Below are 135,123 nucleotides of genomic sequence, written 5' to 3' on the forward strand. Positions count from 1 at the left end.
CTGCTGTGCCCTCTGCGGCTGGACGGGGTCGCAGCCTGGCAGGTCCCTCAGGGGCTGCTCCCGGAGCAGAAGGCTCTCTGCCCTTGCTCTCGGCGGCTGCCGAGGATAGGAGCAGCCGAGAAGCATCTCTGCTCCCGTGCGGAGCCAGCTCCCGAGCGCAGGTTCCAGGCGCTTTGGGCTCCTCTTGTTTGCCACCAGCGTCCTGAGCTGGGAGCTGAGAGGGCCTCCGGTGCGCTCTTGCCTGGAGCAAAGAGGAAAGCTCCTTGCTGGATGTCAGCAATGCTTTGGGGCTGGGAAGAGGCAGGAAGGGTTGGGAAGCCTCAGCAGAAGGAGAGGCAGAGCCTCCCCGCTCTAGTGAGGCAGCCAGGGCTCTGCGAGGGCTCCATGGCCTGGCAGAGGTGGGAGTGCAGGGAACTCAGCCTGGCAGCAGCTTGCCCCTGGCTGCCAAGCACTGCTCTGTGTGCTCTTCCCTCAGAGCTGTGCAGCTTGTGGAGGATGAGGAGCAGGAGGTGCCTCGCAAGAAGCAGAAGTCAGGTACTGGCCATGGCAGGAGAGGTCAAGCTGCCAGATGTTCCTTGGCTTGCCTGGAGCTGGGAAAGCTCTGGCTCTTGTCCTTCAGCACTGCCTGCCACTGAGCCCGTGGCCTTTGCAGCCCTTCTGTGCCCCTGGCCATGGCTGTAGCCAGTGCCTGAGGATGTCTCCTGGGGCACGGCCCCGCGCACGGCGCTCTCAGGAGCTCCCCCAGGCCCCTCTCTGTGCTGGGGAGCCCAGAGCCCTCAGCAGGAGGAGGAGCTGAAGTCCCAGCTGGGAGCTCCCTGCTCCCTGTCCTTGCCCTGTGGCTCTGCCAGCTCCAAGCGCCTGCTTGCCTGAGGAGAAATGCCTTGCAGCTGGGCTGTGAAGGAAGGTGCCTGCCCGGTGCTGGCAGGCAGAGGGCAATGGCATTGCTGTGAGCTGCAGCAGCAGGGAATGTGCCCCCCAGCAGGCTGGGCTGGCCCCTCTGGCTGGCAGACTCGGGGCTCGGGCCCTGAGCTCCAGCTCTGCAGCACTGCTCAGGAGCCAACCCCTGCGAAGCCAGCAGCAGCTGCTCGGGGCAAAGGGCTCTGTGCCTTGGAGCCAGTGCCACTGCTCCAGGGGGGGCTGAGGAGAGGCCTTTAGGCCAAAGAGAGCTCCTGGTGCCCTTTCCAACCCTGGTCTCCTGTGGGCTCTCTGTTCCCCAGCTGAGGTCACCTCTGACGACGCCGGGGAGGTTTCGGTGGCGAGGAAGAGGCCGCTGAAGGCCAAGGAGAAGCCCCAGGGCTCTGCAGCCAGGGGGCCTGCAGCAGAGGTCAGCAAGGCTTTGGCAGCTGCCAGAGGCTGTGCAAGGTGGCAGAGGAAGCTGCTCCCCCTCGGGCACCTCGATTGCCAGCCCTTGTTGGAGCGGGGAGCTGCCCAGGGGCCCATGTGCTGGGGTCTGTGCCTCACAAGTGCTTCTCCCTGTGCATTGCAGGCCCTGGAGGCAGCAGCCAGAGCTGCCCTGGGCCCAGGTGACCCTCGGGAGGTGCTGAGCAGTGCCTTCAAGCTCCGTGTCACCCGGGAGGCCATGGGCACGCTCAGGGAGGGCCAGTGGCTGAACGATGAGGTACAGCAGCTGCAGCCCAGGGGCATGGAGCTCAGCAGGGCTTTGCCACTGCCGCTGCCCTGCCTGCCCTGCTCTGCTTTGGGGCAGCTGGGTCCCCTTTTACATCCCCAGCTGCTTCTTCCTGGCACAGGTCATCAATTTCTACCTGCAGCTGGTGGCAGAGAGGAGCAGGAAGGCTGGATACCCTTCTGTCCATGCCTTTAGCACCTTCTTCTACCCCAGGCTGGTGTCTGGTGGCTATGAGGGGGTGAGAAGGTGGACCAGGGGCCTGGACATCTTCCAGAAGGACATCATCCTGGTTCCCATCCACCTGGGGATACACTGGGCACTGGTGGTGAGTCCAAGTGGCTTCTTGGTAGAGCTGGGTGGGGGTGAAATCCTCACCAGGGAAGTCAGGAGGCTCTGGCTGTGTGTGCAGCAGAAGGCTGTGCTTTGTCCAGCAGTCCCCTTCCAACCACAGGTCATTGATGTCAGGAGGAAGACCATCAGCTACTATGACTCGCTGGGGCAGAGGGGCATGAAGCTCTGCCAGGCTCTGCTGTAAGTAGCTGCTCAGCCAATGCTTTTGTGCTGTGCATTCGGAGGGCTTCAGAGGCTGTCTCTGCCTCCTGGCTGCAAGGTTTCCTACTTCTTGGAGGCAGAAAGCAGCAGCCTTTGATGTGCCTGCTGCCAGCTGCATGCCCTTGGCTACCTGCCTGCTCTCCCCTGAGGCCCTGCACTCAGGGTTTTGGGGGCCTGCAGTCTGCCACCCACGCCCCAGAGGTCCCCGTGGAAGGGCACTGGGGCAGCTGCTCCTCCGTAGATGTCTCTGGCAGTGCTGCACAAGCAGGGAGGAGCCTTCCTCCAGCAGCTCTGCAGAGCCAGGGCAGGAGAGTGGCCCCCCAGAGCCAAGTCAAGTGTCCCTGGAGCCCTGTGCTCTCCTGAGCAGGTCACAGCAGCTGCCTGGGGAAGGGTGGAGCAGCTCTGCATCCAACCATTGCTGCCTGGAGAGCTGGTGGCCAGGGCCCCTCTGCAGCCAGCAGCCTTAGCCCCAGAGCTTTGGCACTGGTTGTGCCAGAGGTGAGGCCAGGGTGTGAGGGCTGGGTTTGCTTTGCACAGCCAATACCTGCAAGAGGAAAGCCGCAGCAGGAGAGGCCTGGAGCTGGCTTCTGCCGAGTGGGCTCTGCACAGCATGGGGGCCCAGGTACGTGAGCACTGCTGGGCTGCCAGCTGGGAGCCTGAGCTGCCAGGCGGCTTCTCTTGCCCAGGGAGTGAACTTCTCCCTCTGCTTTGCCTTCCCCAGGAGATCCCTCAGCAGAGGAACCAGAGTGACTGCGGGGTCTTCCTCTGTAAATATGCTGAGTCCATCTGCAGGGACAGAGCCATCACCTTCAGCCAGGTGAGTGAGGGCTGTGGGCAGCTCCAGAGCTCTGGGCACGAGAGCCAGGGAGGTTGCTCAGCAGCTCTTCCTTGTGCCTGGGGCAGGGGCTGAGTTTTTGTGCCTCCCTCTCTCTGGCTTTGGGGCATGGCTGCTTGGCTTGGAAGTTCCAAGGGGGCTCAGCAGGGCAGAGCTCTCTTCTCCATCCTTGTGTCCTGTGCCTGCTTCCTAGCGGAACCTGTGAGGTTCCTCTTGGGCAAGAGGCAGCAGCCAGGGGGTCGTGGCCATTGTCTGCCTCTGCCTGCTGTGGCTTCCCATGTCATGGCTCTTTGCTTTCCTTCCAGAGACACATGCCCAGCTTCAGGAAGAAGATGGTCTGGGAGATCCTTCACCAGCAGCTCCTCTGACTTTGGCCTCCTTTGCCTCCTTGTTGCTTTCTCCTTGTTGCCTGTTGGTTGGCTTCTCAGTTAGTTAGTTAGTTAACTTACTTATTTCCTTACTTAGTTACTTGCTTAGTTAGTTAGGATAGGATAGGATAGGATAGGATAGGATAGGATAGGATAGGATAGGATAGGATAGAATAGAATAGAATAGAACAGAATAGACCAGGTTGGAAAAGACCTTCGATATCATCGAGCCCAACCTCTCACCCAACACCATCTGATCAACTCAACCATGGCACCAAGGGCCTCATCCAGGCTCTTCCTAAACACCTCCAGTGATGGTGACTCCACCACCTCCCTGGGCAGCACATTCCAATGGGCAATCACTCCCTCTGGGAAGAACTTCTTCCTAACCTCCAGCCTAAACCTGCCCTGGCACAGCTTCAGACTGTGTCCTCTTGTTCTGGTGCTGGGTGCCTGGGAGAAGAGACCAACCCCCCCCTGGCTACAACCTCCCTTCAGGGAGTTGGAGAGAGCAATGAGGTCTCCCCTGAGCCTCCTCTTCTGCAGGCTAAGCAACCCCAGCTCCCTCAGCCTCTCCTCCCAGGGCTGTGCTCCAGACCCCTCCCCAGCTTTGTTGCCCTTCTCTGGACACCTTCCAGCAGCTCAACCTCTTTCTTGAGCTGAGGGCTCCAGAACTGGACACAGGACTCAGGGTTGGTTAGTTAGTTAGTTAGTTAGTTAGTTAGTTAGTTAGTTAGTTAGTTGGTTCCTCTCTTTTGTAGCATCACAGAATAGTTGGGGCTGGAAGGGGTCTCCAAAGCTCATCCAGTCCAACTCCCCCTGCACTCAGCAGGGGCATCCCCAACTCGCTCAGGCTGCCCAGAGCCCTGTGCAGCCTCCCCTTGAATACCTCCAGTGATGGGGCCCCAACCACCTCCCTGGGCAACCTGTTCCAGGCTTCCACCACCCTCACAGTGAAGAACTCGTTCCTCACCTCCAGTCTAAAGCTGCTCTGCTCTACTTTGAAGCCATTGCTCTTGCAATAAGAGCACTTGCTCTTGTTGAACCTCAGGAGGTTCCCCTGGGCACCACCTCTCCAGCTTGGCCAGGTCCCTCTGGATGCCATCCTGTCCCTCTGGCCTATCAACAGCACCACTCAGCTTGGTGCCATCTGCACACTGCTGGTGGGGCCCTCGACCCCCTCTCTATAGCAGGGATAAAGATACTAAAGAGTACAGGTGCCAGTACAGACCCCTGAAGGACAGCACTGTCACTGCTCTGCAGCTGGACTGCCAGGCACTGAGCAGCACCCTCTGGATGGGACCTGTCTGTCTGTGTCTGTCTGTGAGCTCTGTCCTGTTGTCTGATTTGTAGCTTTGGATGCAATAAAGATGGTATTTCTCTAAGGAGGCTCTCTGCAGTGAAACTCTCCCTGGGAGTGGCCCAGAGGGGTTGGTATTTGATCCGCTGGGAAAGGCTGGGCAGCCCCTGGGGCTTTTAGCTGCACTCCAATGCAGGAGGCAGAAGGCCCTGGCCGGGATGGGAGTCAGAGCACAAAGGCCTGAAGCCATTGTCACCAAATGCTCCAGGGGCAATCAGGAGGTGGCTCCCAGCAGGGTGAGCAGTCCCACCGTGGGCAGGGCTCCTGCCGGGCTCAGGGGTGCTGCTGCAAGGGGTCAGTGCCTCACTGCCCTCTGCTGCAGCTGCTGCTCCACACCTCTGCCACATGAAGAGCTGGTGCCAGTTCTGCCTCTGCTTTGGGCAGGCCCAGCAGGATCAGTTTAATCTTGGTGCCAGGGGTGAGCCCTGGGCTGGCCCCCAGGTGAGTGACAGCTGCTCCCCATGAAGCCCTCTGCTTACCAAAGGGGAGGAGAAAGAAATGAAGGAGGGAGACCGAGGCAGAGGGAAAGAAGGCTGAAAGCAGCTGTAAGGACACAAAGAGCAATCCAACGGAGAGGGCACAGGGCTGCCCAGAGCCCATAGGGGAGCTGCCTGTGGCCCCTCTGCTGCAGCTCACCCAGAGCAGCCCTAGGAAGCCTCCCAGAAGCCAGGGCTGCCAAGCTGCTCCCGCAGGGAGCCCACACACAGCTCCTGCTGCCCCAGGAGACACAAACCAGCTGCGTGCCCCTGGCTGGCTGGGACAAGGCCCTGGGGATGCCTGCAGAGCATCTCCCAGCAGCAACAGCAGCTCAGGGAGAGCAGACATTGACCACAGCCAGAGGCAATGGAACTGCCCCAACACAGCTGCAGCACGGCCACGGCCCTGGGGCCTTCTGCTGAGGCACAGCAGAACTCCAGGGCAGGATCCCGAGTGCCTAAGGGCAGCTGGCATGCAGGACAGAGTGTCACAGCACCTGGCAACACCCAGGACACCAAGACAGCCCCAGCAGCCTGGGCAGCAGAGGCAGGGAGGAGAGGCTGCCCCTCTGCCTCTGCCTCTGCTCTGCTGAGGCCCCCCTGCAGGGCCAGCTCTGGAGTCCTCAGCACAGCAGAGCCATGGAGCCATGGAGTGGGGGAGAGGAGGCCACAGAAACGATCCAGTGACCTGCTGGGAGACCAGGCAGAGGCAGCTGGCCTTGATCAGCCTGGAGAAGGCTGCACAGAGACCTTCTGGGGGACTTCGGGTACCTCAGGAGGCAGAGCAGAAAGCTGGGGACAGACTTTTGAGCAGGGCCTCTTGTGACAGGACAAGGGAGGATGGTTTGACACGGAGAGAGATTCAGACTCTTCTTCACAGCCCCTCCCCAGCCTTCTTCTAGGTGCCCTCCAGACAGGGAAAAGCAGCTCTAAGGTCTCCCTGGAGCCTTCTCTTCCCCAGGCTGGACAACCCCAGCTGTCCCAGCCTGTCCTCACAGCAGAGGTTCTCCAGCCCCCTGATCATTTCTTGTGGCCTTCTCTGGATCCTCTCCATCAGGTCCTTGTCCTCCTCGTGCTGGGGGCTCCAGAGCTGGACCTGGTCCTGCAGACGAGGTCACCCCAGAGCAGAGGGACAGAATCCCCTCTCTCCATCTCTGGCCACACTCCCTTGATGCAGCCCCGGGACATTCCCAAGCAAACCCAGCACAGGTAACCCAGACTCAGAGCACCATGAACGCAGGGAAGGAAGAGGGACACCAAGATAGCAGAGGGCTGGGGCACCTCTGCTCTGCAGGCAGGCTGGGAGAGTTGGGGCTGCTCAGCCTGGAGAAGGCTCCAGGGGGTCCTTGGAGCAGCCTTCCAAGTACCTGCAGAGGGCTCCAGGAGAGCTGGGAAGGGACTTCTGACAAGGGCTGGGAGTGGCAGGCCAAGAGGGCCAGGCTTCAAAGCAGAGCAGGGCAGACTTAGCTGGGACACGAGGAAGGAATTCTTTATTGTGAGGGTGGTAGAACACTGCAGGAGGCTGCCTGAGGAGGTGGTGGGGAAGCAGGGAAACATCTCTCTGGCCAAGACCTCCTTGGGCCAGGGCTGTGCCAGCTGGGCACCATGCTGAGCACAGGTCAAGCCCAGAGGCGGCAATGGCAGCTTCAGAGGGTCGCTGGTGCTTGAGCTCACAGCAAAGAGCTGTGCCCCTTCAATCACAGCCATGCCTCCAGCCCCACATCAGCTCTGCAGGGCAAGGACTTTGCTCCCCCACTGCTCTGGCACTCTGGCACTGCTTCAGCCCCCCGGCAGGGGCACAGCAGGGCAGCCCCTGAGGCAAAGCCTTGGGGGAGGCACAGCTCAGGAGCCAGAGGCCGAACTCAACAGCAGGCAGGATCCGTGGCAGCCGGGAGCGGCTGGGCAGAGCAGAGGCTGCAGCGGGGCCCCCGGGTGCTGCGGCATCGGCAGGGTGGCAGGGCCAGGTCACAGAGGTGGCACGTCAGAGCCGGCAGCGTCCCTAGCAGCCGCCCTGGCAACGTCCCCTCCAGTGGCGCTGCAGCCATGGCCCCGCCGGACGCTGCGCCGGCAGCGGGACGGAGGAGGTGCGAGAAGCGTCGCTCGCCCAGGCAGGACGAGGCTCGGGAAGGCAGCGGCGCTGCAGAGCTCTGCGCAGGCCCCGCAGCCAGCCGCGGGCGGGACGGGGCGGGCACGGCTGGGGCGGAGCGGGGCTGCTGCCGCGGGCAGCGCTGGCTGGGGAAGGGCACCCGGGGCTGCTGTGCCCTGCGGGGTTGCTGTGCCCTCTGCGGCTGGACGGGGTCGCAGCCTGGCAGGTCCCTCAGGGGCTGCTCCCGGAGCAGAAGGCTCTCTGCCCTTGCTCTCGGCGGCTGCCGAGGATAGGAGCAGCCGAGAAGCATCTCTGCTCCCGTGCGGAGCCAGCTCCCGAGCGCAGGTTCCAGGCGCTTTGGGCTCCTCTTGTTTGCCACCAGCGTCCTGAGCTGGGAGCTGAGAGGGCCTCCGGTGCGCTCTTGCCTGGAGCAAAGAGGAAAGCTCCTTGCTGGATGTCAGCAATGCTTTGGGGCTGGGAAGAGGCAGGAAGGGTTGGGAAGCCTCAGCAGAAGGAGAGGCAGAGCCTCCCCGCTCTAGTGAGGCAGCCAGGGCTCTGCGAGGGCTCCATGGCCTGGCAGAGGTGGGAGTGCAGGGAACTCAGCCTGGCAGCAGCTTGCCCCTGGCTGCCAAGCACTGCTCTGTGTGCTCTTCCCTCAGAGCTGTGCAGCTTGTGGAGGATGAGGAGCAGGAGGTGCCTCGCAAGAAGCAGAAGTCAGGTACTGGCCATGGCAGGAGAGGTCAAGCTGCCAGCTGTTCCTTGGCTTGCCTGGAGCTGGGAAAGCTCTGGCTCTTGTCCTTCAGCACTGCCACTGAGCCCGTGGCCTTTGCAGCCCTTCTGTGCCCCTGGCCATGGCTGTAGCCAGTGCCTGAGGATGTCTCCTGGGGCACGGCCCCGCGCACGGCGCTCTCAGGAGCTCCCCCAGGCCCCTCTCTGTGCTGGGGAGCCCAGAGCCCTCAGCAGGAGGAGGAGCTGAAGTCCCAGCTGGGAGCTCCCTGCTCCCTGTCCTTGCCCTGTGGCTCTGCCAGCTCCAAGCGCCTGCTTGCCTGAGGAGAAATGCCTTGCAGCTGGGCTGTGAAGGAAGGTGCCTGCCCGGTGCTGGCAGGCAGAGGGAAATGGCATTGCTGTGAGCTGCAGCAGCAGGGAATGTGCCCCCCAGCAGGCTGGGCTGGCCCCTCTGGCTGGCAGACTCGGGGCTCGGGCCCTGAGCTCCAGCTCTGCAGCACTGCTCAGGAGCCAACCCCTGCGAAGCCAGCAGCAGCTGCTCGGGGCAAAGGGCTCTGTGCCTTGGAGCCAGTGCCACTGCTCCAGGGGGGGCTGAGGAGAGGCCTTTAGGCCAAAGAGAGCTCCTGGTGCCCTTTCCAACCCTGGTCTCCTGTGGGCTCTCTGTTCCCCAGCTGAGGTCACCTCTGACGACGCCGGGGAGGTTTCGGTGGCGAGGAAGAGGCCGCTGAAGGCCAAGGAGAAGCCCCAGGGCTCTGCAGCCAGGGGGCCTGCAGCAGAGGTCAGCAAGGCTTTGGCAGCTGCCAGAGGCTGTGCAAGGTGGCAGAGGAAGCTGCTCCCCCTCGGGCACCTCGATTGCCAGCCCTTGTTGGAGCGGGGAGCTGCCCAGGGGCCCATGTGCTGGGGTCTGTGCCTCACAAGTGCTTCTCCCTGTGCATTGCAGGCCCTGGAGGCAGCAGCCAGAGCTGCCCTGGGCCCAGGTGACCCTCGGGAGGTGCTGAGCAGTGCCTTCAAGCTCCGTGTCACCCGGGAGGCCATGGGCACGCTCAGGGAGGGCCAGTGGCTGAACGATGAGGTACAGCAGCTGCAGCCCAGGGGCATGGAGCTCAGCAGGGCTTTGCCACTGCCGCTGCCCTGCCTGCCCTGCTCTGCTTTGGGGCAGCTGGGTCCCCTTTTACATCCCCAGCTGCTTCTTCCTGGCACAGGTCATCAATTTCTACCTGCAGCTGGTGGCAGAGAGGAGCAGGAAGGCTGGATACCCTTCTGTCCATGCCTTTAGCACCTTCTTCTACCCCAGGCTGGTGTCTGGTGGCTATGAGGGGGTGAGAAGGTGGACCAGGGGCCTGGACATCTTCCAGAAGGACATCATCCTGGTTCCCATCCACCTGGGGATACACTGGGCACTGGTGGTGAGTCCAAGTGGCTTCTTGGTAGAGCTGGGTGGGGGTGAAATCCTCACCAGGGAAGTCAGGAGGCTCTGGCTGTGTGTGCAGCAGAAGGCTGTGCTTTGTCCAGCAGTCCCCTTCCAACCACAGGTCATTGATGTCAGGAGGAAGACCATCAGCTACTATGACTCGCTGGGGCAGAGGGGCATGAAGCTCTGCCAGGCTCTGCTGTAAGTAGCTGCTCAGCCAATGCTTTTGTGCTGTGCATTCGGAGGGCTTCAGAGGCTGTCTCTGCCTCCTGGCTGCAAGGTTTCCTACTTCTTGGAGGCAGAAAGCAGCAGCCTTTGATGTGCCTGCTGCCAGCTGCATGCCCTTGGCTACCTGCCTGCTCTCCCCTGAGGCCCTGCACTCAGGGTTTTGGGGGCCTGCAGTCTGCCACCCACGCCCCAGAGGTCCCCGTGGAAGGGCACTGGGGCAGCTGCTCCTCCGTAGATGTCTCTGGCAGTGCTGCACAAGCAGGGAGGAGCCTTCCTCCAGCAGCTCTGCAGAGCCAGGGCAGGAGAGTGGCCCCCCAGAGCCAAGTCAAGTGTCCCTGGAGCCCTGTGCTCTCCTGAGCAGGTCACAGCAGCTGCCTGGGGAAGGGTGGAGCAGCTCTGCATCCAACCATTGCTGCCTGGAGAGCTGGTGGCCAGGGCCCCTCTGCAGCCAGCAGCCTTAGCCCCAGAGCTTTGGCACTGGTTGTGCCAGAGGTGAGGCCAGGGTGTGAGGGCTGGGTTTGCTTTGCACAGCCAATACCTGCAAGAGGAAAGCCGCAGCAGGAGAGGCCTGGAGCTGGCTTCTGCCGAGTGGGCTCTGCACAGCATGGGGGCCCAGGTACGTGAGCACTGCTGGGCTGCCAGCTGGGAGCCTGAGCTGCCAGGCGGCTTCTCTTGCCCAGGGAGTGAACTTCTCCCTCTGCTTTGGCTTCCCCAGGAGATCCCTCAGCAGAGGAACCAGAGTGACTGCGGGGTCTTCCTCTGTAAATATGCTGAGTCCATCTGCAGGGACAGAGCCATCACCTTCAGCCAGGTGAGTGAGGGCTGTGGGCAGCTCCAGAGCTCTGGGCACGAGAGCCAGGGAGGTTGCTCAGCAGCTCTGCCTTGTGCCTGGGGCAGGGGCTGAGTTTCTCTGTGTGCCTCCCTCTCTCTGGCTTTGGGGCAGGGCTGCTTGGCTTGGAAGTTCCAAGGGGGCTCAGCAGGGCAGAGCTCTCTTCTCCATCCTTGTGTCCTGTGCCTGCTTCCTAGCGGAACCTGTGAGGTTCCTCTTGGGCAAGAGGCAGCAGCCAGGGGGTCGTGGCCATTGTCTGCCTCTGCCTGCTGTGGCTTCCCATGTCATGGCTCTTGGCTTTCCTTCCAGAGACACATACCCAGCTTCAGGAAGAAGATGGTCTGGGAGATCCTTCACCAGCAGCTCCTCTGACTTTGGCCTCCTTTGCCTCCTTGTTGCTTTCTCCTTGTTGCCTGTTGGTTGGCTTCTCAGTTAGTTAGTTAGTTAACTTACTTATTTCCTTACTTAGTTACTTGCTTAGTTAGGATAGGATAGGATAGGATAGGATAGAATAGAATAGAATAGAATAGAATAGAATAGAATAGAATAGAATAGAATAGAATAGAATAGAATAGAATAGAATAGACCAGGTTGGAAAAGACCTTCGATATCATCGAGCCCAACCTCTCACCCAACACCATCTGAGCAACTAAACCATGGCACCAAGGGCCTCATCCAGGCTCTTCCTAAACACCTCCAGTGATGGTGACTCCACCACCTCCCTGGGCAGCACATTCCAATGGGCAATCACTCCCTCTGGGAAGAACTTCTTCCTAACCTCCAGCCTAAACCTCCCCTGGCACAGCTTCAGACTGTGTCCTCTTGTTCTGGTGCTGGCTGCCTGGGAGAAGAGACCAACCCCCCCCTGGCTACACCTCCCTTCAGGGAGTTGGAGAGAGCAATGAGGTCTCCCCTGAGCCTCCTCTTCTCCAGGCTAAGCAACCCCAGCTCCCTCAGCCTCTCCTCACAGGGCTGTGCTCCAGACCCCTCCCCAGCTTTGTTGCCCTTCTCTGGACACCTTCCAGCAGCTCAACCTCTTTCTTGAGCTGAGGGGTCCAGAACTGGACACAGGACTCAGGGTTAGTTAGTTAGTTAGTTAGTTAGTTAGTTAGTTAGTTAGTTAGTTGGTTCCTCTCTTTTGTAGCATCACAGAATAGTTGGGGCTGGAAGGGGTCTCCAAAGCTCATCCAGTCCAACTCCCCCTGCACTCAGCAGGGGCATCCCCAACTCGCTCAGGCTGCCCAGAGCCCTGTGCAGCCTCCCCTTGAATACCTCCAGTGATGGGGCCCCAACCACCTCCCTGGGCAACCTGTTCCAGGCTTCCACCACCCCCACAGTGAAGAACTCGTTCCTCACATCCAGTCTAAAGCTGCTCTGCTCTACTTTGAAGCCATTGCTCTTGCAATAAGAGCACTTGCTCTTGTTGAACCTCAGGAGGTTCCCCTGGGCACCACCTCTCCAGCTTGGCCAGGTCCCTCTGGATGCCATCCTGTCCCTCTGGCCTATCAACAGCACCACTCAGCTTGGTGCCATCTGCACACTGCTGGTGGGGCCCTCGACCCCCTCTCTATAGCAGGGATAAAGATACTAATGAGTACAGGTGCCAGTACAGACCCCTGAAGGACAGCACTGTCACTGCTCTGCAGCTGGACTGCCAGGCACTGAGCACCAGCCTCTGGATGGGACCTGTCTGTCTGTGTCTGTCTGTGAGCTCTGTCCTGTTGTCTGATTTGTAGCTTTGGATGCAATAAAGATGGTATTTCTCTAAGGAGGCTCTCTGCAGTGAAACTCTCCCTGGGAGTGGCCCAGAGGGGTTGGTATTTGATCCGCTGGGAAAGGCTGGGCAGCCCCTGGGGCTTTTAGCTGCACTCCAATGCAGGAGGCAGAAGGCCCTGGCCGGGATGGGAGTCAGAGCACAAAAGCCTGAAGCCATTGTCACCAAATGCTCCAGGGGCAATCAGGAGGTGGCTCCCAGCAGGGTGAGCAGTCCCACCGTGGGCAGGGCTCCTGCCAGGCTCAGGGGTGCTGCTGCAAGGGGTCAGTGCCTCACTGCCCTCTGCTGCAGCTGCTGCTCCACACCTCTGCCACATGAAGAGCTGGTGCCAGTTCTGCCTCTGCTTTGGGCAGGCCCAGCAGGATCAGTTTAATCTTGGTGCCAGGGGTGAGCCCTGGGCTGGCCCCCAGGTGAGTGACAGCTGCTCCCCATGAAGCCCTCTGCTTCCCAAAGGGGAAGAGAAAGAAATGAAGGAGGGAGACCGAGGCAGAGGGAAAGAAGGCTGAAAGCAGCTGTAAGGACACACAGAGCAATCCAACGGAGAGGGCACAGGGCTGCCCAGAGCCCATAGGGGAGCTGCCTGTGGCCCCTCTGCTGCAGCTCACCCAGAGCAGCCCTAGGAAGCCTCCCAGAAGCCAGGGCTGCCAAGCTGCTCCCGCAGGGAGCCCACACACAGCTCCTGCTGCCCCAGGAGACACAAACCAGCTGCGTGCCCCTGGCTGGCTGGGACAAGGCCCTGGGGATGCCTGCAGAGCATCTCCCAGCAGCAACAGCAGCTTAGGGAGAGCAGACATTGACCACAGCCAGAGGCAATGGAACTGCCCCAACACAGCTGCAGCACGGCCACGGCCCTGGGGCCTTCTGCTGAGGCACAGCAGAACTCCAGGGCAGGATCCCGAGTGCCTAAGGGCAGCTGGCATGCAGGACAGAGTGTCACAGCACCTGGCAACACCCAGGACACCAAGACAGCCCCAGCAGCCTGGGCAGCAGAGGCAGGGAGGAGAGGCTGCCCCTCTGCCTCTGCTCTGCTGAGGCCCCCCTGCAGGGCCAGCTCTGCAGTCCTCAGCACAGCAGAGCCATGGAGCCATGGAGTGGGGGAGAGGAGGCCACAGAAACGATCCAGTGACCTGCTGGGAGACCAGGCAGAGGCAGCTGGCCTTGATCAGCCTGGAGAAGGCTGCACAGAGACCTTCTGGGGGCCTTTGGGTACCTCAGGAGGCAGAGCAGAAAGCTGGGGACAGACTTTTGAGCAGGGCCTCTTGTGCCAGGACAAGGGAGGATGGTTTGACACGGAGAGAGATTCAGACTCTTCTTCACAGCCCCTCCCCAGCCTTCTTCTAGGTGCCCTCCAGACAGGGAAAAGCAGCTCTAAGGTCTCCCTGGAGCCTTCTCTTCCCCAGGCTGGACAACCCCAACTGTCCCAGCCTGTCCTCACAGCAGAGGTTCTCCAGCCCCCTGATCATTCCTTGTGGCCTTCTCTGGATCCTCTCCATCAGGTCCTTGTCCTCCTCGTGCTGGGGGCCCTCCCGAGCTGGACCTGGTCCTGCAGACGAGGTCACCCCAGAGCAGAGGGACAGAATCCCCTCTCTCCATCTCTGGCCACACTCCCTTGATGCAGCCCAGGGACATTCCCAAGCAAACCCAGCACAGGTAACCCAGACTCAGAGCACCATGAACGCAGGGAAGGAAGAGGGACACCAAGGTAGCAGAGGGCTGGGGCACCTCTGCTCTGCAGGCAGGCTGGGAGAGTTGGGGCTGCTCAGCCTGGAGAAGGCTCCAGGGAGTCCTTGGAGCAGCCTTCCAAGTACCTGCAGAGGGCTCCAGGAGAGCTGGGAAGGGACTTCTGACAAGGGCTGGGAGTGGCAGGCCAAGAGGGCCAGGCTTCAAAGCAGAGCAGGGCAGACTTAGCTGGGACACGAGGAAGGAATTCTTTATTGTGAGGGTGGTAGAACACTGCAGGAGGCTGCCTGAGGAGGTGGTGGGGAAGCAGGGAAACATCTCTCTGGCCAAGACCTCCTTGGGCCAGGGCCGTGCCAGCTGGGCACCATGCTGAGCACAGGTCAAGCCCAGAGGCGGCAATGGCAGCTTCAGAGGGTCGCTGGTGCTTGAGCTCACAGCAAAGAGCTGTGCCCCTTCAATCACAGCCATGCCTCCAGCCCCACATCAGCTCTGCAGGGCAAGGACTTTGCTCCCCCACTGCTCTGGCACTCTGGCACTGCTTCAGCCCCCCGGCAGGGGCACAGCAGGGCAGCCCCTGAGGCAAAGCCTTGGGGGAGGCACAGCTCAGGAGCCAGAGGCCGAACTCAACAGCAGGCAGGATCCGTGGCAGCCGGGAGCGGCTGGGCAGAGCAGAGGCTGCAGCGGGGCCCCCGGGTGCTGCGGCATCGGCAGGGTGGCAGGGCCAGGTCACAGAGGTGGCACGTCAGAGCCGGCAGCGTCCCTAGCAGCCGCCCTGGCAACGTCCCCTCCAGTGGCGCTGCAGCCATGGCCCCGCCGGACGCTGCGCCGGCAGCGGGACGGAGGAGGTGCGAGAAGCGTCGCTCGCCCAGGCAGGACGAGGCTCGGGAAGGCAGCGGCGCTGCAGAGCTCTGCGCAGGCCCCGCAGCCAGCCGCGGGCGGGACGGGGCGGGCACGGCTGGGGCGGAGCGGGGCTGCTGCCGCGGGCAGCGCTGGCTGGGGAAGGGCACCCGGGGCTGCTGTGCCCTGCGGGGCTGCTGTGCCCTCTGCGGCTGGACGGGGTCGCAGCCTGGCAGGTCCCTCAGGGGCTGCTCCCGGAGCAGAAGGCTCTCTGCCCTTGCTCTCGGCGGCTGCCGAGGATAGGAGCAGCCGAGAAGCATCTCTGCTCCCGTGCGGAGCCAGCTCCCGAGCGCAGGTTCCAGGCGCTTTGGGCTCCTCTTGTTTGCCACCAGCGTCCTGAGCTGGGAGCTGAGAGGGCCTCCGGTGCGCTCTTGCCTGGAGCAAAGAGGAAAGCTCCTTGCTGGGTGTCAGCAATGCTTTGGGGCTGGGAAGAGGCAGGAAGGGTTGGGAAGCCTCAGCAGAAGGAGAGGCAGAGCCTCCCCGCTCTAGTGAGGCAGCCAGGGCTCTGCGAGGGCTCCATGGCCTGGCAGAGGTGGGAGTGCAGGGAACTCAGCCTGGCAGCAGCTTGCCCCTGGCTGCCAAGCACTGCTCTGTGTGCTCTTCCCTCAGAGCTGTGCAGCTTGTGGAGGATGAGGAGCAGGAGGTGCCTCGCAAGAAGCAGAAGTCAGGTACTGGCCATGGCAGGAGAGGTCAAGCTGCCAGCTGTTCCTTGGCTTGCCTGGAGCTGGGAAAGCTCTGGCTCTTGTCCTTCAGCACTGCCACTGAGCCCGTGGCCTTTGCAGCCCTTCTGTGCCCCTGGCCATGGCTGTAGCCAGTGCCTGAGGATGTCTCCTGGGGCACGGCCCCGCGCACGGCGCTCTCAGGAGCTCCCCCAGGCCCCTCTCTGTGCTGGGGAGCCCAGAGCCCTCAGCAGGAGGAGGAGCTGAAGTCCCAGCTGGGAGCTCCCTGCTCCCTGTCCTTGCCCTGTGGCTCTGCCAGCTCCAAGCGCCTGCTTGCCTGAGGAGAAATGCCTTGCAGCTGGGCTGTGAAGGAAGGTGCCTGCCCGGTGCTGGCAGGCAGAGGGAAATGGCATTGCTGTGAGCTGCAGCAGCAGGGAATGTGCCCCCCAGCAGGCTGGGCTGGCCCCTCTGGCTGGCAGACTCGGGGCTCGGGCCCTGAGCTCCAGCTCTGCAGCACTGCTCAGGAGCCAACCCCTGCGAAGCCAGCAGCAGCTGCTCGGGGCAAAGGGCTCTGTGCCTTGGAGCCAGTGCCACTGCTCCAGGGGGGGCTGAGGAGAGGCCTTTAGGCCAAAGAGAGCTCCTGGTGCCCTTTCCAACCCTGGTCTCCTGTGGGCTCTCTGTTCCCCAGCTGAGGTCACCTCTGACGACGCCGGGGAGGTTTCGGTGGCGAGGAAGAGGCCGCTGAAGGCCAAGGAGAAGCCCCAGGGCTCTGCAGCCAGGGGGCCTGCAGCAGAGGTCAGCAAGGCTTTGGCAGCTGCCAGAGGCTGTGCAAGGTGGCAGAGGAAGCTGCTCCCCCTCGGGCACCTCGATTGCCAGCCCTTGTTGGAGCGGGGAGCTGCCCAGGGGCCCATGTGCTGGGGTCTGTGCCTCACAAGTGCTTCTCCCTGTGCATTGCAGGCCCTGGAGGCAGCAGCCAGAGCTGCCCTGGGCCCAGGTGACCCTCGGGAGGTGCTGAGCAGTGCCTTCAAGCTCCGTGTCACCCGGGAGGCCATGGGCACGCTCAGGGAGGGCCAGTGGCTGAACGATGAGGTACAGCAGCTGCAGCCCAGGGGCATGGAGCTCAGCAGGGCTTTGCCACTGCTGCTGCCCTGCCTGCCCTGCTCTGCTTTGGGGCAGCTGGGTCCCCTTTTACATCCCCAGCTGCTTCTTCCTGGCACAGGTCATCAATTTCTACCTGCAGCTGGTGGCAGAGAGGAGCAGGAAGGCTGGATACCCTTCTGTCCATGCCTTTAGCACCTTCTTCTACCCCAGGCTGGTGTCTGGTGGCTATGAGGGGGTGAGAAGGTGGACCAGGGGCCTGGACATCTTCCAGAAGGACATCATCCTGGTTCCCATCCACCTGGGGGTACACTGGGCACTGGTGGTGAGTCCAAGTGGCTTCTTGGTAGAGCTGGGTGGGGGTGAAATCCTCACCAGGGAAGTCAGGAGGCTCTGGCTGTGTGTGCAGCCAAAGGCTGTGCTTTGTCCAGCAGTCCCCTTCCAACCACAGGTCATTGATGTCAGGAGGAAGACCATCAGCTACTATGACTCGCTGGGGCAGAGGGGCATGAAGATCTGCCAGGCTCTGCTGTAAGTAGCTGCTCAGCCAATGCTTTTGTGCTGTGCATTCGGAGGGGTTCAGAGGCTGTCTCTGCCTCCTGGCTGCAAGGTTTCCTACTTCTTGGAGGCAGAAAGCAGCAGCCTTTGATGTGCCTGCTGCCAGCTGCATGCCCTTGGCTACCTGCCTGCTCTCCCCTGAGGCCCTGCACTCAGGGTTTTGGGGGCCTGCAGTCTGCCACCCACGCCCCAGAGGTCCCCATGGAAGGGCACTGGGGCAGCTGCTCCTCCGTAGATGTCTCTGCCAGTGCTGCACAAGCAGGGAGGAGCCTTCCTCCAGCAGCTCTGCAGAGCCAGGGCAGGAGAGTGGCCCCCCAGAGCCAAGTCCAGTGTCCCTGGAGCCCTGTGCTCTCCTGAGCAGGTCACAGCAGCTGCCTGGGGAAGGGTGGAGCAGCTCTGCATCCAACCAGTGCTGCCTGGAGAGCTGGTGGCCAGGGCCCCTCTGCAGCCAGCAGCCTTAGCCCCAGAGCTTTGGCACTGGTTGTGCCAGAGGTGAGGCCAGGGTGTGAGGGCTGGGTTTGCTTTGCACAGCCAATACCTGCAAGAGGAAAGCCGCAGCAGGAGAGGCCTGGAGCTGGCTTCTGCCGAGTGGGCTCTGCACAGCATGGGGGCCCAGGTACGTGAGCACTGCTGGGCTGCCAGCTGGGAGCCTGAGCTGCCAGGCGGCTTCTCTTGCCCAGGGAGTGAACTTCTCCCTCTGCTTTGCCTTCCCCAGGAGATCCCTCAGCAGAGGAACCAGAGTGACTGCGGGGTCTTCCTCTGTAAATATGCTGAGTCCATCTGCAGGGACAGAGCCATCACCTTCAGCCAGGTGAGTGAGGGCTGTGGGCAGCTCCAGAGCTCTGGGCACGAGAGCCAGGGAGGTTGCTCAGCAGCTCTGCCTTGTGCCTGGGTCAGGGGCTGAGTTTTTGTGCCTCCCTCTCTCTGGCTTTGGGGCAGGGCTGCTTGGCTTGGAAGTTCCAAGGGGGCTCAGCAGGGCAGAGCTCTCTTCTCCATCCTTGTGTCCTGTGCCTGCTTCCTAGCGGAACCTGTGAGGTTCCTCTTGGGCAAGAGGCAGCAGCCAGGGGGTCGTGGCCATTGCCTGCCTCTGCCTGCTGTGGCTTCCCATGTCATGGCTCTTGGCTTTCCTTCCAGAGACACATGCCCAGCTTCAGGAAGAAGATGGTCTGGGAGATCCTTCACCAGCAGCTCCTCTGACTTTGGCCTCCTTTGCCTCCTTGTTGCTTTCTCCTTGTTGCCTGTTGGTTGGCTTCTCAGTTAGTTAGTTAGTTAACTTACTTATTTCCTTACTTAGTTACTTGCTTAGTTAGTTAGGATAGGATAGGATAGGATAGGATAGGATAGGATAGGATAGGATAGGATAGGATAGGATAGGATAGAATAGAATAGAATAGACCAGGTTGGAAAAGACCTTCGATATCATCGAGCCCAACCTCTCACCCAACACCATCTGATCAACTAAACCATGGCACCAAGGGCCTCATCCAGGCTCTTCCTAAACACCTCCAGTGATGGTGACTCCACCACCTCCCTGGGCAGCACATTCCAATGGGCAATCACTCCCTCTGGGAAGAACTTCTTCCTAACCTCCAGCCTAAACCTGCCCTGGCACAGCTTCAGACTGTGTCCTCTTGTTCTGGTGCTGGGTGCCTGGGAGAAGAGACCAACCCCCCCCTGGCTACAACCTCCCTTCAGGGAGTTGGAGAGAGCAATGAGGTCTCCCCTGAGCCTCCTCTTCTCCAGGCTAAGCAACCCCAGCTCCCTCAGCCTCTCCTCCCAGGGCTGTGCTCCAGACCCCTCCCCAGCTTTGTTGCCCTTCTCTGGACACCTTCCAGCACCTCAACCTCTTTCTTGAGCTGAGGGGTCCAGAACTGGACACAGGACTCAGGGTTAGTTAGTTAGTTAGTTAGTTAGTTAGTTAGTTAGTTAGTTAGTTGGTTCCTCTCTTTTGTAGCATCACAGAATAGTTGGGGCTGGAAGGGGTCTCCAAAGCTCATCCAGTCCAACTCCCCCTGCACTCAGCAGGGGCATCCCCAACTCGCTCAGGCTGCCCAGAGCCCTGTGCAGCCTCCCCTTGAATACCTCCAGTGATGGGGCCCCAACCACCTCCCTGGGCAACCTGTTCCAGGCTTCCACCACCCTCACAGTGAAGAACTCGTTCCTCACATCCAGTCTAAAGCTGCTCTGCTCTACTTTGAAGCCATTGCTCTTGCAATAAGAGCACTTGCTCTTGTTGAACCTCAGGAGGTTCCCCTGGGCACCACCTCTCCAGCTTGGCCAGGTCCCTCTGGATGCCATCCTGTCCCTCTGGCCTATCAACAGCACCACTCAGCTTGGTGCCATCTGCACACTGCTGGTGGGGCCCTCGACCCCCTCTCTATAGCAGGGATAAAGATACTAAAGAGTACAGGTGCCAGTACAGACCCCTGAAGGACAGCACTGTCACTGCTCTGCAGCTGGACTGCCAGGCACTGAGCAGCACCCTCTGGATGGGACCTGTCTGTCTGTGTCTGTCTGTGAGCTCTGTCCTGTTGTCTGATTTGTAGCTTTGGATGCAATAAAGATGGTATTTCTCTAAGGAGGCTCTCTGCAGTGAAACTCTCCCTGGGAGTGGCCCAGAGGGGTTGATATTTGATCCGCTGGGAAAGGCTGGGCAGCCCCTGGGGCTTTTAGCTGCACTCTAATGCAGGAGGCAGAAGGCCCTGGCCGGGATGGGAGTCAGAGCACAAAGGCCTGAAGCCATTGTCACCAAATGCTCCAGGGGCAATCAGGAGGTGGCTCCCAGCAGGGTGAGCAGTCCCACCGTGGGCAGGGCTCCTGCCGGGCTCAGGGGTGCTGCTGCAAGGGGTCAGTGCCTCACTGCCCTCTGCTGCAGCTGCTGCTCCACACCTCTGCCACATGAAGAGCTGGTGCCAGTTCTGCCTCTGCTTTGGGCAGGCCCAGCAGGATCAGTTTAATCTTGGTGCCAGGGCTGAGCCCTGGGCTGGCCCCCAGGTGAGTGACAGCTGCTCCCCATGAAGCCCTCTGCTTACCAAAGGGGAAGAGAAAGAAATGAAGGAGGGAGACCGAGGCAGAGGGAAAGAAGGCTGAAAGCAGCTGTAAGGACACAAAGAGCAATCCAACAGAGAGGGCACAGGGCTGCCCAGAGCCCATAGGGGAGCTGCCTGTGGCCCCTCTGCTGCAGCTCACCCAGTCTGGTGTCAGCAGCAGTCTTGGGGAGGATGTCTTCAGTGCCGCCCCCCAGATCATGTCACAGAACCAGGTTAGAAGGGACCTCTGGAGATCACCCAGTCCAAGCCCCTGCCAGAGCAGCATCACCCAGGGCAGGCCACAGAGGAACACATCCAGATGGGTCTTGAAAGTCTCCAGAGCAGGAGACTCCACAACCTCTCTGGGCAGCCTGCTCCAGGGCTCAGCACCCTCACACCAAACAAGTTTCTCCTCTGGGTGAGGTGGAACTTGCTGTGCTCCAGTCTGTGTCCCTTGCCCCTTGTCCTCTCTCAGGACCACTGGAAAGAGCCTGGCCCCTGCTGCTTGACACCCACCCCTGAGATACTGATGAACACCACGAAGATCTCTGTTGGGACGCGATCCAACGGCGAGAAACAGAGAGGGAAAGACTCGCAGCAATCAATATGATTGATCAGCAGGCTTCAACTTTATTGTTCAGAAGCACAGCTTATACAGTATGTTCAGCAGCTAAATATGCACAGGTGTCGTTATTCTATTAGCTCTTAGTCCAGGGTTACATCATATTATCCAACCTGCTTGTGGTCAGGCCTACGTGCAGCTCCACAGCCTCCTTTCTCAGCAGCTCCTTGTTTCACACATGCTTTGTTTCACATACTACTATCTTATAAGTAACTATTTCACATGCTGCTATCTTGTGAGAAACTGCCAGCACAGTCACAGGGCAGTGGTGGCCTTGCTGCATCAGCACAGCAGCTAAGCTGTGAGCAGTAAACAGCAAGATGGAGTCTGGCCTACACACTCTGGTCAAACAGCTGTTCCATTGAACCATGTCCCTGCAATTCAAGCCATTCCTCAACAGATCTCCTCCCAGCATTCTCTTCTCCAGACTGAACAGCCCCAGGCCCTCAGCTGCCCCTCCCCAGCCCTGCTCTCCAGACCCTTCCCCAGCTCCATTGCCCTTCTCTGGACCTGCTCCAGCCCCTCAATGTTCTCCTTGGAGTGAGGCCCCAAAAGTGGACACACAGCTCACCTGTGGCCTCCCCAGTGCCTCACTCCACACCCTTGGCCACACAATTGCTGGTCCAGAGCAGGCTGCTGGTGGCCTTCTTGGCCACCTGGGCACACAGTGGCTCAGCTTCAGCTGCCAGCCAGCACCCCCAGGTCTGTCTCTGCTGGGCACTTCCCAGTCTCTCTGCCCCAAGCCTGGAGGCCTCATGGGGCAGCCATGACCTAAGTGCAGCCCCCAGCCCCTGGCCTTGCTGGGAATGGGAGAAGCTGAGGCAGTCTGGCAGCAGCTGGGAATCAGTGTGGGCTTGGTGTGAAGCCCACGAGCAGGGTTTGGTGTGGCAGGGCAGGGCCAGGTGCTGCTGGCAGGCTGTGCAGAAAGCTGGGGACAGACTTCTGAGCAGGGCCTCTTGTGACAGGACGAGGGAGGATGGTTTGACACGGAGAGAGATTCAGACTCTTCTTCACAGCCCCTCCCCAGCCTTCTTCTAGGTGCCCTCCAGACAGGGAAAAGCAGCTCTAAGGTCTCCCTGGAGCCTTCTCTTCCCCAGGCTGGACAACCCCAGCTGTCCCAGCCTGTCCTCACAGCAGAGGTTCTCCAGCCCCCTGATCATTCCTTGTGGCCTTCTCTGGATCCTCTCCATCAGGTCCTTGTCCTCCTCGTGCTGGGGGCTCCAGAGCTGGACCTGGTCCTGCAGACGAGGTCACCCCAGAGCAGAGGGACAGAATCCCCTCTCTCCATCTCTGGCCACACTCCCTTGATGCAGCCCCGGGACATTCCCAAGCAAACCCAGCACAGGTAACCCAGACTCAGAGCACCATGAACGCAGGGAAGGAAGAGGGACACCAAGATAGCAGAGGGCTGGGGCACCTCTGCTCTGGAGGCAGGCTGGGAGAGTTGGGGCTGCTCAGCCTGGAGAAGGCTCCAGGGGGTCCTTGGAGCAGCCTTCCAAGTACCTGCAGAGGGCTCCAGGAGAGCTGGGAAGGGACTTCTGACAAGGGCTGGGAGTGGCAGGCCAAGAGGGCCAGGCTTCAAAGCAGAGCAGGGCAGACTTAGCTGGGACACGAGGAAGGAATTCTTTATTGTGAGGGTGGTAGAACACTGCAGGAGGCTGCCTGAGGAGGTGGTGGGGAAGCAGGGAAACATCTCTCTGGCCAAGACCTCCTTGGGCCAGGGCCGTGCCAGCTGGGCACCATGCTGAGCACAGGTCAAGCCCAGAGGCGGCAATGGCAGCTTCAGAGGGTCGCTGGTGCTTGACCTCACAGCAAAGAGCTGTGCCCCTTCAATCACAGCCATGCCTCCAGCCCCACATCAGCTCTGCAGGGCAAGGCCTTTGCTCCCCCACTGCACCATTCATGCTCCTGCTTTTGCTTTAATCAAAATCACCTAATTGACAGGAATTATCATTCCATTCATCACATTAATGACCATAATCCTGTCAGGCACATCCTCTCAGCTGCTGTGGGCAGGCCAGCAGCAGCCCTTGGTGCTTCCCACCCAGCAGTGTTTTTCCAAGGGGCTGCCTGCAGGTCGCCCTGGATCAGACCCTGAGCTGGCCTGACCTGGCTGCAAGGGGATGGAGGAAGAGCTCCAGGCCATTGCAGCTCCCCCTTGGCAGCTGCTGCCTCAGATGGCTTCCTCTGCAGATGTCAGTGGGGAGCTGCAGGGTATGGACTCCTCATGGCCCGGCCCATGGAACTAGAAGATCTCTAAGGTCCTTTCCAACCTGTTGTAGGGTTGGAAGGGTAAGGCCAAGAAGCCTCCTCCCTCCCCCCTGTAAAGTAAAGGGAAAGAAAATTGAAGGGAAAGGGGAAAAAAAACCTCGCAGCTGAATTAGCAAAGCAATGGGATGCTGTATATTTACAAAGCAATGTAGGATATTCAGGGGAATATATACAAATTTACAATAGTTACAAAGATATACAACAGAGTAGCACAGAAATGAGAGTTCCCCCCTCTGCTGAGGGGGTTCCCCACCTCTGCTTCCCCCTCTCTCCCCCTTTCCCCAGAAGCGGGTTAGAAAGAGAGAGAAAGAGAAAAGAGTTAGCAGCAGTTGTGTGTTAATTGGAAAGCAATTAATGCAGGCCTTGCAGTTTATCAGTTTTCAAGGCCAAAGCCTTGGCCGAAAGCCCAGCACAGAGAGCTGCTGCTCGGCGGAGGAGCGGAAGCAAGACTGAAGATAAAAGTGCCGGAGTGCCCAGGATACCCTCCTGCACTCCCAGTTCAGGAGGTGCTTCCTCCCACCCTACCAATGAAATCAGTTTAGATCCTTCTTTTCGTTTACCAACTTCCCTCCACCACATTGCCTTTCTTAAGGGGACAGCCTCAACCGGTCACACAACCCAAACCATTCCAGGATTCTATCTGCCAGTCTGGGCACCACTGGCCTCGCTGGTAGGGTGCCCTGGCATCCCTTAGGAAGCATCCAACCCTCATCACCCCCAGCAGATCACCCTCTGCTGACCAGAGCAGCTGGGTTTGTGTTTTAGAAAGAGCACTGAGCCTAAGAACATGGATCAGGAGCATGGCTGAGAGGAGTAGGGCAGCCAGGCCAGCTCTGGCTGCTGAGGGAACAGAGCCACAGCCAGAGACACTCAACCAGAGCTAGACAGAAACCCAAGGGAATGTCCCATGGGAATGGAAGTTCCTTCATGGAAAGAAACCCCAACTGCAGCCACCCTTTGCTCCAGGAAACCCCTCCAGGGATGGGGACCAGCCTGGGCCAGGACTTGACAGCCCTCAAGGGCAAGAATTTGTTCCTCATGTCCAATCTGGAGCAACCTGAGGCCATGTCCTCACCTCCTATCACTTTTTCCTTGGGAGAAGAGACCAACCCCCTCTTGGCTCCAGCCTCCTTCCAGGGAGTTGCAGAGAGCCAGAAGGTCTTCCCTCAGCCTCCTCCAGGCTGCACCCCCAGCCCATCCCCAGCACACTGAGAGGGAGCAAGCTGGCAGAGGACTCCTGGAGGCAGTGCTCCCTGGCCAGCAGGCAACACACTGGCAGCTCTCAAGGGTCCAGCATGGTGGCAGTGGGACATGCTCCATGCTTCAGGGCTGTGCTTGGACCATCAGGCCCTGCTCAGCTCAAACCCTGCAGCATCCTAGGAGAGGTTTTTCCCTTTGGAACAGGAGGCAGCAATGTGCTGGCAGGCTGGGTACAAGCCAAGCACGGGCAGGATCCAGGGGAAGGCAGCTGGAGTTTCCTGCCTGGCGGCACTGAGCTCTCACAGGACAGCTGCTCTAAACCTCCCTCTTTGAGTTTCAAACCATCCCTCTTGTCCTGTCACTACAGCTCCTAGGCAAAAGTCTGTCCCCAGCTTGCTTAGAGGCCTCTTGAAATACTGAAAGTCTGCAAGAAGTTGACTTCAGAGAATCCCAGAGAGAAGATCAAAGTCATGGAAAGTTTGCTGCCTGTCCAGCTGTGGGGGCAGGGAGAAGAGAAGGGGCCCCAGCCCCCGGGGGTCCCCACCATGGCAAGTGCTGCAGCTCCCAGGGCCTCTCCCCCAGCACAAGAACCTCCGCTTGGCTCCAGGGGCAACCTCCTCTCTCAATCCTGCCCCAAAAGCAGCTTCGTGCCGGCAATGTCCTCAGCACTGCGGCGTGGGACAGCGGCGCTCAGGCCTCCCCCCTCCCAGCCTTGCCCTGCTCCCAGCCCTCCCTCCTGGGGCACCCAAAGCCCCGCCCCGGGGTTTGGCTGGGGAGGGGACACAGCCATCATCACCTCGGCCCGGGGCCAGTACCAGTGTCCACCAGGATACACCAGCAGCCACCAGGACCCACCAGCAGTCAGCCACCAGCAGCCACCAGGACCCACCAGCAGTCAGCCACCAGCAGCCACCAGGACCCACCAGCAGTCAGCCACCAGCAGCCACCAGGATCCACCAGCAGACAGCCACCAGCAGCCACCAGGACCCACCAGCAGACAGCCAGCATCAGCCACCAGGATCCACCAGCAGTCAGCCACCAGCAGCCACCAGGATCCACCAGCAGACAGCCACCAGCAGCCACCAGGATCCACCAGCAGTCAGCCACCAGCAGCCACCAGGATCCACCAGCAGCCACCAGGATCCACCAGCAGCCAACAGGACCCACCAGCAGTCAGCCACCAGGATCCACCAGCAGTCAGCCACCAGCAGCCCCAGGATCCACCAGCAGTCAGCCACCAGCAGCCACCAGGATCCACCAGCAGACAGGCAGCAGCAGTCACCAGGATCCACCAGCAGACAACCACCAGAAGCCACAGGATCCACCAGCAGACAGCCAGCAGCAGCCACCAGGATCCACCAGCAGCCAACAGGACCCACCAGCAGTCAGCCACCAGGATCCACCAGCAGTCAGCCACCAGCAGCCCCAGGATCCACCAGCAGACAACCACCAGAAGCCACCAGGATCCACCAGCAGACAGCCAGCAGCAGCCACCAGCAGCCAGCAGCTCTGGCTTGGCCCCAAGGCACTCCCAGTGCTGTCTTATGCCCTGGGTGCCACAGCAGAGGGCACAGGGCTGCCCAGAGCCCATAGGGGAGCTGCCTGTGGCCCCTCTGCTGCAGCTCACCCAGAGCAGCCCTAGGAAGCCTCCCAGAAGCCAGGGCTGCCAAGCTGCTCCCGCAGGGAGCCCACACACAGCTCCTGCTGCCCCAGGAGACACAAACCAGCTGCGTGCCCCTGGCTGGCTGGGACAAGGCCCTGGGGATGCCTGCAGAGCATCTCCCAGCAGCAACAGCAGCTCAGGGAGAGCAGACATTGACCACAGCCAGAGGCAATGGAACTGCCCCAACACAGCTGCAGCACGGCCACGGCCCTGGGGCCTTCTGCTGAGGCACAGCAGAACTCCAGGGCAGGATCCCAGGTGCCTAAGGGCAGCTGGCATGCAGGACAGAGTGTCACAGCACCTGGCAACACCCAGGACACCAAGACAGCCCCAGCAGCCTGGGCAGCAGAGGCAGGGAGGAGAGGCTGCCCCTCTGCCTCTGCTCTGCTGAGGCCCCCCTGCAGGGCCAGCTCTGGAGTCCTCAGCACAGCAGAGCCATGGAGCCATGGAGTGGGGGAGAGGAGGCCACAGAAACGATCCAGTGACCTGCTGGGAGACCAGGCAGAGGCAGCTGGCCTTGATCAGCCTGGAGAAGGCTGCACAGAGACCTTCTGGGGGCCTTTGGGTACCTCAGGAGGCAGAGCAGAAAGCTGGGGACAGACTTTTGAGCAGGGCCTCTTGTGACAGGACGAGGGAGGATGGTTTGACACGGAGAGAGATTCAGACTCTTCTTCACAGCCCCTCCCCAGCCTTCTTCTAGGTGCCCTCCAGACAGGGAAAAGCAGCTCTAAGGTCTGCCTGGAGCCTTCTCTTCCCCAGGCTGGACAACCCCAGCTGTCCCAGCCTGTCCTCACAGCAGAGGTTCTCCAGCCCCCTGATCATTCCTTGTGGCCTTCTCTGGATCCTCTCCATCAGGTCCTTGTCCTCCTCGTGCTGGGGGCTCCTGAGCTGGACCTGGTCCTGCAGACGAGGTCACCCCAGAGCAGAGGGACAGAATCCCCTCTCTCCATCTCTGGCCACACTCCCTTGATGCAGCCCCGGGACATTCCCAAGCAAACCCAGCACAGGTAACCCAGACTCAGAGCACCATGAACGCAGGGAAGGAAGAGGGACACCAGGATAGCAGAGGGCTGGGGCACCTCTGCTCTGGAGGCAGGCTGGGAGAGTTGGGGCTGCTCAGCCTGGAGAAGGCTCCAGGGGGTCCTTGGAGCAGCCTTCCAAGTACCTGCAGAGGGCTCCAGGAGAGCTGGGAAGGGACTTCTGACAAGGGCTGGGAGTGGCAGGCCAAGAGGGCCAGGCTTCAAAGCAGAGCAGGGCAGACTTAGCTGGGACACGAGGAAGGAATTCTTTATTGTGAGGGTGGTAGAACACTGCAGGAGGCTGCCTGAGGAGGTGGTGGGGAAGCAGGGAAACATCTCTCTGGCCAAGACCTCCTTGGGCCAGGGCCGTGCCAGCTGGGCACCATGCTGAGCACAGGTCAAGCCCAGAGGCGGCAATGGCAGCTTCAGAGGGTCGCTGGTGCTTGACCTCACAGCAAAGAGCTGTGCCCCTTCAATCACAGCCATGCCTCCAGCCCCACATCAGCTCTGCAGGGCAAGGACTTTGCTCCCCCACTGCTCTGGCACTCTGGCACTGCTTCAGCCCCCCGGCAGGGGCACAGCAGGGCAGCCCCTGAGGCAAAGCCTTGGGGGAGGCACAGCTCAGGAGCCAGAGGCCGAACTCAACAGCAGGCAGGATCCGTGGCAGCCGGGAGCGGCTGGGCAGAGCAGAGGCTGCAGCGGGGCCCCCGGGTGCTGCGGCATCGGCAGGGTGGCAGGGCCAGGTCACAGAGGTGGCACGTCAGAGCCGGCAGCGTCCCTAGCAGCCGCCCTGGCAACGTCCCCTCCAGTGGCGCTGCAGCCATGGCCCCGCCGGACGCTGCGCCGGCAGCGGGACGGAGGAGGTGCGAGAAGCGTCGCTCGCCCAGGCAGGACGAGGCTCGGGAAGGCAGCGGCGCTGCAGAGCTCTGCGCAGGCCCCGCAGCCAGCCGCGGGCGGGACGGGGCGGGCACGGCTGGGGCGGAGCGGGGCTGCTGCCGCGGGCAGCGCTGGCTGGGGAAGGGCACCCGGGGCTGCTGTGCCCTGCGGGGCTGCTGTGCCCTCTGCGGCTGGACGGGGTCGCAGCCTGGCAGGTCCCTCAGGGGCTGCTCCCGGAGCAGAAGGCTCTCTGCCCTTGCTCTCGGCGGCTGCCGAGGATAGGAGCAGCCGAGAAGCATCTCTGCTCCCGTGCGGAGCCAGCTCCCGAGCGCAGGTTCCAGGCGCTTTGGGCTCCTCTTGTTTGCCACCAGCGTCCTGAGCTGGGAGCTGAGAGGGCCTCCGGTGCGCTCTTGCCTGGAGCAAAGAGGAAAGCTCCTTGCTGGATGTCAGCAATGCTTTGGGGCTGGGAAGAGGCAGGAAGGGTTGGGAAGCCTCAGCAGAAGGAGAGGCAGAGCCTCCCCGCTCTAGTGAGGCAGCCAGGGCTCTGCGAGGGCTCCATGGCCTGGCAGAGGTGGGAGTGCAGGGAACTCAGCCTGGCAGCAGCTTGCCCCTGGCTGCCAAGCACTGCTCTGTGTGCTCTTCCCTCAGAGCTGTGCAGCTTGTGGAGGATGAGGAGCAGGAGGTGCCTCGCAAGAAGCAGAAGTCAGGTACTGGCCATGGCAGGAGAGGTCAAGCTGCCAGCTGTTCCTTGGCTTGCCTGGAGCTGGGAAAGCTCTGGCTCTTGTCCTTCAGCACTGCCTGCCACTGAGCCCGTGGCCTTTGCAGCCCTTCTGTGCCCCTGGCCATGGCTGTAGCCAGTGCCTGAGGATGTCTCCTGGGGCACGGCCCCGCGCACGGCGCTCTCAGGAGCTCCCCCAGGCCCCTCTCTGTGCTGGGGAGCCCAGAGCCCTCAGCAGGAGGAGGAGCTGAAGTCCCAGCTGGGAGCTCCCTGCTCCCTGTCCTTGCCCTGTGGCTCTGCCAGCTCCAAGCGCCTGCTTGCCTGAGGAGAAATGCCTTGCAGCTGGGCTGTGAAGGAAGGTGCCTGCCCGGTGCTGGCAGGCAGAGGGAAATGGCATTGCTGTGAGCTGCAGCAGCAGGGAATGTGCCCCCCAGCAGGCTGGGCTGGCCCCTCTGGCTGGCAGACTCGGGGCTCGGGCTCTGAGCTCCAGCTCTGCAGCACTGCTCAGGAGCCAACCCCTCCGAAGCCAGCAGCAGCTGCTCGGGGCAAAGGGCTCTGTGCCTTGGAGCCAGTGCCACTGCTCCAGGGGGGGCTGAGGAGAGGCCTTTAGGCCAAAGAGAGCTCCTGGTGCCCTTTCCAACCCTGGTCTCCTGTGGGCTCTCTGTTCCCCAGCTGAGGTCACCTCTGACGACGCCGGGGAGGTTTCGGTGGCGAGGAAGAGGCCGCTGAAGGCCAAGGAGAAGCCCCAGGGCTCTGCAGCCAGGGGGCCTGCAGCAGAGGTCAGCAAGGCTTTGGCAGCTGCCAGAGGCTGTGCAAGGTGGCAGAGGAAGCTGCTCCCCCTCGGGCACCTCGATTGCCAGCCCTTGTTGGAGCGGGGAGCTGCCCAGGGGCCCATGTGCTGGGGTCTGTGCCTCACAAGTGCTTCTCCCTGTGCATTGCAGGCCCTGGAGGCAGCAGCCAGAGCTGCCCTGGGCCCAGGTGACCCTCGGGAGGTGCTGAGCAGTGCCTTCAAGCTCCGTGTCACCCGGGAGGCCATGGGCACGCTCAGGGAGGGCCAGTGGCTGAACGATGAGGTACAGCAGCTGCAGCCCAGGGGCATGGAGCTCAGCAGGGCTTTGCCACTGCCGCTGCCCTGCCTGCCCTGCTCTGCTTTGGGGCAGCTGGGTCCCCTTTTACATCCCCAGCTGCTTCTTCCTGGCACAGGTCATCAATTTCTACCTGCAGCTGGTGGCAGAGAGGAGCAGGAAGGCTGGATACCCTTCTGTCCATGCCTTTAGCACCTTCTTCTACCCCAGGCTGGTGTCTGGTGGCTATGAGGGGGTGAGAAGGTGGACCAGGGGCCTGGACATCTTCCAGAAGGACATCATCCTGGTTCCCATCCACCTGGGGATACACTGGGCACTGGTGGTGAGTCCAAGTGGCTTCTTGGTAGAGCTGGGTGGGGGTGAAATCCTCACCAGGGAAGTCAGGAGGCTCTGGCTGTGTGTGCAGCCAAAGGCTGTGCTTTGTCCAGCAGTCCCCTTCCAACCACAGGTCATTGATGTCAGGAGGAAGACCATCAGCTACTATGACTCGCTGGGGCAGAGGGGCATGAAGATCTGCCAGGCTCTGCTGTAAGTAGCTGCTCAGCCAATGCTTTTGTGCTGTGCATTCGGAGGGGTTCAGAGGCTGTCTCTGCCTCCTGGCTGCAAGGTTTCCTACTTCTTGGAGGCAGAAAGCAGCAGCCTTTGATGTGCCTGCTGCCAGCTGCATGCCCTTGGCTACCTGCCTGCTCTCCCCTGAGGCCCTGCACTCAGGGTTTTGGGGGCCTGCAGTCTGCCACCCACGCCCCAGAGGTCCCCATGGAAGGGCACTGGGGCAGCTGCTCCTCCGTAGATGTCTCTGCCAGTGCTGCACAAGCAGGGAGGAGCCTTCCTCCAGCAGCTCTGCAGAGCCAGGGCAGGAGAGTGGCCCCCCAGAGCCAAGTCAAGTGTCCCTGGAGCCCTGTGCTCTCCTGAGCAGGTCACAGCAGCTGCCTGGGGAAGGGTGGAGCAGCTCTGCATCCAACCATTGCTGCCTGGAGAGCTGGTGGCCAGGGCCCCTCTGCAGCCAGCAGCCTTAGCCCCAGAGCTTTGGCACTGGTTGTGCCAGAGGTGAGGCCAGGGTGTGAGGGCTGGGTTTGCTTTGCACAGCCAATACCTGCAAGAGGAAAGCCGCAGCAGGAGAGGCCTGGAGCTGGCTTCTGCCGAGTGGGCTCTGCACAGCATGGGGGCCCAGGTACGTGAGCACTGCTGGGCTGCCAGCTGGGAGCCTGAGCTGCCAGGCGGCTTCTCTTGCCCAGGGAGTGAACTTCTCCCTCTGCTTTGCCTTCCCCAGGAGATCCCTCAGCAGAGGAACCAGAGTGACTGCGGGGTCTTCCTCTGTAAATATGCTGAGTCCATCTGCAGGGACAGAGCCATCACCTTCAGCCAGGTGAGTGAGGGCTGTGGGCAGCTCCAGAGCTCTGGGCACGAGAGCCAGGGAGGTTGCTCAGCAGCTCTGCCTTGTGCCTGGGGCAGGGGCTGAGTTTTTGTGCCTCCCTCTCTCTGGCTTTGGGGCAGGGCTGCTTGGCTTGGAAGTTCCAAGGGGGCTCAGCAGGGCAGAGCTCTCTTCTCCATCCTTGTGTCCTGTGCCTGCTTCCTAGCGGAACCTGTGAGGTTCCTCTTGGGCAAGAGGCAGCAGCCAGGGGGTCGTGGCCATTGTCTGCCTCTGCCTGCTGTGGCTTCCCATGTCATGGCTCTTGGCTTTCCTTCCAGAGACACATGCCCAGCTTCAGGAAGAAGATGGTCTGGGAGATCCTTCACCAGCAGCTCCTCTGACTTTGGCCTCCTTTGCCTCCTTGTTGCTTTCTCCTTGTTGCCTGTTGGTTGGCTTCTCAGTTAGTTAGTTAGTTAACTTACTTATTTCCTTACTTAGTTACTTGCTTAGTTAGTTAGGATAGGATAGGATAGGATAGGATAGGATAGGATAGGATAGGATAGGATAGGATAGGATAGAATAGAATAGAATAGAATAGACCAGGTTGGAAAAGACCTTCGATATCATCGAGCCCAACCTCTCACCCAACACCATCTGATCAACTAAACCATGGCACCAAGGGCCTCATCCAGGCTCTTCCTAAACACCTCCAGTGATGGTGACTCCACCACCTCCCTGGGCAGCACATTCCAATGGGCAATCACTCCCCCTGGGAAGAACTTCTTCCTAACCTCCAGCCTAAACCTGCCCTGGCACAGCTTGAGACTGTGTCCTCTTGTTCTGGTGCTGGCTGCCTGGGAGAAGAGACCAACCCCCCCCGGCTACAACCTCCCTTCAGGGAGTTGGAGAGAGCAATGAGGTCTCCCCTGAGCCTCCTCTGCTCCAGGCTAAGCAACCCCAGCTCCCTCAGCCTCTCCTCCCAGGGCTGTGCTCCAGACCCCTCCCCAGCTTTGTTGCCCTTCTCTGGACACCTTCCAGCAGCTCAACCTCTTTCTTGAGCTGAGGGGTCCAGAACTGGACACAGGACTCAGGGTTGGTTAGTTAGTTAGTTAGTTAGTTAGTTAGTTAGTTAGTTAGTTGGTTCCTCTCTTTTGTAGCATCACAGAATAGTTGGGGCTGGAAGGGGTCTCCAAAGCTCATCCAGTCCAACTCCCCCTGCACTCAGCAGGGGCATCCCCAACTCGCTCAGGCTGCCCAGAGCCCTGTGCAGCCTCCCCTTGAATACCTCCAGTGATGGGGCCCCAACCACCTCCCTGGGCAACCTGTTCCAGGGTTCCACCACCCTCACAGTGAAGAACTCGTTCCTCACATCCAGTCTAAAGCTGCTCTGCTCTACTTTGAAGCCATTGCTCTTGCAATAAGAGCACTTGCTCTTGTTGAACCTCCGGAGGTTCCCCTGGGCACCACCTCTCCAGCTTGGCCAGGTCCCTCTGGATGCCATCCTGTCCCTCTGGCCTATCAACAGCACCACTCAGCTTGGTGCCATCTGCACGCTGCTGGTGGGGCCCTCGACCCCCTCTCTATAGCAGGGATAAAGATACTAAAGAGTACAGGTGCCAGTACAGACCCCTGAAGGACAGCACTGTCACTGCTCTGCAGCTGCACTGCCAGGCACTGAGCACCAGCCTCTGGATGGGACCTGTCTGTCTGTGTCTGTCTGTGAGCTCTGTCCTGTTGTCTGATTTGTAGCTTTGGATGCAATAAAGATGGTATTTCTCTAAGGAGGCTCTCTGCAGTGAAACTCTCCCTGGGAGTGGCCCAGAGGGGTTGGTATTTGATCCGCTGGGAAAGGCTGGGCAGCCCCTGGGGCTTTTAGCTGCACTCCAATGCAGGAGGCAGAAGGCCCTGGCCGGGATGGGAGTCAGAGCACAAAAGCCTGAAGCCATTGTCACCAAATGCTCCAGGGGCAATCAGGAGGTGGCTCCCAGCAGGCTGAGCAGTCCCACCGTGGGCAGGGCTCCTGCCGGGCTCAGGGGTGCTGCTGCAAGGGGTCAGTGCCTCACTGCCCTCTGCTGCAGCTGCTGCTCCACACCTCTGCCACATGAAGAGCTGGTGCCAGTTCTGCCTCTGCTTTGGGCAGGCCCAGCAGGATCAGTTTAATCTTGGTGCCAGGGATGAGCCCTGGGCTGGCCCCCAGGTGAGTGACAGCTGCTCCCCATGAAGCCCTCTGCTTACCAAAGGGGAAGAGAAAGAAATGAAGGAGGGAGACCGAGGCAGAGGGAAAGAAGGCTGAAAGCAGCTGTAAGGACACAAAGAGCAATCCAACAGAGAGGGCACAGGGCTGCCCAGAGCCCATAGGGGAGCTGCCTGTGGCCCCTCTGCTGCAGCTCACCCAGTCTGGTGTCAGCAGCAGTCTTGGGGAGGATGTCTTCAGTGCCACCCCCCAGATCATGTCACAGAACCAGGTTAGAAGGGACCTCTGGAGATCACCCAGTCCAAGCCCCTGCCAGAGCAGCATCACCCAGGGCAGGCCACACAGGAGCACATCCAGATGGGTCTTGAAAGTCTCCAGAGCAGGAAACTCCACAACCTCTCTGGGCAGCCTGCTCCAGGGCTCAGCACCCTCACACCAAACAAGTTTCTCCTCAGGGTGAGGTGGAACTTGCTGTGCTCCAGTCTGTGTCCCTTGCCCCTTGTCCTCTCTCAGGACCACTGGAAAGAGCCTGGCCCCTGCTGCTTGACACCCACCCCTGAGATACTGATGAACACCACGAAGATCTCTGTTGGGACGCGATCCAACGGCGAGAAACAGAGAGGGAAAGACTCGCAGCAATCAATATGATTGATCAGCAGGCTTCAACTTTATTGTTCAGAAGCACAGCTTATACAGTATATTCAGCAGCTAAATATGCACAGGTGTCGTTATTCTATTAGCTCTTAGTCCAGGGTTACATCATATTATCCAACCTGCTTGTGGTCAGGCCTACGTGCAGCTCCCCAGCCTCCTTTCTCAGCAGCTCCTTGTTTCACACATGCTTTGTTTCACATACTACTATCTTATAAGTAACTATTTCACATGCTGCTATCTTGTGAGAAACTGCCAGCACAGTCACAGGGCAGTGGTGGCCTTGCTGCATCAGCACAGCAGCTAAGCTGTGAGCAGTAAACAGCAAGATGGAGTCTGGCCTACACACTCTGGTCAAACAGCCGTTCCATAGAACCATGTCCCTGCAATTCAAGCCATTCCTCAACAGATCTCCTCCCAGCATTCTCTTCTCCAGACTGAACAGCCCCAGGCCCTCAGCTGCCCCTCCCCAGCCCTGCTCTCCAGACCCTTCCCCAGCTCCATTGCCCTTCTCTGGACCTGCTCCAGCCCCTCAATGTCCTCCTTGGAGTGAGGCCCCAAAAGTGGACACACAGCTCACCTGTGGCCTCCCCAGTTCTGAGAGACAATCCCTGCCCCACTCCACACCCTTGGCCACACAATTGCTGGTCCAGAGCAGGCTGCTGGTGGCCTTCTTGGCCACCTGGGCACACAGTGGCTCAGCTTCAGCTGCCAGCCAGCACCCCCAGGTCTGTCTCTGCTGGGCACTTCCCAGTCTCTCTGCCCCAAGCCTGGAGGCCTCATGGGGCAGCCATGACCTAAGTGCAGCCCCCAGCCCCTGGCCTTGCTGGGAATGGGAGAAGCTGAGGCAGTCTGGCAGCAGCTGGGAATCAGTGTGGGCTTTGTGTGAAGCCCAAGAGCAGGGTTTGGTGTGGCAGGGCAGGGCCAAGTGCTGCTGGCTGGCTGTGGTTGCTGGGCAGCTGTGGCAGCAGCTGTGCCTGGGCTCCCTTGAGGCCAGAGAGGAAGGAAGAGCATCCTCCAGGTCCAGCACCAAGCTGGGTGGCAGTGTTGGTCTGCTGGAGGGTAGGGAGGAGCTGCAGAGGGGTCTGGCCAGGCTGGGGGCAAGGGCTGAGGGCAATGGGATGAGGCTCAGCAGGGGCTGGTGCTGGGCCTGCAGCTGGGGCACAACAGCCCCAGGGAGGCTGCAGGCTGGGGGCAGAGTGCCTGGGAGCTGCTGGATGGGAAAGGCCCTGGGGGTGCTGGCTGGCAGCAGCTGGAGGGGAGCCAGCAGTGCCCAGGTGGGCAAGAAGCCAGCAGCAGCTTGGCCTGGAGCAGCAGTGGTGTGGCAGAGGAGCAGGGCAGGGACTGTGCCTCTCGACTGGCACTGGGAAGCCACAGCTCAAATCCTGCCCTCAGCTTTGGGGCTCTCACTCTAAGAAGAATATTGAGGGGCTGGGGGGAAGGGCAATGAAGCTGGGGAAGGGTCTGGAGAAGAGGGCTGGGGAGGAGCAGCTGAGGCAGCTGGGGGTGTTCAGCCTGGAGCAGAGGAGGCTGAGAGAGACCTCATTGCTCTCTGCAGCTCCCTGCAAGGAGTCTGGAGCCAGGTAGGGCTTGGGATCCCAAGGAACAAGTGACAGGGCAGCAGGGAACAGTCTCAAGTTGCTCCAGGGGAGGTTTAGGTTGGACATAAGGAACAATCTCTTCCCCAAAAGGGTTGTCCAGGCCTGGCCCAGGCTGCCCAGGGCAGTGTTGGAGTCTCCATCTCTGGAGGGGTTTCCAAGCTGTGGAGCTGTGGTGCTGAGGGCCATGGCTCAGCAGTGCTCTGTTAAGGGTTGGACTTGAAGCTCTTGGAGGTCTTTTCCATCCTGCAAGACTCCCTGGGGCAAACACTGCTGGTACAGACTGGACACTGGGAAAGGTGAGAATTTGGGGTAAAAATTGCCTTTTAGAGACCAGACACTGGGAGGAGGCAGAAATTTGGGGTCAAACAGTAGCAGCAAGAAAGAAAACCCAACCTCAGCCCTGTGTAATGGCATCTGGTTTATTGGAGGTGAAAGACAAAACTCAGCATTTATCCATCCCCCCATAAGAGCAACAGCCCAACCAGAGCAAGGCTCCAGTGAGAGGTTAATACTTTGTCTCCATCTTTTTGAATCCAAATATATTAACTTTGCTTACAAACTGTGTTCCTCTGAGCGAGGCAGAGACATCAGAGCATCTGGTGTGCGTCTGGGTAAGTGCAGTAGCAAAGGTTTCAGGTAGGAGTCCAGAAGGTCTTGCAGTTTGTGATAGTGTAAGAATGAATTCCAGGGCCCAAAGGAGTGAAATGTTGCAGGCTGCTCAGCAGGAGGCCTCTAAACATTTCCTCTGTTGCCATCAAGCTGACCAATCCCTCTTAAAAATCCACTGCTCTGTCCTGTGTAATTCCAGCAGCTGATCCAGAGCCACCCTCCAGCCCCTGATTCTCTGAGGCACAGAAGTGTCTCACTCTCAGAGGGTGAGCAGGAAGCCAAGTGAGGTGCATGTGGCATGAAATCATCTCCTGGAGAAGAGGAGAGAAGAGAAGAGGAGACTCAAGGAGAGGAGAGGAGACTCAAGGAGAGGAGAGGAGACTCAAGGAGAGGAGACTCGAGGAGACTCAAGGAGAGGAGAGGAGACTCAAGGAGACTCAAGGAGAGGAGAGAAGGGCAAATGCAGATTTGCTTTATCACCTTTGCTCCTAAGCCTCTGTGGATGAAAGGAGGCAGGTCAGGCCCCTGCTCTTACCTGTGCTGGGATCTCGTGGAGCAGGGCAGTGTAGTCAAACTCAATTCATCTTTCCTTATCTGGGCAGGGATTGAAGAGAGAAAAGTGATCAAGAAGATGAGATTGAGGAAGTTTGGAGTCTGCTCTGATTTCCCTGACTGGATTCCTATGAGGACAGACTGAGGGAGTTGGGGCTGTTCAGTCTGGAGAAGAGAAGGCTCCCAGGAGACCTAATTGTGGCCTTCCAGGATCTGAAGAAAGCTGGGGAGGGACTTTTGAGGGTGTCAGGGAGGGATAGGACTGGGGAGGGGGGTGGGTGGAGCAAAACCAGAAGTAGGGAGATTGAGATTGGCTGTGAGGAAGAAGTTGTTCCCCAGGAGGATGGTGAGAGCCTGGCACAGGCTGCCCAGGGAGGTGGTGGAAGCCTCTTGCCTGGAGGTGTTTGCAGCCAGGCTGGAGGTGGCTGTGAGCAACCTGCTGTAGTGTGAGGTGTCCCTGCCCATGGCAGGGGGGTTGGAACTGGAGGATCCTTGAGGTCCCTTCCAACCTAACAGTTCAATGATTCCATGACTTAGCTTGCTTAGGGAGGGAGGTGAACAGAGCCTAAGATGGCTGCAAGGAGATGGCTTTGTGCACGGAGAACCAAGGGCTTAGGGACAACTCCTGTGTAACAACCTTGGGAGGTGCTTCCTGCAGCAGGGCTCTGCAGGGTGAGTGAGCTCTGACCTGAAACTAGTCTGACTCAGACACTAAGTCAGGGCAACAAAGCTGGGGAAGGGTCTGGAGAACAGGGCTGGTGAGGAGCAGCTGAGGGAGCTGGGGTTGCTCAGTCTGGAGAAGAGGAGGCTGAGAGGAGACCTCCTGGCTCTCTGCAACTCCCTGACAGGAGGTTGGAGCCAGGTGGGGGTTGGACTATTTATGCTAGTACCAAGTGATAGAACAAGAGGAAATTACCTCAAGTTGCCCCAGGGGACATTTAGATTGGACATTAGAAGAAACCTCTTCACTGAAGGGGTTCTCAGACTGGCACAAGCTGTCCTGGGAGGTGGTTGAATGCCCATTGCTGGAGGAGTTTCTAAGAGCAGAGATGTGGTGCTGAGGGATGTGGGTTAGCACCAGACTGAGCAGAGTTAGAGCATGGTTGGACCTGATGCTCTTAAAGGTCCTTTCCAACCCAAACCATTCTATGATTAACTGAGTTGAATCCTCAGACTGGAGAATCTTACCTGGCTGCTGACCTCTCCTGCAGAGAAACCTGAGCAACTGGGGAGGGAAAACCAAAGAGTGGCTTCAGGATCACAGCATCAGAGAACTGTTTGGGTTGGAAAAGGCCTCTGAGATCACTGAGTGCAACCATTGACCCACCAGCACCATGGCCACTGAACCGTGGCCCCAGGTGCCATGCCCACACCTGTCTTGAACACCTCCAGGGATGGGGACTCCCCCACCTCCCTGGGCAGCACGTTCCACTCCCTGACCACTCTTGCTGCAAACAAATTGTTCCTGATAGTCAAGGCACCATTTCAGGCCATTTCCTCTCTCCAGTCACTGATGGAGGTGCTGGTATGGAGCACAGGGGGAGCACGGTGCCCATTGCAGCCAGCAGGAGCTGTGGGTGGTTGGTTTGCTCTCTGGTAGCTCCTGTAACACAGATGTGTGGTTTCCACTCCTGTTCCAGGGCAGGTTCAGTGTTGCCATAGCTGTCTGCAGGGGAGAAAGGAACACAGAGATGCTTCAGTCTGGTTCTTCAGCACGGATGATCAACCACAGAGCACTTCTGCCTGGGGAGGGGCTCTGCCCTCCAACAGCCTTGAACCAGGAGGAGAATGGCACTGAACCTGCAGTGGTAGGGCAGGCAAGGAAGTGTGACAGAGCTGAAACTGTCAGGAGGTGCTGAAGGATCCTGTGAGTCAATCCCCAGGTGCAGATTTCCCACGGCCTTTGCTGCGGTATCAGCAGCAGCCACAGGAGGGCACTGAGTTCTGCTTCACACGGAAGGAGAGATTTATTTTTTCCCCCCCATGGGGTTCTGATCACAGTTGCACAAAATGCTTGTCCAGGAACATACACAAATGATTCTTGCATACTGAAGATCTAGTGTGGGACAGTGCAGAGGCTCACCAAGTGGAGATCACTTTGAAATCCTGAATCAAAGTCCAGATCCATGAAAACAAAACCACCTCCTAAGGACCTCTGATTGTGGCCTGTGGAAGCAAGCATGATTCCACAGCAGAGGTTTTCCCACCACATATTCATTCTACAAAGCAGTTTTCATGTGGTTTTTTTCTAATACCCAGAATCTGCCTGCATCAAGTTCATGATTCAAATCATCTCAAGCTCCCTAGAAAAAGCCAGGTCAGCTCCTTCACTGCCTGAATTCCAGTACCCAAAGGGGTCCTGCAGGAGGGCTGCAGAAGGACTCTTCATGAGGGTGTCTGGAGACAGGACAAGGGGGAATGGTTTGAAGCTGAGGCAGAGCAGGGTTAGAGTGGAACTGAGGAAGAAGTTCTGCAGTACAAGGTAGTAAGACTCTGGAATACACTGCCCAGGGAGGTCATGGATGCTCCCACCCTGGAGGTGTTCAAGGCCAGGCTGGATGAGGCCTTGAGCAGCAAAGTCTAGTTGAGAGGTGTCCCTGCCCATGGTGGGGAGGTTGCGGTAGATGATCTCAGAGGCCCCTTCCAACCTCAGCCACTCTGTGGTTCCATGATTCTGTGACTGGGCCTGCACTAAGACATCCTGAGACACTGGTCTGCTGTTTTCCTGGGGCTTGGCAGAAGGTGAGCTTCCCTCGCACTCTGCAATTCACAGCACTGCCTGTCTTGACCAGTCTTCATTGGGAATCATGCAGAGAAATCAGTCATTCACCTGGAAGGAGAGGTGCAGTTTCAGGCCCTTCTCTGAGCTGCTGAAGTTCCTCTACACTGTCATACAGAAGGACACAGACTTCTTGGCCCTGTATGCTTTTAGTGATTCCTTTCTTATCTTAGCTTCTCCTGTTCCTCCATTACAATGCAAGAACTTCTCTCTGTGTGGTGCTATTGTGCTCATCCTGCAAGGTCACCTGTGCAGTTCTGAGATTCATTAGCTAAATGAGAGCTCAATGTCCAGCAGGCAGAACATGGCACATTGCAACAGTCATTCCCTGGCCTGAGCCTGTTCTGAAAAGCAGCCCAGCAGACATGGCTTGGCTGAGCTGCCTGCAGGTCAGTGAACAGCCCAGGGAGCCCAGTGCGATTCTTTAGGTCTTGGAAACCTTGTTTGTGAGACACTTTGCTGATCTGTGCCTGCAGTCACCTTGCTTTAGCTGCTGTCAGCAGCAGCTATGTGGTTTCAACATGTGTCATAGATACATATAGGCAGATCTGTGCTCGGTGTGTGCCCACAACTCTGAGCCGAGTGCACTGCATCGAGCTGCTCAACTATGCTGCACAATGTGGAGCTGCACAAAGATGGACAAAGTCCAGCAGGTGCTTGTGTCACCTGGCAGAGTCAGCACCCAAGTCCTCGTGCACTGCACCACCTCCTTTCTGCTGCCCATCTTGATAAGAGCTGAAGTTAATGTTGGTAAATAGGTTAGTCAGATATTGTGCTTTCTGTAACCATTTGCATTGCTCACTAGGATTGCTTGATAAACACAATGCCATTAAATATGGGTGCATCAAGCAGGTCACTCTGCTTTGCCCTGGTGAGACCACCACCGGAATACTGTGTCCGGTTCTGGGCTCCCCAGTTCAGGAGAGACAGGAACCTGGTGGAGAGAGTCCAAAAGAGGCTATGAGGATGCTGAAACATCTGTGTGAGGGGGGACAGCTGAGAGCCCTGGGGCTGGGGAGCCTGGAGAGGAGAAGGCTGAGAGAGGATCTGATCAATGTCTATAAATATCAGAGGGGTAGGGGGCAAGAAGAATGTGCCAGGCTCTTTTCAGTGGTGTCCTGTGATAGGACAAGGAATAATGGATAGAAGCTAGAACCCAGGAGGTTCCACCTCAGCATGAGGAGAAAATCCTTTGGTGTGAGGCTGCTGGAGCAGGCTGCCCAGAGAGGTTGTGGAGTCTCCTGCTCTGGAGCCTTTCCAAACGCATCTGGATGTGTCCCTGTGTGACCTGCCCTGTGTGACACTGCTCTGGCAGGGGCATTGGACTGGATGATCTCTGGAGGTGCCTCCCAAATCCTAACACTCTGTGATTCTGTGATCAAATACTTCAATTTCTCCAGAGACTAAGAAATTGTTATGCTGCTGCTCTCAGCTGTTTGCTCAGAGCCAATCTCTCACCTGCTCAATGTTTAGGTGAAGAATGACACAGACTGTAGTACCTCCTGCAGCAAAGCCTGAACCACCTTTGCTAGACTTGCTTTGCTCTTATCAATGCAGACACATCAAGGTGCTGGGGAAGTGTTACCTTAGCCAAACACAAAGGCAATGCATTTTGCCAGCTGAGGGAGGAAGAAAGACCAAAAGGATAATTTTTTTTGCTCAGGAAGGGGCTTCCCAATGCAGGGAAGAGAATAAATGCAAACAGTGGAACTGAAGACTAGAATAAACCAGCCCAAACTAACTCTTGCACCTGGTGATTGCCCAGCCCTTGAGCAGTTTTCCTCACTAGTGAGGCCTCAGCATAACTGAGGGCACTGCCCATTTGGGGCACTAGTTGTGAGTATCTGGCACTGCTCTGACAGCTGCGCTCTCCCACCATGATGTCCCACTTGAGTGGCGAGGGCAAGGTTTGCTTGCCTGCTACATGCATACTTCTTCTCTTCCCAGGAAAGATGCAGGAAAATTCAAGGTGTCATCAGGGCCAGCACAGGCAACAGGGCACAACAGGAGAGGAAGAGGAGGAAAGGAATCTCAGAATCCTGCAACAGAATCCAAACAGGCATGGTGAGGATCTCTGTGCAAGGGTCAGCACCAGTTATCCACAAGAGAGCTATGGCATTTGCTGCCACAATAAGCACACAAACATAAGAGTGTCTGATGAGGAAGATAATCAAGTACTGAGGGTGCAGAGGGGTCTGAGACCCAATAGCTGTAGCAAGATCAACATACAGAGATCATGCCAGGCTGGACCTGCCCCCAACAGTAGCCTACACACCATTGCAGCTTGTGAGGAGATGCATCAGTAATGGGGGGGGTGACTATGCAGGGAGATTGTAAACTGCTTTGCTCCCAGGGTGATGGGATTAAAAGTAACTGGTGTCTCTACAAAGGAAGAATTGTTGAGGGGGGTGGAAGAGGAAGGGGGGAACCAGACAGTTCCCCTTACCTATGTGCATGAACAACAAAGGGGCCTCTGCAAGACAACCTTGTCTTACAGGTCACAGTAAATTAGCAGGAGGCTGTCAGAGGCTGGCAGGATGCTGAACACAGCCTAAACTCTTGAACTTTCAGACCAGAGTGCAGGCTTAATAGACTACTAAATATTAACTTCTGCACCCAGAGTCGTGAAGAGCCTGATTCAAATGACCATAGGCTGTCTGAAGCAGAGGGGGGTGCCTGTGAAGGGGGACATGTAGTAGGCATTTTGGGAAAGACTGTAAATCCTGAGTACCTGAGCCTAGAGGGAAAGGCAGAGGGGAAATTGCGGCCAGGGGTTCAGGATAAAAGGAGAGCTGCAACTCCCAGCAAGTTGAGACCCCACCAGGAATTGTCCTGGGGACTCTCCCTTAATCTGACTAAAGCCTTCCTGCTCAGTCTCCATTGCCAACAGCAACTTCTAGGCAGAGATAATTTTTTCCCCACAAGTGCAAACTTTCTCCTTGTCCAAGCTGCTTCTCGCTGCTTTTCTCGTCTCCTGCTCCAATCTCTGGAGGATATTTCCCTCCTCTTACCCACTCAGCACTCTGCCTCATTTGAGTTGGTGGCACTACAGAAGTTGAAGGAAACACCTTGCAAATAAAGGAAGCTTTATTATGCAATGCAGCCAGATAGGAAATTCAGTAGAAAAGGTATAAAGGTAGATTTGAATTGCACCTGTGCACCCTGCATGGGCTGCAGATCCACAGGGTCTTAAACTGTCTTGGTTGTGCGTCCTACAGCTGAAACAAAGGCTGTGGCAGTGAGCTCATGTTACAGCCTTTCCATGGAAATCTCTGTGTGTGATTAGATAGCATCCAGAGCACAGGTATGGGACTTTGGCATGGAAAATTGACATTTAAGAGAGCCCTCTTTCAGGTCTTTGCATAGTGAGATCACTTTGCAATGAGTAGCACTGCGGATTGTAGGTTGAGTTCTGTGCCTGTGGTGTTCAGTGCTGGACACTGCCTTAGTTTGTCTGTGCATCTGTCTGTTTACCTGTGAGTTTATCTGGCTGAGTTTGGAAATAGCTCTGGCACTGATATTATCTGCTAAGAAGAGCTTTATGGGGCAGAGATGGGCTGACCCAAATGTCCTGTATTTGCTGAGAGGTGGAGAGCAAGAAGATCACAAAACACCAGGCAGAATGGAAACCTCACAGAGCTGTGCTCACGGCTAGGGGAGGCACGCCTGAGCCAGCGCGACAATTACGGAGGAAAATGACGTCAGGAAGCGTGGATGTGCTGCGGTCCCCTCTGGATGGACTGCTGGCACTTGAAGGGGAAAGCCTGGCCTGCCACAGCAGTGCTGACAGCGCTGTGGAGCTCCAAAAGCTCAAAAGCTTGGCAGAAAGTGGAAGGTGCATCTTTCATTCTGTTTAGAACTGCAAAATCATGTGAGACACGGGGAGGTTTCTCCTCCTTACTCTCCACTGGCACAGATCAGTTTTTGCATGGCCTTCCCCTGTACTCTGCTTATCTTGAACCATGAATACCACTGAGAAACTCAGCTGATATGGTACCTTAGTAGAGGAAGAAACAATGACAGAACAAGGAAAGAACAAAGAGTTGAACTTCCTTCATTTTAGGCACTTCACTCTCAGGGCATGATCTGAGTTACTGTGAGGCACATAATTGGTGTATTGGAAATCAAATAAATGATCACAGAACCACAGAATCCATCTGGTTGGCAGAGGCCTCCAAGCTCATCCAGCCCAGCCCCCACCCAGCCCTGCAGGCTCAGCACCAAACCATGGCCCTGAGCACCAGGCCCACAGCTGCTGGAACACCCCCAGGCATGGGGACTCCAGCACTGCCCTGGGCAGCCTCTGCCAAGGGCTCAGATCCCTTCCAGGGCAGAAAGATTTCCTCCTCTCCAGCCTCAGCCTCCCCTGGGGCAGCTTGCAACCATCTCCTCTGCTCCTGGCCCTTGGCACCAAGGAGCAGAGGCTGCCCCCTCCTCACTCCAACCTCCCTGCAGGGAGCTGCAGAGAGCAAGGAGCTCTCCCTCAGCCTCCTCTGCTCCAGCCTCAACCCCCCCAGCTCCCTCAGCCCTCCTCTAGCCCAGGGGCTCCAGGCCCTTCTCCAGCCTGGCTGCCCTGCTCTGGACAGGCTCCAGCCCCTCAATGGCCTTCCTGCAGGAGGGCCCAGAGCTGAGCACAGCACTGCAGCTGTGGCCTCAAATCCCAGTGCTGAGCACAGGGGGATGATCCCCTCCCTGTGATGTTAATCCATGTCTTTGCAGACCTGTGCATGCAGCAAACAGTTCTGCTTCCATCAGTGCTTACAATCCCAGGCACTGCTACAGGCTGGGCAGGGACTGGCTGCAGAGCAGCCCTGGAGAAAAGGCCTTGGGGGTGCTGGGGGAGGAGAAGCTCAACAGGAGCCAGCAGAGAGCACTTGCAGCCCAGAAAGCCAAGCAGAGCCTGGGCTGCAGCAGCAGAAGTGTGGCCAGCAGGGCCAGGGAGGGGATTCTGCCCCTCTGCTCCACTCTGCTGAGACCACAGCTGCAGCTCTGGGGCCAGTTCTGGAGCCTCTGTGCCAGGAAGGCCCTGGAGGGGCTGGAAGGTGTCCAGAGCAGGGCCAGGAGGAGCAGCAGAGGGCTGGAGGGCTGGAGGGCTGGAGGGCTGCTCTGAGCACAGCCTGAGAGAGTTGGGATTGTGCAGGCTGGAGAGGAGAAGGCTCCCAGGAGACCTTTTGGTGGCCTTCCAGGAGCTGCAGGGGGCTCCAAGCAAGCTGGGGAGGGACTTTGGAGGCTGTCAGGGAGGGATAGGACTGGGAGGAAGGGAGCAGCACTAGAAGTGGGGAGATTGAGATTGGCTGTGAGGAAGAAGTTGTTCCCTAGGAGGGTGGCGAGAGCCTGGCCCAGGCTGCCCAGGGAGGTGGTGGAAGCCTCCTGCCTGGAGGTGTTTGCAGCCAGGCTGGAGGTGGCTGTGAGCAAGCTGCTGTGGTGTGAGGTGTCCCTGCCCATGGCAGGGGATTGGAGCTGCCTGAGTCTTGAGGTCCCTAACAATTCTATGGTTCTATGATCTAGCAGGTGGCAGCAGGAATAATGCACCAGCATGGACTGGGGAATGCTACAGTTTGCAGTGAGCAAATCAACTGCAGTGCAAACCTGGTTAGTTTTGCCTTGCATTTGATACTGATAAAGCAAACTGCTATCAGTTGTAGTTGCAATTTGTGAGCAACTACTGGTCTGTGGCAACTTCTGCACTGACAGTGGATCATTCTAAATATTTTACAAGTGGTCATAGCATCTTCCCACAAGTCCCTAGCAGAGCCTTCACCCTGAACAAACCAAGCTCTAAAGAGCCTTCTAAAGAATATCCAAAGAAACCTCTCAGCTGTGCTAGAAACCACAGAATCACAGAATGCACCATAGGAGCTTTTCAGTGTCTGCAGAAAGTGTTCTGTAAATCACAGAACTACAGAACAGCAGGGGCTGGAAGGGACCTCTGGAGCTCACCCAGCCCAGCCCCTGCCAGAGCAGGGCACCCAGAACACATCCAGGGGGGGCTGGAAAGGCTCCAGAGCAGGAGACTCCACAACCTCTCTGGGGAGCCTGCTCCAGGCTCTAGCCTGGGACAAAGGTTTCCCTTCTGTTCCTCTGGCAGCTCCTCTGCTCCAGCTTGCCCCCAGTGCCCCTTGTGCTGTCCTTGGCCATCCTTGAGCAGAGCCTGGCTCCAGCCCTGCACAGCTTTAGCCCCAGCACTGAGGGCAGCCCTCAGGCTCCTCTGCTCCCAGCTCCCAGCCCCAGCTGCCTCAGCCTGGCCTCACAGGAGAGGTTCCACTGCCTGCAGCAGCTCTGTGCCTCTGGGCTGGACTCTCTCAAGCAGTTCCTTGAGATCTTTCTTTAACTGAGGAGCCCAGAACTGGATTCAATATTCCACATGTGGCCTTGCCAGGGCAAGAGAACCTCTCTGGACCTACTCATCACAGCCCTTGCAATGCACCCCAGGATGCCATGTCACAATGTGTATTTTCAGGCCAGAGAGTTTTCTCTCTCAAAGTTTCGTAGAGTTTAGCAAGCATCACAAACACATCCACTGTCAGGTTGCAACATTCACTGTGACTTGTGCTACTATGCAGTGAACTCCAGTATTGCAATTGCGACGTGCTCCCTTTGAAGGCTTCCAGCTACACACTTTCCGTCCAAAGCTTGGCTAAGCTCCAGCTTGCTTCTGTTAACATAACCTCAGGCACATGCTGTGAGGCTTGCAAGTGATGTTGTCCTTCATACCTGGGGTGGCATCCATCTTGTCATGTAGAAACACTGAATTCTTGGGGGGCTGGAAAAGCCCTCTGAGATCATCCAGTCCAACACTCAACCCAACACCACCATGGCCACAGGTTTCTTAAACACCTCCAGGGATGGGGACTCCACCACCTCCCTGGGCAGCCTTTGCCAATCCCTGACCATTCCTGCAGCAAAGAAATTTTTTCCTCCTCTCCAACCCAAGCCTACCCTGGCACAATTTCAGGCCAGTTCCTCTCCTTCTATCACCTGAGACTAGGGAGAAGAACCCAACTCTCACTCCACTGGAGTGCTGTAGAGAGCAATGAGGTCTCCTTTCAGCCTCCTCTTCTCCTCAGCCTCCTCTTCTCCTCAGCCTCCTCTTCTCCTCAGCCTCCTCTTCTCCTCAGCCTCCTCTTCTCCAGTACTCCCAGGTCCCTCAGCTGCTCCTCCCCAGCCATGTTCTTCAGACCCTTCCCCAGCTTGGTTGCCCTTCTCTGGACCTCTGCTCCAGTTCCTCAATGTCCTTCTTGGAGTGAGGAGCCCAAAACTGAACCCAGCACTCAAGGTGTGGCTTCCCCAGTGCCCAGGGGCACCATCACTGCCCTGCTCCTGCTGCCCAAGGCATTGCTGATCATGGATGGTATCAAGAGATTCATATTCCTCACCCACTGTGCTTGCAAAGGACAAAGACAGAAGTAATAAATAGATAAAGAAAACAGAAGTTAGTATCAGATGGAGAGAAATTAAACCCAAGAGTTGTAAGCAGCTGTGTGGGGGCGCGCTGTGCACTTGCTGTTGATGTTCCTGCTAAACAGACACTTGGTATTGGTTTTTTGAGTGGAGATTCCCCTGCCTGCTTGCCCAGCAGGGCTGTCCCCTCTGCATGCCATGGCAGTACCATGCAGCTGGCTCTCACTGGTCTGTAACTTGGAGAGACAGTAAACTGTCTGGGGTGTGGCGTTTTGAGGGAGCAGATGTCGCTTACTTCCTCTTGGACTCTTAGCCTAAGATGCTCAGGCACTTTTAGAGGATTGCAGTAGGGCCTCCCCATGGTTACTTAAGTGGAACCTTTCCTGGGCATTGTAGTCAGCAGTGCCCTATCCACTTCTTACAGGGCACTGATTGGTGACTGTGGACAGCTGGCTCCTCAGGCATCCCTTTGGAGGTGATGTTACAAAGGTACGATTATGTCAGGTGTCTAGATGACAATATCAGAGACTGGGAGACATGCAGAACATTTGGGTCACAACTGGGAAGGTTAGGTGGGTTTTCACCACCTGAGAAGCTGCCAGTGTCCCACTTGTACATTGGTAACATATTACTCGTTAAATGGCACCAACAAGTGCTCGATTTCCAAGAAGACCAAAGTCCAACTAGTTTGGCAGGGAGCTGGGAGGGTGTGCAGGGTTTATTTTGATCCACAAACTTGAAGCAAAACCTGTGACATGTTCTAAGGGATTATTATTTTACAATTCCATAATCAATTAATTTAGAAACAGCACTGCTTGTCCCAAACAGCACTGCTTGTCCCAAACAGCACTGCCTGTCCCAAACAGCACTGCCTGTCCCAAACAGCGTTGCTTGTCCCAAACAGCACTGCTTGTCCCAAACAGCGTTGCTTGTCCCAAACAGCACTGCTTGTCCCAAACAGCACTGCCTGTCCCAAACAGCGTTGCTTGTCCCAAACAGCACTGCCTGTCCCAAACAGCGTTGCTTGTCCCAAACAGCGTTGCTTGTCCCAAACAGCACTACTTGTCCCAAACAGCACTGCTTCTCCCAAACAGCGTTGCTTGTCCCAAACAGCACTGCTTGTACCAAACAGCACTGCCTGTCCCAAACAGTACTGCTTCTCCCAAACTGTGTTGCTTGTCCCAAACAGCGTTGCTTGTCCCAAACAGCTCTGCTTGTCCCAAACAGCACTGCTTGTCCCAAACAGCGTTGCTTGTCCCAAACAGCGTTGCTTGTCCCAAACAGCACTGCCTGTCCCAAACAGCACTGCCTGTCCCAAACAGTACTGCTTCTCCCAAACTGTGTTGCTTGTCCCAAACAGCGTTGCTTGTCCCAAACAGCTCTGCTTGTCCCAAACAGCACTGCCTGTCCCAAACAGCGTTGCTTGTCCCAAACAGCACTGCTTGTCCCAAACAGCACTGCTTGTCCCAAACAGCACTGCCTGTCCCAAACAGTACTGCTTCTCCCAAACTGTGTTGCTTGTCCCAAACAGTGTTGCTTGTCCCAAACAGCTCTGCTTGTCCCAAACAGCACTGCCTGTCCCAAACAGCGTTGCTTGTCCCAAACAGCACTGCTTGTCCCAAACAGCACTGCCTGTCCCAAACAGCACTGCCTGTCCCAAACAGTACTGCTTCTCCCAAACTGTGTTGCTTGTCCCAAACAGCGTTGCTTGTCCCAAACAGCTCTGCTTGTCCCAAACAGCGTTGCTTGTCCCAAACAGCGGTGCTTGTCCCAAACAGGACTGCTTGTCCCAAACAGCACTGCTTGTCCCAAACAGCGTTGCTTGTCCCAAACAGCGTTGCTTGTCCCAAACAGCTCTGCTTGTCCCAAACAGCATTGCTTGTCCCAAACTGTGTTGCTTGTCCCAAACAGCGTTGCTTGTCCCAAACAGTGGTGCTTGTCCCAAACAGGACTGCTTGTCCCAAACAGCACTGCTTGTCCCAAACAGCACTGCTTGTCCCAAACAGCGTTGCTTGTCCCAAACAGCGTTGCTTGTCCCAAACAGCGTTGCTTGTCCCAAACAGCACTACTTGTCCCAAACAGCACTGCTTCTCCCAAACAGCGTTGCTTGTCCCAAACAGCACTGCTTGTACCAAACAGCACTGCCTGTCCCAAACAGTACTGCTTCTCCCAAACTGTGTTGCTTGTCCCAAACAGCGTTGCTTGTCCCAAACAGCTCTGCTTGTCCCAAACAGCACTGCTTGTCCCAAACAGCGTTGCTTGTCCCAAACAGCGTTGCTTGTCCCAAACAGCACTGCCTGTCCCAAACAGCACTGCCTGTCCCAAACAGTACTGCTTCTCCCAAACTGTGTTGCTTGTCCCAAACAGCGTTGCTTGTCCCAAACAGCTCTGCTTGTCCCAAACAGCACTGCCTGTCCCAAACAGCGTTGCTTGTCCCAAACAGCACTGCTTGTCCCAAACAGCACTGCTTGTCCCAAACAGCACTGCCTGTCCCAAACAGTACTGCTTCTCCCAAACTGTGTTGCTTGTCCCAAACAGTGTTGCTTGTCCCAAACAGCTCTGCTTGTCCCAAACAGCACTGCCTGTCCCAAACAGCGTTGCTTGTCCCAAACAGCACTGCTTGTCCCAAACAGCACTGCCTGTCCCAAACAGCACTGCCTGTCCCAAACAGTACTGCTTCTCCCAAACTGTGTTGCTTGTCCCAAACAGCGTTGCTTGTCCCAAACAGCTCTGCTTGTCCCAAACAGCGTTGCTTGTCCCAAACAGCGGTGCTTGTCCCAAACAGGACTGCTTGTCCCAAACAGCACTGCTTGTCCCAAACAGCGTTGCTTGTCCCAAACAGCGTTGCTTGTCCCAAACAGCTCTGCTTGTCCCAAACAGCATTGCTTGTCCCAAACTGTGTTGCTTGTCCCAAACAGCGTTGCTTGTCCCAAACAGTGGTGCTTGTCCCAAACAGGACTGCTTGTCCCAAACAGCACTGCTTGTCCCAAACAGCACTGCTTGTCCCAAACAGCGTTGCTTGTCCCAAACAGCACTGCTTGTCCCATACAGCACTGCTTGTCCCAAACAGCACTGCTTGTCCCAAACAGCGTTGCTTGTCCCAAACAGCACTGCTTGTCCCAAACAGCACTGCCTGTCCCAAACAGCACTGCTTGTCCCAAACAGCACTGCCTGTCCCAAACAGCATTGCTTGTCCCAAACTGTGTTGCTTGTCCCAAACAGCGTTGCTTGTCCCAAACAGCGGTGCTTGTCCCAAACAGGACTGCTTGTCCCAAACAGCACTGCTTGTCCCAAACAGCACTGCTTGTCCCAAACAGCGTTGCTTGTCCCAAACAGCACTGCTTGTCCCATACAACACTGCTTGTCCCAAACAGCACTGCTTGTCCCAAACAGCACTGCTTGTCCCAAACAGCACTGCCTGTCCCAAACAGCACTGCCTGTCCCAAACAGGACTGCTTGTCCCAAACAGCACTGCCTGTCCCAAACAGCACTGCTTGTCCCAAACAGCACTGCCTGTCCCAAACAGCACTGCCTGTCCCAAACAGCACTGCTTGTCCCAAACAGCGTTGCTTGTCCCAAACAGCACTGCTTGTCCCAAACAGCACTGCTTGTCCCAAACAGCGTTGCTTGTCCCAAACAGCACTGCTTGTCCCAAACAGCGTTGCTTGTCCCAAACAGCACTTCTTGTCCCAAACAGCACTGCCTGTCCCAAACAGCGTTGCTTGTCCCAAACAGCACTGCTTGTCCCAAACAGCACTGCTTGTCCCAAACAGCGTTGCTTGTCCCAAACAGCACTGCTTGTCCCAAACAGCACTGCTTGTCCCAAACAGCGTTGCTTGTCCCAAACAGCACTGCTTGTCCCAAACAGCGTTGCTTGCCCCAAACAGCGTTGCTTGTCCCAAACAGCACTGCTTGTCCCAAACAGCACTGCCTGTCCCAAACAGCGTTGCTTGTCCCAAACAGCACTGCTTGTCCCAAAATTTGTTGCTTGTCCCAAACTGTGTTGCTTGTCCCAAACAGCACTGCTTGTCCCAAACAGCGTTGCTTGTCCCAAACATCACTGCTTGTCCCAAACAGCGTTGCTTGTCCCAAACATCACTGCTTGTCCCAAACAGAACTGCTTGTCCCAAACAGCGTTGCTTGTCCAAAACAGCACTGCTTGTCCCAAAATTTGTTGCTTGTCCCAAACTGTGTTGCTTGTCCCAAACAGCACTGTTTGTCCCAAACAGCGTTGCTTGTCCCAAACATCACTGCTTGTCCCAAACATCACTGCTTGTCTCAAACAGAACTGCTTGTCCCAAACAGCACTGCCTGTCCCAAACAGCACTGCCTGTCCCAAACAGCGTTGCTTGTCCCAAACAGCAGTGCTTGTCCCAAAGTGCGTTGCTTGTCCCAAACAGCACTGCTTGTCCCATACAGCACTGCTTGTCCCAAACAGCACTGCTTGTCCCAAACAGCGTTGCTTGTCCCAAACAGCACTGCTTGTCCCAAACAGCACTGCCTGTCCCAAACAGCACTGCTTGTCCCAAACAGCACTGCCTGTCCCACACAGCACTGCTTGTCCCAAACATCACTGCTTGTCCCAAACAGCACTGCCTGTCCCAAACAGCGTTGCTTGTCCCAAACAGCACTGCTTGTCCCAAACAGCACTGCTTGTCCCAAACAGCGTTGCTTGTCCCAAACAGCTCTGCTTGTCCCAAACAGCGTTGCTTGTCCCAAACAGCACTGCTTGTCCCAAACAGCGTTGCTTGTCCCAAACAGCGTTGCTTGTCCCAAACAGCACTGCTTGTCCCAAACAGCACTGCCTGTCCCAAACAGCGTTGCTTGTCCCAAACAGCACTGCTTGTCCCAAACAGCACTGCTTGTCCCAAACAGCGTTGCTTGTCCCAAACAGCTCTGCTTGTCCCAAACAGCATTGCTTGTCCCAAACTGTGTTGCTTGTCCCAAACAGCGTTGCTTGTCCCAAACAGCGGTGCTTGTCCCAAACAGGACTGCTTGTCCCAAACAGCACTGCTTGTCCCAAACAGCACTGCTTGTCCCAAACAGCGTTGCTTGTCCCAAACAGCACTGCTTGTCCCATACAGCACTGCTTGTCCCAAACAGCACTGCTTGTCCCAAACAGCACTGCCTGTCCCAAACAGCACTGCTTGTCCCAAACAGCACTGCCTGTCCCAAACAGCACTGCTTGTCCCAAACAGCACTGCCTGTCCCAAACAGCACTGCCTGTCCCAAACAGGACTGCTTGTCCCAAACAGCACTGCCTGTCCCAAACAGCACTGCTTGTCCCAAACAGCACTGCCTGTCCCAAACAGCACTGCTTGTCCCAAACAGCACTGCTTGTCCCAAACAGCGTTGCTTGTCCCAAACAGCACTGCTTGTCCCAAACAGCACTGCTTGTCCCAAACAGCGTTGCTTGTCCCAAACAGCACTGCTTGTCCCAAACAGCGTTGCTTGTCCCAAACAGCACTGCTTGTCCCAAACAGCACTGCCTGTCCCAAACAGCACTGCTTATCCCAAACAGCACTGCTTGTCCCAAACAGCACTGCTTGTCCCAAACAGCGTTGCTTGTCCCAAACAGCACTGCTTGTCCCAAACAGCACTGCTTGTCCCAAACAGCGTTGCTTGTCCCAAACAGCACTGCTTGTCCCAAACAGCACTGCTTGTCCCAAACAGCGTTGCTTGTCCCAAACAGCACTGCTTGTCCCAAAATTTGTTGCTTGTCCCAAACTGTGTTGCTTGTCCCAAACAGCACTGCTTGTCCCAAACAGCATTGCTTGTCCCAAACATCACTGCTTGTCCCAAACAGAACTGCTTGTCCCAAACAGCGTTGCTTGTCCCAAACAGCACTGCTTGTCCCAAAATTTGTTGCTTGTCCCAAACAGCGTTGCTTGTCCCAAACAGCACTGTTTGTCCCAAACATCACTGCTTGTCCCAAACAGAACTGCTTGTCCCAAACAGCACTGCCTGTCCCAAACAGCACTGCCTGTCCCAAACAGCGTTGCTTGTCCCAAACAGCGTTGCTTGTCCCAAACAGCACTGCTTGTCCCAAAATGTGTTGCTTGTCCCAAACTGTGTTGCTTGTCCCAAACAGCACTGCTTGTCCCAAACAGCGTTGCTTGTCCCAAACAGCGTTGCTTGTCCCAAACAGCGTAGCTTGTCCCAAACAGCACTGCTTGTCCCAAACAGCACTGCTTGTCCCAAACAGCGTTGCTTGTCCCAAACAGCACTGCTTGTCCCAAACAGCACTGCTTGTCCCAAACAGCACTGCCTGTCCCAAACAGCACTGCTTGTCCCAAACAGCACTGCCTGTCCCAAACAGCACTGCCTGTCCCAAACAGCACTGCTTGTCCCAAACAGAACTGCTTGTCCCAAACTGTGTTGCTTGTCCCAAACAGCACTGCTTGTCCCAAACAGCACTGCCTGTCCCAAACAGCGTTGCTTGTCCCAAACAGCGTTGCTTGTCCCAAACAGCACTGCTTGTCCCAAACAGCGTTGCTTGTCCCAAACATCGCTGCTTGTCCCAAACAGAACTGCTTGTCCCAAACAGCACTGCTTGTCCCAAACAGCGTAGCTTGTCCCAAACAGCGTTGCTTGTCCCACATGAGATTAATTCACTAAAAGTGCATTGTGACTTCTGGAAATGATATTATTTAGGCGAAGAGGGACATGTTGTCTGTTATTAAGGGCTTGCAGGGATAGGACCAGGGAGAGTGGCTTCAAAGCAGAGCAGAGCAGATTGAGATTGGATGTGAGGAACATGTTCTGCAGCAGGAGGCTGCTGGAACCTTGCAGCAGGTTGCCCAGGGAGGTGGCTGAGACTCCATCCCTGGAGCTATTCCAGGGGAGGCTGGACAGAGCTCTGGGCAACCTGATCCAGTGGAGGGTGTCCCTGCTGAGTGCAGGGGAGATTGGACTCTGTAGCTGCCCTTTAGAGGTCCCTTTCAACAGAAACCATTCTGTGATTCTGTGATATTTATTTTCCCAAAATATCATTCTGCTGTTGCAATCAAATTCGCAGAGCACGCATTTTGTGCTAGCAGAACAGGCTGATAACCCTGCAGATAACTCAGCCAGGTGAGGTTAATAACATCCATTTTATCTGGGTGAAGAAAAAAAGTAGGGCAAGACTGTTGTGGTGAAAGATCTGCTGAGCTGCTGCTGCTGAGCTGCTGCTGCTGGATCCTCATTAGAAATCATTTAAGAACGAACGAAGGTCGAAGCAGATCAAAGCTGTGCACTGGCAGCCTTTGGTGCTCCTCTGTGTTACAACAGTGACTGAGATGGCTGAGTCATAGCAGTAAGGGCTTGGGCAACAGGAGTCATCTGCAAGGTGTGAGCAAAGGAGGATGTGGTAAGGCAAGGGCACTGTGTGCAGCTTGCCAGATCCCTCTGGGATGTTCGCTGGCCGGGGATGGGCACTGCACAGTGCTGCAACATTTCTGTCTTGATCGTGAAGCTCCTGTACTCTTCTGCATGTTGCAGAAGGATGTTTTAAGGACCTTCACTTGTCCTCTCAAGGAGAGGTAAATGTGAGGCATTTTGCAAGCTTGCACATGTATGTGTGCACTGTCAGGGCGCTGAGCATACCCTCCCTCCACCCATCCTGCGCTGCCAGACCTCTGGGCCTGCTTAGACACAGGCTGCAGTTGTCTGGCCTTGAAATGAGCTGTTGGGGGAAGCTGCACCATAAGGCCTCAGTGAGGCTCCCAGCTTTGCTTCTAATCTGAGGCTGTCATCCCCTCTCCTCCTGCAGCTGCCTTGCACCTGACCATACTCCCTGTGGATCCAGACCCTAATCCCAACTCAGCTTTCCAGCTTGATAATCTTCAACTTGCCACTTGAACACTGAAGACATGTCTAATGATCTGTCTGGCCCTGTTTGAAGCCACAGCAGCTGTGAGGGCACCTTGCTTAAGGGTCACGGAGAGGTGCCCTCAACATGGGAGGGCCCTGTCCTGCACTGCCTGCATTGCTGTCACCCTTGGCCACCTGGCATGCAAACATGCAAGCACTTTATCTACAAGCAGTTACCTTTTGGAGCTGCTCTTCAGCTGACTACCAAATTCCTTTGCCACTCAGGACATCAGTGGCAAGGTGCTGTGGGAGACTTGGCTTGGCTGTGTCAACATCCTGACTATGAAGAGGGAACTTTCATTTTCTGCTATCATGGGAGAGAACATGAATGAAAAGAACAAATGGTCTTGGTCTTCTTGAAAATGAAACTGCCCAGTCTAGCACATCAACTGGGAAAACATCTGCTGAGGCAACTGAGATGGCATCCAATGAATCTGTGCTCTGGAGGTCTTCATTAATTCACTCCCAATAAGCAGAATAATTCTGTTTAGAGATATTAAAACTTGAGTTAAGCAACCTGAAAAACTGAATTTATTCCAAAGAAATACCCCAAAACAGAACAAGACCAAATTATGCCAGACAGACAGGTTTCCAGACCAGATCCATGTTTCAGGTCTAGAGCTTTGCCTGTTAAAAATCTGTTAAAAACTATAGAAGATTAAAAGTGATGAAAGATGAGGGTGCAAAACCAAGCTGCTGCAAAGAAGCCATGCTGCACAGACAGAAGCCAGGAAGTCTTGAAGGGCTGGAGGAAGATAACCAAATGTATTTAATTTGAGACCTACACATCCATCACAGACTCACAGAACCTCTGGAGATCATCCAGTCCAAGCACCCTGCCAGAGCAGGGTCACCCAGAGCGGGTCAGACAGGAACACATCCAGGCGGGACTGGAAAGTCTCCAGAGGAGACTCCACAACCTCTCTGGGCAGCCTGCTCCAGGCCCTGGCCTCTGGCCTCACAGGGACAAAGTTTTCCCTCCTGTTCCCCTGGCACCTCCTCTGCCCCAGCTTGCCCCCAGTGCCTCTTGTGCTGTCCTTGGCCATCCCTGGAATATCGTGGTAAAGTGAAAGGATCTCAGTTCACTGAGGCACAGCTAAATGTGACCAGCTCCTGATTATTTGATTTCATGGAATTACAAGGAGCAGAATGAACATCTTGGGAGCTCTTACAGCACCAAGACGTCATGATGCCACACAGGCCATACTACAGGTATGTCAGCTGTGGGGGTAAGATTGGCTGACTTCTGCTGAGCAGTGAAAGGTTGCCAGAAAGCAACACAGGCCACACTGCAGGCTTTGCAGATGAGTACAGATGCAGCCATGAGAGGTGGAATCACCTTCTGCCCTTGGCTAAAGAAACTCCCAGTAGTAGCATTTCAAAGGCAAAAGGCACCTGGAAAATCAGAGGACCTGAAAAGACATTTCAGGCTGCCTTTGTACATGATGAAAAACACAGAGAAGATCTTTCTCTTGTTAAGCCATTATATTCCTGGGAAACTTCCAAACTACATCCCTACCTGCTGCGGCTAAAACGTGATTGCTGCTGGATCTAGGGGTGGAGCTGGGTTTGCAGTGATTTCATAGTTTGTTTTCTTTCTCTCCTGGTAATATTAATAAACCTGAATCCCTGTTATTTTTCTTCTCATCCCAGTGCTTTCTCTTAGGCTTTACATTTCCCTTCTGAAAGAATGGTTTCAGTCGGAAGAGACCTCAAAGCTCATTCAGTTCCAGCCCCCTGCCATGGGCAGTGACACCTCCCACCAGCCAGGCTGCTCAGGGCTTCATCCAGCCTGGCCTTCAACACTTTCAGGCAGGAGGCAGCCACAGCCTCCCTGGGCAGCCTGTGCCAGAGTCTCCCCAGCCTCACTCTCCACAATTTCTTCCTCATCTCCATTCTCAATTTTCCCTCTCCCAGCTCAAAGCCATTGTTCCTCAGCCTGGCACTCCCAGCCCTTGTCCAAAGTCCCTCCCCAGCTCTCCTGGAGCCCTTCAGGTACTGGAAAGCTTCTCTGAGGTCTCCCTGGAGCCTCCTCTTCTCCAGGCTGCACAGCCCCAACTCCCCCAGCCTGTCTCCACAGGGGAGGTTCTGCAGCCTTTGATCACCTTGGTGGCCTCCTCTGGAGCCTCTCCAGCAGCTCCAGGTCCTTCTTGTGCTGGGGGCCCAGAGGTGGAGGCAGTGTTGCAGGTGGGGTCTGAACAGAGCAGAGCAGAGCAGAGGGTCAGAATCCTTTCTCTGTCCTGCTACTCTCCCTGCTTTCAATTGCATCATTAGGCACAGAAGACTATGAGGGAACCCTGCCAGAAGTGTTTGGGTTTTTGTTTTGACTGACATTTCAGGATTTTAGATTAAGGGAGAGGCTTACAGCTGTAGCCACGCTTCCGGATTTGGTCATCTGCTGGTGTGCTTTGGAGCCTTCAGCCACTTGTTGGAAACTGCAGCAGGCAGGGCTGTGTGGATGGGTGGATCTGCCCACAAGGGAAAAGTGTACAAATCCCAACTTGTACTGCTCCAGAAAGACTCCACAGTGACAGTGCCACAGCATGACAGGCCATGAGCTCCGTGTGGGACAAAGCAGCCTTCCTGCAGTTAGCATAGTTTCATAGTTTCATAGTTTCATTCAGGGTTGGAAGGGAGCACAAGGATCATCTAGTTCCAACCCCCCCTGCCATGGGCAGGGACACCCCACACTAGATCAGCCTGGCCACAGCCTCATCCAGCCTGCTCTTAAACTCCCCCAGGGACGGGGCCTCGACCATCTCCCTGGACAACACATTCCAGGGTTTCACCACTCTCATGCTGAAGAACCTTCTCCTCACATCTAGCCTGAATCTCCCCACCTCCAGCTTCATTCCATTCCCCCTAGTCCTATCACTGCCTGAGATCCTGAGCAGTCCCTCCCCAGCCTTCCTGTAGCCCTCTTCAGATCCTGGAAGGCCACAATGAGGTCACCTGGGAGCCTTCTCTTCTCCAGACTGAACAGCCCCAACTCCTTCAGTCTGTCCTCACAGGAGAGGTGCTCCAGCCCTCTGCTCATCCTCCTGGCCCTGCTCTGGACACCTTCCAGCCCCTCCACATCCCTCTTGTAATAGGGGCTCCAGAACTGGAGGCAGTACTGCAGGTGGGGTCTCACCAGGGCTGAGTAGAGGGGGAGGATCACCTCCCTTGCCCTGCTGGCCACACTTCTCCTGATGCAGCCCAGGATCTGATTGGCTTTGCAGGCTGCAAGTGCACATTGAGAGCTCATGTTGAGCTTTTTGTCCACCAGCACCCCCAAGTCTCTCTCCTCAGGGCTGCTTTCCAGCCAGTCCCTGCCCAGCCTGGATTTGTGCCTGGGATCGCCTCGACCCAGATGCAGGACCCTGCACTTGCTCTTATTGAACTTCATGAGGTTGGCTTGTGCCCACCTCTCCAGCCTGTCCAGGTCCCTCTGGATGGATCCCTTCCCTCCAGCTGTCTGCTGCACCACACAGCTTGGTGTCATACAGCAATAAAACACAGCATCAGATGCCCAAGCTCTCAGCTCTCCCAGGTGATCAGCCCATCAAACCAGTTCAATGTACTTATTTCAGGTTCTGCCCTGAGATGGGCACATGTGCTCGCAATTGAATTACTCTCATAATTTTTCATTACTAAAGACTGCAATTAGCTCTTCTTAAGTGTAGTGAATGGATCATTTCCATAAAACTCCAGTGCTCGCCGGAGGGGAGTGGGCTGGTTGGTCCTTTCCAAGGAGGCTCCACAGCTGCACACCCAAACTTTCAGCTTTCTGTGCTCACACACAGAGGGTAGTGCTGAAAGCTGTTGCTGACCCTCATCCCCCCATGGCAGCCCCTTCACAGCCCCATCGACACTGGGGGTCCTCGCTTCAGCCACCAATGTTTGCAGCCCATTGTATTCACTCCTGCCAGAGCCCAGCTCCAGAACATGAAACGTCCAGCAAATGCTGCCCAGGGAAGGTGCCACACTGAATGCTGTGGCTGGTCCTCACCCACCCTTGGAAACCCTTTGCCCTACCACCCAACCCTTAGTCTTGCTAGAGGAGAACCTAGAGGAGTGCCATCACCTAGGGCTGCCACCCCGAAGGGGCTAGGTCAGGAAGCTGTTTGCAGATGTTTTCCTCAGCAGGCCACTCACAGCACCACCAAACAGGCCCCTACAAGCAGCGCTTCCCCAAAGTGAACCTTTCCTCCCCCATTTGCACCCCTGGGGTCTTTCCTCGCTATCCCTGCAGTTCCCTTCCCCGGGACGGCTGAGACCACGGAGCCTTCGCAGCGCTCCCGGACCAGCTGCCACAACCTCAGGCCCCCTCCCGGTCCCAGCTTCTGCCTCGTAGGGCCTCACTTCGGCTCTTTCCCGGGCTCCCTGCAATCGCCCAGCCCGGCACATCCGTGCCCCTCCGCTGCCCATCGGTGCCCGCCCCGGTCCCGCCCCCCGCCGCCGCCGCCAATGGGGCCGCGGGCGGCAAGCCCGGCTCCAGCAGGGCGTGTGAGGGAGCGGCGGCAGTCGCGTCCTGCCCGTGCGGCTGCTCTCTCCGGCCCGGCGCCGCTGACCGCCCTTCTCGCAGCAGGTGAGTGGGAGCGGGGCTCGGTCGCCGGCGGCAGCCTCCGGGCAGATGCCAGGCGCAGGTCCTCCACCGCGGGCTTTCGGGCGGCGGATTCGGCTTTCGCTCCGCCGGGCCGCGGCGGTGCCAGGGGAGCAGGGGAGGGGGCAGCGCCGGGCCGCGGCGGTGCCAGGGGAGCAGGGGAGGGGGCAGCGCCGGGCCGCGGCGGTGCCAGGGGAGCAGGGGAGGGGGCAGCGCCGGGCCGCGTTCCTTGTGTCCGGCTGATTCACTGCGGGCTCCATCCCTCCCCGCCCCCTTCGAGCCGGGACGCACCCGCAGCTCACCGCTGCTCGCCTTGGGGCTGAGGGAGGGCGAGACTGGCGTCAAGTGGCCAGGCTCGGCCGGTCCGGTTTCAGCCTGGTATTTTCATTAGGGTGAGCAAGAAGTTCCGTGGTAAATGCCCGAGTGCGCCGGGTGGCGTTTCCTCAGCCGGGCTTACCCGAGGAAAGGCTGAAATCCGGAGGGTGGTGGCAGCGGGGCTGCTCCCGTGGGTCCCCCAGGGGAAAGACAGTGTCCTTGGCACGCTGCCTGCCTTCCCCTGGCCGGAGGATGAGCGCCGCTGCCGCGGTAAGGAAGCGGGGGAGCAGGGGATGGGCGCAAGGGGAGCGGTGTCACACGGGGGGGGTCACGGAATCGGCGCTGCGTCAATGAGGGTGACGTCGGTGACTCGCAGCCCGGCGTGGGGTGCCTGCTCGGGACCGGCCTGGTGTGTGTGCCGTGCCGGCAGGCTTCCCAGCGTGCCTTAGCCGAATCTCGCAGCGGCTGTGCGCGGAGATGAGTGTGCAGGGCGCGCGCCGTCGGAATGCTAATTAGACTTGTTGCAAAAGAGATTAAGATCGCTACAGCATCTCATAACTCCTGTTTTATTGCCTTATATTAACACGATTTGAGTATTTCGCGTTATGCTTTTTGCTTTAAACAGAAAAATTACCCCAAAGTACGACTTGTTATAACCTGGTTTCGACTGCTCCGCGCCGGCAGCTGTAACAATAACTGTCACAGCCTTCTTCTGAGAAGAAGTGCAAAGCGAGATCGAGACCAGTATCTCGTTCCTTCTTCCTCTTATCTGGCAGCTTTTTTAGCAGCTGGAGAACAACTGAAACTCTGCAGTCTAGAGGAGATTACTGAACGTTCCTTACTTCCTTATCGCACGTTTGTAGGAGTGTAGCACTGAGAATGCTTCCTTCTCCTTTCCTTGAGTCGTTGTTTTCCCAAGTGCCTGATAGCTTCGGGTTCCTGACCTTCAAGCTCTTTTATACATTTTCTGACCATTGTGAACAGATGCATAAAAAACCTGTAGTCTTAGTTGTAGTTAGCAGGTTCTTTCCCTCTTGTGAGCCTGTCGATGTACTGATATAAACTAGTAATTACCAGTTTATAATCACACTGGAGGTGAGTAAGGGCTGGGAGTGCCAGGATGAGAGACAATGGCTTTGAGCTGGGAGAGGGGAGATTGAGCGTAGAAAGGAGGAAGAAATTGTTGAGAGTGAGGCTGGGGAGACTCTGGCACAGGCTGCCCAGGGAGGCTGTGGCTGCCTCCTGCCTGGAGGGGTTCAGGGCCAGGCTGGATGAGGCCCTGAGCAGCCTGTACTGGTGGGAGATGTCCCTGCCCATGGCAGGGGGCTGGAGCTAGCTGAGCTTTGAGCTCCCTTCCAACTAAACCGTTGCACAGGTATCAAGCTCTTTCGTAGCTGCTGCTTGGTTTGGAAGCCAGGCTGATCGGGGGGCTCGTGAGAATTTTGGAGGGTTACAGCATTCATGCAAGAGCTTCTTCCAGGAAGGAAAAGCATTCAAGGTCCAAAGAGCCGGTGACATCAAACAGCCAGAGTGCGCCAAGCCGGGTGCAGCCCTTTGCCCCTTAGCTGCGGGGCTCTGCTGCCTGCAGGGCTGCCCTGCGGCACTCGTGGCCCGGGGCCGGGGGGGTTGCCGCTGCCAGGGCGGGGCCGCAGTCGGCTGCCTTCGGCCTGCGCGGCGCTGCGGCGCGCGACCTCTCACCCACTTCCCGCGGCGGTCACGTGGGCGGGCGTGCCGAGAGAGGGGGAGGGGCCGGGGCCGCGCCGGGGCTGCCCCGGGGGTGCGCGCTCCCCGCGTCCCGGGCGGGCGGGAAGGGAAGCGGCAGGGGCTGCGGGGCGATCGGAGGCTGGATGTGCGCTGGGACACGAGGCTGTGCTCTCCGCCGTGTGCGGGGACAGCCGGGGTGCTGAACCCCGAGCGTGGCTGCGTGCCTGGCCTGGGAAAAACTTGGCTGAAAGGCGACCCCGCCGAGTGCTGGTAGCTAAAGCAAAACAAAAGAGCCCGCAAAAAGCCCCAGCAAACTGCATTTGTTTAGTTCTTTGCATTCCAAACCTGCTGTCTTTGGCTTGCAGCGTGCTGTGTCATAGTCCCGAACTGCACATGTTCAGAAAAACAAGGTCTAAAGGACTGCCAAGTGTCCATCTTGCCCCAGCCCGGCTTCATTTCCATCTGAATGGTCAGTTTAAATGTTTGTAAAACGTTTGGAGCTGGTTCTGCAGTCTTTCAACTTCAGACAGGCTGAAAACCTTCTATCAGCTCTTTCAACCTCATACTGCGACTGACCGCTGAGCTACTGCAAGAGCAACTCATTTAGCTTGCCTCTGGTCACCAAACATCGTCCCAGGACCCCCAAAGTCCTACAAAGTGACGTCTTGGATGTCTTTTGAAGTGCTGCCGTTCAAGAAAGATTTGTTGTTCTGGAGAAGATGATAATGCTTCGTTATAGACTCACAGAATCAATAGTCTGGGTTGGAAAGGACCTCCGAAGGTCATCTAGCCCAACCCCCTCTGCAGTCATCCTCAACAGGTTGCCCAGAGCCTGAGCATGAAAGTTCATATGTGAAAAAGGAGAGAGAAGGAATGAATCTGTAGTCTTGATGCCCAGATGTGCCTTTTGTAGCAGTGTTGAAAAGAAACACCCAGCTCTAACGCCTGGGGTTTGGGGGTGGGCAAGGTGTCTGCATGGTGTGGTGTCTGGGCAGTGGGTTATGTTGGTTATGCTAATTTCTTAGGCAGCAAGATTCTTCTGGGTTTCTAGAAGGTCATAGGAGGTAGCTGGCTGGGATGTGTTCAAAGTAACATGTCCTGCAGTAGAGACTGCAGTGATCTGAAAGCCCTAGGAAAAGCATAGTATGTTCTGCTTCCTATAGGGGAGAAGAATGTAAAGAGTATGGCAGTTGGAACAGTTTCTGGTTTGATCACAGTTGTGAAGCATGGCAGTGTTTTGGGTTGTGGTTTTGGTTTTGGGGGGGCTTGTTTCACAGAACCACAATGGTCTGGGTAGGAAGGGACCTCCAAAGCTCATCCAGTCCAACCCCCCTGCACTCAGCATCCTCCACCAGATCAGGTTTCCCAGAGCCCTGTGAGACTCACCTGGAATACCTCCAGGGATGGGGCCTAAACCACCTCCCTGGGCAACTTGTTGCAGAGCTTGTTTCTAACATCCAGTCTCAAACTTGTCTAATTTCAAACCATTGGCCCTCATCCTGTCCCTGCAGGCCTTTAAGAACAGTTCCTCTGCAGCCTTCTTCTAGCCCCTTTGGGTACTGGAAGGCTGCTCTAAGGTCTTCCTGGAGCCTTCTCTACTTCAGGCTCAACACCCCCAGCTCCCTCAGCCCTGATCATCTTTGTGGCCTCCCATGGACTCTGTCCATGGTCTCTGTCCTTCCTGTGCTGAGGGCCCCATAGCTGGATGCAGCACTGCAGGTGAGGGGCAGGATCCTCTCTCCAGCTCTGAGCACACTGCTTTGAATGCAGCCCAGGCTGCCCTTGGCCTTCTGTGCTGCCAGTGCCCATTGCTGGCTCCTGTCCAGCTTCTCCTCCACCAGCTTCTCCCCCAAGGCCTTTTCTGCAGGGCTGCTTTGTTGGCTTGGGATTTTTTGCTTGCTTGTTTGTTTGTGGTTGTTTTTCAAGTGTACATTTTGGAGACATCTTTTACAGGAGGAGAAAGACCACATGATCCAGAACCTGTAGGGATTCATAATCCTTAGTGGTGGCCTTGCAACTGGCACATTGTCTGTCCTCAGTCCTGCCATCTGCTGTGGCCACTGTCCTCTATTTTGCCTGTCTCCAGTTTGATCAGATGAAAGGAAAACAGTCTCTGTGGCTTTTCTCCTGAAGTGCCAATGAAAACAGCCTGTTCTATGAACAGCTGTCTCAGGAATCTTGATGGCCTCTGTGCTGACTAATGGAGTTTTGAAGTCTGCAGGCAAACACTTGAAAGTCTTACCTTGAAAGCTGAAACTAGTGCTGGAGTCCAGCTGCTGAGCTCTGCTTGCTTACTGCCCTAGCAGTGATCACTAGTTTGGGCTCTCAGGAGTGACTGAGTGGGTAGCAGATGAACTTTCTTTCACTGGTTCCTCACCATCTCAGACCTGTTCAGTGATGACAGATCTATCCAGGTAATGCATTCCTCCAGTGGCATGGGAAGGATGTTTCAGAGCTGCTGTTTGTGACTGTCCTCACCACTGAAACAGCTCCAGTCGGGTCCAGTCCCTCTGGACAGCTGAAAGCTGTCAATCAAACCTCAGATTGGTTTTGATGACTTTCAGAGCTACAGCTGACTGTTTGCCATTGCTTTTGTCATGTCTATTAGGTGGTAGCAGCAGTGGAATGAACCTGCCTCTCAGTGTCCTAACCCATTCAAGATTCCAGCTGCAGTGAGCCTGTGGGCCAGAAGACTTCTTTATGAGCAGTAGATCTCAAACCCACTGTTAAGGCTGACTGCTGTTCAGGTATGCTTACATCTTACTTGTTTCTGTTTGTTGCTGTCTCTTCCTTTCCTTACATGCCTGTTGCTCTGGTTTAACACTTGGGAAGGGGACAAGGAAATTGGCCCAATGTTCCCAAGGAGATGCCTGCTGAGGTAGCTGCTGTTCACCCACAGAAGGTCTTTGGAAAGTGCTGGTGACAGGCCACCAGCTGCTGGGTTTCAGTGGGACAGCCAGTTACTGCAGACTCTGGAGCTGTTCTGCTTTCACGTTGTCTGCTGTGGGTGAGGTTTGCATCAGGTCCCAGTGATGGTGTACCTGGGTAAATGCATGGATTCAGTTCTCCACTTTGGCTTTAACCATAGTGTGTGTTCACTTTTTACCCGTGAGAAGTCCTTTTAAGACATTTGCAATCCCAGGGTACCACAGCTGTCAGCTGTTGATGAGAGTGGGAAGGATTGGAGTCAATTAGTAATAACCAAAGATTAGAACTTGAAATTTAGATGTCAGATGATTATGGCTGGAGGAGAGGCTTCTGGGGTTTCAGTTGTGGCATAGTAATTTACCTTTGGGGACCGTATGGGAGAGAGCTGCTGCAAGAACAACAAATTCAGCTTTTAGGAGGCTTAAACTTGGCTTAGCATTTGTCAGTTACAACTAGAGGGGCATGAGAGAGCCTGGCAGTTTAACTGGGGTTTTGTCAGCTCAGGTGATAGTTGATTGAATGCTGTGTTAATGCCAGTTTTTCAGGAGAGTGGTTCCTTGGTTTCTCTTTTCTTTCTGTGCAGTAGTCATTAGGTTCACCTGAAAAGCCCTGCTGAGTGAATTGAGTCCACCTGATTATTTATGGCACAGAAACTGTTTGGCTTCACTCCAGGTTTCTCTTAATGATTTTCTGTCAGTGGAATATGATTTGTTGTTCTCAGGCAGGGAGTTACTGATCAGACTTGAAAGCAGTGACTATCAATGTCTTTATATGCTGCAGCATCACTGGATGACATTGAAGGTTAGCCTGCAAGGAAGCTGTTCAGGTGAATGACTGTGTCTAGTTAATCTTTACAGGAAGCTCAGAAAGCAGTGCCACATGAGCTGTGGTATCACATGAGCTGTGAATAAGCTCTTTCTCCAAGGCTTTTATGTCTTGAAAGTGTGGTGTGCACTGCAAGGAAGTGGAATTAGCCAGTGGAATATCCAGGAATAGATTCAGGAGAAAGCAGACTCTTTTTGGTCATGTTTAAAGTTTGAGCTGTACATTTGAAACTGTTCATCAGTTCTCTCTAATCTTCATCAATGATTTGGGTGAGAGGATCAAGGGCACCCTCAGAAGTTTGCAGATGACACCAACTTGAGTGTGTTGATCTGCTGGACTGTTCTGCAGAGGGATCTGGCCCAGCTGGATCCATGGCTAAGGCCAATGGGATGAGATTCAACAAGGCCAAGTGCTGGGTCCTGCACATGGGTCACAACCACCCCTTGAAGGCTCCAGGCTGGGGGCAGAGTGGCTGCAAACTGCCCAGCAGAAAAGACCCTGGGGGTGCTGGTTGACAGCAGCTGAAGATGAGCCAGGGGGTGCCCAGGTGGGCAAGATGACCACCAGCACCCTGGCTTGGATCAGCAATAGGCCAGCAGGAGCAGGGAAGTGGTGGTGCCCCTGTACTGGGCGCTGGTAAGTCCACAGCTTGAGCAGTGGGTTCAGTTCTGGGTGCCACAGTGTAAGAAAGACATTGAGATGCTGGAAGGTGTCCAGAGAGCAGCAAGGCTGGTGAGGGGTTTGGAGGCCATCATAGGAGGAGCAGCTGAGGGAGCTGGGGGTGTTCAGTCTGGAGAAGAGGAGGCTGATGGGAGATCTTACTGCTTTCTACAGCTTCCTGAGAGGACGGCGTAGTGAGGTGGGGGATGGGCTCTTCTCCCATGTAACCAGCAAAAGGATGAGAGGAAATGGGTTGAAGTTGTACCAGGGAGGGTTAGGTTGGAGATGAGGAAAAAAAATGTCCTGCAAAGGTGGCCAGGGATTGGCAGAGGCTGCCCAGGGAGATGGTGGAGTCCTTGGAGGCATTCAAGGAGCTGTAACTGTGGCACTTCAGGATGAAGTTTAGTGGTCATGGGAGTTGGGTTAAGGTTGGACTCAATGTGCCTAAAGGCCTTTCCAAGCTTAATGACTCAATAAACAGTTGCTGAAGGTGTTACAGATCAAACTCTGAATGTCCTCTGCCTTAACTGACCCTCCAGCATTAGGGCAGAGTTTTGGTATTGGTGATGGGGAGGCAGCCACTCACCTAAGGCTGGATGGGCCTGGAGTCACTGAGTCAGAGCTGGATGCTGCTGTGCAGCATGAACTTGAGTGTCTGAAGCTTTTCATTCGTAGCAAACTCCATGAAAACCTTTTCCAGAGGTACAGCCATTTTATTCCTGACAACAGAAGCTTTTTTAGGAGCAAAGTTTGCTCTAGGTGGGTTCCCATGGGTAGTGTTACCTTCCAAGGAAGGGCTTAATGTTTATTTAGACTAGACTAGCATATTTCAGTTGGAAGGAACCTACAGTGGTCTTCGAGTCCCACTGCCTCAGCTTTGGTCAGCTTCAGGGCTGACCAAAAGTCAAAGCATGTTGTTAAGGGCATTGTCCAGATGACTCTTAAAGCCTGGCAGGCTCAGGGCATTGACCACCTTTCTAGAAGGCCCTGTCTGGTGCTCAACCATGCTCTTGGTGACCATGGGCAATGCAGGCTTTTGTGCTGGGATGGGGCAAGACAGACCAGGGAGTCACCTAATGTACCCAGGAGCTGTGAGCTTGTAATGTGGGCCACCCTGGCCTTGGCTGGTGAGTTGCAACCAGCACAGGTGTGACAGTTGAGGCAGTTCTCCCAGCAGCTGTGTCCTGGCTGGTGGTCCTTTGCCCTCACTGCTGCTTGCACATGCCCTAGGTGGGGGCATGGCCACATGGGGTAGGGGATCGGTGCTGGGGGCATGAGTGCCACAGTAATGTGGGATGTCTGGAGATGGTGGGACCAGTGAGTCAGAGAAGAGAGAATCATAGAATCATTCAGGTTGGAAAAGGCCCTCAGGCTCACCAAGTCCAACACTGAACCTTACTCTACAAGGCTCACTCCTAAACCATATCCCCAAGCACCACATCCAAACCACCTTTACACACCTCCAGGGTTGATGGCTCCACCACCTCCCTGGGCAGCCTGTGCCAATGTCTGACCACCCTTGCTGTGAAAAATGTTTCCTAATGTCCAGCCTAAGCCTCCCCTGGTGCAGGCTGTTCCCTCTCGTTCTATTACTAATGACCTGTGAGAAGAGACCAGCAGCAGCCTCTCTACAGGCTCCCTTCAGGGAGCTGCAGAGCGCAGTGACGTCTCCCTGCAGCCCCAGCTCCTTCAGTTGCTCCTCACAAGATTTATTCTCCAGGCCCTTCACAGCTTCCTTGCCTTCCTATCACTGGCTCCAGCACCTCCAGCCCCCAACTGGACACAACACTTGAGTAGGAGGGAGAATCCCTGCCTTGCTCCTGCTGGACACAGCATTTCTAACCCAAACCAGGATTACATTGGCTTTCTTGGCCACCTGGGCACACTGTTGGCTCTGTCCAGCTGCTTCTCAGCTAGAATCCCCAAGCAGCTTTCCAGCCACATGAAGAGGGCTGTGAGAGCAATAGCATCGATGAAGTCAGCTCTGGGATCTCCCTGCTGCCTTAAAATGGGCAGGCTGGTGCTAGGCACCACAGCAGTGTTTCAGATGTCAGCACATGTCTCTAAACCTTCAGATAATGACCCCCTGGTGGTTTTTAGTGAGGGCAAAGCTACCAGGCTAGTGCTGGAAAACTGAGACAAGTCACTGTCTGGAAAGGTCATGCAGGATCTATAAAAGTTCTGTTGCAAAATCCTGATGCTTTTATCCTCAAAAATTGTTCTGATGAGTTGCAGAAAACTTGCTGGGATTGAATGTTTGCTGCTGCCCATTTGCCTCCCAAGGGTGTGCTGTTAGTGTAAAGCAACTGGAAGAGTTTCTTGTTCAGCTTTTAGTTTCCTAAAGGAAGTTTGGTTTTTGAAGCAGATCTGCTGTGAAAACTGCTACATGACATTTCACAAAGCATCTCTGCTCAGGATACTTTAAAGCTCTAGCAAAGGATGGATGCTTCAAGCCCTTAACCCTCTTGCTAGTGCTTTAATGGACCCTCTCCAGTAGTTTTAGCTATTCTGGAGAGCCCAGAACTGGACACACTAGTCAGGATGAGGCTGTGTAGAAGAGAAGGGTCGCCTCCCTCAACCAGGTGGCAACACTCCTCTTAATGCAGCCCAGGCTTCTGTCAGCCACCCTTGCTGCTGGGCACCTTGCTGCTGGGCACCTTGCTGCTGGGCACCTTGCTGCTGGCTGCTGTGCAGCTCCCTGTGATGCTGCTCTGCAGCTAGTCGGTTTCCAGCCGGTACTGGTGCATGGAGTCACTCCTTCCAGGTGCAGGACTTTGTACTTCTCTTTGCTGCACTTAAAGGTTTCAGCTGCCCCATTTCTTCAGCCTCTCCAACCTGAACATATCCTGCAATAGAGACTGCAACAATCCAGAGGGGGCCACAAAGATGCTCCCAGGGCTGGAGCAGCTCTGTTGTGAGCACAGGCTGGGGGAGCTGGGGCTGTACAGCCTGGAGAGGAGAAGGCTCCAGGGGGACCTCAGAGCTGCCTGCCAGGACCTGAAGGCATCCTGCAGGAAGACTTTTTGCAAGAGTGTCCACCAATATGACAAGGGGAAATGGATTTAAATTGAAGGAGAATATGTTTAGATTGAACCTTAGGAAGACATTTTTCCACTACAAGGGTGGTAAGAGTGTGGCACAGGCTGCCCAGGGAGGCTGTGGCTGCCTCCTGCCTGGAGGTGTTGAAGGCCAGGCTGGATGAGGCCTTGAGCAACCTGTGCTGGTGGGAGGTGTCCCTGCCCATGGCAGGGTTAGAGTAGATGCTGTGGAACACCTCAGCCTCTGGAGGTCTATCTGGATGGCAGCTAAATCCCCTGGTTTGTCAGCCATGGCACCACTGCAGGCCCTGTGTTTGTAAACCCATCTGCATTTGGCTCCTTGGGAGTTTGGGTTTGGTTTTTTTAATGCTGTCTTCAACCTTACAAAAGTGTTTGACAGCTACCGCTTTTGCATCACCCATCTGGCAGGATGTCAAACTGATAGCTTTCAGAAGCCCTGCAGATCTCAGGCAGGTGGACACTCACTTGATGAGTGTTACAAAGACAGCTACAGTAATAAAAAGTGTTTGAAGGCTCTAACCCTTCCCTTGTGCAGGCAGAACTCCTGCTGGCAGCACTCGCTGCACTGTTTGGTTTGGAGAACCGCCTTTGCAGCAGCTCTTTTCAACAAAAACTCCGGCAACCTGGACTCTCAGCAGGTTGCCTGCATGCCAGGCCTGCCTGTGTGGATTGGTGTTGCCACTGGGCTGTGGTAGGTGGCAAAGTGTAGCAGCAAACTAAGATGCTGCCGAGTTACCTTAGCGTTGTCACCAGCTTGCTTGTGCTGCACTGCAGAGCCTTGCGGTGCAAGCAGACTCTGGGCACAGCCTACCGCAGGGCACTCTGCATCACTGGGGGTAGGTGCTGGGGAGTGCTTGGACTGCCTGGAGGTGTCGAAGGCCAGGCTGGATGAGGCCTTGAGCTGCCTGTGCTGGTGCAACAAGAACACCAGTCTGGTGAGAGTTTGGAACAGTGCATGAAGAGACCTGGATAAGCAGTGCTGAGAATTAGCATTCCTTTAGTTTAGTGCCTGGTATAAAAATCAGTGGATTGGAGAGCAATCATTCCTGGATTTGTGTAAAACAAAGCTTTGGATTCCTAGGAGAGCAGGAAGTTTCTGTAACAGTAAAACAGAATAGAAAAGGTTATTAAAAATAGAAATAAAATACAAATAGGTTAGAAATAAATTAGAGAATAGAAATAGAATAGAGAAATAATAGGAAAAACAGGAAAAGGAAAAAGTAGAAAAAATAGGGGGAAAAGTAAGAAAAAGAATAGGAGTAAGAAGATAGAACCAGCGTGATAAAATCAGACTCACAGAATCATTCTGGTAGGCAGAGCCCTCCAAGAGCATCCAGTCCACCCCTTGACCCAGCCCTGCAGGCTCAGCACCAGACCATGGCCCTGAGCACCAGGCCCACAGCTGCTGGAACACCCCCAGGCATGGGGACTCCAGCACTGCCCTGGGCAGCCTCTGCCAAGGGCTCAGATCCCTTCCAGGGCAGAAAGATTTCCTCCTCTCCAGCCTCAGCCTCCCCTGGGGCAGCTTGCAACCATCTCCTCTGCTCCTGTCCCTTGGCACCAAGGAGCAGAGGCTGCCCCCTCCTCACTCCAACCTCCCTGCAGGGAGCTGCAGAGAGCAAGGAGCTCTCCCTCAGCCTCCTCTGCTCCAGCCTCAACCCCCCCAGCTCCCTCAGCCCTCCTCTAGCCCAGGGGCTCCAGGCCCTTCTCCAGCCTGGCTGCCCTGCTCTGGACAGGCTCCAGCCCCTCAATGGCCTTCCTGCAGGAGGGCCCAGAGCTGAGCACAGCACTGCAGCTGTGGCCTCAAATCCCAGTGCTGAGCACAGGGGGATGATCCCCTCCTGGCCCTGCTGCCCACCCTGCTTCTGACCCAAGCCAGGCTGCCTTTGGCTTTCTTGGCCCCCTGGGCACTGCTGGGCCTGGCCATCAGCCAGGTTCTGATCCAGGGCAGAGGGTCTGGAGCCAAGCCTTGTGCCAGGAGTGTCTGCAGGAGAGTGCTGGGGCAGAGAGCATCAAAGGCTTTGCCGAAGTCCAGGCCGACAATGTCCAGACCCTTCCCTCATCCCCTGGCCAGGTCACCTTCCTGCAGAAGGAGATCAGGTCAGGCAGACTTCTTTTTGCTTTGTTGGTGTTACCTTGCTTCTCCACAAAGCTATGAGGGCCTCCAGGGGCTTCTGAATTCAGAACTGATGTCATACTTCACATGTTATAGCTCTTAACACTGGAGCTGCAGTAAGTGCTGCAAGTCTGCCCACCCCTGTGAAGAGGTTGTGGTCTGGGTGCCAAAGCTGTCTGCAGCACCCACTGCTTTTCCAAGAAAACTGTCAGCCTGTCACCATTGCCACAGGACTGTGGGAGGGAACTGCTTTGTGAGCCTGGTTTGGTTACTGGCAGGTGTGTGTCCTGTGTCTAAAAGCTGGTCTGTGAAGAGATACCAAAAATCGCTTGGGATTCCAACTAAATTGTGGAGGAAGCTTACAGGGGATTGTCAAAGGGTGAAGTCTTTCATCAAGGTTTTTGCTGTTCTGGGTCATGTGCTTAAGACTTCTCTTCAGTTTCCCTCTGCATTTGTTGACTTGCTTCTTTGTAGGAAAAGAAGCTACAGGAGTGGAAACTACATTTCAGTAACTCTTTCCAGGGGATGATTGGGTGGAAATGACAAGGTTTGCTCGAAGAGAGACAGGAACTGTTTAGAATGGGTTGCATGAGCCAAGCAATGTATGAGAAGCAAGTGACTGAGTCCTGAGCTAAGAGGTGGCATGGCTGTCATCTTAAAGCAGAGGAGTTGCTTTTTGAGTGTAGAGGCGGTGGTTTTAGTTTTTCAGTCACTATGATTGTGTCCATATAAAGCTTACAAAGTCCACAGAAACACAGGCTCAGAATAGTATTCCCAAAAGTAACTGCTCCAGGAATGAAGCCCTTGCTTTGTGCAGTGAACTTTTATCTCATGGCTTAATGCTTTCTGGGATGGCCATGGTAATTCTTTGGTAATTCTTTCACTGTCTCTTAGACATTTTCTTCTGTGTTATATGCTTCAGAGAGGCACTGACACCCACAGGTGACTTCTGGCATGCCTGACTAAATGGGAAGCACATGGGGTCTTGCACTTGGGGTTGCAGATGTGGGATCTCTTTCAGCTTCAGATCTTCCAGAGTTGAGGCTCTCATCTTCTGTGGCTGTAGGAAGCTGTAAGCCCCAGTGCACAACTGGCTGTTCAGTGTCTGAAACACAAAATCCTAAGGTTTGTGAGCAGTCTGTGAGTTAAAGCTCAGGCTTTGTAACTACCCTGAGCCTACAGGAGCAGCATCCTGAGGAGGCTTTGTGCACAGCAGGCAGAGCAGCAGTTTTGCAGCCTGTCAGAGCTGAGGCCTGCTAGTGTGCTGGGTACTCACCTGAGTTAAAAGTCCATCCATATAGTAGCAGTATTTGGTTGTAACAATGTGAGGGAGAAATGCGATAGGTTTCGATTGCCTTTTCACAGCTCTGCTTGAGCCGAGAGGAGAGACGTCTGGAGCTGCTAGAGCTCTTGAAGTAAAACCAGGGGTGAGCAGGGGACAGACAGCTTTCTCCTTCAATTAAAATGTAGGAATGGTATAAAAAGACAGCAGGTTTTAAGGGGCAAGTGTGGTTGGGCTTTGGTTGGTTGGGGTTTTTTTAAGATCCATTAATACCATGAGAACATTGAGAGGACTGAAAAGAGCCATTTCTGGTTGCTTCTGACACTGTTGTGATGCTGTTTCTGCTGCCCCCTCGTATGGCCTGGCCAAACTGCTGAGAGAGTGAAAAGCTCCTGTCCCTGGCTCGGCTGGGAATGAAGGTGCTGGGTGCCTGCTGCGCGGGCAGAGATGCCTGCGGTCAGGAGCTCTGTGCCCTTGCCCCCGAGGCCGTGGCTGGCGCAGTACCTGGCTCTGCTGGGAATGAAGGTGCTGGGCGCCCTCGGGAGCGCGGCGCCCTCGGGAGCGCGGCGCCCTCGGGAGCGCGGCGCCCTCGGGAGCGCGGCGCCCTCGGGAGCGCGGCGCCCTCGGGAGCGCGGCGCCCTCGGGAGCCTCGCCGCCGCGGCCGGCGCATGCTCCCTGCGCCGCTGCCCTTTCGCCTACTTGGCGGGCTGCGGCTGCCGGCGGAGGAATGCGGGAGGGGAAGCGCCCTGCCGCCCGTGGGCGAATTGGCCTTAAGGAGGAGAAGCGTGCGAAGGAAAAAAGCCACCGGGAAGTCTTTGGTGTTCCACTGTCGTAATTGACAGCAACCTTAAGGGCTTACGGCTTGCTTGAGGAGAGGAAAAGGATGTGCAAAGGAACGAGCCCGTGGAGTGTCACTGCTTAGGGTCAGGTCCTACCGCCCTGGAGCTGGACCTGTCTTTGTTTTCAGGGCTTGCTGACTTGATTCAGGATTAATTCTTGTTGAATTCATGCTTGTTCACTGGGGGATGGTGAATGCTTTCCGTATTAAAGCGTGTTTAATGTCGTGGCGGTGCTGAGTTTGCGCTCCTCGCAGCGCTGGGCTGCCCGCTCTGACTCGCGCCGGTGTCTGCCTTGCACACTAGGCATACAGGTGCCTGGAGAGGGAGGCGCGCCCGGAAACCCTTTCGGTCAGAAACAAAGAGGACAGTCACACATTCCCGGGCTGAGCAGTCACGGGGGAGTTGGAGGGCGATGGACACTGCTTGGTCTGGTACTCAAGACCCTGGCGCCTCAGAACACAGCATTCTATGCACGCCCTGGGGAGCCTGTTGGCCCTTCCTGCCAGTCCTCATAGGGCTATTGCTCAACCTGTGAGGAGGCTTTACCTTGGCGTGTTTTCCCCTTGTGCGAACCCTGCTGAGCCCAGGAGATCCATCCTGCGCTGCTGCCGCCTGTCTCTGGCAGTTTTGTTGAGCTGGTGATGCAGAGCTCGAATGAAGGGGCAGCTGGCTCCGACGTCCTGACTCCTGTCTGCAGCAAGGCTCCTGGGAATAAGCAGTTGGTAGTGATGGAGTCATTGAGTGCTACAAACTACAGGGCTTGTCTTAAAGGTTTTGAAACTGGTGTTGAAAGCTGATTTGGTTTCTTTGTTGTCCTAAGCTGAGGACAAGATTGACTGGGGGAGCCAGGCTCTGGGTGCCCCAAAGAAGAGTCAGGAGCACCCATTAAGAAGCACTGAAGGGCAAGTAGCCTTCCCCTGCCAGCCAGGCAGTAACCTAAGGGAAAGGAGGGAGTGGAGGGAAGTCGGTGGTCAAGGCAGTAAACAAACTCCTTCCTTGCCCACCTCCCCCCACCCCTCAGCAGGGGGGAGTGGCAGCAGCCTTCAGTTATTCCCCCAGTGCCCCAGGTGCCCTTGCAGAAGAGCTGTGATGTCCTGCAAGTGCAGCAAGCCAAGGAGAAAGAGGAACCACCTGGCTTGGAAGTGCTCCCAAGGCTGAAGAAGCCAAGGCCTGGCACACAAACACCTTCTGTCGAAAACAAGAGTCACTGCTGTGGGTGACTCCCCTCTGATGGGAACAGAAGGCCCAATATGCAGACCTGACCCGCTTCAAAGGGAGGTTGCTGTCTCCCCAGGGCCTGGGTTAAGGATGTGGTAAGGAGGCTTCCTACCCTGGTACAGCCCGCAGATTATTACCCGTTATTAACTTTCCAGATAGGTAATGATGACCTTGAAAAAAGGAAGCTGAGGGCTATCAAAAGAGAGTTCAGGGCCTTGGGTCAACTGGTCAAGGGAGTGGGAGCACAGGTAGTGTCCTCTCCTGTCCTCCCAATTGCAGGGACCAAGGCAGAAAGACTGAGGAGGACTCCCCAGATCATTCTTGGCTTTGAGCCTGGTGCCTCCAACAGGATTTTGCTTTTTTTGCCCATGGGTCACCCCACATGGTGCTAGGTCTGCTGGTGGCAGATGGCTGCATCTCTTCCCAAGGGGGAGGAGGTTTATATCACAGGAGTTGGCTGGGCTCATCAATGGAACTTTAAACTAGTTTCCAAGAGGGAAGGGGAAAAGCCAGGCTGGGTGGGAACAAGCCTGGGGTGTTTGTGAGGTGGTGTGCCAGCTCCACTGCTGCTTCAGGGGAGGCAGGAGATGAGCCATGTGTTGGGGGAGCTGCAAGAGCTGTCGAGGAGTTAGGACTCACAGGAGAGCCTGGGACTGCTCAGGTAGAGGCAAAAGAGAAGTGGGATAAGGATATCACCAGGTCTTCGTGTGGCAGGCAGAGGGATGACACAGCAGGGTGGGAGGGATAGGGGCTAGGAAGGGCCTTCAGCCTGTTGCCGTGCAGCATGCTGCGCACACAGCAGCACAGTCTGAGTCTGACAGAGGTGAGCCAGGGGCTTGTGTGGTAGTAACAGCCAACAAGAAGACATAAGCACAGGCAGGGCTCACTGGTAGCTTGGTGGCCAGGAGTGGTTGGACAGCAGGAGTGAAAACTAAAGGATTAAATCCCTCTCTGAAATGCTTCTAGAGCAATGCACAGAGCATGGGGAATGAGCAGGAGGAGCTGGAGGTCTGTGTTAGGCTGCATGACTGTGATAGAACTGGAACCACTGAAGCATGGCAGGACAGCTCCCAGGGCTGCAGCGCTGTCACGGAGGGCTCTGTGCTTCTCAGCACAGACTGACCAACAAGGCCAAGCTGTGTTGTTGCTCTCTGTGTGCCAGAGCAACTGGAATGTGTCAAGTTCCACCGAGGGGGGAAGTACAACAGGTGGAAAGCTTGTGGGTAAGAATTAAGGGATGTGGAAAGGTAGGGGAAACTGTTGTGGGGGTCTACTACAGACCACCACATCAAGCAGAAAATGCTGATGAGGCCTTCTACAGTCTACTGGAGGTAGCCTCTAGCACACACTGCTGGGCACTTCTGGGTGACTTCAGTCCCTCTGATGTTTGCTGGGAGCCCACACAGCCAGGCCAAAAGGCTCTTGCAGTGATGCAGGTAGTGGAGGAGCCAACAAGGAGAGGCACTGATGGACCTTGTGTTGACTAACAGGGAAGAACTGGTTGGGGACAGTAAGGTCAGGGACAGCCTTGGTGATGGAGTTTACTGTTACACAGGGTAGAAGCAGGGCAGTAAGAAGGATTATAGCCCTGGGCTTCTGCAGGGCTAACTTTGTACTTCTCAGAGGTACACTTGCAGGGATCCCATGGGCTAAGATTCTGGAGGGTAAAGGAGCCCAAGAAAGTTGGACAATTTGTAACTGCCACTTCCTCCAAGCCCAAGATAGGTTTGTTCCCTTGGGTGAAAAATGGGCTGGGTGTGCCAGGACACCTCCATGGATCAGCAAGGAGCTCCTGGAGGAAATCTCATGGAAGAAAGATACTTGCATTGCATGGAAGGAGGGACTTGTCCCATGGGAGGGCTGCAGGGCATGTAGGAAGGCAACAAGGATGGCCAAAGCCCTCTTGGAACTGAAAGTGGCAAAGGAAGTTAGAGAGAACAAGAAGAGCTGCTTCAAATCTCTCAGTAGGGAAAGGAAGGCTAGGGAAGGTGTGAGCCCCGTGCTGAGTGAGGAGGCAGCCCTGAGCTGAGCATGCAGAGGAGGCAGAGCTGCTGAATGCCTTCTGTGCTTCAGTCTTCACTCCTAAGACTGCACTCCCCTGTGAACCCAGACCCTGCATGAAGGAGAAGATGACTGGAGGAGGGAGGACTCTGCACGACTCAATGAAGCCTGGGTTAAGGATCAGTTCCACAGCCTGAGTATGCATGAGTCCCTGGTCCCTGGTGAGATGCACCCAAGGGTGCTGAGAGAGCTGCCTGATGTCATCACTCTGCCACTCTCCAGCACTTTTGCAAGGTTGTGGCAGACAGGAGAGGTGCTGAGGGCTGGAGGGAAGCCAAAGTCACTCCAGGCTTCAAAAAGGGCAAGACAGAGGTTCCAGGACACTACAGAGCAGTGAGCCTCACCTCCATCCCTGGGCAAATGATGGAGCAGCTCCTTCTGGAGCTCATCTCTAGGCACTGGGAAGAGAAGAGGATGATCAGGAGCAGTCAGCATGGATTCACCAAGGGGAGATCCTGCTGGGCTAAGCTGATAGCCTTCTGTGATGTCCTAACTGAATGGGGAGCTGCAGGGAGAGCAGACCTTAGTAAGGCTTTGGACACTGCCTCCCATAACATCCTTGTGAGCAAGCTCAGGAGGTGTGGGATGGGAGAGCAGACAGTGAGAGGGAGCAGGAGCTGCTGAGACAATGGAGGCCAAAGAGTGGTGGTCAGTGGTACCAGGTGCAGCTGGGGAGCTGTGACCAGTGGAGTCCCCCAGGGGTCAGTGCTGGCTCCAGTCCTGCTCAGCAGCTTCACCAAGGCCATTGAGGAGGGGACAGACAGACAGACAGAGGCTGCTCAGCAGGTTTGCTGAGGATACCAAACTGCAGGCTTGGCTGAGAGCCCTGAAGGCTGTGAGGCCATTCAGAGACTTGGGCAGGCTGAGAGCTGGCAGAGAGGAACCTGCTGAGGCTCAGCAAGGAGGAGAGCAGAGTCCTGCAGCTGGGAGGGAAGAATCAACTGCAGCAGCACAGCTGGGAGGGGATCTGCTGCAGAGCAGCCCTGGGGGGAAGGTCCTGGGAGTGCTGCTGGGCAGCAAGGTCTGCATGGGACAGCAATGTGCCCTGGGGGCCAAGAAGGCCAAGGGGGTCCTGGGGGGCATGCAGAGTGTGTCCAGCAGAGCCAGGGAGGTTCTCCTCCCCCTCTGCTCTGCCCTGCTGAGACCTCCCCTGGAATATTGCATCCAGCTCTGGGCTGCCCAGCTCAGGAGGGACAGGGAGCTGCTGGAGAGAGCCCAAGGGAGGCTGCAAGGATGCTGAAGGGACTGCAGCACTGCCTGGGGAGGAGAGGCTGAGAGCCTTGGGGGTGTTCAGTCTGGAGAGGAGAAGGCTGAGAGGGATCTGATCAATGTCTATCAATAGCTGAGGGCTGGGGGTCAGGAGGGAGGGGACAGGGACAGGCTCTGCTCAGTTGCACCCTGGTACAGGACAAGGGGCAATGGATATAAATGGCAGCACAGGAGGTTGTAGCTCAGCATGAGGAGGAACTTCTGCCCTGTGAGGCTCACAGAGCCCTGGAGCAGGCTGCCCAGAGAGGTTGTGGAGCCTCCTGCTCTGGAGCCTTCCCAGCCCTGTCTGGGTGCATTCTTGTGTGACCTGTGCTGGGCTCTGTGGTCCTTCTCTTCTTGCATTGTGTGTTTCTTTCTTTGGCCTGTTATTACTACAGCATTCCCAGTGCTTTTACTCCCTCGTTGCCTACTCCTACACTTTTGCATCCTTTGTGCTCCAGATGGCTTCAGCATGGGATATTGGAGTAGAGAGGAGCAGCACTGCAGTCACAGTAAACTGCTTTTGAAGTGCCAGCTGAGCTGCATGCTGCTCATCAGGGGTTGAATCTTAAACCAGAATTTCAGTGTCAGGTTTGCAAAAGAAGTGTAAATGTCAGCCTTTGGGATTCAGAAGGTGTGAAGCAGTTGTACTTCCTTTGGATGTTGCTTGAATGGAGATGCCAGTGCCCCCTTGAAACGCTGGAGACTGATTGTGCTGTGTGTGGTGCCAGGAGAAATCAAAACACACCCTTGGATCCTGACCCACAGGTGGGGCTGTGGATTCCTCTGCCTTTTTCCATACTCCTCAGAGGATGTTTGTTTTAGGATTATGCAGGGAAGTTTTGGTAAGGTAATAAATTAACATGGAAAAAAGACTTTGGAATCATAATGGTCTCCTCTGGAGCGTGTACTTTGGACCCATGCTCTGTACAGAGCCTGGCTTCAATAATCTCTGTTCCAAGGGCTCAGACAGCATGGGGCTGAATTAAGGGTGGGCAAGGGTAGCTGCCAGGATATTCATGCAGAAGTTCTGTTACAGAGAGAAAGAAGCAATGAAGATGAGTTGTGCATAGGAGCACACAGTTCAAAGCAGTTGTATCCTCAGAGCTGAGACACAAGTGTGTGAACAGGATCACAGCTGAATTGCTGTGGGTGTTGGCGCAGTTGCGCTGAGCTCCAGCTCAGCTAACTTCCCTCTCAGTTTCAGATGTTTGTGAAGGTGACTCTTCTGGTGCTTATGATTTAGTTTCCTCAACTCTGCCTAGTTTTGATTTTGCAGTTACTTGCCAGTGGGAGCCACAGTGGCTGGAGTGGCTCTTGCTGCTGTGACTAACCAGCTTGAAACTGAGATCTGAAAAAAACCATTTTGTAGGAAGGTATGGCCACAAGAGCCAAGCAAACGAACCCCACACGGAACTGAAACAAAACAGCAGCAAAACCCAAACAAGAATCAAACCAAACCAAAACCCCCACACCCAGACAGAACAAACCAGCAACAACCCAGCCCCTGAATCCAAACCTTCAGTCTCCTTCCAGGGTGAGATGCTGTGTGCCTGTGGTAGCATCTCCTGGATATGATGGCTTTGGTTTTCTGCTGGGCTGTATTTTTCTGCCTTGTTTCTCTGCACAATATTCAGCTTGCTGCAGTCCTCTGCTGAAGTTACAGGGGAGTGTTTTGCTTTTGCTTTTAGCTGCCGTGGTTGGAAGCAGCACCTTAAGCAACCTACTGAAGGCTCAGACTGTAGTGCAAGCAGGGACTGTGAGGAAGGAGCACACACTGTAAGTAAACCTGATGTACTTGGAAATCTTCCCCACCACTGCCGTGTAGCAGATACCTTCCTGGTCCTAGCTGCTTCAAACAAAACTGATTTTATTCACTTTCCTTTTCAGCAGGACTCTCTGAAGATGGCAGAAGCTCACCAGGCAGTAGCTTTTCAGTTCACAGTAACTCCAGATGGGATTGACCTGCGGATGAGCCATGAGGCCCTCAAGCAGATTTACCTATCTGGCGTCCATTCATGGAAAAAAAAGTTCATCAGGTTCAAGGTATTTTAAATCGGTCCAGGCCAGCAAGCTTGAGGACTGCTTCATGTTCTGGAGATTTGTTGAAGTTTTGTTGAGCCAAAACCTAGCACTTTTTGCCTTTATGGCAAATACATTTCCTTGCTTGAAAAGCCTTGTGTGGGTTTTAGTGAAGAGCTACAGAGGAAGGCAGTCCTCACTGATGCTGTAAAGGCTGAAAGGGTAGAGCTGTGTGACTTATTCTATGGCAGCGAGATGAAACAGCTGTAGATATGAACAATACCTTCAGTTTTCCTCACTTTCTTCCTAGCACATGATGTCATCTTTTGGCATAGCTCAGAAATACAACCAGTTGTTATTTTTAGTGTCATAGCACTGAGAGGTGCAAGACCACACTCTTGATTTTATGTATTCCTTTCAAAGAAGATTTCTTTCACGTCCAGGAGAATGTTTGTTGTTCATAAAGTTGCCTGAACATCTCTCCTGTGTGCTGAGCAGGAATGGTTTAGATGAAGTACTTGATATAGATTGTTGGGAATTTATTATATCTATGTTGTTAGCTCAAAGATGAACTGACTGACTTACCTGGCTAGCTGCTCAAAGATGAACTGACTTGCCTGGCTAGCTGCTCAAAGATGAACTGACTTACCTGGCTAGCTGCTCAAAGATGAACTGACTTACCTGGTTAGCTGCTCAAAGATGAACTGACTTGCCTGGCTAGCTGCTCAAAGATGAGCTGACTTACCTGGCTAGCTGCTCAAAGATGAACTGACTTGCCTGGCTAGCTGCTCAAAGATGAACTGACTTGCCTGGCTAGCTGCTCAAAGATGAACTGACTTGCCTGGCTAGCTGCTCAAAGATGAACTGACTTGCCTGGCTAGCTGCTCAAAGATGAACTGACTTGCCTGGCTAGCTGCTCAAAGATGAACTGACTTACCTGGCTAGCTGCTCAAAGATGAACTGACTTACCTGGCTAGCTGCTCAAAGATGAACTGACTTGCCTGGCTAGCTGCTCAAAGATGAACTGACTTGCCTGGCTAGCTGCTCAAAGATGAACTGACTTGCCTGGCTAGCTGCTCAAAGATGAACTGACTTGCCTGGCTAGCTGCTCAAAGATGAACTGACTTGCCTGGCTAGCTGCTCAAAGATGAACTGACTTGCCTGGCTAGCTGCTCAAAGATGAACTGACTTGCCTGGCTAGCTGCTCAAAGATGAACTGACTTGCCTGGCTAGCTGCTCAAAGATGAACTGACTTGCCTGGCTAGCTGCTCAAAGATGAACTGACTTGCCTGGCTAGCTGCTCAAAGATGAACTGACTTGCCTGGCTAGCTGCTCAAAGATGAACTGACTTGCCTGGCTAGCTGCTCAAAGATGAACTGACTTGCCTGGCTAGCTGCTCAAAGATGAACTGACTTGCCTGGCTAGCTGCTCAAAGATGAACTGACTTGCCTGGCTAGCTGCTCAAAGATGAACTGACTTGCCTGGCTAGCTGCTCAAAGATGAACTGACTTGCCTGGCTAGCTGCTCAAAGATGAACTGACTTGCCTGGCTAGCTGCTCAAAGATGAACTGACTTGCCTGGCTAGCTGCTCAAAGATGAACTGACTTGCCTGGCTAGCTGCTCAAAGATGAACTGACTTGCCTGGCTAGCTGCTCAAAGATGAACTGACTTGCCTGGCTAGCTGCTCTAAGATGAACTGACTTGCCTGGCTAGCTGCTCTAAGATGAACTGACTTGCCTGGCTAGCTGCTCTAAGATGAACTGACTTGCCTGGCTAGCTGCTCTAAGATGAACTGACTTGCCTGGCTAGCTGCTCTAAGATGAACTGACTTGCCTGGCTAGCTGCTCAAAGATGAACTGACTTGCCTGGCTAGCTGCTCAAAGATGAACTGACTTGCCTGGCTAGCTGCTCAAAGATGAACTGACTTGCCTGGCTAGCTGCTCAAAGATGAACTGACTTGCCTGGCTAGCTGCTCAAAGATGAACTGACTTGCCTGGCTAGCTGCTCAAAGATGAACTGACTTGCCTGGCTAGCTGCTCAAAGATGAACTGACTTGCCTGGCTAGCTGCTCAAAGATGAACTGACTTGCCTGGCTAGCTGCTCAAAGATGAACTGACTTGCCTGGCTAGCTGCTCAAAGATGAACTGACTTGCCTGGCTAGCTGCTCAAAGATGAACTGACTTGCCTGGCTAGCTGCTCAAAGATGAACTGACTTGCCTGGCTAGCTGCTCAAAGATGAACTGACTTGCCTGGCTAGCTGCTCAAAGATGAACTGACTTGCCTGGCTAGCTGCTCAAAGATGAACTGACTTGCCTGGCTAGCTGCTCAAAGATGAACTGACTTGCCTGGCTTGCTGCTGTCTTCAACATCTTTCTCAAAACCATTTTTACCAGTACTCCTCATTAAATCTTCTTACCAAGCTGTGAGAAGGACTGTTGAAGTGATGTCTCAACCCCCCCCTAATTCCAGTGCTCAGTTTCATGTTCAGTAGAGTATTTTTGCCATATCACAGACTCACAGAATCCATCTGGTTGGCAGAGGCCTCCAAGCTCACCCAGCCCAGCCCCCACCCAGCACTTCAGGCTCAGCACCAAACCATGTCCCTGAGCACCAGGCCCACGGCTGCTGGAACACCCCCAGGGATGGGGAGTCCAACACTGCCCTGTGCAGCCTCAGGCAATGTCTGAGATCCCTTCCAGGGCAGAAAGATTTCCTCATGTCCAGCTTGAACCTCCCCTGCTACAGCTTGAGGCCATTCGTTCTTGTTCTGTCGCTAATTCCCTGTAAGAAGAGACCAGCACCACCCCCTCCACAGCATCCCTCTTGCCCCATTGCCTTTCTGTTTTCCTGTGGCAAGCTGTAACTCAGTGTAAGTGGGAGTTACCAGAGTGTCATTTATTGCAAATTTATTTGCCAGTGTCAGTAAGCAGGAGCAGTGTTTTCTACAAAAGACCTTAGAAGTTCCTTTAATCCTTGCTCCCATTGTGACACTTTCCTGCAGCCGAGTCAGGCAGGCCTAAGGATGGATGACCTCAGTGAGTTGTGCAGGACTGAACGGTGTCCATGTGGTGGTTCTTGGTTCTTTGCCTTTGGTGCAAGACAGTGAAGTGAAGGCTTTCCTTTGCAGAATGGAATCATCACTGGTGTCTACCCTGCTAGCCCATCCAGCTGGCTCATCGTGGTGGTGGGGGTGATGTCAACAATGTATGCCAAAGTTGATCCTTCCTTGGGAATCATCGCCAGGATCAACCGCACGCTTGACACCACGTGAGTAGGCTGCAGAGTTCCCCTTCCTGTGCATAGTTCCTTTGAAGCTCAGCCTGGTGAAGTATGCCAGCTTTGGAGCAGTGTGTTTGTGCCCCAGGAGCAGCTGTGTGAGGGTATGAAAGGGGTAGGTTCTCACACCAGTGTTCCTGCATTGTTGTCAGAGGATTTGGGAAGCACATTTGGCAACCGCTGCGGCCTTTGATCTTGCTGCGTGAGAGAGTGTTTGGAAAGGAGTTCATGGGCAAGGGTTAAATGGGCATGAAGCTTGTGTCAGACCTGCCTGGTTTGCAGTGCTAGGTTCTCTGGAGAAATTAAACTGGCACTGACTGGCAGCTGCTGGCTTTTGTTTGCTCCAGTGGCTACATGTCCAACCAAACACAGAACATCGTCAGTGGGATCCTGTTCGGCACGGGGCTGTGGGTCGCCCTCATCGTCACCATGCGCTACTCCCTGAAAATGCTGCTGTCCTACCACGGCTGGATGTTCTCTGAGCATGGCAAGCTCTCTGCAAGCACCAAGCTGTGGATGGTAAGGATGTGTTGTCCCCCTCTTTCATCTTTGCTCCTGCCTGATCTGCAGTCAAACTAATGTTTTCTGGGTTTTCCCTTGTGTCCAGGGTTGGAAGGGTAAGGCCCGAAAGCCTCCTCCCTCCCCCCTGTAAAGTAAAGGGAAAGAAAATTGAAGGGAAAGGGAAAAAAAAACTCACAGCTGAATTAGCAAAGCAGTGGAGCTGTATATTTACAAAGCAATGTTGGATATGCAGGGGAATATATACAAATTTACAATATTTACAATATATACAAAGATATACAATAAAGTAACACAGAAATGAGAGTTTCCCCCCCTGCTGAGGGGGTTCCCCACCTCCACTCTCCCCCTCTCTCCCCCTTTTCCCCAGAGTGGGTTAGAAAGAGAGAGAAAGAGAAAAAAAAGTTAGAAGCAGTTTGTGTTAATTGGAAAGCAGTTAATACAGGCCTTACCAGGTTTGTCAGTTTGAAGGCCAAAGCCTTGGCCGAAAGCCCAGCACAGAGAGCTGCTACCCTGTGGAGGAGCGGAAGCAAGACTGAAGATAAAGTGCTGGAATGGCCAGGATACCCTCCTGCACTCCCAGTTCAGAAGGTGCTTCCTCCCACCCTACCAATGAAATGAGTTTGGATTGTTCCTTTCATTTACCAACTTCCATCCACCATATTCCCTTTCTTACGGGGACAGCGTCAACCGGTCACACCTTGCTTGTGTTTTCTGTGGCCCAGGATAGGAGGCTGTTCTGTAGCTATCTCTGCTAATTACTGTCCCCCTCTGATGCTGGAATTGCATCAGCAGGAGAGTCTGGTAAAAGAAAGAGTAAACACTTCAAGAAGAACTTTGAGGTTTGCCAGTGCTTTGGGACTCTGTGACTGGAGTGCTTTTGCTCTGTGTGCCTAGACCACTTAAAGAACTTGGGCTGCAGCACCAAGGAATCTTGTCCTTCCCAGAAAGTGCTACTCTGATTCTTTCATTCTGCAATGCTAGGGTTTCTACTCAGCCAGTCTAAAATGAATCTTGTGCTTGAAGACAATGATATGACAGAATCACAGAATGGTAGGGGTTGGAAGTGACCTCTGCAGACTATCCAGTCCAGTGACCTGCCAGAGCAGGGCCTCCTAGGGCAGGTCACACAGGAACACATCCAGGTGGGTTTGGAGAGTGTCCAGACAAGGAGATTCCACCATCTCTCTGGTCAGCCTATTCTAGGGCTCCAACACCCTCACACCAAAGAAGTTTCTCCTCATGTTGAATGTCCTGGCAGCTGATTTAGTGCCATGTCTCTGACATGAGCTGGAGAGAAGGCATACAGGGAGCTCATGGTGCAGTTTGCACATCAGGGTGGGTGGCTCCTGTCGACTGTTGTGGTGTTTTGGAGCTTGAAGGGTGTGATAGGTGTAAAGTGAGGAGATGTCCACAGAGATGGTCTAAGACATGAAGTAGATTTATTGGTGCTTGGACTCTCTTTTTTCAACTCATTTTTTGACAGCATTGTTGAAGTAGTAATTTATGTACTCTACTATGATAAAATTAGTCCTGAGGGATTGAGGGATTGGGAGATTGAGAGAATAGCAGGTTGGAAGGGACCTCAAGGATCGTCCAGTCCAGCCTCTCAAGGTAAGAATACAGTTGAAATGAGCTGGCCCAGCAGCCTGGCAAGCTGGGCATTCAAATTGTCTGATGCAGCAGAATCCACCCCCTCTCTGGGCAGTTTATGGTAGCAACTCAAACTGATAGACTAACAACATGCCATGACTCATTATATGTTCAAGAGCAGGTATGCAGAGTGAGAGACTGGAACAGAATGCAAAGCTCATCTGTGACAAATGAAACTTCTACTTGATAGTTTCTCCTGGAAGCAGTACCAGGAGCCTCGTGGCTGGAGTCTGTGTAGTCCAGGCTCTGGAGGGTAAGGCTCTGGCAACTGCTTGCAGCTGCAGCTGTCTGGGTTTTCAGCATGTCCTGCCAGATATTTTAAAGCTGTTAATATTATCTTATCAGCCTTCAACAGTAGGAACTCTAATGCTGCTTGTCATGCTTTGTTGCACACTGGGTTTGTGGGGTTTGGTTGCGTTTGTATTTGTGTAGTTTGTGTTCTGTGTGTTTGTAAATAACGAGCAATGAGAATGGGTTGGGTTGGAAGGGAGCTCCAGAGCTCAGCCAGCCCAAGCCCTGCACCCAGCAGGGATATCCTCCACTGGATCAGGCTGCCCAGAGCCCTCTCCAGCCTCACCTGGAACAGCTCCAGGGATGGAGCCTCAGCCACCTCCCTGGGCAGCCTGCTGCAGTGTTCCAGCAGCCTCCTGGGGCAGAACTTGTTCCTCACATCCAATCTCCATCTGCTCTGCTCTGCTTTGAAGCCATTGCCCCTGGGCCTGTCCCTTCAGGCCTTTGGGAACAGTCCCTCTGCAGCCTTCTTGTAGCCCCTTCAAGTACTGGCAGGCTGCTCTAAGGTCTGCCTGGAGCCTTCTCTTCTCCAGGCTGAACAGCCCCAGCTCCCTCAGCCTGTCAGCTGTATAGGTGTTTGCCCAGCAGTGCCTCATCTGTACTTAACAGGAAGCTCTGTTTTAATGCCTTGTTCTTTCTTTAGCTTGCCCCACAAGAGAGCTGGTTTCCCTAGCAGAACAGTCAGAACTACCTCAGCTTGCTAGATTGAATTGGGTTTCAGTGTTTCAGTGCTGTGTGATTTGCTGGAAAGGTTTTCCTGGTTTATTTTCTTAGCTGGTTTTCCTGATGATTAGCAGCTTCAAAAGTGCTGTTGTGAATATACTGTCTTGTAGTCATGCTGGTCAAAAACCTGAGCCTTGCTTTCACTCACAATCCAAATTGTCTTCTAATGCACCAATTTCACTTCTAAAACAATTATTGTAGCAGAAATAGAGGGGAAAAATCTAAGTATTAGGTTAAAAACTAGGCTACAAAATAACAACCTAAGACCAGATTCAGTGCATGCTAGAAAGAGAGATTCTGATGTATCTGTATGGAACCAGAACTCTGTGTGCCTGCCAGACCACTTTAATGGTCTCAAGCTCTTAGAAATTCTCTTCTACAGGTTTATTTAAGATATAAATAGTATTCATAGATTCACAGAATGGGTTGGGTTGGAAGGGACCCTAAAGCTCAGCCTGCCATGGGCAGGGACACCTCCCACCAGCACAGGCTGCTCAGGGCCTCATCCAGCCTGGCCCTGAACACCTCCAGGCAGGAGGCAGCCACAGCCTCCCTGGGCAGCCTGTGCCAGAGTCTCCCCAGCCTCACTCTCAACAATTTCTTCCTCCTCTCAGTCTCCTCTCTCCCAGCTCAAAGCCATTGTTCCTCAGCCTGGCACTCCCAGCCCTTGTCCAAAGTCCCTCCCCAGCTCTCCTGGAGCCCTTCAGGCACTGCAAGGCTGCTCTGAGGTCTCCCTGCAGCCTTCTTCTCTTCTCCAGGCTGCACAGCCCCAGCTCTCCCAGCCTAGCCCCACAGGGGAGTTCTGCAGCCTCTGCTCACCTTGGTGGCCTCCTCTGGAGCCTCTCCAGCAGCTCCAGGTCCTTCCTGTGCTGGGGGCCCCAGAGCTGGAGGCAGTGCTGCAGGTGGGGGCTGAGCAGAGCAGAGCAGAGGGGCAGAATCCCCTCCCTGTGCTGCTGCTCTCCCTGCTCTGGCTGCAGCTCAGCACTCAGCTGGCCCTGGGCTGCCAGGGACCACTGCTGGCTCCTGGGGAGTTTGTCACCAACTGACAGCCCCAAGGCCTTCTCCTGCAGGCTGCTCTCAGCCACTCCTCACCCAGCCTGGATCTGTGCTTGGGATTGGGCTGCCCCAGACATGGGGCCTTGCCCTTGGTCCCTTGGTCAGACATGTCTGTGTCTGCAGATAGTGTTTTGTTGTTTCCTGACCTAAGAGCTGTGGAGTAAAATTGCCTCCAAGTGTGGAATTAGATTTTCTTACGGAAAGCTGAGATTTTCTTTCTCATCTGGCTTCAGATTGTGTGACAAAGCACAACTAGATGTTGTTGGGCTCATAGCTGTATTGTATCCACAGCCATCCAAAAGTCTCAGCTGCAGATCCATTTGCAGGGTGGTTTCTGCAGATCTTCTTAGTTCTGTGCTGTCTGAAGCAGCCTCCTCTGGCTGTGATGAGCAGTGACCACGAGAGATGAGAGAGCTTGCACCTTGCAGGTGGATTTGTCATTTGGGAGGGCTGTGGAGGAGAAGGGTTAGACATTGAGTGGTGGAAAGGCACATTCAGCTGTCTCTGGCTTCAGTCTGTGGGTCTGTATCCAATGTATACTGCAGTACTTTGGACCTTGGACAATAAAGGTTCCCCTAGATTGTTGGTGTAATCCCTGGCTTTGCTTTCGTGATGCAGTAGGTGGATAGTGGTAAAACCCTTCCCTGTGTAGCCTAGAAGCTGCATGGCCTAGGCTTTGAGCATAGTGCATGTCACAGCTGAGAAGTAGCCATAGATAGAAATGCTGCCTCTGTCTTCAGGTGGAGCTGTCATCTGTGGCTGCTTTGTCTGGTTGCTGGGGCTCTTGGTGGAACACAAGCAGTGAGTGGAGCACTGGTGTGCTTGCATGGTTTGGTGCCCGTGTTTGAGGAAGCTTCCAGTAACATCAGGGCTGTTCTGACTTTGGAAAACCTTAAACCATTACCCCAAAGCCTAATTACAGTTACCTGGGATCCTCAGATGAGTGAAGGCCTTGCTAATGATTCTTGTTTTGAAGCACAAGATGAATATTTGTGTAGAATCCCTATAGTACACTGTAGTTTCTCTGGAATATCCACAGTAAAAGATCAGCTGTTGGAATTGCTGTGTTAATCTTACAGAGGGAAAGACATGAGGAAAAGAAGTGTTAGATGACTCTGTCTCTATGTTCTGTCAAGATCATAGAATCATGGAATGGCTCAGGTTGGAAGGGACCTCAAAGATCATCAGCTCCAACCTCCTTGCCATGGGCAGGGACACCTCTCAACTAGACTTGGTTGCCCAAGGCCTCATGCAGTTTTGACTTCAATGCTTCTAGGGAGGAGGCAGCCACAGCCTCCCTGGGCAGCCTGTGCCAGAACCTCAGCAGCCTCACACTGAACAACTTCTTCCTCAGCTTCACTCTAACCCTGCTCTCTCTCAGCTTCAAACCATTTCCCTTTGTCCTGTCTCCAGATGCCCTCAGGAAAAGTCTCTCTGCAGCATTCCTGCAGGATCCCTTCTGGTTCTGGCAGGCAGCTCTGAGGTGCCCCTGGAGCCTTCTCCTCTCCAGGCTGAACACCCCCAGCCCCCTCAGCCTGTGCTCCCTGCAGAGCTGCTCCAGCCCTGGCAGCATCTTTGTGGTCTCCTCTGGCCTTCCTCCAACAGCTGTGCCATTCAAAACCAGCATTTCCTCATGCCCAGAAGATCGTGTGGCAAGTCTGGGACCCCTTCCACTAACATGTTTAGAAGTGTACTGTCAGGGCTCTTTTGATGTGGCACACTGATAAATGTGGTCATTTGCTCCAGGAAGGACAGTGGGAAAAGCACTTTGTTACTCTGTCATTTTCCTTCTGCTGAGCCTAGTGAGCTGGGTTGGTGTATGCCTGGGTTTGTGTGCTTTGTTTTTTCAGACTCTTGTCAAACTCTTCTCAAGACGTAAGCCCATGCTGTACAGCTTCCAGACGTCGCTACCCCGGCTGCCAGTTCCAGCTGTTAAAGACACGGTCAGCAGGGTGGGTACCATCACTCACAGACTTTCTTCAGTGATGTTGTATCCAGAGTCAGATGCCTTTGTGTGTGGTGGTTGCTTTGGGTTTGGTTTTGCCAAGCCCTATAAAAGTCTTGCATGGTGGTATTGATATGGTGTAATCACAGCATGTTAGGGGTTAGAAGGGACCTCCAGAGATCACCCAGTCCAGCCCCCTGCCAGAGCAGGGTCACCCAGGAACACATCCAGGTGGGTTTTGCAAGTCTCCAGAGCAGGAGACTCCACAACCTCTCTGGGCAGCCTGCTCCAGGCTCTGGCAGCCTCACAGGGACAAAGGTTTCCCTTCTGTTCCCCTGGCAGCTCCTCTGCTCCAGCTTGCCCCCAGTGCCCCTTGTGCTGTGCTTGGCCATCCCTGAGCAGAGCCTGGCTCTGTCCTTCTGACGCTGCTCTGCACATCTTTGTGGAATGATAGAATCATTCAGGTTGTAAAAGACCTTTGGGATCACCAAGTCCAACCACTAACCCTCCATGAAAAAGAAAGGCTGTGACCAACCACTGGAATCATACTGGATGATGTGGTGTCTGGTGTAGATCTATGCAGCCAAGTGTGATTCCCAGGGCTTCTGAAAGAGATGGGTTGTTATCTCACACAGCCTGAACATTGACACATGTGGAAATCAGAAAGCACGGACGGAAACCCAAGGGCTAATCTTTGTGTTTTTAGAGGAAAAGCTCTCTCTGCTTGGTCCTGGAGGAGTTTCTCTTTTGAGTGGAAAACATATCTTGAGAAAAGTAACCTCCTTCCCTGGGGATTTACTGACAGTGTCCGGAGAAGGAGCTCAGTTTTGTGGTCTTCAAGATGTTTAGAAGAGTGTAGAGCAACATCTTGTTTGCAGCCTGAGGAGTGGAGTCTGGATGATCTTTCCTACTCAGCTGCTCTGTGCTGGAAGGGCAGGAAGCTGTGGAGTGGCTGCTGTCCTGATGCTGATTCTTTTCCTACCTTGCAGTATCTGGAATCAGTTCGTCCTCTGATGGATGATGAAGAGTTTCAGAGGATGGAGGGACTTGCCAAAGACTTTGCATTCAATTTGGGACCAAGGCTTCAGTGGTACTTGAAGCTAAAATCCTGGTGGGCCACAAACTATGTGAGTAGATAAATAGAAGGCTCAGTCATGCAAATTGTTGGTTGGTTACCTGTTGCCTCTTTTGGCTTCCTTTCCATTGCTTGTGGGATCTAAAAGGTGGTGATGGAAAGTCCCTCAGATCTTTGGGGATTGCGTTGGAGTCCACCTGATGTACTCAGGAATAATTTGTGTGAGGAGGTGAATGGAACTTGAGGGAGAGGTGGAGGTTGTTACTCTGGAGCAGGAGATTTGGCTGTGGCTGCTGGGATTGCTTTTGAGGTCTGTTCATTTGCCTAGTGAGGCTGAGTTCTCAGCAATGGCCTGGCTACCCAGGTGGTTGGGAAGAGGATTTAGAGCAACTGCTTGATCTAAAATTGCTAAAGCATGTGGAAGAGGAAGGAAAAATTGCAGCACTGAGTTGGTTTGGGTTTTGCCAAAAAGAAGCTCCAGCCTCCAACCTCACAGTAAGAGCTGTGAGCTAAAGGATCCCTGCCCTGTTATCTAACACTCAAGCCAGCAGCCTAAACTGTCCTGGGAAATTCTGCCAATCCCTCAGATCTGACACATTTCAGTTCTCTGAAGGTGGTGATTTCTTCAGAAGCTTATCAGTGAGGTACAGCTGGATTTAACTCAATTCTCTTGCCCCTTTTTTGCTGCTTTCCCTGAAGTTTTAACAGAAATTAGGGGGAGGTTAGTTTATTTTGTGAATAAAGGGGGCAAGCTTGCAGTTTCCTCCCTGCTTCTGTCTGGAACGTTTCTTGTTGTGGAGTCAGTAGGGTGGAAAACACAAACTGGGAATCCTGAGCCTCACAGAATGGTTGGAAGGGACTGAAATGAAATGGATAGGGAGAGGCAGGGAATCAATAAAAGTATAAATGGTGTATTGGTCCAGCTTTCCCCCACAAACTAGATACCAAAGTTAAGAACAATTCAGAGCCTGGGGGGTTTGGCTGGAAAACACTTTCACTGTCTGTACAATAGCAACCAGCTGAGGAGCAGTAGTTGGACTAAAGGTAAGTCCACACGTCGAGACTTTCCCCTGCTAACAAGAGGCAGGCAATGCCCCAGAGGCTCCAGGGAAGCATCCAGTTCTGCTCCTGCTGAGGCAACATTGCACTTGTAAGGGTTCCTCTTTGGTCTCCTGGGTTTGGAGAGCCTTCCAGAGCTGCTGTTATGTAATCCACAATGCCAAAAGCCAAACTGGAGCCAGCAGAGCCTGCAAGCTCTTTGCAGCCAGGCAGCCGTGCAGCCAGGATGCTTCACAGCAGGGAGAAGCAGCACTGCCCTGGGGAGAGCTTTGCAGCAGGGAGGAGCAGCAGTGCTTTCCAGCTCACTTCCCTTCAGCATCTCCAAGAGTAATTGTGTCAAACAGCACCAAGAGAAGTAGGGAACTCAACCTATTGCATCCTGGTCTTGTCACAGTGCAGGGATTCTGACACGTGGTGTGGGGTAGGGTCCCTGTGCACTGACCCCAGCCCCAGGCGGGAGGAGTCCCTCCTGCCCCTCTTACACCTTGTCTCTTTCCCCCATCCTGACTCCACCAGGGGGAGGGGGAAAGGCAGGGGGCTGTGAGCACACTACTGCAGGGACCTCCAGTGATCATCCAGCCCAACCCCCCTGCTAGAGCAGGTCACAGAACACAAGCAGGTTGGCTTTGAAAGCCTCCAGAAAAGGAGACTCCACAACCTCCCTGGGCAGCCTGCTCCAGGGTTCCAGCACCCTGACAGCAAAGAACTTTCTCCTCATGCTGAGGTGGAAATTCCTGGGTTCTAGCTCATATCCTTTTGTTTTCCTTTCTGTTGCAGGTTAGTGATTGGTGGGAAGAATATATCTACCTTAGAGGACGTGGACCGATTATGGTTAACAGTAACTATTATGCAATGGTAGGTGAATGCTGCAGACACCTTCATGTGCCAAGGAAGCACTGCCAGATTTCTGTTAGGTGTCTTCTTTTGTCACCTCTGTTTAGAAATCCATTGTCCCTGACTGTGTGACCTTTGGTTTTCTTTCTTCTAGCGTAGCCTAAAGGCAGTGTCTTCAAAGGAGGTGCTGTCTCAATAACCACCTAGGTCAGCTCCCAGAGCAGTGACTGACACAGTGCTCTTGTGGCAGCAAGCAGTCTGGGTAGCAGTGCACTGAGGTGTGTGCTCACAGTCACAGAATCATTCAGGTTTGGGATCATCAAGTCCAACCTTTAACCCTGCTCTGCAAAGGTCACCCCTAAACCATATCCCCAGGCACTACATCTGAATGGTCACATCCAGGGTTGGTGACTCCTCCTCCTCCCTGGGCAGCCTGTGCCAGTGTCTGACCACTCTTGCTGTGAAAAATGTTTCCTAATGGCCATCCTAAGCCTCCCCTGCTGCAGCCTGAGGCTGTTCCCTTTTGTTCTATGGCTAATTACCGGTGAGAAGAGACCAGCACCAACCTCCCCACAATGTCCTCCCAGGGAGCTGTAGGGAGTGATGAGGCCTCCCCTCAGCCTCCTCTTCTTCAGACTAACCAGCCCCAGCTCCAGTCACTCTGCATTCTCCTCTCTATTCTCCAGGCCCTTAACAGCTTCCTTGCCCTCCTCTGCACTCACTCCAGCACCTCCTGCTCATGTGTTGAGGGCCCAACACTGGACACAAGGTGTCTGCACAGGAAGGCAAGTTGTAAATTCAAAGCAGAAAAGAAAAAGGGCAATCTGGTAGCCTTGAATTGAGGTTTCAAGCAGTGTTCCCTTTTCTCCTGGATGATGAGCAGCTGCCAGGGATGCTTTAGAACTAATGCTGCTTAAGAAGGTTGTGACTGTTGAAGAAGTTTCGTAGAGTCACAGAATTGTTTCTGTTGGAGAAGACCTCTCGTGTGATGGAGTCCAACTCACTGCACTACTGCACATCACCTTCTGAGGCCTTTTCTGTGCTGACCAGGATCAGCTTCTGAAGTGTGGATGAGAAGTACTGCCAGTTTGGGGGTTTCTCTTTAAATGTGGTCTGGCAATCACTAACTTAGGATTCTTCTGTACTTTACAGGACTTCCTTCACTTGTTTCCCACAACCCTGCAGGCAGCCAGAGCTGGCAACATGATCCATGCCATCCTGCTCTATCGGAAGAAACTGGACAGGCAGGAAATCAAGCCAGTAGGTATTCTGGGATTCAGTGGTTGCTGGGCTTTCTCCAGCACAGTCGTCAAGAAGGTGGTTGGTTTTCAGAAGGAGAGGTGGGAGAGATGTCAGAACAGTGGGAGATTGAACTGAATTGCACAGGGACAGAAACTACCAACCATCTGCACCCAGTTCTGCTGCCCCCAGCACAAGAAGGATGTGGAACCACTGGAATGGGTCCAGAGGAGGCCACAGAGATGATCAGAGGCTGAAGAACCTGTAGGGACAGGCTGGGGGAGTTGGGGCTGTTGAGCTTGGAGAAGAGAAGGCTCCAGGGAGACCTTAGAGCAGCTTCCAGTACCTGAAGGGCTCCAGGAGAGCTGGGGAGGGACTCTGGACAAGGGCTGGGAGTGCCAGGCTGAGGAATAATGGCTTTGAGCTGGGAGAGAGGAGACTGAGAGGAGGAAGAAATTGTTGAGAGTGAGGCTGGGGAGACTCTGGCACAGGCTGCCCAGGGAGGCTGTGGCTGCCTCCTGCCTGGAGGTGTTCAGGGCCAGGCTGGATGAGGCCCTGAGCAGCCTGTGCTGGTGGGAGGTGTCCCTGCCCGTGGCAGGGGGTTGGAACCAGATGGTCTTCCCAACCCATTCTGTGAATCAAAACCACTGGATTCTGTCTTGCCAAATCCTTTCAGTGTTTGCAGTTTACAGATCTACCCAAAGGTGGCTGGCACTGGCATATGCTCTTTGCTCTACTTAACAGATGCTGCTGCTCTGTGCTAAGCAGGTGATGGCACTTTTGAGCCACTGCAGTCTGAAAAGTCTGTGATAATCACAGTGTGAGCAGGAGGAGTGGTTAGGACAAAGGGCTGGACCCTGAGCCTAAGAGTGGGCCTGTGGCAGACTAAGTAGATATGATGGTAAAATCCTGTGTTACTCTACTTCTAGGTAGCAAAGGTAGGCAGAATGAATCCAGTTCACACACTGAGTGCTCTGGGCTGGAAGGGACCTCAAAAGCTCATCCAGTCCAAGCCCAGCACTCAACAGGGACATCCTCCACTGGATCAGGTTGCCCAGAGCCCTCTCCAGACTCACCTTGAATGCCTCCAGGGATGGAGCCTCAGCCACCTCCCTGGGCAACCTGCTGCAGTGTTCCAGCAGCCTCCTGGTGCAGAACTTGTTCCTCACATCGAGTCTCAATCTGCAGTTCAGAATGTCCACCCTGCCCAGTGCCTGTGTGAACAGTGAGGAAACAATCAAGCAGTTTTCTCAAGGTGATAGCAGGGATCTGAGGAGTTAATAATAAAAACAGGTTGGAAGAGACCTTCAAGATCATCATGTCTAACCCATCAACCAATCCAACCCACCCAAACAGCTAACCCATGGCACCAAGCACCCCATCAAGTCTCCTCCTGAACACCTCCAGTGATGGTGACTCCACCACCTCCCCAGGCAGCCCATTCCAGTGGGCAATCACTCTCTCTGTGTAGAACTTCTTCCTAACATCCAACCTGAACCTCCTCTGGCACAGCTTGAGACTCTATCCTCTTGTTCTGGTGCTGGCTGTCTGGGAGAAGAGACCAACCTCTGCCTGTCTACAACCTCCCTTCAGGGAGTTGTAGAGAGCAAGAAGGTCACCCCTGAGTCCCTTCCTCTCCAGGCTAAGCAACCCCAACTCCCTCAGTCTCTCCTCACAGGGCTGTGTTCCAAACCCCTCACCAACTTCCTTGCCCTTCTCTGGACACCCTCCAGCAAGTCAACCTCCTTCCTAAACTGAGGGGCCCAGAACTGGACACAGGACTCAAGGTGTGGCCTAACCAGTGCAGTGTACAGGGGCAGAATGACCTCCCTGCTCCTGCTGGCCACATTGTTTGTCACTACAAAACTACCCAGCCAGAAGTGGCATGCTGCATGGGTTAAGTTTTGCATCTGGACTGGCCATGGAGAGCTCTTTGAATTTCAGATGGTGACTAGCTTCAGCAACCCTCCTTGAAGGGTGAGCTTGGATAGAAGGGGAAAAAGCAAATGCAGCTGCTGGAATGTCAGTGGAGTCCTCCACCTGTAGCAGAATGAACAGGGGAGGGCAAAGCCTTAAGTCGATGTGCTGTAAATCTTCCTGTTCTACAGCCTGCTGCTTCTTTCCTTTCTGGTTTGCTGACTGTCTGTGTGAAATGCCACCTCAATGTGCATTTGTGCTGCAGATCCTGCTGCTGGGATCCACGGTGCCACTCTGCTCGGCTCAGTGGGAGCGGATGTTCAACACCTCCCGGACCCCAGGGCTGGAGTCGGGTAAGAAGGGCAACCAAGGAGAAGAAACATCTGAAGGGAATTCAGGGTTTGGGGTGCTTCCTGCTGCACTGGCTTTCCAGATGAGGATGTAACAGACAAGGGCACACCAACACTGTGTTCAGGAAGTGGTGAACTGCTCTGGAGTGTGGGGATGTTTTTCTCTGCAGGGTGATTCTGAAGCTCCAGAGTGTTTTGTTTCTTCCTTAAATTAAAAGCTAGCATCCAGAAGCTGTTGCCAGCCCTCTTTAGCCCTCACTTTTCTCCATTCCTCTCTGTCAGGAGCTTTTGATACCCAGGATTTTATCTTCCTATCAGTCATCTTATCTGAAATATTTCAACATCTTTTGCTTCCTTGACCCCCCCCCTTTTTCCTTTCAGTTTGTGGTTAACAACAATTTCCCAGTGTGTTCCTCTCACTGAGGAACATTTGTTCAACACTGGCTGTTTACCTGGCTTAGAGGCAGCTACAGCCTTGCTTCTGTTAGGGTTTTCAGTACCACTGGCATAGTGTGTGCAAAAGGTCAAGGTAAGACATTAGCTAAGTGAAGTCACCTGTAAGAAGAATTACCACAGAATCACAACATGTTAGGGGTCTGGAAGGGACCTCTGGAGATCATCCAGTCCAACCCCCTGCCAGAGCAGGTCACCCAGGGCAGGGCACACAGGAATACATCTAGGTGGGGCTGGAAAGACGCCAGAGCAGGAGACTCCACAACCTCTCTGGGCAGCCTGCTCCAGGCTCTGGCAGCCTCACAGGGACAAAGGTTTCCCTTCTGTTCCCCTGGCAGCTCCTCTGCTCCAGCTTGCCCCCAGTGCCCCTTGTGCTGTGCTTGGCCATCCCTGAGCAGAGCCTGGCTCCAGCCCTGCACAGCTTGATCCCCAGCACTGAGGGCAGCCCTCAGGCTTCTCTGCTCCAAGCTCAAGTCCAAAACTTCTCTGTAGCACACTAAGCAAATGCATCATCTGGACTTTGTTTCTGCCATGCCCTGGCTCACAGCAGTGCTCTGCTGGATCCTCTTAAGCTGTGAGGAATTCAGTTTTCACATTTCAATGCTGAACAGAGGAGCCTGCCTGTTGGCTACAATAGGGTTGTTGTCACCTGAGGCTGTTGCTGCAGCTTCTGCTCATTTTGGGAGACTAACAATGTGTTAGCTCAGTCATTAAAAAATAATTGCACCTGTAAGTGCCAGTTCAGAATAGTTTGGGATCCTTCACTAGATCAGGTTGCCCAGAGCCCTGTCCAGCCTCACCTTGAATATTTCCAAAGATGCAGTCCCAACCACCTCCCTGGGCAACCTGTCCCAGTGTTCCAGCTGCTCTGCTCTAGTTTGAAGCCATTGCTCTTGGTCCTATCCCTGCAGACCTTTGCACACAGGCCCTCTGCAGCCTTCTTGTGTCCCCCTTCAGGTACTGGCACGTTGCTCTAAGGTCTGCCTGCAGCCTTCTCTTCTCCAAGCTGAACAACCCCAGCTCCCTCAGCCTGTCCTCATGAGAGAGGTACTCCCCTGATCCCTCTGCCTGTTCCAGTGCTTTTATCACAGGCAGAAATGCAAGTGGATGGCCAAAGGCATGATGAGCATAAAGATGCTTCCCAGCAGTGGCTAGGGCATACCTGCCAAAATGTTTTGGATAGCTGAGGACACCCACAGTGTGGAGCTCTTCCTGGTACAATGCTTCTCAGATCTCTCAGAATCATGGGGTTTAGGCTCAGTCCTCATTTTTGTCATCATCTTTCTTCACCATCTCAGCAATGGACCTTTCCAGTTTCATAAGTGCAGAGCAGTTCTTTGGGGCACTGAAGGAGTCCAGTTAACAGTTTTCATCCAGTGAGGGCTTATCCAGGCTGCTGTAGAAACCATCATCTACAGTTTGAGATGATACTTTCATGGCTAACTTCAGGCTTAACCCATGGAAATAATAAAGTGAGGTTTGTGCTTCACTGACTTTGATCACCTTCTCTTTTGGGCCATGGCATGTTCTTCATCAGCCTCCACCACCGCTGCTCACTTCTCAGGTACAGAAGTGCAGATTTGGTTGCTTAATGTTGGCCTCCAGTGTTGAAACTTGAAATGCTATTTGTGGAATGGGTCCTCAGAGCTAGGTATTGGACTGCTCCTGCAGGAGCCTTTGTGCTGGGGCAGCAGGTCATTCCAAACTGTTGCTGCTGTGGAGCGAACCGGTGCAGCCACCAATGGAAGGGCTGCCTGGTACTGCGTACAGCAGGTGTTTGAAGTTACTGAGTGCATTGATGTGTTTACACAAGTGGTTGCAATTCTAGATACTCTGCAGCATGTGAAAGACAGCAAACACATTGTTGTGTATCACAAGGGCCGCTACTTCAAAGTGTGGCTGTACCACGACGGCAGGCTGCTGAGGCCCCGCCAGATCCAGCAGCAGATGCAGAGGATTCTGGATGACGATTCAGAGCCTCAGGCTGGGGAGGAGAAGCTGGCAGCTCTTACTGCAGGAGACAGGTATGAGGCTTACTGTTGCTGTTCAGAATGAGCTGCACCAGGTCCTGCTTGAACAATTGCTCTGAAACATTCAACTGGGGATCTGCAGTGAGCTCATTGTACCTTGATCAGTGCCGCAGGTACTCAGTACTACACAGACTTCATAGCAATTTGCAGTGGCAATCCTGTGTCCAGACTGGCTGAATAAGCTGCAGCTGTGTGGTTTGACTATCTTTGACATCAGAGCAGTCAGTGCAAGCTTTATAGTGTTACAAATAGCAAACTGCTTGAGGTTTGGAGTTTGGCATTTTATAGCAGATCCTAGGAATCAAGGCTGAGAATCCAGGAGCTGTTACTCCATGCTCATAGCTTGTACCTACAAACCAAACACCTCCAGGGAGGAGGCATCCATGGCCTCCCTGGGCAACCTTCTTCATCTCCACTTTCATTCTCCCCTCTTCCAGCTCAAAGCCATTGTCCCTTCTCCTGTCACTCCCAGCCCCTGTCCAAAGTCCCTCCCCAGCTCTCCTGGAGCCCCTTCAGGTACTGGAAGGCTGCTTTGAAGTCTCCCTGGAGCCTTTTCCTCTCCAGGCTGAACAGTATAATATCTTTTGTTACTTATTGATGAGCTGTGCTCTACACTTTGCATGGCACAGAAATGCTGTAGCTTTGCACCTGTGAGATCACAGTATCACCAAGGCTGGAAGGGACCTCAAAGATCACTGAGTCCAACCTGACACCACAGACCTCATGACTAGACCATGGCACCAAGTGCCACATCCAACCCACTCTTGAACACCTTGAGGGATGGGGACTCCACCACCTCCCTGGGCAGCAGATTCCAATGACTAATGACTCATGACTCTCTTGGTGAAGAACTTTCTCCTCACCTCGAGCCTAAACTCCCCCTGGCACAGCTTGAGACTGTGTCCTCTTGTTCTGGTGCTGGTTGCCTGGAGAAGAGACCAACCCCCACCTGGCTACAACCTCCCTTCAGGGAGTTGGAGAGGGCAATGAGGTCTCCCCTGAGCCTCCTCTTCTCCAGGCTAAGCAACCCCAGCTCCCTCAGCCTCTTCTCCCAGGGCTGTGCTCAAGGCCTCTCCCCAGCTTTGTTGCCCTTCTCTGGACACCTTCAAGTCTCTCAATGTCCTTCTTCAACTGAGGGGCCCATAACTGGACACAGGACTCAAGGTGTGGCCTAACCAATGCAGAGTACAGGGGCACAAGGACTTCCCTGCTCCTGCTGGCCACACCATTCCTAATGCAGGCCAGGATGCTGTTGGCCTTCTTGGCCATGTGGGCACACTGCTGGCTCCTGTTCAGCTGCTGTCAATCACTACCCCCAGGTCCCTCTCTTTGGCAGATCTCAGCCCCTCTGACCCCAGCCTGTAGCTCTGCCTGGGGTTGTTGTGGCCAATGTGTAGAACCTGGCACTTGGATTCGTTGAATGCCATCCTGTTGGCCTCTGCCCATCTGTCCAGCCTGGCAAGGTCCCTCTGCAGAGCCCTTCTGCCCTCTAACTGACCAACATCTGCCCCTAACTTGGTGTCATCTGCACATTTGCTGATGACTGACTCAATCCCCTCATCCAGATCATCAATGAAGATAGTAAAGAGGATGTTGAACTGGTTCCCAGCATTACTTTGTGTACTTTTCCCTCCTGAAACACTTTAAATGCAATCACAGGAGTCACTTCAAATTTGAGAGGAGCAAGAGGAAAGGCTGATAGAGCTGTTCAGGCTGCTAAAGGAAGCACTGAGACGTGCATGTAATATGAAGGAATCCTTTCTGCAGGGTGCCGTGGGCCAAAGCTCGACAGGCCTACTTCAGCCGGGGGAAGAACAAGCAGTCCTTGGATGCTGTTGAAAAGGCAGCATTCTTTGTGACATTGGATGACACTGAACAAGGCTACAGGAAAGAAGATCCAGTGAGGTCCCTGGATACCTATGCAAAATCGTTAATCCATGGCAGATGCTACGACAGGTACAGTCCAGACTCTTCAGGGATTCACTAGTTCCTGTGGCTGATAGCTGTGGATTAGTGGCTTACATTTCACAGAACCAGAGTCAGGTGGGTTGGAAGGGACCTTCAAAGATCACAGACCACATCCACTTGGAAGAGCCTTCCAAGCTCATCCAGTCCAGCCCTCAACCCAGCACTGCAGGCTCAGCACCAAATAGACCCCTTCCAGGGCAGAAAGATTTCCTCCTCTCCAGCCTCAGCCTCCCCTGGGGCAGCTTGCAACCATCTCCCCTGCTCCTGTCCCTTGGCACCAAGGAGTAGAGGCTGCCCCCTCCTCACTCCAACCTCCCTGCAGGGAGCTGCAGGGAGCACTAATACTGGGGATTGTCCCAACCCAGGTGCAGGACCTTGCTCTTGGCTTCACTGACCCTCCTGAAGTTCAAATTGGTACCTGACAATATCAAATATCTTTGTATACATCTTTATGTCTATATTTGGATCAAATAATATCACATTTGTATTTTAATAAGCTATCATTGACTGTAAATTTTAGAGAGAGATGAAGCTGCAGTATGAACATGCTGCTGAAATGTACAAAGCTGTAAACAAAAGATCAAATCTGCATTTCTTTTGTAGGTGGTTTGACAAGACCTTCACCCTGGTGGTGTTCAGAAACGGCAGAATAGGCCTGAATGCAGAGCACTCCTGGGCAGATGCTCCTATTGTTGGGCACTTGTGGGAGGTAGGTCTTCAGGACTGGTTCTTAGTGCAGGAGGTAATGGAATCAAAGAACGGCAGGGAGTGGAAGGGGCCTCTGGAGATCATCCAGTCCAGCCCTTCTGCCAGAGCAGGGTCACCAGGGGCAGGTCACGCAGGAAGGTTGGGGTCATGCAGCAGTCCTGAAGATCAGCAGTAACTTTCAGTCCCTTGCAAGCATGTTGCTGGGGAGTGATTATGGGTCTGTGTGGAATTAAAAAGAACCACCAGAAGTTGCTGCCCTTCAAATGAAAGGTTTTTCTGGTGTCTTCGTGAGCACAGACGTCTTGAAAGAGCAGCGATGCAGCTCCCATCTGCCTTGTTCTAAACCAGTAGGTAGTTGCCTCTGACACAGCACTGTATTACACATACTCCTGAAGGATTTCAGCCTGCTTCTGCTGTGAAAATCCTCTACTGTCAAAGCAGCAGAGTTAAACTTCTCCTTTCATCCATTGTTTGGTGAGCTGCCGGTTGAGAAGGTGTTTGATCTGTATGCATTTGCAGTGAATGCAACAAATGCAGCATTGGTCATGCCTGTTCATCATGAGCTAATCTGTTGCTTGCAGTCCTATTTGATTTTTTCATTTTCTCTTCGAAACTTAAACCCCTGAGCAGTTACAGGACTCAGTCACTCAAACATCAGCAGATTCTGATTTGACTGTGTGTGCAAATGGGTCTCGGCTCTGCCTGGCGCATCAAGCAATTTCCTCAGTGCATTGCATGATCATTTCCATGTCTGTAAGAGCAAAAAGCCCTCCTTGCATTCTCTGAGCAAGGAAGAAAGGAGGCCAGAGTGATCTGAGAGAGGCTGGCAGTGCAAGTTAGACTGGCTGAGTGGGAAAGAATTATTTTGTTTTGTCTCAGTGAATCATGTGCTTCAGGTCAGACCTGTGTGCTTCTTGTTAGCTGGTCCATTTTCTGCTGGAGATTCAGATGACTAAACTGAACTCAGTAGGATTTCTTTTCCTAATGCCTTACCTGTTGCTAGCTCTGGACTACCCTCAGATATTTATAAGCATTTATTAGATCCCCTTTCAGTCTTCCAGACTGAAAAGCCCCAGGGCTCTCAGCCTCTCCTTATAAACAGTGCTGCAGCCGAGCGTCCCCGGGGCCCTCGGCTGCAGTGTCCCCATGGCCCTTGGCCCTCGGCTGCAGTGTCCCCACAGCCCGCGGCGCTCGGCTGCAGTGTCCCCTCGGCGCTCGGCTGCAGTGTCCCCTCGGCGCTCGGCTGCAGTGTCCCCATGGCGCTCGGCTGCAGTGTCCCCTCGGCGCTCGGCTGCAGTGTCCCCTCGGTGCTTGGCGCTCGGCTGCAGTGTTCCCTCGGCGCTCGGCTGCAGTGTTCCCTCGGCGCTCGGCTGCAGTGTTCCCTCGGCGCTCGGCTGCAGTGTTCCCTCGGCGCTCGGCTGCAGTGTCCCCTCGGCGCTCGGCTGCAGTGTCCCCTCGGCGCTCGGCGCTCGGCTGCAGTGTCCCCTCGGTGCTTGGCGCTCGGCTGCAGTGTCCCCTCGGTGCTTGGCGCTCGGCTGCAGTGTCCCCTCGGCGCTCGGCGCTCGGCTGCAGTGTCCCCTCGGTGCTTGGCGCTCGGCTGCAGTGTCCCCGTGGCGCTCGGCTGCAGTGTCCCCGTGGCGCTCGGCTGCAGTGTCCCCGTGGCGCTCGGCTGCAGTGTCCCCTCGGCGCTCGGCTGCAGTGTCCCCTCGGCGCTCGGCTGCAGTGTCCCCTCGGCGCTCGGCTGCAGTGTTCCCTCGGCGCTCGGCTGCAGTGTCCCCGTGGCGCTCGGCTGCAGTGTCCCCTCGGCGCTCGGCTGCAGTGTTCCCTCGGTGCTCGGCCCTCGGCTGCAGTGTCCCCTCGGCTGCAGTGTCCCCTCGGCTGCAGTGTCCCCTCGGCTGCAGTGTCCCCTCGGCGCTCGGCTGCAGTGTCCCCTCGGCGCTCGGCTGCAGTGTCCCCGTGGCGCTCGGCCTGCAGTGTCCCCTCGGCGCTCGGCTGCAGTGTTCCCTCGGTGCTCGGCCCTCGGCTGCAGTGTCCCCTCGGCTGCAGTGTCCCCTCGGCTGCAGTGTCCCCTCGGCGCTCGGCTGCAGTGTCCCCTCGGCGCTCGGCTGCAGTGTCCCCTCGGCGCTCGGCTGCAGTGTTCCCTCGGTGCTTGGCGCTCGGCTGCAGTGTTCCCTCGGCGCTCGGCTGCAGTGTTCCCTCGGCGCTCGGCGCTCGGCTGCAGTGTCCCCGTGGCGCTCAGCTGCAGTGTCCCCGTGGCGCTCAGCTGCAGTGTCCCCGTGGTGCTCGGCTGCAGTGTTCCCTCGGTGCTCGGCGCTCGGCTGCAGTGTCCCCTCGGCTGCAGTGTCCCCTCGGCTGCAGTGTCCCCTCGGCTGCAGTGTCCCCTCGGCGCTCGGCTGCAGTGTTCGCTCGGCGCTCGGCTGCAGTGTTCCCTCGGCGCTCGGCGCTCTGCTGCAGTGTTCCCTCGGCGCTTGGCCCTCGGCTGCAGTGTCCCCGTGGCCCTCGGCTGCAGTGTCCCCACGGCCCTCGGCTGCAGTGTCCCTATGGCCTTTGGCTGCAATGTCCCCGCAGCCCTTGGCTGCTGCATCCCCGTGGCCCTCAGTGCTGTGCTGACTGCCCACTGCAGTTATCATCCAGCTGCCTGTGGTGCAGTGCTGAAGGAGTTCTGTTCTCTGCAGAATGTGATGGCCACAGACTATCTGGAGCTGGGATATACAGAAGATGGGCACTGTAAAGGAGATACCAGTCAGAACATTCCTGCTCCTACCAAACTACAGTGGGAGATTCCAGAAGAAGTAAGTACAGAACAGCAAGTGTTGGGGGAGGTAATTGCCAGCAATTACTAATAACTCTCTAATCAGCTTTCAGTTCCTCTGAGTCCTGTCAGCTGTGTGTTCCATCTGTGGAGGGGACTCACTTTTCTTCAGGAGGTTTCAGGGGGTTTTAACATCACATTCTGACCAGGAAATGCCAGCTTTTCACTCGAGACTGTCTTGGTTGGCAGCACACCAAAAATAAGTGGCCAACTGTTTTGTAGAAGCTTGGAATCGTTGAGGTTGGAAAAGACCTTTTAAGGTCATTGAGTCCAACCATAATCCAGTTCCTGTGACCACTGAACTATATCCTGAAGCACCTCTGCAGCTTCCTGAACACCTCCAGGGATGGGAATTCACCACCTCCCTGGGCAGCCTGGGCCAATCCCTGGCCACTCCTGCAACAGAGAAGTTTTTCCTCATCTCCAGCCTAACCCTCCCCTGACAGAATTTTAGGCCATTTGCTCTTGTCCTTTCCTTAGCTGGGAGAGGAGTCTAAGACTGTCCTCACTACAAACTGCTTCCAGGAGTAGCTTTCAGTAGTAACTGTGTTAAAGTAAAAGGCTGCTGAGGTTTCATTACTGGTGGAGCAAAAACATGTACTTGTGTAGCAGTTCCTTGAGCTTGGCTCTCCTTTTGTGTTCAGAGTTCTGTATACCTGCCTAGTAAGGCTTGAATTACTTTTCTTTTGTGGGTTTTATCTGTGTTCAGGACAAGCTGCTTCCACCTGTTTGGATTTTACCCTTTGATTCCAAAGTAGTGGTTGATGATGTGTTTAAGCATGCCTGGCAGATGGAAAGCCACAAAGCTCTTCCCATTCTGTCTCTCTGAGTTGTTATTTTATGTTCTAATGATCTGTGCAGTCTTAATGCCAATGGGGGTGGGGGGTGGGGGGGGCTCAGCCTAGTTTTTGGACTCTGGGCATTTATTGGCTTAAAACTTCATAGCTCTTTTAAATTTTAACTTCCTGGCAAGGATAGCTTCTCCTCTTGGTCCTGGCACACACAGTGCCAGCTTGGAAGGGACTTCAAGGATCATCTGCTCCAACCTGTCTGGGTGATAGTGGAGTTGCAAGGAGCTGGCCCAGCACCCTGCCAGGCTGAGTCTCCACACTGCCCAGTGCAGAGGACTCCACTGCTGCCCTTGGGAGGTGATTCTATTGTGCAGTTGTGCTCATCGGCAAACGTTTTCTTCTGGAGTCCAATGGCAATGTCCCCACCAGCCCTTGTCTGCTCCATGAGACTCCTGTCAAAAGGGAGTCTCCATTCTCCTGCTATCCACCCTTGATGTCCTGGTCCGTGGTGCTAAGACCTGCCCTGAGCCTTCTCCAGGCTGTGTTTCTTGTTTATCAGTCAAAACCACTTGCACTTTCCCAACAGCTCTCTCCAGTGCAGTAGAATTCATGCACCTGCCCTTTTCTTTATCTCTTTTAGTGTCAAGAAGTGATTGAGAGGTCCCTGAGCACAGCTGTGGCCCTGGCAGATGATGTGGACTTACATTCGTTTTACTTTGATACTTTTGGGAAGGGACTCATAAAGAAAGCCAAAACCAGCCCTGATGCCTTCGTGCAGCTCGCCCTGCAGCTGGCTCACTATCGGGTAAGGAGCACCAGAGCCTTGTGCTGTGTGGAACCATCGCATCTGTGACTGTGTGAGGCACTCTGGGTTGATCTGGGACTGCTTCTGCGAGGGTGTTAAAGGCATTCTGTGGAAATGGGGACAAGCCCTAAACATATCACTGGAAAGGAGCTGCCCAAAGGTCGGCATACTGACACCTGGGCAAACCTTTCTCTTCTGCTTACTTGGTCTGGCCTTAGGCATTTTGTACTTGAAAGAAGTAGATATGAAACTTTCTCTAGTCTGGGTTTTAATTTAAACAGTAGAGCTCAGCTTAGCTTTGAGCCCCTCATGGACGAACAGAAATGCTGCTGTGTTCCCCTCTCTTAGGTCAGCTCTTCTGTGAAATGCTTTCAGGAAACCCCTGTGTGGCAACAGCAGTGTTTTAATCTTGCTTTCTAGTTCTCACTGCTCAGAAACTCTTCTACTTGGTTTCTATAGGTTCATATACACATTTAGTTTTCACACTTTTGCTTTTAGCAATCCCAAGCCTTTTGGCAGAGCATCCAGGTTTGCTGTCACCGCTTGGAGTCTTTCTTACCATTTGTCTGGGGAGCCACATGACACAGCTCAGTTACCGTCACACTCCTTTCATTGTGGACATTTCTCCTCCTTATTTGAAACAACAAACTTCTTCATGGTTGTTATGGGTTGGAGTGGATTGCCCCCACCAAGTGTTTTAGAATCTGCCCCAAAGAGCAAATTCACCACTCAGAATTTGGAAGTAAAAGTAGGATAGAATAGAATAAACCAGGTTGGAAGAGACCTTCAAGATCATCAAGTCCAACCTGTCACTCAACACCATCTAACCAACTAACCCATGGCACCAAGCACTCTATCAAGTCTCTTGCTAAACACCTCCAGTGATGGTGACTCCACCACCTCCCTGGGCAGCACATTCCCATAGCCAATCTCTCTTGCTGGGAAGAACTTCTTCCTAACATCCAGCCTAAACCTCCCCTGGCACAGCTTGAGGCTGTGTCCTCTTGTTCTGGTGCTGGCTGCCTGGGAGAAGAGACCAACCCCCCCCTGGCTACAACCTCCCTTCAGGGAGTTGTAGAGAGCAAGAAGGTCTCCCCTGAGCTTCCTCTTCTCCAGGCTAAGCAACCCCAGCTCCCTCAGCCTCTCCTCCCAGGGCTGTGCTCCAGACCCCTCCCCAGCTTTCTTGCCCTTCTCTGGACACCTTCCAGCAGCTCAACATCTTTCTTGAGTTGAGGGGTCCAGAACTGGACACAGGACTCAAGGTGTGGTCTAACCAGTGCTGAGCACAGGGCAGGATGACCTCCCTGCTCCTGCTGGCCACACTGTTCCTGATGCAGGCCAGGATGCCATTGGCCTTCTTGGCTACCTGGACACACTGCTGGCTCCTGTTCAGCTGCTGTCAACCAGTACCCCCAGGTCCCTCTCTGCTTGGCTGCTCTCAGCCACTCTGACCCCAGCCTGTAGCACTGCCTGGGGTTGTTGCGGTCGATGTGTAGAACCTGGCACTTGGATGTGTTCAGTCTCCTGCCCTTGGCCTCTGCCCAGCCTGGCAAGGTTCCTCTGCAGAGCTCTCCTACCCTCTCACAGCTCAACTCCTGCCCCCAGCTTGCTGTCATCTGCACATTTACTGATGATGGACTCAATGTCCTCCTCCAGATCATCAATAAAGATATTGATCAGGATGGGGCCCAGCACTGCTCCCTGGGGGACACTACTGGTACCTGGCTGCCAGCTGGCTGTGGCACCATTCACCACCACTCTCTGGGCTCAGCCTCCAGCCAGCTCCTAACCCATCTCAGAGTGCTGCTGTCCAAGCCAGGGGCTGACAGCTTGGCCGGGAAGTGGAACTGTATTTACAAATGAAAATGCATTTAAAAGTATAAAAGGTAATAAACCTGTACTGAGTGCAGTGACATCCACATGCACAGCTTAACAGCAGCACAGCTCCCCCTACCCAGCTCTCACCATCACCTCCTGGGAACAAGGGGCCCCAGAGGGCTGTACAACCACACGCTCCCTCCTCACCCTTAGAGAAGCAAAAATCGAGAAGCCCAAGGTCAGAGGGAGAACAGCACAGCCTGACGCCCAAAGCAGAGCAGTGAGAGAGAGGGAGCAGACTTCTACTGCAAAATACAAGCTATTCCTCAGGCCAGTTGAGTGAGGTGGACTCATCATCATCATCATCATCATAGTGTGAACTCTGAGGAGTCCACCCTGCTCCTACTGCTCAAACTTCTGGAAACTTCTAGTTACAACTAAAACCTTAGTTCCAAACTGTAGGAATGGTCTCTCATGGGGTGTGGTTCAGGCAAGCAGAGCCCCTCAGGTGGCTCAGTTGGTAGAGCATCAGACCCTTAATGGGAAGGTCGTGAGTTCAAGCCTGCAGTGGGCAGTAGTGTCCTCCCTACTCTAGTCATGAGATCTGTGGTAACAGGTTGGACTTGATGATCTTTGAGGTCTCTTCCAACCTTAGGAATACTGAGTTGCTAACGTGCTAGATAAACTGTCACTTGGCAGCTTTCAGTCTGTAGATCCAAAGTTCTGTGCACATCCACAGGAAGAGTGGGAGCCACACTTCATTTTGCAGCCTGTTTGCAGCGCTCCCATTCTTGCAGCTCTCCATTCTGCTGTTAGAGCTTTAGTTACAGACACACTGAAATAAGTTACAGCTTTCTGCTTCTCTTACCAGGGCTGTGTTCATTAGGCAGTCCCTGAACTTTCAAATAGGTTTTGGTAGCCTTTAAATCAGCTTCTGTCCTAAACTGAAGAAGCCTGGGCAGTCCTTGCTAGCTTGGTTGTTGCTTTAGCACTGATCAAATTCTGCTGCTAATATTATCTTTGCCGTGATTACCATTAGGTAAAACTGCTAATGGTGACTACTAAAAGCTGCCTGTTGAGTTCAGTCGGTGATGTGTTGGTTAAGGAAGAGGGACCAAACCTGGCTGACCCTCTTAAATTGTTCCTCTTCCCTTCTGAAGGACATGGGGAAGTTTTCTCTGACGTATGAGGCCTCCATGACGCGCCTGTTCCGCGAGGGCAGGACTGAGACCGTCCGCTCCTGTACCGTGGAATCCACTCGCTTTGTCCGTGCCATGGAAGACCCAGCTGAGAGTGTAAGTTCGCAGGCATCCTGAGGGCTGATCAGCCCACTGCTGGGCAGAGCTTTCACAGTACAGCTGAGGAGGGAGCCCACTGCAATTGCAGGTTCTGCTAAGCTGTGAAAGGGATTTCCAGTTCTTCAGAGTCAAAAGCAATTCTGCCTGGAAAGAAGAGGATTTTGTTAAATAGGAATGTACTCAATTACAGCATCCAGGCCTGAGCAACCCCTGCAGGGCTGGAAGTTCCAATGGAAAAGGTCCCATAACTGAACATTGATATGGCACTTTCAGTACTGGGCCTCTGGGAAGAATGGAGCCCTCAGCTCAGTCCTGCTGTTTATTTTGAGTCATCTTTGGTCTGCACTGGCTGGGGTGGCGTGGCCAGTGTTGGGGGGTGGTGTGGCCAGTGCTGGACACCACTCCTGAGGTATGGATGGATTGGAGAGCATCTGCTGAAGAGAGCAAGGATTGTTAGGACTGTCTGAAGAGGATGTGTGAGGAGAGTTTGAACTTATTGATGCCTAGTCTAAAGAAGAGAGAGCAGTGTGGAAGAGAGAAGGAGCTGGGGTGTGCTAAAGGGGGTAAAAGCAGGTTGCAGAGCTGATACCTGAATACCCCTGCTGATACCTGAAATGAAGTCCCTGAGGGTGAGAAGGGTGAATGATCTGTTCTCCATGCCAAGAAGTGATGGACTTAAATATCAGGAAGAAAAACCACTAGGGAAACATTTTCTTCTAGTAAGGAGGGAACTGGTGAGAAGCCTGAACCTGATTGTTTTAGGGAGGTTTTTCACTTTGAAAATCTTTAGAAGCAGGTCCTTCAGCTAAGAGTTTCAGTTACCCAATCAATAGAAATGCAGGAGATGAACAGTTGATGCTATGAATAAATTTTACAGCAAGAAAAGGGATGCACAAAGAAACATTTTTGTCCCTCCTCTTTCTGAAAATTCTGTGTGTTAGACTCTCCCTGGACTTCTTCATGTGCTGCACTCAGAGCTGTGAACAGAGCAGTGCAAGTCTGGACCTCCAGCCATGTCAGCATGTCCTCCATGGCACAGCTACTGTACAGCTGCCCTGGCTAGAGAGGTTAATTTGGGCATAGTCCTGCTGTTAGCAGGAGCTGCTGCTACAGGTCTGCTGCACTTCCAGTTGTCTCCAATCCTGCTGAGATTTGCTTTTCTGTGTCTTGTTAAGAGTAGAAACTAAAGCCTCTAGAAACTCATGTGTGATGGTGTAGTAAGCTTGAGTTGTGGTAAGTTGTGTGATGCTGAAGTTAGATTACACCTCAGATACAACTGTTTCTGGGTGCACTGTTCACAGCAGGGTATGGCTGACCCCAGCTGATCCCTGAAATGAAGTCCCTGAGGGTGATGAGGGGTTGGTGTTAGCCACGTGCAGTGTCTTGTACTTAACCCTGATGTGCTCTAGGCTTGAGCCATTGCTGTGACTTGGTGACCACACTTCTGTCCTCAGCTCAGTTCTCTTAATTCTTTTTTCTGCCTCTTTTTTTTTCACTGTTAGAATGAGACTAAGCTCAAGCTCTTCCACCTTGCTGCTGCCAAACACCAGCACTTATATCGTCTCGCCATGACCGGTGCTGGCATCGACCGTCATCTCTTCTGCCTTTATGTTGTGTCCAAGTACCTTGCTGTAGACTCTCCTTTCCTCAAGGAAGTAAGTGACTGTCACTGATAACTATTAATGATGATAAGTAACCCTTTGTTTACTTAGTGCTTTGGGGTACCTGCTCACCTAAGAAAAAAGGTAAGAGCTTAGCTTGTGCTGCTCAACATCTGCTGGTAGAAGACAAGTTCAGTTTCCTTTTACTTTGTGTGTACAGAGAGTAGCAGCCCTGTAGCAAAGCCTGCTGAGAGCTGTAGAGCATAAGAAGAAGTTCTTTAGAGTGAGGGTGGTGAGACACTGGAACAGGATGCCCAGGTAGGCTGTGGCTGCCTCCTCCCTGGAGGTGCTGAAGGCCAGGCTGGATGAGGCCTTGAGCAACCTGGGCTGGTGGAAGGTGTCCCTGCCCATGGCAGGGGGCTGGAACTGGATGAGCTTTAAGGTCCTTTTCAACCACGCTATGGACCTAGGAATCTATGATTTAGTAATTAAGGACTGCAAGAAAGATACAGTCAGAGTTACCAAAAAATAGACTGGGTGCTTGTGGGTTTTACTTACTACTGAAGCAGTGCCACAGGGGCTCTGTGTGTTGTGTCAAGAATGTTCTCTTGCAGCTGTGACACAATCACAGAATGATAGAGTGTGAGGCTGGATCACCCAGTCCAGCCTTTCCAGGTGCTTGTGTAATTGAAATGAGCTGGCCCAGCTCTCAAGCTGAGCCTTGAAACTGTCCAAAATAGGGGAAACCACTGCTGCCCTTGAGAGATGATTCCAATTCCTAACTATTCTCATGGGGAAAAATTTTCTTCTGACAGTGTGTTTCAGAGACTCCTGGAGTGGCTGGGGTTGGAAGGGACCTTAAAGCCCATCTAGTCCCGTCCCCCTATATGGACACCTCCTTTCAGTGTGGAATAAAGAAGCTGTGTGCTGCAATTTGTTGTTCTAAATGCCCAGCATTAATGTCACTTTATTACTGAGGCAACTGCTTTATTGCTTAAACTACATTTTATAAGAGCAATTGTATCACACTTGTATCACTCCTGATTAATTAAAGCTGTGTTCATGCTTGCCTCCAAATGAAGCCACTCACACCTGTCTGCTTGCCCTCCTGCATGTGGGTAGCAGCACATCAAGAATGAAAGCACTTTGCACAGCTTCTGCAGACAGCCAAGGTGCACCTGTGTTCTCAGGGGCTTTACAAGCTTCCAGCTGCCTGTAGTACCTTAGCAGGATTTAAATTCTTCTGTTAATGATCTTGTTGTTCTAAGACCTGTTCTGCAGAATTCACCAGTTCTGAAAGGGCCTTTCTGATGAAAGGGTTTTTATTCTCTTTCAGCAATTGACATCACGACCTCCAGTGTCAGTATTTTGCCTATCAAGAGCAAGTGTAGCTCTTTGTTCTAACTTTCTTAACTGCTGATGCCATTGAAGTGGGAACTAGCATGACCCTTAGTACTGCATCACAGAATCACAAAATGTTAGGGGTTGGCTCTGGAAATCATCAAGTGCCCACCCCACTGCCAGAGCAGGACCACCTAGGACAGAGGTTGCACACAGAACACATCCAGATGGGGCTTGAAAGTCTCCAGAGAAGGAGACTCCACAACCTCTCTGGGCAGCCTGCTCCAGGCCTCTAGCACCCTCACACCAGAGAAGTGTCTCCTCCTGTTGAGGTGGAACCTCCTGGGTTCCAGCTTGTACCCTTTGTTCCTTGTCCTATCGCTGAGTACCACTGAAAGAAGCCTGGCCCCTTCCTGACACCCAGACATTGATCAGATCCCCTCTCCTTCTTCTCCAGAACAGACAGCCCCAGGTCTTTCTTCATAGCAGAGATGTTCAAGTCCCCCAGTCCTCATAGCTTCTGCTGGACTGTCTCCAGCAGATCCTTGTCTCTCTTGGACTGTGGAGCCCAGCCCAGCACTGGGCAGACCAGCTGTGGTCTCACCAGGGCAGAGTAATTACTGAGGAATTGCTGAGTGCTTTCAATCTTTACTAGTTGTGAGCAAGCTGTAAGTTTTTAAGCACTGCCTGATACTGGTTTGTATTTCTTCCATATCTTATAAAGGTTTTGTCAGAGCCTTGGAGGCTATCAACGAGTCAGACTCCACAGCAGTACATTGATCTAAAGAAGAACCCTGAGATGTTGGCCTGTGGTGGAGGCTTTGGGCCGGTATGTTTGCTAAAGGACACCCAGCTTCAGTTTGAATGTTGCCAGTCTAGACATTGCTAATCTGTCACACCTGGATGCTGCCCAGCAGAGGTGCCACACCTGCTGTAACTGCATGCATTGGCTGCTGCCCAGCAGAGGTGCCACACCTGCTTTAACTGCGTGCACTGGCTGCTGCCCAGCAGAGGTGCCACGCCTGCTTTAACTGCATGCATTGGCTGCTGCCCAGCAGAGGTGCCACACCTGCTTTAACTGCATGCATTGGCTGCTGCCCAGCAGAGGTGCCACGCCTGCTTTAACTGCATGCATTGGCTGCTGCCCAGCAGAGGTGCCCCACCTGCTTTAACTGCATGCATTGGCTGCTGCCCAGCAGAGATGCCACACCTGCTTTAACTGCATGCACTGGCTGCTGCCCAGCAGAGGTGCCACACCTGCTTTAACTGCATGCACTGGATGCTGCCCAGCAGAGGTGCCACACCTGCTTTAACTGCATGCATTGGCTGCTGCCCAGCAGAGATGCCACACCTGCTTTAACTGCATGCACTGGATGCTGCCCAGCAGAGGTGCCACACCTGCTTTAACTGCATGCACTGGCTGCTGCCCAGCAGAGGTGCCACACCTGCTTTAACTGCATGCACTGGCTGCTGCCCAGCAGAGGTGCCACACCTGCTTTAACTGCATGCATTGGATGCTGCCCAGCAGAGGTGCCCCACCTGCTTTAACTGCATGCACTGGATGCTGCCCAGCAGAGGTGCCACACCTGCTTTAACTGCATGCATTGGATGCTGCCCAGCAGAGGTGCCCCACCTGCTTTAACTGCATGCACTGGATGCTGCCCAGCAGAGGTGCCACACCTGCTTTAACTGCATGCACTGGCTGCTGCCCAGCAGAGGTGCCACACGTGCTTTAACTGCATGCACTGGATGCTGCCCAGCAGAGGTGCCACACGTGCTTTAACTGCATGCACTGGATGCTGCCCAGCAGAGGTGCCACACCTGCTTTAACTGCATGCACTGGATGCTGCCCAGCAGAGGTGCCCCACCTGCTTTAACTGCATGCACTGGATGCTGCCCAGCAGAGGTGCCACACCTGCTTTAACTGCATGCACTGGATGCTGCCCAGCAGAGGTGCCACACCTGCTTTAACTGCATGCATTGGCTGCTGCCCAGCAGAGGTGCCACACCTGCTTTAACTGCATGCACTGGATGCTGCCCAGCAGAGGTGCCACACCTGCTTTAACTGCATGCATTGGATGCTGCCCAGCAGAGGTGCCCCACCTGCTTTAACTGCATGCACTGGATGCTGCCCAGCAGAGGTGCCACACCTGCTTTAACTGCATGCACTGGATGCTGCCCAGCAGAGGTGCCACACCTGCTTTAACTGCATGCACTGGATGCTGCCCAGCAGAGGTGCCACACCTGCTTTAACTGCATGCATTGGATGCTGCCCAGCAGAGGTGCCCCTCCTGCTTTAACTGCATGCACTGGATGCTGCCCAGCAGAGGTGCCACACCTGCTTTAACTGCATGCACTGGCTGCTGCCCAGCAGAGGTGCCACACCTGCTTTAACTGCATGCATTGGCTGCTGCCCAGCAGAGGTGCCACACGTGCTTTAACTGCATGCACTGGATGCTGCCCAGCAGAGGTGCCACACCTGCTTTAACTGCATGCATTGGATGCTGCCAAGCAGAGGTGCCACACCTGCTTTAACTGCATGCACTGGATGCTGCCAAGCAGAGGTGCCACACCTGCTTTAACTGCATGCATTGGCTGCTGCCCAGCAGAGGTGCCACACCTGCTTTAACTGCATGCATTGGCTGCTGCCCAGCAGAGGTGCCACACGTGCTTTAACTGCATGCACTGGATGCTGCCCAGCAGAGGTGCCACACCTGCTTTAACTGCATGCATTGGATGCTGCCAAGCAGAGGTGCCACACCTGCTTTAACTGCATGCACTGGCTGCTGCCCAGCAGAGGTGCCACACCTGCTTTAACTGCATGCACTGGATGCTGCCCAGCAGAGGTGCCACACCTGCTTTAACTGCATGCCTGATTCTTCTCAGGAAGAATCAAGGTGGCTCAGGTCAGGTGGCTCAGACCCCCCTGCAGCACCTTTTGCTCCTGTTGCACCAGCAGAATGTGTTATCCTGTGGGAGATTCAGATTTGCCATGGGTGGAACAGGGCTCCACGACAGAGCCCTCTGCTCTCACATGCATGTGCCCAGGGCTGCAGTGCAGCAGGCTGCAGTTAGCAATATGAAATGCCTTGATGCTTAAACCAGCTGCTCAGGTTGGGAATGTGCACAGGTAATTCTGCTTGAGCATTCTTTGTCCTTCCTGCTTACTTAAGGAATGTGTTTGTGTTTGCCTCCAAATGAAGCTACTCAGCATTCTGCTTGTCCCTCTCCCCACGAGTAGTGGCTAAGTCAAGAATAAACCCACTTCCTATCAACTCTGAAGACAGCAGTGTATTGGTAGGGATCTTGACAAGCTGCTGCCTTGCTTCAGTGCTTTTCTGGGATTTGAGCATGGCTGTTGACAGTGATCTTGGGAAGCAGACTTTGTGGGGCTGTGGTGAATCTGTTTCCCAAAAGCATGAACAATCAGTGCCACCTAGGAACGAGGGTGAGAGGTGCAGTGTCTCTTGGGGGTTATTCTTGTAGTTTATATTTCAGCTTTCAGGAGTTCTTGAAGCTGGAATGAGCTCAAAGTGCAGTCTCAAGGAAACCCATCAATGGCAGTGCTCTTCCATCAGAAACTGACTTGCTGCAGTCTGAAGTCAGAGTTTAAAGCTGTCCAAAAGCTGTGGTGTGGCGGTAAAACAGGGAGTGGTGGCAGCAACCTCTAGCACTGTTGCCTCTGGTTTGGGCTGGTGCTGCATTCATTGCTCCCTTCCTTGCTCTTTTTCTCATCCCTTTTATTTCCCTCCTTTAGCTCTCTGCCTTTCTGAGTAACCCTGCTTCACGTTCCCCTTCCTTGTAACTTCTCCTATCCTGGACCTGTGTTTTAGTTTGCTGAAGTAGCCCAGTTCAGTCCCTCAGGCTTTCCATGTGCTTGCTGGTTTGGGGGAGTTCTTCAGGCCTCTGTGGAGTGCAGCTCTGTAGCACTAATGGGGAGAAGAGTGCTAGGCTGCTCAGTAGCAGTGGCAGCAAAAAGCTTTTTAGGTCATAAACCCTAGAGTTAGGAAAGAGAGGCAGGAGTGTGGCAGCAGGGTGGTGTGTCTTTATCAGGCATGCTTGAAATGTGACATCAGACTGAAACTTGGAACTGCTGCTGCTGCTGAAACTGGCCCAGAGCTCTGCTCATGGTGTGGGTGTTCAGAGCTGTGTCTCTGCTATAGGGTTAGGTGGCTTTGCCTCTGGGCAGGTTTCCACAGTACAAGGCTATGTGCTCTGGGTTTGTTTACACCTGCAGAGTGATCACAAGGGACAGGTTGTTCAGGTGTACACCTGAGCTGGTTTATTCCTGTCTGCTGAGGCTCTGCAGATAGCTGCTTAGGACCAGACCTTGACAGGACAATGTCCTTGCACAAGGCTTCTTGTTTTAGAGTGTTAAAGCTGGGAGGCACCAGAGACAGCTGTCCAGAGCATGGTAATTCTGTGCACTGCAGATGAGCCAAGAAACATTTCCTTAAGTGGGATCAGTTTCCATCAGTAGTTCCCTAGGTGTGGAAGCTTGAAATTTGCTCCAGGAGGAATTGCAGCTGCTTGTGGAACCTGTGTAGTAAGAGTTATGTAATGATAAGGTAATGTGGGCATGGAAGGGAAAAGAAGAAATTTAGGCTTGTGTTTGTCTTCATTCTTTCCCTAGGTGGCTGATGATGGTTATGGTGTTTCTTACATTATCCTGGGTGACAATTCCTTCCAGTTCCATGTCTCCAGCAAAATCTCTTGTTCTGAGACGGTAAGAGCCGGTCCTGTCCTGTGCCTTTGTGAAGGCCTTCTCTTACCTGCTAGCAAAACTCTTCTACTCAGCATCTGAAAGCAATGAGTAGGATGTGCTGTGGACAGCTCTAATGCAGGTTTGCTTTCCCACCAGAGGCTGTTTGGTTGGGTTTTGTATCTGTACATCTGTAACAGCTTATGAACCAAGGGAACCATCTCCTATTTCACTTCTGCTTTCAAGCAGAAAGTGAGCTGTGGCCCAGGGTGGTCTTTATGCCTCTAGTTGCCTGGAGGATGAGTGTCTCTTGGGGGTCAGTGCAGTTTGGCTTGCAGATGTAAAGAGTAAAATGGATACTGCCTACTCTTTTAAATCGTCTTAGTTCAATTACTACTGAAAAAACCCTGGCCCATAAATTAGAGTCCTGTTTCTCAAGCACAGATCAATCATATTTATTAGACTAACATCCATCAGAATGTGGTAGATGTCATCTATTCCCTGTCCTGCTCTTGTGGAGGCCTGCTTTGAGGGAGCTTCAGTTCCCCCATCCCCTGCAGCTGCTGAGTCTGTGCAGTAGTAAAGAGCTGAAGTAGCTTTCCTGTTTTGACCTTCCCTTGCCCGAGAGCTCTCAGTGCCTTTGGTTAATCATTAAAGATGGAGAAATCCAAATTTGTTTTTTCAGGGTTCAAAATGTTCTTCAGGTGCCTGTTGGCTTGCACTTCAAATTCCCCTCTGTTTTTTCCTTAGTAGTCCAGTCAAAGGTCTATGCAGGAAAGCAGCAGTTGTGTGTGGCCTTGGTACGAGCGGGGCCTTTGCACTGGGTCCTGTACTGCAGCTGATCACCTCTGTGAGCTTCATTTCCTCCTGCCACTCAGAACAGACAGAACAAGGCCAGGGTTTGCACACACTTAGGTCATTTTGATTCTTCACTTTAAAAACTTCCTGTGATTTTTGGATGCAAATGATTCAGAATTCTGGTAGGAGCTCACATACAAAAGGTTTTTCTGCTCTTCTGGGTCATTCGTTCTGAACATTCTGCTGCTTTCTGAAGATTGGCTTTGCAGAATCTTGTGCAATAAACACCAAACCTCAGCTGCTTTAAAGTAACAGAGAGCTGTAGGTGCCTGATTGCAAAAGAGAAGGATATCAGTTCTCTCTGTAGGAAAGTAAATGTGTAAGCATAGAAGCACAGAACTGTTTGGATTGGAAAAGGCCTCTGAGCTCATCCAGTCCAACCAGCAGCCCAGCCCCACCATGGGCACCAAACCCTGGCCCCAGGTGCCATGGCCACAGGTTTCTTGAACACTTCCAGGCATGCAGGCTCCACCACCTCCCTGGGCAGCTTCTGCCAATCCCCAACCACTCTGGCAGCAAAGACATTTTTCCTCCTCTCCAACCCAAGCCTCCCCTGGCACAATTCCAGGCCAGTTCCTCTCCTTCTATCCCCTGGCTCTGGGGAGCAGAGCCCAACCCCCAGCTCCCTGCAGCCTCCTCTCAGGGAGCTGCAGAGAGCAATGAGGTCTCCTTTCAGCCTCCTACAGACTAAACTCCCCCAGCTCCCTCAGCTGCTCCTCCCCAGCCCTGTTCTCCAGACCCTTCCCGAGCTTGCTTGCCCTTCTCTGACCCTGCTGCAGGCCTCAGAGTCCTCCTTGCAGTAATGAAGAAATCATTGTTCAGTAGCAGCATGAACCAGGATTCGTTTGTACAGCATTCAAGTTCTTGTGTTTTAGATTTCCCATTTTATGGTGCAGTTCAGGCTCTAATTCTGCAAGCTCCCAACTGACCACCTGTGAGAGGTTCCTCCTTTAGCTGCCTGTCAGCACCAGTCTTGGGTTTTCTGTTCCTTTTGTTTCCCCAGGATTCTCACCGGTTCGGATGCAACATCCGCAAGGCCATGACTGACATCGTGGCCTTGTTCACCCTCAGCAAGAACTGCACCAAGTGATTGGCCAGGAGCCTCCTCTGGACAGAAGGGGAATTCTTCTGCACAGCCAGTGTGAGCAAGGTTTGTCAGACAGCAGCTGGAGAAGAAACCGAGTCACCACCTTCGTGATCACCTAGCACAGCCTTAGCAGTGCAGCCAATAGTTCTTGCTTCTTGATTCTTTGTTTCAGTAGTTTGGAAAAGTTTCTTTCCACAGTGGGAAACTTGGGAACTCTTTGTCTGTAGGGAGAAAGTGTGGAACCACTGCATGAAGTCCTGCCTGGCTGAAGTCCTGCATTTTGCTTTTCACTTCTGTACTCCTGCCCTTTTGGAGTTTTGATTGTTTGTTGGTTTGTGTTTTCTTTTTGTACTTCACATTAAGGCTCCTTCTGCCCCAGGACCCAAGGGACAAAGAACCACTGCCTGGAATAGCTGGGAAGAGTTGATTTGCTTTGTGTTCATAGCAGAGTGTTTCAGTCTCTCTTGCTGCTTTGTGTCAGTGAGGGGCAAAACCTGTGCCTCTTCCACTTCATAGTTTTGGGGCTCAGGGTTTTGGTGTCTTTGGGCATTTTGGCTGGTTGGTTTGGGTGGGGTTTCTGTGGTTGGCTTTGTTTGTTTGATTGATTTCCCCCTCCCCCAAGTTAATTTCTGTAAAATATGTTTTTTAAAACCTAAGCCAGAGGAACACAGCAAGGAGCAGTGGGAAGTGCTGCTTTGGGTGGCACAATGTGCACTTAATTAGCCAGATGTGCACTCAGCTAGCACAGCGTGCACTGAACTCACGGGTCGGCCACATCCAGCTTTGTCTCCATGCAAACAGACCTGTGCTCACCTGAGGGCCTTCCAAAGAGGAGGATCCCAAACCCAGACAGGAAAAGGTTATGCTGAGAGCTGGTTTTACACTGTTGCAGTGGTGAAGAAGGTGGAGTAGCAGTAAGGCAGAGGTAGTTTTCAAAGTGTAAGATGGTGGTGGCCTAAGTAGGCCTGAAGGTGTTACCATGTGGTGCAGTTTTAAGGCTCTTCAAAAAAGGAAGGCTTTTAAGCCTTGTGTAGGGTTTAAAGCTCTGGTGAAGTGCTCCCACCTGAAATAGCAAAGGTGAGTGCCCATCAAATACAGAAGGAACTTTGCTTCCCACATGCAGACTCCTGTGTGTGTTTTGGTGCATGATGGTGCTGGTGGCTTGAGGTCAGAGTTTCTGGGCCCCAGGGGATGTCATACCAGTTCAATGCAACCTGTTGCACAGGGAGGCTGCCTGCAGGAGCTGCTCAGCTGCAGTTTGCCTATTGCAGCCTTGGAGAACCACTGCTACACTGCAGCCATCTGCAGAAGGCTAAACTTGGAGCTGTGCAAAGTAACTCCAGAATGGGACAAGCCTGGCCTTCCCAAAGCCCTCCTGGGAGATGCTTGTGGTCTGGAGGGAGGGGAAAGCTGTTTTGCCTGAAAAGAGGAAGATGTTTCCAAGTGCAGAAATAAAATGGTTACCACAAAATGAAGCAGCTTTGTACCTGATGCTTCTCTCCCCCATGCTCCAGAGGTGTGGTTTGTTTGACACCTTGCAGTGCACTCTTAGCTCAACTGTTTGTATTTCTGTCTAATTATTTGATGTTTAAATGTGAGGTACGTGGCATTTACTGACACAGTGACTGCTGCTCCAGAGCTCTGCTGGCTTCAAGAGGCCTTTGGGGTTAATCTACAACTCACCAGACTTTGAATGTTTTCTGGCCAGTATTTCTGACCTCTCTGCCTCTTGGTGTTGGCTTTGTTGTGTTGTGTTCTTCACTCTAGCTGTTAGCACACCAGTACAGATGGGTGTTTGAGGTGGGGGAACCTCAGAGAGCCCACATCCATACTTAAACAAATGCTTGCTTACATAAATGCAGAAACCCTTGCAAGGACTTGGCCAGAGACACGGAGTCACAGGTGGTAGGAGTTGGAAGGGACCTCCAGAGATCATCCACTAGGGCAGGTCACACAGGAACCTGGACCTGCAGGCACTCATTGTTAGGCTACAGTGTGTGGGAAAGGACCCTCTGGAATGAGCCTTCCCAAACTTCTGTACCATTTCCTTTTAGAGCTGCAGAAGTTAAAGCCCTGTCCTGTTTTACTGACCCTTGACCACTCTTTGCTTCAATTAACATTAGGACAGATGAGCTCGGAGGAGTTTCTGTAGTCAGACAAACACCACCAAGAAAAACACGATAACAAAAGGGCAAAAAGTAAAGGAAGAGCAAAGACTTTGGACTTGCCTCTCAGGTGGACAAGGTGGTGTGAGTCTCGTTGTAGTTCGTGGCAGTGATCAATGCAAGTCCCATTCCCAGTGAGTCCAGCTGGCACAGAGAGCTGGGGGCCACTGGCAGTGTTCTCAGCAGTTTGTGGTGTTGAATGTGGCGTTCACAGATCTGCTTTCCATTGGTTTCATTTGGGGTAGGTCAGCAGTCCTGAGCAGCTGAGGTTTGCTTCCATTTCCTTGCCAGTGTCAATGGCTTGTAAATAAAGTCTGCCTTTTGTTTAGGATGTAAATGTTAGGAATGCAGAGGGAAAGTAGGCTGTTAATAAAGAATTAATTTAAGTCTGGGTGTTCAGTGTTGTGTACATACAGCCAAGCTGCCTGCTTTGTTCTGCTCAAAAGCCATAGGAATGAAACTGCAATTTTCTAGACCTAGATGAAGCTCCTCGTGAGGGTGAGCTTTATCCTAAGGGAAGCTGCTCATACTCCAGAGAGACTCATCTGCTACTAAGGCCTTAAAGCACTCTTTGTTTTTCCCTCTCCCTTCAATCTAAGTGATTTGAGCCCTTGAGGAGATGGTAAAAGGAAGATTGATTGATCCTAAATGAAACCTGTGCGTTGAACAGCAGTGTGGAGTGGGTGGGATTCCCCAAACCTTTCAGTCATTTCATGCTGGAAGTTGGGAGAGCAGGAGGTGCATTGAGAGGCTAACTCCATTCCAAACCAAATATCCTTCTAAGGGTTCTGGTTTTTGAGGGACTCAGGAAGTGTTGCCTGGTCTTGACAACGATGGCTCTAAGCCAGCCTTGGTACCACTTGTCTGCTCCTACTAAGTAGATTAATTTAAGCTTTCTGGTTTTATCCTCTAAGGTTGATTTTGTACATCCACAACTTTGTGTCTTTTCTACCCTCTTCTGTCACTTCAAACAATGAAATAAAGTTTCTCAATGACCACTACTTGCTTATGCTGTGTCACGTTTGGGGTTGTTTCTTGCCTCTCCTTCCCAGCTGCCTTGCTGCTGTTTCTGGCCTTGTGGAACCACTGCCCTCAAAGCCAGGTAGGAGCAGCAGCAGCAGAGTGCTCAGTGCAGCACTGGCCTGGAGCAGTCTTGCTTCTTAAGGAACTCTTGTCCAGGGTCAGGAGAAAGGAGAAGCCACATGGCTTTTAAATGAGATTCCAGTAACTGCTGGAATATTTCTGTGCAGCAGTGGCCTTGACAGGGACCAACCTGCAGAAGCTTAATGGGAAGGCAGTGGAGAAGCAGTTGAGGTACAGATAGCTGACACTGTGAAAAGGATCTTTGCTCTATCTGAAGATTCCTGGCACCTGAAAACTCCAATTGCTTTAGCACTGGGGAGTACCTTGGGTGCTTAAAGGGTTTTGTTGTCATTCTATTTTGTTTTACTCTTTAAAGGTTAAAAAAACCCAAACCCTAAGCACCCAAACCAAACACACACAAACCCTGTGCAAGGCCTACAAACCAGTTTTGTGCCACAGACCATTTTCAGTCCTTTGCCTTACTGTTTTTCCTGGGTCGTGGAAGCACAGAATTGTTTGGGTTGGAAAAGGCCTCTGAGCACATCCAGTCCAGCCAGCAGCTCAGCCCCACCATGGCCACCAAACTTTGGCCCCAGGTGCCATGGCCACACCTTCTTGAACACCTCCAGGGCTGGGGACACCTCCCTGGGCAGCCTCTGCCAGGTCCTGACCACTTTGCCACCAAAGACATTTTTCCTCCTCTCCAACCTAAGCCTTCCTGGCACAATTTCAGGCCAGTTCCTCTCCTTCAGTCACTTGAGGCTGGGGAGCAGAGCCCAACCTCACTACAGCCTCAGTTTCTGCTGTCTTTGATCTTCGGTGGTCATCAGTAGTGGCCTGGTAGGTCTGGAATGTTCTCTGAGCTCTCTTTGGCTGCCTCTGTGAGAAGGGAAAGGTTTGCACAGGCAGTTGGAGGAAGGGCACAAAGAGCAGAAGCTGGAAGCAGCTATCTCACAGAACTGCAGAATGGCTGAGGGTGGAAGGGACCTCTGGAGGTCATCTGTCCTGTGGCCCAGGGGATTTCTGAGTATCTCAAAGGATGGAGACTCTACACCTCCCTGGGCAAGCTGTGGCAGTGCTCATTGAATGCTACAGAGAAAAGGAGTTCGCTGACATTCAGAGGGAAAGGTGCCGGTTCCAGTCGGTGCTGTTTGCCTCTGGCACTGCAGACAGGTCACAGATCAGAGGATGTTAGGGGTTGGAAGGGACCTCTGGAGATCATTGAGTCCACCCCACCTGCCAGAGCAAGGCCATAGAATCCAGCACAGGTCACACAGGAACGCATCCAGACGAGCCTTGGAAGTCTCCAGACAAGATGACTCCAGAAGTGCTCTGGGCAGCCTGCGCCAAGCGCTGTGACTCTCACAGTGAGGAAGTTCATCTGCCAGTTCTCTCAGGACCCGTGGCTGGAGCTCATTCTTTTTGTGTCCCTTTCTTGGAGCCTCTCCAGTGTGTCCCTGTGTGCCCAGACTGAGGAGCCCAGCCCTGGCCACAGTGCTGCCAGTGTGGTTTTATCAGTGCTGGGCAGTGCTGCCACCTGGGCTGGGTGCCAGGGCCCTGCTCAAACTGAAGACAGTTTTCAAGGGAGCCCCCATGGGTGTTCCAGGGCTGCTCCCCGCAGGCTAGAGGTGAGCAGCCGCTGCTCCCCATGCCCCATGGGAAGGGGAACCACTCAGGGCAGGGGCAGGGGAAAGGCTCAGGCTGTGCTTTGCCCTTCTGCCCATCAAAGCAGCACAGTGATGTGGGGCAAGCAGGGAGGGTAGCTCCTGGGGAGGTCTTGCCCCACAGCTGCCCCTGGGCTGGCAGTGGTTGGTTCACGTGAGTCAGAGATACCTGAGCCTTTAGGGGTCTGCCACTGCCTGGTGCAGGCTGGGGGATGTGGGTAGAGGTCTCTCTCCATATTAGCTGGGTCTAAGTCTGGAGCAGGGGTGATGAGAGGACCAGAAGGGCTTGGCCAGGGCCTGTTGAGTGGTGGCCTTGTGCTGCTCTGGGTGGAGGTGCTTGGGCCCTGCAGTCTCTGCAGCTGGCAGTGGTGATGTGGAAAGCAGAGGTGAGGGTTGGCCCCTAACTGACACAAGATGTCTGGGAAGGAGGTTGACTTGCTGGAACGAGTCCAGAGAAGAGCAACAAAGTTGGTGAGGGGTTTGGAACACAAGCCCTATGAGGAGAGGCTGAGGGAGCTGGGGCTGCTTAGCCTGGAGAAGAGGAGGCTCAGGGGTGACCTTATTGCCCTCTACAACTACCTGAAGGGAGGTTGTAGACAGGCTGATGATGGTCTCTTCTCCCAGGCACCCAGTACCAGAACAAGAGGACACAGTCTCAGGCTGTGCCAGGGGAGGTTCAGGTTGGATGTTAGGAAGAAGTTCTACACAGAGAGAGTGATTGCCCATTGGAATGGGCTGCCCAGGGAGGTGGTGGAGTCACCGTCATTGGAGGTGTTCAGGAGGAGACTTGCTGGGGTGCTTGGTGCCATGGGTTAGCTGTTTGGGTGGGTTGGATTGGTTGATGGGTTGGACACGATGATCTTGAAGGTCTCTTCCAACCTGGTTTGGTTTATTCTAATATTCTAACAAAGATGACAGTATCATTCGAGCTGAGTGTGCTGGGGCACACCTGGTTGGTTGGGGTTTTTTCCTTCTGGTAACTACTAAAAGCCAAGTGGCAAAATTCTGCTTTGTGTCTGACTGCTGCTGTTTAAAAGCTGTAAGGCTCTGCTCTGGTGGTAGATCCAGCTGGCTTGTGCTGGCATGCTGCCCTCTGCTTCCCAGGGACTCGTGGAAAGGTATCGGTTCCAGGCCTGCAATTTGCTGTAGGCAGGATCCAGAGCCCCAGGAGCCCTGCTGGTGCTGGTTCTGCCGCCCTCTCAATCTTGCTCAGTTAAGATTGTTTCGTTCACTTTTAGATAGAAAAAATGTTCAGAAGAATACTGAAACTGAAAGCTTAAATATCTTCAACCAGATACAGAGACATGAGCCAGCAAAGCCACGTCACCTCGTCCATGACTACGACAGTTGAGCATTCCTGGTGCTTAGGGATGTGGTTTGGTGCTGGCCCTGCAGTGCTGGGGCGAGGGTTGGACTGGAAGAGCTTGGAGAGCTCTGCCACAGTATCACTTAGGCTGGAAAGGACCTCGAGGATCATCGAGTCCAACCTATCAACACAGACCCCATGCCTAGACCATGGCACCAAGTGCCACGTCCAATCTCCTCTTGAACACCTCCAGGGTCGATGACTCCACCACCTCCCTGGGCAACCCATTCCAATGGTCAATGACTCGCTCGGTGAAGAACTTCCTCCTCACCTCGAGTCTAAACCTCCCCTGGCACAGCTTGAGACTGTGTCCTCTTGTTCTGGTGCTGGTTGCCTGGGAGAAGAGGCCAACCCCTTCCTGGCTACAACCACCCTTCAGGTAGTTGTAGAGGGCAATGAGGTCACCCCTGAGCCTCCTCTTCTCCAGGCTAAACAACCCCAGCTCCCTCAGCCTCTCCTTACAGGGCTGTGTTCAAGGCCTCTCCCCAGCCTTGTTGCTCTTCTCTGGACACCTTCAAGTGTTTCGATGTCCTTCTGAAACTGAGGAGCCCAGAACTGGACACAGGACTCAAGGTGCAACCTAACCAAAGCAGAGTACAGGGGCACTATGACCTCCCTGCTCCTGCTGGCCACACTATTCCTAATGCAGGCCAGGATGCTATTGGCCCTCCTGGCCACCTGGGCACACTGCTGGCTCGTATTCAGGTGGCTGTCGATCAGCATCCCCAGGTCCCTCTCTGTTTGGGAGCTCTCCAGCCACTCCAACCCCAGCCTATAGCTCTGCATGGGATTGCCGTAGCCAAAGTGCAGCACCTGGCACTTGGACTTGTTGAATGCCATCCCATTGGACTCTGCCCATCTGTCCAGTCGGTCGAGGTCCCTCTGCAGAGCCTTTCTACCCTCTAACTGACTAACATCTGCCCCTAACTTTGTGTCATCTGCAAACTTGCTGATGACTGACTCTACCCCTTCATCCAGATCATTGATGAATATGTTGAAGAGGACAGGGCCCAGCACTGATCCCTGGGGGACACCACTGGTGACTGGCCTCCAGCTGGATGTGGCACCATTCACCACCACTCTCTGGGCTCAGCCTCCAGCCAGTTCCTAACCCAGCACAGAGTGTAATGGTCCAATCCACGGGCTGACAGCTTAGCCAGCAGTTTGCTGTGGGGGATGGTGTCAAAGGCCTTGCTGAAGTCTAGGCAGACCACATCCACAGCCTGCCCCACATCCACCAGGCAGTCACCTGATCATAGAAAGAGATCAGGTTGGAGAGGCAGGACCTGCCCCTCCTAAATCCATGCTGGTTGGACCTGAGCCCTTGGCCATCCTTCAGGTGTGCAGTGATTGCCCCCAGGATAATCTGCTCCATCACTTTCCCTGGCACTGAGCTCAGGCTGCCAGGCCTGGAGTTTCCAGGTTCCTCCATCCGACCCTTCTTGTGGATGGGGACCACGTTGGCCAGTTTCCAAATGCCAAATGGATGGATTCTGTGATTCTCTGTGTGATTACCTGATACAAGATCACTAAGAGACAGTGGATTTGTAACTGAAATACTTAGTCAATAGTCCAATGAGTGCTGAAAAGCCTGATCTGGAAACTGCAGTAATGAACAATCCGACAGCAGCAGCACTGCTGGCTGCTCAGAACAGGCACTGGAGCACTGTGACTGTGGGAGATGCTTTGTGCTCCCTGAGAACTGAGACTGGGAAAACAGGCATGGAATCACACAGTGGGCTGGGCTGGAAGAGACCTCCAGAGCTCATCCAACCCAAGCCCTGCACTCAGCAGGGACATCCTCCCCTGGAGCAGGCTGCCCAGAGCCCTCTCCAGCCTCCCCTGGAACAGCTCCAGGGATGGAGCCTCAGCCACCTCCCTGGGCAGCCTGCTGCAGTGTTCCAGCAGCCTCCTGGGGCAGAACTTGTTCCTCACATCCAATCTCCATCTGCTCTGCTCTGCTCTGAAGCCATTGCCCCTGGGCCTGTCCCTGCAGGCCTTTGGGCACAGTCTCTCTGCAGCCTTCTTGTAGCCCCTTCAGGTCCTGGCAGGCTGCTCTGAGGTCTGCCTGGAGCCTTCTCCTCTCCAGGCTGAACACCTCCAGCTTCCTCAGCCTGTCCCCATACCAGAGCTTCTCCAACTCCCTGAGCATCTTTATGGCCTCCTTTGGACCCTCTCCATCAGGTCCAGGTCTCTCTTGTGCTAAGGGCTCCATATCTGGCCCCAGCCCTGCAGGTGAGGTCTCCCCAGAGCAGAGCAGTGGGGCAGGATCCTCTCTCCAGCTCTGGCCACACTGCTTTGGCTGCAGCCCAGGCTGCCCTTGGCCTTCTGTGCTGCCAGTGCCCATTGCTGGCTCCTGGCCAGCTTCTCCCCCCCAGCACCCCAAAGTCCTTTTCCTCAGGGCTGTTTTCTATCAGCTCCTCCCCCTGCCTGTCCTGATGGTGAGAATTCTTCCCAGACCCAGGTGCAAGACCCTGCACTTGCTCTTGTTGAACCTCATGAGGTAAATGTTGAAGTACATCTGTCCAAGTGTTGAATGTCTGAACTGGGATTGGTTCTAAGTGGCAGCATGTGGAAGGTTCTTTCAAGCACTCTCCTGTCTGATCTGCTGACAGAAGAGAGGGAAATTCAAATGCTGGTCTGCAGGTTTCCTACACTGCTGCATAGTAGAGGAACATAGAATAATACCAGGCTTTGTCACCTCTTGTTGGCCCAAGTCTAGCAGGGTCCTGTTGACCAATTCTGGTCAGGCCAGTTAGGGAGGGAGCATCTCCTAAAGCCAGCCTGAATGCAAACTGCCTGGTGGAGCTCTACCACTATGAAGAAGTTCTTCAGTAGGAGGGTGGTGAAACACTGGAACAAGTTGGCCAGAGAGGCCGTGAGTGCCTCCTCCCTGGGGGGTGTTTAAAGCCTGGTTAGCTGAGGCCTTGGCCACCTGCTCAGTGTGTGTCCTTTCAGCTACCCCTTCTAGAAAGGAACAGAGCTGTGGCTGCCAATCCACTTAGCATTAGCATTCCCTGCCTATGGAGAGAGTGTGGGGGGAGGTTATTCTCTGACAGCTTTGGAAGGCCTTTGCTGAATTAGAGGAAGCTCTGCTTTGTTTTTGACCCTGAGGGGAATGTAGACACCTTGTAACTGAAGGAGAGAAGCTGGGCAGAATTTGGTTGGATGTGTTAAAATATTCTTTTGTCCTTTTGACCTATTGTATGTCTTAATTACAGGCATGCCAGCAGCAAATGACCAATGGAGATGTGCCCCCTGTGCCCGCTGATAGACTAGAGAGCTCTGCTGGAGGACCTGATAAAGGTCTTTGCCTGCTTGCAGCTGGTCCTGGAAGCTATGCCCGAGGCAAATCTGCCACCTGCACAAAATCTACATTATTACAAGAGAGTTCTTTGCAACTGGATTTTTCTGGAGGTGAATTTCTCAGATACCATTTGCTAGATAAGCACAAGACAGTCTAAAGAAATCCAGATCCTGGACAAAAGAGATCTCTGAAAATCCCTGGGCTGTTGTACCCAGGTCTTTCAAAGCTATCTGTTCAGAGTCTTAGCACAAGGAAGGGCTCCAGCTGGAGCTGTGGCTTTTGTGAAGGTGAGAGTGCAAAAGGCAAATGGCACCACAGCTCTGCCAGAAGGCACAGGAATTGATCACTGCAGCAAAAGCTCAATTTGGATCACCCTGCTGTGTATTTGTTATAACTGAGTCACAGAAGCACAGAATCCATTTGGTTTGCAGAGCCCTCCAAGCTCATCCAGCACTGCAGGCACCAGACCATGGCCCTGAGCACCAGGCCCACAGCTGCTGGAACACCCCCAGGCATGGGGACTCCAGCACTGCCCTGGGCAGCCTCTGCCAAGGGCTCAGATCCCTTCCAGGGCAGAAAGATTTCCTCCTCTCCAGCCTCAGCCTCCCCTGGGGCAGCTTGCAACCATCTCCTCTGCTCCTGTCCCTTGGCACCAAGGAGCAGAGGCTGCCCCCTCCTCACTCCAACCTCCCTGCAGGGAGCTGCAGAGAGCAAGGAGCTCTCCCTCAGCCTCCTCTGCTCCAGCCTCAACCCCCCCAGCTCCCTCAGCCCTCCTCTAGCCCAGGGGCTCCAGGCCCTTCTCCAGCTTCCTTTCCAGATGGTAGAGAAGCTTCACAGACTCACAGAATCCCAGAATGGTAGGGGTTGGAAGGAACCTCCAAAGATCCTCCAGTGCAACTCCCCTACAAACAAAACCACCCAAACCAACCAAAACCAAACCAACCAAACCCCAGCAACGTGGAGATGACTAAATAGGAGAGAAAAGCCTTGCTCTAAACCCACAAGTAAATGAAACATGAACACTTGCAATGAGATGCTGTGGTTAGGGCACTGCCCCAGGCTGAGCCAGCTGTTGCTCTCTCAGGCAGCACTTGGAGCGCCAGGAATCTGTCACCTGGGCTGAGCAGCTACAGTGTTAGAGCTCAGCAGCTGCTTCCAAAATGAAATGAACATTAGAGGACAAAAAGCAAGCATCCCCACGCACAATGACCCACTAGAGAGAGCCCAGCCTGCAATATGAAATTTGACAAGGCAGGTGGTGCTCCAATGACAACCTCTGCTTAGAAGCAGAGCTGCTTAGCTGCCAGCTGCTGGTTAGTCACTTGCTGCAGGTTATCTGCCAGTGGGAAGGAGGAGCTCAAATCTGTAAGCTGCTGTGGCACACCAGAACTAAAACCATTTCATCCAGCTGCTGAGAATCACAACCACCACAATCATCAGTCAGGATTCTGCCCCTTGGCTTTGCTCTGATGAGACCTCACCTCCAATGCTGCCTCCAAGTCTGGTGTCCCCAGCAGAAGACGAATACACTAGACTAGACTAGACCAGACCAGACTAGACTAGACCAGACTAGACCAGACTAGACCAGACCAGACTAGACTAGGCTGGGGTCAGAGTGGCTGGAGAGCAGCCAGGCAGAGAGGGACCTGGGGGTGCTGGTTGATGGTAGGATGAACATGAGCCTGCAGTGTGCCCAGGGGGCCAAGAGGGCCAAGGGCATCCTGGCCTGCATCAGGAACAGTGTGGCCAGCAGGAGCAGGGAGCTCATTCTGCCCCTGTACACTGCACTGGTTAGGCCACACCTCGAGTACTGTGTCCAGTTCTGGGCCCCTCAGTTTAGGAAGGAGGTTGACTTGCTGGAACGAGTCCAGAGAAGAGCAACGAAGTTGGTGAGGGGCTTGGAACACAGCCCTGTGAGGAGAGGCTGAGGGAGCTGGGGTTGCTTAGCCTGGAGAGGAGGAGACTCAGGGGTGACCTTATTGCTCTCTACAACTACCTGAAGGGGGGTTGTAAACAGGCAGAGGTTGGTCTCTTCTCCCAGGCAACCAGCACCAGAACAAGAGGACACAGTCTCAGGCTGCGTCAGGGGAAGTTCAGGCTGGAGGTCAGGAGGAAGTTTTACACAGAGGGAGTGATTGCCCATTGGAATGTGCTGCCTGGGGAGGTGGTGGAGTCACCGTCACTGGAGGTGTTCAGGAGGAGACTTGACAGGGTGCTTGGTGCCATGGGTTAGTTGATTGGGTGGTGTTGGGTGATAGGTTGGACGTGATGATCTTGAAGTTCTCTTCCAGCTTGGTTTATTCTATTCTATTCTAGACCAGACCAGACTAGACTAGACTAAGATTAACCAGGTTGGAAAAGACCTTTGAGATCATCGAGTCCCAACACCATCTGATCAACTAAACCATGGCACCAAGGGCCTCATCCAGGCTCTTCCTAAACACCTCCAGTGATGGTGACTCCACCACCTCCCTGGGCAGCACATTCCAATGGCCAATCACTCCCTCTGGGAAGAACTTCTTCCTAACATCCAGCCTAAACCTGCCCTGGCACAGCTTCAGACTGTGTCCTCTTGTTCTGGTGCTGGCTGCCTGGGAGAAGAGACCAACCTCTGCCTGTCTACAACCTCCCTTCAGGGAGCTGGAGAGAGCAATGAGGTCTCCCCTGAGCCTCCTCTTCTCCAGGCTAAGCAACCCCAGCTCCCTCAGCCTCTCCTCACAGGGCTGTGCTCCAGACCCCTCCCCAGCTTTGTTGCCCTTCTCTGGACACCTTCCAGCAGCTCAACCTCTTTCTTGAGCTGAGGGGTCCAGAACTGGACACAGGACTCAAGGTGTGGCCTAAGCAGTGCTGAGCACAGGGCAGGATGACCTCCCTGCTCCTGCTGGCCACACTGTTCCTGATGCAGGCCAGGATGCCATTGGCCTTCTTGGCCACCTGGGTACACTGCAGGCTCATGTTCAGCTGCTGTCAACCAGTACCCCCAGGTCCCTCTCTGCCTGGCTGCTCTCAGCCACTCTGCCCCCAGCCTGTAGCACTGCCTGGGGTTGCTGTGGCCAATGTTCAGAACCTGGCACTTGGATGTGTTCAATCTCCTGCCCTTGGGCTCTGCCCATCTGCCCAGCCTGTCCAGGTCCCTCTGCAGAGCCTCTCTGCCCTCTAACAGATCAACTCCTGCCCCCAGCTTGCTGTCATCTGCACATTTACTGATGATGGACTCAATGCCCTCCTCCAGATCATCAATGAAGATATTTATCAGGATGGGGCCCAGCACTGCTCCCTGGGGCACACCACTGGTGCCTGGCTGCCAGCTGGCTGTGGCACCATTCACCACCACTCTCTGGGCTCAGCCTCCAGCCAGTTCCTAACCCAGCTCAGAGTGCTGCTGTCCAAGCCAGGGGCTGACAGCTTGGCCAGCAGTTTGCTGTGGGGGACAGTGTCAAAGGCCTTGCTGAAGTCCAGGCAGACCACATCCACAGCCTGCCCCAAAGCCACCAGGTGGACCAGAAGGATACAGAGCTGCTGGAGAGAGTCCAGAGGAAGCCAGAAGGATGATCCAAGGGCTGGAGCAGCTCTGCTGAGAAGGCTGAGAAGAGATGGCTCCAGGGGCACCTTAGAGCTGCCTTCCAGTACCTGAAGGGTACAGTGAGACTTTTCCTGAGGGTGTCTGGAGGCAGGGCAAGGGGCAATGGTTTGAAGCTGAGGCAGAGCAGGGTTAAACTGGAACTGAGGAAGTTCTTCAGTGTGATGGTACTGAGAATCTGGCACAGGCTGCCCAGGGAGGCTGTGGCTGCCTCCTGCCTGAAGGTGTTGAAAGCCAGGCTGGATGAGGCCTTGAGCAACCTGGGCTGGTGGAAGGTGTCCCTGCCCATGGCAGGGGGTTGGAGCTGATGATCCCTGAGGTCCCTTCCAGCTGGAGCTCTTCTATGATTCTCTGTGCAGCTACAAGTGTTGATGTTCTGAGGCTGCAGGAGGGGGAGATGAGCCGAAGCTAGGGGGATCTGTCAGCACCTGGTATTTTGCCACACAACTGAAGGTTTCTAGTCTCAGCAATGTGCCCTGCCTGTACAGAATGTTTCTGGCGTTCAAATCCCTCTCCGCACACAGCACGCCGAGCACTGGCATCGGCGACCACCTGCGCTGCTCCCGGCTGGCCGCCAGGTGTCGCTGCCACTCCAGGAGCGCCGCGGGCAGCCCTCCCTTGCGCTCCCCTCGCAGAGCCGGGCGAGCGACTGGGATGGAAGGGACCTGAACGGACCTTCAGAGGTCGTCTAGTCCAGCCCTCCTGCAGTCAGCAGGGACATCCCCAACCAGAGCAGGTTGCTCAGAGTCCCATCAAGCCTGATGTGAACTTGAAATGCCAGCAGTTTCTGAGTGGTTTCTGAGGTTCTGAAGGGAATGGAGTCACCCAGCTCATCTGAGCAGCAACGAAGGATCTGAGGGTAGTTTAGATGAGGTGGCTGAGAGGGAACCTCATTGCTCTCTACAGCTCCCTGAAAGGAGGCTGCAGTGAGGTGGGGGTTAGGATCTGCTCCCCAGTCTCGGGTAATGGGAGAGGAAATTGCCTGAAATTGAGCCAGGGGAGGGTGGGTTGGAGCTTAGGAAAGGTTTCTTTGCTGCAAGAGTAGTCACAGCCCTCCCAGGGGGGTGGTAAAGTCCCCATCCCTGGAGGTGTTCAAGAACACTGTGGCCATGGCACCTGAGGCCAAGGTCTGGTGGCCATGGCGGTGTTAGGTCAATGGTTCGACTCAGTGATCTTGGAGAAATTTCCCAACTCAAACATTTCTGTGATTCTATACATTTAAATGAGTATCTCTTCACCTAAAGGTAGCTTCTTGTCAGTGGTGAAAACAAAGCCCTTCAGCACAAACACTGTGACCAACACCAACAGGTGCTGAGCGTGAGCACCTCCAGATATGAAGCCTGCTCACGTGCACCCACCAAAAACCACCAGAAGAGTGAACCAGGCAGGTGTTCTGTAACAGCAGGGGAGAAGCAGCTGAAGGGGAGTGTGCTGGAAAAGATTGTAATGAGTCCTTGACTTGAGCTGTGTCTGGTTTCTGTTATCTTCAGAGCAAGTAGAACAATTAGGTCTAGAATTAAATCTAAGGTTTCTAGGGACTAATCTCTTCAACTTTTGAATTAAGCTGGGCTTGGGCCTCCATTTGGCTTGTTTTTTTCTTTCTCTAGATGGGAAGGAAATAAGTACAGGCATAAATACAGCTGGACAGGCTGCAAAGGCAGTGTAGGTGAGTCTCATGAGGATCAACAAGAGCAAGCGCAGGGTTCTGCTGCTGGGTTGGAGAAGCCCCTCACTACCAATACTTCAACATTTACCTCATGAGGTTCAACAAGAGCAAGGGCAGGGTCCTGCCCCTGGGTCTGGGAACAATTCTCACCATCAGGACAGGCTGGGGGAGGAGCTGATAGAAAGCAACCCTGAAGAAAAGGACTTGGGGGGTGCTGGAGGGAAGAAGCTGGCCAGGAGGCAGCAATGGGCACTGGCAGCACAGAAGGCCAAGGGCAGCCTGGGCTGCAGCCAAAGAAGTGTGGCCAGAGCTGGAGAGAGGATCCTGCCCCTCTGCTCTGCTCTGCTCTGGGGAGACCTCACCTGCAGGGCTGGGGCCAGATAGGGAGCCCTTAGCACAAGAGAGACCTGGACCTGATGGAGAGGGTCCAAAGGAGGCCATAAAGATGATCAGGGGGGTTGGAGAAGCTCTGGTATGGGGACAGGCTGAGGAAGCTGGAAGTGTTCAGCCTGGAGAGGAGAAGGCTCCAGGCAGACCTCAGAGCAGCCTGCTAGGGCCTGAAGGGGCTACAAGAAGGCTGCAGAGAGACTGTGCCCAAAGGCCTGCAGGGACAGGCACAGTGGCAATGGCTTCAAAGCAGAGCAGAGCAGATGGAGATTGGATGTGAGGAACAACTTCTGCAGCAGGAGGCTGCAACAGGTTGCCCAGGGGTTGAGGCTCCATCCCTGGAGCTATTCCAGGTGAGGCTGGAGAGGGCTCTGGGCAGCCTGCTCCAGTGGAGGATGTCCCTGCTGAGTGCAGCAGGGTGGAATGGATGAGCTTTGGAGCCCCCCTTCCAGCCCAGAGCACTATGTGACTCTGTAAACTAGATCCTTTTCCTGCACAGCCCAGGGTGCTCAGGTAGCATAGAATCACAGAATTGTCAGGGCTGGAAGGGAGCTCAAGGATCAGCCAGCTCCAACCCCCTGCCATGGGCAGGGACACCTCACACCACAGCAGGTTGCTCACAGCCACAGCCAGCCTGGCTGCAAACACCTCCAGGCATGAGGCTTCCACCACCTCCCTGGGCAGCCTGTGCCAGGCTCTCACCACCCTCCTGGGGAACAACTTCTTCCTCACAGCCAATCTCAATCTCCCCACTTCCAGTTCTGCTCCATCCCCCTGCAGTGGTTTGAGCCTTAACTGAGAGTTAAAAGCTCAAATGGGGAAAAGGCTGAGAATCTCTTCCCCACTTCCCCCCCCTCCTCCCTCCAAACAGGGAGAGGGAAAAAAAAAGGGTAAGGAGCAAATCCACTAAGCAACAATCTGGAGTCAGCTTGGAAGTAGAGAGGCAAAGAATTTTTCTTAAAACTATATATATATATGGCAATAACAGGAAAAGTTCACAAGGGCAAGGAGCAAGAGTGGATGGGAAGGGGACAGAAAAGAATAATACAAAACCAGTCTCTCTCTGAGGAGGTGCAGAGGCAGCAGGGAGAAGGATCAGGTCCCGGCCACGTGGCTGAGGAGCAGAAGGGCAGCTGCAGTAGCTCTCATCCAGCAGAGGCAGGAGCCAAAAAGGAGCTCCAACAGCTATGATGTCCTGCTTTTTCTACCCTAGCTGGGCAGGGAGGGGGAAGTGGAACAGACTCAGCTTTCCCAGGGGAAACACCCTGCAGGGAGGGTAAAGTACAAGCAAGCCTCCCCCCTGCTTGCTTCTTTTGTTTGCAGAAAGAGGCCTTAACCCACCACACACCCCCCAGTCCTATCCCTCCCTGACAGCCTCCAAAGTCCCTCCCCAGCTTGCTTGCAGCCCCCTGCAGATCCTGGAAGGCCACCAGAAGGTCTCCCTGGCACCTTCTCCTCTCCAGCCTGCACAACCCCCAACTCTCTCAGGCTGTCTCCAGGGCAGAGAAGCTCCAGCCCTCTGCTCCTCCTCCTGGCCCTGCTCTGGACACCTTCCAGCACCTCCAGATCCTTCCTGGCACAGAGGCTCCAGGACTGGACTCAGAGCTCCAGCTCTCTCTCCTCCCAGGCAACCAGCACCGGAACAAGGGGACACAGTCTCAAGCTGTGCCAGGGGAGGTTTAGGCTCGAGGTGAGGAGGAAGTTCTTCACCAAGTGAGTCATTGTCATTGGAACGGGTTGCCCAGGGAGGTGGTGGAGTCATCGACCCTGGAGGTGTTCAGGAGGGGATTTGATGTGGCACTTGGTGCCATGGTCTAGGCATGGGGGCCTGTGTTGATAGGTTGGACTCGATGATCCTCGAGGTCCTTTCCAACCTAAGTTATACTGTGAGACTGTGATACTGTGGTCTCAGCAGAGTGGAGCAGAGGGGCAGAATCCCCTCCCTGGCCCTGCTGGCCACACTTCTGCTGCTGCAGCCCAGGCTCTGCTTGGCTCTCTGGGCTGCAAGTGCTCCCTGCTGGCTCCTGCTGAGCTTCTCCTCCCCCAGCACCCCCAAGGCCTTTTCTCCAGGGCTGCTCTGCAGCCAGTCCCTGCCCAGCCTATAGCAGTGCCTGGGGTTGCCCTGCCCCAGCTGCAGGACCTTGCCCTTGGCCTTGTTGAAGCTCCTGAGTTTGTCCTGGGCCCAGCTCTGCAGC

General features: G+C 54.3%; 4 protein-coding genes and 1 long non-coding RNA gene across 8 annotated transcripts; 4 read left to right on the forward strand and 1 right to left on the reverse strand.

Annotated features, from left to right (window-relative positions):
• Positions 1–384: 384 nt before the first annotated feature.
• Positions 385–3,573, forward strand: LOC137455665 (sentrin-specific protease 2-like). Its single transcript, XM_068166678.1, has 9 exons — positions 385–398; positions 476–534; positions 1,218–1,324; positions 1,487–1,618; positions 1,749–1,952; positions 2,079–2,158; positions 2,717–2,801; positions 2,901–2,996; positions 3,320–3,573. The coding sequence occupies exons 1-9, from the start codon at positions 385–387 to the stop codon at positions 3,380–3,382; spliced, it is 840 nt and encodes a 279-aa protein (XP_068022779.1). The 3' UTR covers positions 3,383–3,573.
• Positions 3,574–7,261: 3,688 nt separating this feature from the next.
• Positions 7,262–10,870, forward strand: LOC137455666 (sentrin-specific protease 2-like). The gene is made up of 9 exons (XM_068166680.1): positions 7,262–7,515; positions 7,964–8,022; positions 8,702–8,808; positions 8,971–9,102; positions 9,233–9,436; positions 9,563–9,642; positions 10,201–10,285; positions 10,385–10,480; positions 10,808–10,870. Exons 1-9 carry the CDS (start codon positions 7,262–7,264, stop codon positions 10,868–10,870), a joined length of 1,080 nt encoding a protein of 359 aa, XP_068022781.1.
• Positions 10,871–14,756: 3,886 nt separating this feature from the next.
• On the forward strand, positions 14,757–18,500 carry LOC137455667 (sentrin-specific protease 2-like). Its single transcript, XM_068166681.1, has 9 exons — positions 14,757–15,010; positions 15,459–15,517; positions 16,197–16,303; positions 16,466–16,597; positions 16,728–16,931; positions 17,058–17,137; positions 17,696–17,780; positions 17,880–17,975; positions 18,299–18,500. Exons 1-9 carry the CDS (start codon positions 14,757–14,759, stop codon positions 18,359–18,361), a joined length of 1,080 nt encoding a protein of 359 aa, XP_068022782.1. The 3' UTR covers positions 18,362–18,500.
• A 35,372-nt stretch (positions 18,501–53,872) lies between these two features.
• Positions 53,873–59,660, reverse strand: LOC137455658 (uncharacterized). The gene is made up of 3 exons (XR_010990868.1): positions 59,516–59,660; positions 54,817–55,122; positions 53,873–54,108 (listed from the first exon to the last, which is right to left on the reverse strand). It is a non-coding gene; the product is annotated as an uncharacterized lncRNA (long non-coding RNA).
• Positions 59,113–120,876, forward strand: CPT1A (carnitine palmitoyltransferase 1A). Of its 4 annotated transcripts, none has more exons than XM_068166667.1 (21): positions 59,113–59,209; positions 63,852–63,990; positions 79,171–79,258; positions 79,370–79,525; positions 82,629–82,768; positions 83,125–83,296; positions 88,870–88,971; positions 89,954–90,091; positions 91,876–91,953; positions 93,085–93,192; positions 95,354–95,441; positions 97,720–97,915; positions 99,689–99,877; positions 100,493–100,598; positions 103,273–103,389; positions 104,841–105,005; positions 107,984–108,118; positions 109,624–109,776; positions 111,788–111,892; positions 115,697–115,789; positions 117,627–120,876. In XM_068166667.1, the coding sequence occupies exons 4-21, from the start codon at positions 79,385–79,387 to the stop codon at positions 117,711–117,713; spliced, it is 2,313 nt and encodes a 770-aa protein (XP_068022768.1). In that variant the 5' UTR covers positions 59,113–59,209; positions 63,852–63,990; positions 79,171–79,258; positions 79,370–79,384; the 3' UTR covers positions 117,714–120,876. The 4 variants fall into 4 exon arrangements, with proteins under 4 accessions (XP_068022768.1, XP_068022770.1, XP_068022771.1 ...); XM_068166669.1 differs by having other exon boundaries at positions 79,373–79,525; XM_068166668.1 differs by lacking the exon at positions 59,113–59,209 and adding an exon at positions 59,610–59,809.
• The last annotated feature ends 14,247 nt before the right edge of the window (positions 120,877–135,123 follow it).

The sequence above is a fragment of the Melanerpes formicivorus genome, unplaced genomic scaffold (assembly GCF_026170545.1).
Source record: "Melanerpes formicivorus ecotype bairdi unplaced genomic scaffold, bMelFor1.0.p_v2 SCAF_103, whole genome shotgun sequence".
Classification (NCBI taxonomy): domain Eukaryota; kingdom Metazoa; phylum Chordata; class Aves; order Piciformes; family Picidae; genus Melanerpes; species Melanerpes formicivorus.

Bases quoted from the DNA above. Each gene is read 5' to 3' on its own strand.
- LOC137455665 (XM_068166678.1), top strand. The intron at 535-1,217 runs GTACTGGCCATG...TCTGTTCCCCAG, and splicing joins TCGCAAGAAGCAGAAGTCAG to CTGAGGTCACCTCTGACGAC. The intron at 1,619-1,748 runs GTACAGCAGCTG...TTCCTGGCACAG, and splicing joins GCCAGTGGCTGAACGATGAG to GTCATCAATTTCTACCTGCA.
- LOC137455666 (XM_068166680.1), top strand. From the start codon at position 7,262: ATGGCCCCGCCGGACGCTGCGCCGGCAGCGGGACGGAGGAGGTGCGAG. The intron at 8,809-8,970 runs GTCAGCAAGGCT...TGTGCATTGCAG, and splicing joins CCAGGGGGCCTGCAGCAGAG to GCCCTGGAGGCAGCAGCCAG. The intron at 9,437-9,562 runs GTGAGTCCAAGT...TTCCAACCACAG, and splicing joins GGATACACTGGGCACTGGTG to GTCATTGATGTCAGGAGGAA.
- LOC137455667 (XM_068166681.1), top strand. From the start codon at position 14,757: ATGGCCCCGCCGGACGCTGCGCCGGCAGCGGGACGGAGGAGGTGCGAG. The intron at 15,011-15,458 runs GTCGCAGCCTGG...CTCTTCCCTCAG, and splicing joins GCCCTCTGCGGCTGGACGGG to AGCTGTGCAGCTTGTGGAGG. The intron at 16,304-16,465 runs GTCAGCAAGGCT...TGTGCATTGCAG, and splicing joins CCAGGGGGCCTGCAGCAGAG to GCCCTGGAGGCAGCAGCCAG.
- CPT1A (XM_068166667.1), top strand. From the start codon at position 79,385: ATGGCAGAAGCTCACCAGGCAGTAGCTTTTCAGTTCACAGTAACTCCA. The intron at 91,954-93,084 runs GTAGGTGAATGC...TGTACTTTACAG, and splicing joins ACAGTAACTATTATGCAATG to GACTTCCTTCACTTGTTTCC. The intron at 100,599-103,272 runs GTAGGTCTTCAG...TGTTCTCTGCAG, and splicing joins TTGTTGGGCACTTGTGGGAG to AATGTGATGGCCACAGACTA.